General features: G+C 32.3%; 1 protein-coding gene across 1 annotated transcript; it reads right to left on the reverse strand.

The window, feature by feature from the left end:
* Positions 1 to 34505: 34505 nt before the first annotated feature.
* Positions 34506 to 109681, reverse strand: LOC139888913 (110 kDa U5 small nuclear ribonucleoprotein component CLO-like). The gene is made up of 8 exons (XM_071871894.1): positions 109579 to 109681; positions 109289 to 109413; positions 61589 to 61749; positions 35363 to 35402; positions 35115 to 35225; positions 34819 to 35025; positions 34675 to 34716; positions 34506 to 34577 (listed from the first exon to the last, which is right to left on the reverse strand). Exons 1-8 carry the CDS (start codon positions 109679 to 109681, stop codon positions 34506 to 34508), a joined length of 861 nt encoding a protein of 286 aa, XP_071727995.1.
* Positions 109682 to 144179: the final 34498 nt, after the last annotated feature.

Genomic DNA, 144179 nt, shown 5'->3' on the forward strand with positions numbered 1-144179 from the left:
CAAGGACGATTCCACTTCTAAGCCAAAGGTGGCTAAGAGGAAAGGACCCGCCTACCAAGGCAAGGGCAAGGGAAAGGGGAAGATGGTAACCCCAACCAACAAAAACAAGAAGCAAAAGGTTGCTGGTAAATGAAACCCCAAGGAAGATCCGTGCTTTGGTTGCGGTGAAATGGGTCACTGGAAATGCAACTGCCCGATCTACCTAAAGGAGTTGAAAGAAAAGAGGGATGTAGGGAAACCTCAGGTAATGTATACATGGTATACGTTGAGCTTAATATTACTTCTTCTAATACATGGGTATTAGACACAGGATATGAAACTCATATCTGCAATTCTTTACAGGGGTTGAAAAGAAGTAAACTAGCGGGAACAACAAGTCTCTTCTTGGGAAATGGTGCAAAGGTGCACGTAGAAGCTCAAGGAGACTTTGTTTTAAAGCTACAAACTAGTTTGGAGCTTATTTTGAAAGATGTTTTGTATGCACCTGATTTGACTCGAAACATTATTTCTATATCCCGTTTAAGACAATGTGGTTTTGATCTTAATTTTATTAATGATGATATCCATGTTTCTTTAAATAATGTGTTCTATTTTAAGGCTTCACCTTTGAATGGTATTTATGAATTGGTTCATGATGACACATCATATAATAGCTTAATGTTCCATGCAAACTCCAAGAAACTCAAAAGGGATTTGAGTGATTCCTACTTATGGCATTGTCGCATTGGTCACATAAACAAGAACTGAATGCATACACTTCAAAGGAATAGTCTTTTGAAATCAAGTGAGCTAGACTCATTTGATGTATGTGAATCTTGTTTACAAGGCAAAATGACTAAAGCACCTTTCAAAGGGACCTATGAAAGGGCTAAAGACTTGTTGGGATTAATACATTCGGATGTATGTGGACCCTTTAAGCCCATGACTAGGAATGGTGAAAGATACTTCGTTACTTTCATTGATGACTTCAGTCGTTTCGGATATGTTTACTTGTTAAGACACAAGGACGAAACTTTTGAAGCATTCAAAGAATATCAAAATGAAGTACAAAATCAACTCAACAATCAAGGTACTTCGTACCGATAGAGGAGGTGAATACCTAAGTGATGCTTTCCAAGATCATCTAAAAAGTTATAGGATTATCTCGCAACTTACTCCTCCTGGAACACCCCAACTTAATGGAGTATCCGAAAGGAGGAACCGAACCCTAATGGATATGGTTCGATCTATGATGGCAAGAAGCTCGTTACCTCTATCATTTTAGGGTTATTGTCTATGCTCCGTGGCTCGTATTCTAAATATGGCCCCAACCAAGAAAGTGGAACGAACTCCTCATGAGATGTGGTTTGGAAAACCTCCTTCTCTATCATACTTGAAAGTATGGGGATGTGAAGCTTATCCTAAGCATTTTGTCGCTAATAAACTTAATGCTCGATCCACAAAGTGTATTTTCATAGGATATCCCAAGGATGATATGGGATACTATTTCTATGATCCAATCGAGCAAAATGTATTTGTTGCTCGGAAGGCGGAATTCCTTGAAACTAAGTTCCTTATGGAAGGTAATAGTGAAAGGAAGATAGATCTTGAAGAGGTTCATGATCAAGAAGATGATACACAATTGGTTGACACTAGCACTCAACATCAAAATGTTGGGAATGATCGCATGGGTGATCAAAGTATACAAGACGTTCGTAGATCTGGTAGGATTAGTAATCCACCTGAGAGATATGGATTTCTCATGGATTGTTGCTATGTGGTTGATTTGGATGAACCAACAAACTACCAAGATGCTTTATCAAGGATTGATAAAGACAAATGGCAGGAAGCCATGAACGCTGAGATGCAATCCTTGTATGACAACCAAGTTTGGGAACTGGTTATACAACCGACTGGCTCTAAGTTAGTTGACTGTAAATGTCTTTTCAAGAAGAAAACCAACATGCATGGAAACTTGGATACATACAAAGCTAGACTTGTAGCAAAAGGTTTCACTCAAACTCAAGGGGTTGACTATGATGAAACTTTTTCGCCTGTGGCAATGCTAAAGTCTATCAGGATATTATTTGTCATTGCTGCTCATTATGATTATGAGATATGGCAAATGGATGTCAAAACTGTGACAACCCGGAAATTTCCGACCAAATTTAAACTTTATCTTTATATAATTCCGACACGATAAGCAAAGTTTGTTAAGTTGAATCTCAAGAATTTTAAACTATGTTCATACATTCATTTAACCTTGACCAAACCCTGACGATTCACGAACCATTATAATTGGATAGGAATATATACGTGAATATATATGTATATATATTATAACTTGAAAACGTTAACAAAGTATTAGATATAATACTTTACATGATCGTATTTGTCGGCGGAGTTAAAAGATAATATCAAATGATTGAATTATCAAGTTACATCGTGTTATGATTACAGGTCTCTGTTAAGAGGTCCACTTTGATTAGGAAACCTTTTCTTTTTAACGGTATTCGGAATAATTGGTAAAGTGATTTTCAAGTAAGAACAAATGTGTCAATTAACAGAAACTAGACAATGGTTAGTGGAGATTCCTGTTTAAATTTCAATTCATGATTTATAATATTATCCTAGTGATTTTTAATACGGTAATTATTAGCTTTCATAATATTTAATGTGAAAGTAATATTATGGAATATAGATAACCTGGAAAATAAATATCGACGTTTTACCTTAAAACGATTTCATACGTTCATTTTAACCTTTGGACTTTATCTCACGCTTCATCAATAAATAGTAATTTAAAAACTTAAAACCTATTATGAGTATATATAATCCCACTTTTCTAAAACGTTTTATGATATAACGACTTCCTTTATTTTAACCTTTTAAAATGATTCTTAAATATATTTAGTTTTAGAAAACAAAATTATCATATTTATTGATATAGTTTCAAACGTACAAAACGTTTTTAGTTTAAAAACAACGTTGTTATTAAAACGTTTTATAAGATAATTTGTTTATGAATTTTGAAGGATTTAATTAAAGATTATATTATAAATTACAGGTATATATATATTGTTTCAAAAAAAAGTAAACGTAATACGTCATATAAATGAACTTCGAAATATAATTATTTTTGAAAAACTAAAATATAACATTTTAATTCTATAATATATATATATATATATATATATATATATATATATATATATATATATATATATATATATATATATATATATATCAAAGTGATTAATTATAATATTAACTTGATACAAAACATTTTGGATTTAAAGACTATCATATGTATATATAACGAGACGTCGATCAATAGAAGCAAATGACCAAAACACTCGAACGTTCAAATTACATTTAGAGTGATATATTTTACTAGCAATTTAAGTCTATTTATTGATAATGGTACGTGTCACGAGACGCGTACGAAAGGATGTTCGAAAAATCAGAACTAGGACATAAGTCGAGTGTCAAAGTACAAAACATTGGAACTAGATTTACAAGTCGACTATGCGAGTGAATATAATATAATATATATATAATTATATAGATAAAATATATTTATATATAATATAAATTAATAAGGGTCAGCAGAACCAAACAATCGAAGATGGGCTCGAAAGTGGTACCATGCGATCGCATGGGAAATGCATTGTGAGGCCATGCGATCGCATGGAAAGAGAAGTCAGGAAATGTGCTATAAAGCTCGATCAAATTTCGGACGATATCATTCACAATCCATCTCTCACACTCTCAGTCTCTCTAATACATATATCATTATCATTATTATTATTATTATTATTATTATTATTATTATTATTATTATTATTATTATTATTATTATTATTATTATTATTATTATTATTATTATTATTATTATTATTATTATTATTATTATTATTATTACGATTATTATTATTATTATTATTATTATTTTTATTGTTATTATTATTATTATTATTATTATTATTATTATTATTATTATTATTATTATTATTATTATTATTATTATTATTATTATTATTATTATCACACATAAAATACTACGACGAGGTTCTGCCCAAGTGTTAATAAAATGGGGTTTTGAGTGGGATAGAGCTAAGAAAATTATGGGTTATAGCTATGGAGGTTATGGGTAATGTTCGAGGGTATGCTCGTGAGGTCAATCTAGTGTTTATTATCTCCGTTGCGTCTACGTACTTTCCTACAATATTGAATCACAATATTGATACGTGAGCATTCATAACTTAACTTTTATATATTAATAGTGTATCCCTGACTAGTGCTTAAGTATATATGATTATGCTTGCTTGAATGTTTATTTTCATCGTTATATAGTTTATGATAAATCATGAATTTAATACATATGCTACTGAGATAAGGTATATGATATGCATGTCGTTGGAAAGCTGTCGAAAAATTAATAACTTTTCATTTAGAAAGCGTATGGTTTCAATGAACGGATTAAAAGATATAGTCAACTGAATTATCATTACTTTTAGTATTATTATTAAAATGATTATTATTATTACGATCGTCGTTATCGTTATCGTTATCGTTAACGTTATCGTCGTTATTATCATCATTATTATTATTATAAAATAATTAATATTATTATTATTATTATCATTATCATTATTAATATAAGTATTATCATTAAAAATTGTTATTGTTATTATTATTACTATCATTAAGGTTATTATTAATATTATCAATATTATTACTATTATTATTATTATTATTATTATTAAAATAATTAATAATTTTATCAAGACTATCATTTTATTATTTTTATCGTTATTATTATTATTAAAAGTATCATTAATTTTAAACTATAATTTTTATTAAAATTATGATTTTAATAGAAGTATCATTGTTATTAGTAAATATCATTATTATTATTATTATCATTTTAGTATTATTATTATTAAAACTTATCATTTTGAATAGAATTATTATTTTACTATAGTTAATAATAAAAAAATATCGTTATTATTAAAATTATCATGATTAGAATAATCATTTTATTATAATTGTTATCATCATTAGTAAATATAAATATTGTTATTATTATTAGTAGAATAATAATAATAATAATTATTATCAATATTATCTTATCAAATGAATATGTGATACAAATATATTTTTACCACACGCAGTATAATAGTACGTACTACTATATTTTTATGATGTTAAGTGAACTATATAAACTATATTACTTAAGATATATAAAAGCATATTTTTATCACATATAAAATTTTAATATACATTTTTATTTATTAATAAATGACTTGTATTATTTTACTCTAATAAAATCTGATAAATATATTTAAATATATAAAATGACTATTTAAGTTACATAATAAACATGTATAATTTTGGTAAATCGTTTTGGGTCAAATTGACTTTTGTTGACTTTTGCATATCGATCTCGAGCATTAGGATTGTGATACACTATGATCTGACCTAATTTGTTAGACAGATATTGACCAACATATAAATATATATATACTTAATATAGGTTCGTGAATCCAAGACCAACCTTGCATTGTTCAATGTCGTCATATGTATTTTTACTACAAAATACAGTATTGTGAGTTTCATTTGCTCCCTTTTTAAATGCTTTTGCAATATATATTTATGGGACTGAGATTACATCCGCTGCTTATATAAATGTTTTACGAAATAGACACAAGTAACTGAAACTACATTCTATGGTTGAATTATCAAAATCGAATATGCCCCTTTTTATTCTGGTAATCTAAGAATTAGGGAACTGGCGACTGATTGACGCGAATCCTAAAGATAGATCTATGGGCACTAACAAGCCCCAGTCAGAGAATTTGAACTGCTTTAGTACTTCGAATTTATCATGTCTGAAGGGAGTCCCGGAATGATGGGGATATTCTATATGCATCTTGTTAAGGTCGATTACCAGGTGTTCACCATATGAATGATTTTTATCTCTATGTATGGGATGTATATTTATGAGAAATGGAAATGAAAATCTTGTGGTCTATTAAAATGATGGAAATGAATATTGATGATAAACTAATGAACTCACCAACCTTTTGGTTGACACTTTAAAGCATGTTTATTCTCAGGATTGAAAGAAATCTTCCGCTGTGTATTTGCTCATTTTAAAGATATTACTTGGAGTCATTCATGGCATATTTCAAAAGACGTTGCATTCAAGTCATTGAGTTCAATAAAGATTATGATTAAGTAAATGACATATTAGGTCATTTATAGTTAGAGATTATGAAATGGTATCCATGCCTGTCAACTTTCGATATAATGAAAGTTTGTCTTTTAAAACGAATGTAATATTTGTAAAATGTATCATATAGAGGTCAAATACCTCGCAATGTAATCATACGTTATTGTATTCGTCCTTATGGATTTGGACGGGTCTTCACATGTGGTGTGACGACCCGGAAATTTCCGACCAAATTTAAACTTAATATTTATATGTTTCCGACACGATAAGCAAAGTCTGTAATATTGAGTCTCAAAAATTTTGAACTGTTTCATATATTCAATTGACCTTCGACTGTTCTCGATGATTCACGAACAATTAATTGTAAATAGATATGTGTGTATATATATAAATAATAATTGGAAGTATAATTTGAAATATTAAATGTTGTTGTTAAGAAATATGATATTATAATAATTATTTAAAAACATATCTATATATAAATAAAAGTATATTAAAAATAAATATTAAATAATTGTAGTACTCGTTTAATGTTTCGATTGATATTAAGCAAGTTAAAAACGAACTTATGTGATATTAAAATAAACGGTGATCTGAAAATGAGTTCTATAAATTTTAGGCTTACTAAAAATGTATTTAGGATCTAGTTATTAAATTTTTAGCACTTTTTATATTTTACCCAGAATTGAGAGGGACAGTTGATGTAATTTTTATTTAATAAATTAAGGATCGAATTTTATACCATAATGACCAAAATAATTAAATATAGTTAATCTAAAAATTTGAGATTTTTCTGAAGATTATTATCCACAAATATTTAACAATAGATCACGAAATCCAGTCCGTGATTGAAATAGGAAACCAATAGTAATAGGCGGCTAACAGATTACACGTTTTTATTAATAATATTATTATAGTTATTATTATATTATTATTATTATTCTATCAATCGTGTTTACAGATATTTAGGAATTTGAATGATTGAAATATATATATTCATTCATCTCTCTAAAACTTATATAAATATATAAGCATACATGAGATATATACACATACATATAAAACTATCTATCTACTTCCCTTCTATGGAATCTAATCGCCACCACCACCTTACAGCCGGATCACCATGGCAACACCACCACACGCCACTAGTCACTACCATCCTCACTCTATCTCTTTTTCATTTTGATTCTAGCTCGTAAAACCGAAGAGATTCATCACCATTCCCAACAACCTCCTGCTAGTATTTTCTCCTATCTTCTGTCCAAAACATCCAACGAAACCACCATCTTCATCCTTGAACAAACACCAAAACTCGTATACCATTTAAACCACCACGAGAACCACTTTGCCTTCTCTTTCTTTTCTTGATCGACTAAACCATCATCACAATCGAATCCATCACCACCCTCAATCACCTTCACCAACTGTAAACCACCATGAACAAACTGTCATGATCAACCATCGTGTACTTCTATTCTACTGTCTATTTTTTTTTTGTTTAAAATGAAGGCCAAACCACACAAGAACACCCGCCAAATTGATCATCATAATAACCATCTGTATGTTTTCTGTTTTAGACCGGAGCATCAACATTAGGTACAATCGTAAATACCCATTTCCTTCTTTGTTATTGTTGTAGCTACTGCAGCTGTTAATCCATCTATTATTTTTTGTTTTGATTCGTAAACACCCATAATCACCATCCTCAAACCACCACTCCTCTTTACTTAATAGTAACTTCAACCCATCACCTCTTATCAACTTCTGTTACAGTTATGTTTTCTAATACTGTTCGAACCAAAGCCAAGAACCACACCTGTTGAGCTTACTGTTGATTGTTTCTATTTCTAGGTCAGTCCGACACAAGCCACCTGCTAACCCAGATTGTTGTTGCTGTTAATACCGTAATATTTCATATATTTTTTTTTCACCAACCCACTTGTAAAAACGATCATGTATGCAGCTGCTATTACATTAATTCAGTTACAATAGACATGCACTAGTGAAATGAATAATTGGTGGGACAAATTACAAATAGATGGCTGACATATTATAACCCACTTGGTTTATTTTATTCAAACACAGCGTAATAACTGTTCCTTTTCTGTTTTAAAAACGAAACCAAGGGAACCTCTATTCTGTATTTGATAATGAATTGATTGGTGGACCGTGATCATGAATTCTCTTGTATTGGGCCGATAACTACTAGGTGGACTAGTGAGACACCTTGGGCTGTGCTTGTTTATGATGTTGGGCCATGTTAAAAACCACTTTGCTCGAGTACTAGACTGCTGCCATTCCGTTGTTATTTTTTTCCTGTTTTGGACGATGCAATATAAAGTGATGATGAGTTAATAACTATGATATTATATAGATGATGATGTTGGATATTAGAATGAGGGTGCTAGATGAAATGAAGAAGGTTAGACAATGAGAATGAGATGATGTTAATGAGCGATGATGATTATAATTTGGTGGTGAAGACGGTTGATAATATAAAGCTGATGATACGAATGAAGAGCAAAGGTGGTAATGATAAAGTTGATCATGATGATGGAGGATAATTGAGATTGATTATTGTGGTGATAGTAATGGAAAAGATGAAAACAAAAATCGTGTTAAAGTAAATAAAAATCGTAATTAGATAAGAAAAGTAACAATGGTTCAGTGGTTGGGCGTGTTGTGCTTAACCGAGAGGTCGCGGGTTCAAACCCGAACTTGGGCATTTTTTTAAAGGCTACTCCTTTGAAGTAGTTATTACTAATACTCTTAATATTATTATTTCATTATTATTATTATTATTATTATTATTATTATTATTATTATTATTATTATTATTATTATTATTATTATTATTATTATTATTATTATTATTATTATTATTATTGATTATTGATTGTTATTAAGTAATTATTATTATTACCAATATTAGAAATAAAATTATTAGTATAATTAATATTATTATCATTATCATTATTACGAAAATATATATTATTATTATTATTAATATGAGTATTAGTATTATGATTATCATAAATATTATTACTGTGACCATTATTACTAAAAGTATTATTATTATTATTATTAATGATAGTATTAGAATTATCATTTAATATTAATATTGGTATTATTATTAAAAATTCAATTAAAATCATCATTTTTTATTAAAAGTACCATTATTATTTAAAATATTATTTCTATGAAAACTAACATTTTTATCTTATCATTATTATCATTTTTATTAAAATTATTATTATTACTAACATTACTTTTATTATTAATATTATTATCAAGACTATTAATATCAGTATCATTACTAAATCTAATTACTTTTAGTATTATTATTATTATCATAAAAAGATACAAATTTTTATTTATTATTATTGATATTATTTTACCAAATAAATAGCTACTAGTTAAAGACCCGCGGTGATGTCGAACGAGGTGTATATAAAATAGTTTATATTTTACTAGGAAAAACTATTAAATACGATACAATTTTACACAAGATATTTATTTATTTATAGAATGGATATACTTAAACCTTGCTACAACACTTATAGGCAGTGTACCTAATCGTACAGTAGTGTAGTTTTTAGTAAGTCCGGTTCGTTCCACAGGGAAATCTTTAAACAAAGCTCAACGCTATATTAGTTTACTTTTATAAAAATACAAATATATATATAGGTAATATTATTATTATAAAGGGGGGGGGGGGTTTTTACCGTTTAATGACCGGTTTGTCGATTTTAAAACTTTAGTCGCAGTTAAAACCTAATGTAAAATATAAAATAAATACAAGACTTAAATTAAAGCGTAAAGTAAATAACGATAATGAAATTGCGAATAATAAAATTGCGATAATTAAAAAGTACGATAATTAAAAGTGCGATAAAATAAAATAAATAAAAGTGCGATAATTAGAAGTGCAATTAAATATAAAATAAAGGAAATTAAATATGAAATAAAAGAATTATGCTTATTTAAACTTCCGTAATCATGATGTTTGACGTGTTGATTTTAGTTTTATGCCCATGGGTTAATTGTCCTTTGTCCTGGATTATTTAATATGTCCGTCTGGTTTTTGTCCATAACAGTCCATCAGTCATAAATATAAATTGCAAGTGTCCTTGTCAAATTATTATTATACCCGAAGTTAAATATTCCAACTAATTGGGGATTCGAATTGTAACAAGGTTTTAATACTTTGTTTAATGAATACACCAGGTTATCGACTGCGTGTAAATCAAGGTTTTACTACTTTGTTAACAATTACACCAATTACCCTTGAATGTAATTTCACCCATGTTTTAATTATTCTAGTGGCTATTAATCCATTCCCGTATCCGGTTAAATGAACGATTATTCGTACATATAAATACCCCGCCCATCGTGTCCGATCGAGTGTATATGGTAATTTATAGGGACGCCCAATTGTAAATCTTTATATTAACATTAACAAATTTTCATTTAGTTAAACAAATATAAAGCCCATTAATAGCCCATAGTCTAATTTCCACAAGTGTCGTTCTTTTGTCCAAACCCCAATTATGGTACAAAGCCCAATTACCCAATTTTAGTAATTAGCCCAACATCATGATTACTTCGTTTTAAATAAGCATAATAATAACTTAGCTACGAGACATTAATATAAAAAGGTTGAACATAACTTACAATGATTAAAAATAGCGTAGCGTTACACGGACAGAATTTCGACTTACACCCTTACAACATTCGCTAACATACCCTTATTATTAGAATTATAATTAAAATTAAAATATAAATTATAAATATAAATATATTTACGTATGAAGAGGAAGAGAAAAAGATGATTAAAACTCGGCACAAAACTGGCTTTATATAGGACCTGACCAGCAATCTCACTCCATGCGACTCGCATGGATTTGTGCCTCTGGCCATGCGAGTCGCATGGCCACCCTGGATCCAGCCAAATTGATTTGTTTTCTTCTTGCCGACGTAATATAATAATAATAATATATATAATATATAATTATATATAATTATATATATATTATATTATATTCTTGTGCATAATAGACTAGATATTTTTGGCCCGTTGCGTCGGGCGTTTCTTCTTGGCTCAGGTCCCGGTTCCGGATTTTCGGACGTCCTTGCGTACAATTTTATATTTTGTACTTTGCGTTTTGAATCTTGTACTCTTTGTGATTTCGAGACGTTTCTTATCAATAATTGGAACCTTTTTTATTGTCTTTTGTACTTTTGAGCTTTTTGGTCGTTTGCGTCTTCAATTCGTCGAATCTGTCTTTTGTCTTCACCTTTTATTATTTAAACGAATATCTCTTGTAAATAGAACAATTGCAACTAAAAGCTTGTCTTTCTTGAGGAATAATGCTATGAAATATATGTTCGTTTTTAGCATTATCAAATATTCCCACACTTGAGCGTTGCTTGTCCTCAAGCAATATCGTATTGAAATACTAGAATCACTTCTTTATTCTTCACACTTTGTACATCAGTGATTTCTATACGGCGGTATAAACAATGGTAGTAACGATATGGTTTACAGTCCCACATGACTATAAAAATTTAGATCCATTAAGGAAATTGGATCTTTATTAAAACATTTGATCTTTTGAAAATTAAATCTAGTTTTTACCCTAGATAAGTTTTCCGGAATAACCCTTTACCGGTGTTTGCAAAATATTTTTGTGGGTTTGGTGGGTTTCAGATTTGAAAATTTTAGCTCAAAACTTGCGGTTTTGTGTCACCCACTTGCTAACCTTGTATTTGGAAAGCAACACGTCCAGTTTACTTGTTCCGTATATTACCTTTCGGCAAACTACCGTCCGGTTGTAAAGGAAAGCGTTGAACAAGCAACTGTTAAGGCAATGTCCCGTGACATGCTTTTGATTATGGTTTATAACTTGTCGGACGTAATTACTATCCTTGGTAGGAGCAATAGTAAAGCTCACCCTTATAATTTGTCGGTTTGGCACAAAGTCCTGTCTTTGACCATGCTATGCAACCACCGTTCTTACGGTTGACACCCGATTTGGTTCAGGTGACCTAACGAATTCCAGGTGAATTCCTAGGATTTTACGTTCAATGGTAATGAACGCATTGAAAATGGGTTTTCAGAAAACAAATCGGTTTGTATTTTTGATCAAAATATTTTCTCGTTCAAGCTCGAGTCTAGATATCATTGAATTCCATGAGTTTGTAATTCTCAATCTTTAGGGTCAATCTCTAGGATTGAGTAATATCAGGCTTAAAAGCTGATTTTTAATCTTTAAAGGAGATTATCCTTTCTGGGGATCTGATTCATTAGTCTTATCAAGCTAATTTGCACGGTGCCCCCCCATTGTACGAGATAAATCCTTCTCATGGTTAGGATAAATCTGACCACTTGGCGACCCTGTTTAATGCTGAGGTCCGTGGATTTCCTGCTGATTTTAGTGATGACTTTTCTAGATTTTTCGTCAACCTACAGCTGGTCTGAACGACAACTTCATGACCTAAATCAAGAAGCGCGTTTCTTTTTCGGAAGACTTTACTTCCTTTTAATGATGGAATTGATTCATCGTGTAGATCCATCTCTTCTTTTCTTTCATCGGGTAAAACAGTTTAGTTTAGTCCAAAGCAAAAGTATTTTCAGTTATTTGTTACAGATATATGTGACATATGTTTAAAATAACTTGGTAAATTTTCCCACACTTGGCTTTTATTTTCCTTTTTATCGTCCTCTATTCCATTTTAAATGAATTTTAACATTTTAGTTTGTTTCTCAATTTATGTCCTTTCCGAGGTAACAATAATTTCGGTGTTAAAACCTAGTTTTATCGTTCATAAATATGTATAAACATGATTTTGAATTCATTTAATTGAAAATTTTGAAAAATTTTACTAGAATTGGGTAGTCAGTATATAAGACTAGGGCTGTTCTTTTTTATCAGAGAGCACTAGATTCTAATACAACTACTGCTTTACTAGTATTTTTAATGGTAACCAAGTGTATAAAGTAAAAATTTTAAAATCCGAAAGAATTTAACCCCTTCCCACACTTAAGATCTTGCAATGCCCTCATTTGCAAGAAATCAGTAACAATTTAAATTATTGAGGGTGATTAGTGTGAAAATGATTAAATTTTTACCAAAGTTTCCAAATATATTGGCGTTTGTTTGCTGAATGATAAATGGTGCACGTCATTTGTTCATTCCGTCTTGTTGTTATTTCACATATATTTTGCATCATTGTCGTCAAAATTACTTGCTTTTGCTGAACTTAATGCCAGTCTTTGAAAACGCTTTGTTTTACCCTGTTTTGTGCATAAAATAGAATACATACAATACAAATATAATCATACATGTAATTTGAAATGGAACTTTGGCATCCCACTTTCAAACTATAAGAAAAATATTAGTACACAATAATAATAGAAATATCAAACATTACATAAATGTAATTAAAATGTTAAGTGTTTAAAATAATAAAAATAAAAATTACCAACTTATCTCTACTGATCAGGAGGTGGGTTAGGAGGAAAATTAGGATATGGATCCCAATTCATGTTCGCGTCCGGGTTCCATGGCTGATTATAGGTGAACTGGTATGCTGCGTCATAATCATATGAATCATAGGGTGGTCTCATTTCTGGCTGATGTGCGGGATAGTATGCGGGTCGGGTCGGATAATACATCTCGCCAGGCTGCAACTGGCTTATAATTTGGCGCTGATGATAATCCCATCGGCCATGCTCTCGTTGCCGGGAATGCTCGTAGTCATTCCGGCGTTGCCATGCCTCGTACTGCATATGCCTATCATAGTTCGTCATGTATTCATCCTCCATACGAACGCCTAAATCAAGAGCAGTCTCCCGAACAACTCCTATAATGTTGTTCGCCTCCTCCATCTCGTCATCCGCACCTCTTTCTACCTGTCGCTGAGGTCCCTCATATCGATATACCCGACCACGTCTCATCAATAATACCCTTGCACCGTGATAAAGGTTTGAACTTATAGTTTCACCTCCGTCCTCTATTTCGTTCATTGGACCCCCTTGGTGCTTATCTACACCTAAATACTCTCCAATGAGAGTAATGAAAATACCACCACCTATAATACTCCCCGATTTCATCCCCGAAACTACATTAGCGAGATAATAACCAACACAATAGGGAATGTTAACGAAACTCCTCGGGTCTCTAATACACTTGAGGTAGAACAAATCGTTTACGGTCAATTTCTCCTTATTCCTACCCCTTTGTGTAATTGTGTTTGCTAAGAATCTATGAATCACCCGGAGTTCAGCTCTGTCTATATCTAAGTATGTATGATTTCCACTGGCGTGAAATTCATTAAAGTGGGACATACGCCTCCAGACAGCGTTAATATCAAATTCCCTATCTACCCTTTCTCCTTGGGCAATCAGGCTATTACAGTCGGGGCTCAAAAGTTCAGCAGGGGTGTAAATCTGTAAGGCCCTGGCTAAATCTATCATGGACATTCTGTACATGCGTCCACCTAACAGAAATCTAATAAAGCTTCTATCATCTATCCTCCTAACATCACTGTTTAACTTAATAGTACTAAGTAATTCTATACACCATTCCCTATATATGGTTCTACGAATGGAAAATAGGCGCATCCAATCGTTAAACTGAGAATTACCATACCTTTGCACCAATAATTCCCGAATCGGTTCGGCAAGGTCAACTGTTTCCAAAGGTACCCAGTCAATTGCCCTTGGCATTTCAACAACCTTAAAGTAGAGAATGTGCATGTTCTTTTGATAATCTGGATACTCTATCCAACATCGATCAAATCTCAGATTTGGGTGTAACTGATCTTCATTAATATCTAAGCTCAGAATCCTTTGATGTGGAGCGAATTGACGAAACTGATTCATGAATAATTGATCTTGATCGTGATATGGAATATGTTGCTCCTCCTGTTCTTCTTCTTCTTGTTGCATATGTTGTTCTTGTTCATAAAACATTTCCGGTTCGGGCTCTGGTTGCCTGGACGATGATGCTCCTGAAACTCCAGTATCGGCTCTCTGTAAAACACATTAAACACAAAAATTGTGCATCCAAATATGCATTAGTGTTAGCAAAATAATAACTTGAAACAATTATGATGACATGTTCAATTCATAACACATTTTATACACATTTTCTTAACAATAACAATTCTACACTTTTACATACGAAAATGTGTACAATGTTTTATCACATTTAAATTCTTAAACATGTCAACAATAATCATTATAGCAATTAAACACTTGTTACATGGCATTCAAATCAAACTAGTGCTCATTTTCATATTTTTGTCAAGTCTACACTTTGTCAAATAAGCATATACGAAAAATGTACATCAAGTTCATAAGCTTTTATCTCAAATAATATGCCAAAATAATCACTACTAGCAATGAAACAAGTTTCAAATGGCCTTTATATCAAATTATCCAAGTTCATGAATTTTTAGACTTAAAAAGTCTACTTTAATTCTCAAAAACATGTTTAGGCTCAAAGTTTGGATCAATTAACTACCTAAACATGTTACACTACTTAATTTAGCAACAATTCATGACAAAAATTGGCCATAACCTGTTTATATCAAAAAGCCCCAAATTGCTCAAGAACACAAACTCTAGATTCTTAAAAATTTGAAGTTTTTAGCTTCAATTCATCTTAAATAGCTTCTATCTAGGATATACATGCATAATATAACAACAATTTAGCTCTAATTACACCTAAATTTAACAAAATCAAAATATAAATTTTCTAGCTCAAGAACACAAAAATTCGAATTTAAAGAGATTAGGGGTGAAATCTTTACCTTTCTCCTGAAGGGGTTGAGACTACTGAATCTAGGCATGATTATTGTGAAGTTTTGCAAGAATTTTGATGAAAAATGATGAATTTTTGAGAGGGTTTTGGAGATGGTTCGTGTATATGTATGTGTGTTTGTGAAAAAGAGCAGCTCGCTGGATAATTTGATCCTGTCCAGTTTTTAACAGCCATGCGACTCGCATGGATTTGTGCATACCCCCATGCGAGTCGCATGGGGTGAAAATCCAGGATTTAATTTTTTTTTTTTTTTTTTTTTTTTTTTTTTTTTTTTTTTATAAAACCTTATACTTTTAAAACATAGAATTAATAAAATTTTAAAAATTTTGTTTCTTTTTAAGACGAGGTCGTTTCGGGACGATGCCCTAGTCGGTCCCTCGACAAAATTTTAAAATTTTGTCATTTTCAAGCGATTGTTTTAAAAGCTTAGATTTTTGGATTTTTTAATTTTTTTTTTTTTTGGCATACTTTAAATCAAAAAGATTAAAAATAATGATAATAAAAGTTCTCGTCCCTCCCTCGGGTAAAGTAATTTCGGTTCAAAGACCTAGTCTTCAACTTACGATGAATTTTAAAAATCATATTCTTAACTTAATGAGATAAAGTAAATTTTTGTTTTTAAATTCACACAACTTAAATATAAAATTCAAAATTAATATTAAAAATTCACACCAAACTTAAAATTTGAAATGCATAAAATTAAAAATTAATATTTTTAAAAATTCACACCAGACTTAATTTAAAAATTCATATTATAAATTCACACCAAACTTATATTAATTTTTCAAATATTTACAATTTTAAAAATATTGTTTTTACAAAGTTTACAATATTAATTTAAGATTTATATTAATTTTAAAAACATGGTAAAAATAAATTTAAAAATCTTTTTTTTCTTTTTATCCCACTTTAATCAATCAAATATTATCAAAAATATGCGCCCGTCTTTTCGGTAAAGTAATTTCGGTTCCAAGACCTAATTTAACTCATGACGAATTTTTGAAATATTTTGGGTTGATTGTTTAAAGATATTTATACCTTAAGAATAAACGTTAAATTTCGCAGTGATGTAATAAATTTTTGAACGATATCAATAATTTCGGTCGCCAAACCTAATTTTATTCAATACCAATTTAATACTTTTTAGCGAACAAATTAGCGTTTATTATCAAAAGGTTAAAAATAAAAATAAAAATAAAAACTGTACAGACATACCTGTGAAATAGATTTTTTAGTTATATGATCTATTATATTCATAAGATAGTCGGTTTAATTGGTTTTCCATGGCTGCATAGGCGTAACCTCGAGCATTCATTGTCTTTTCTTCTAAACATATGAACGGTCCGTCTCTGCATAAAGTAACAAATTCGGTATTTGAATAGGTTTGATTATTTGAACATTTACCTCCATGTGACCATTTTCCGCATTTGTGACATCGTTCTAGGTGTCGTGCTCTTCTTTTCGCTGCGGATTTTGATTTTCCTTTACCAAATTGTAACTTATTATCTTCGCATCTGGATCCTTTTCTAACTCCGTCCATTCTTTCTCTGATTACTGATACTAATTCACTCGGTAGTATGTCATTATTTCTTTTAGTGATCAAAGCGTGTAGCATTAGACCATGGTTTAATTCACAGGCAGTCTTCATTTCGTAAAAACCTAAAAAAAATAAAAATTCAGAATGGGGGGAGAAGACTAGTTCTTTAGGGTCTGCTAGGGAAAGACCATACGTGTTCCATTTTCGAGAACTACACGAAAACAGACAATCTAACTCTAACAGAAATACATATTATCCTTTAAAGACTTGATTCTCCCCAAACTTAGTTAGCTGTGGTGTCGAAATTGTGATTAACTTCGTTGTCGACTTCCATCGGACCATGTATGTAATGTTTAACTCTGTGACCATTAACTTTAAATTCAATCCCATTTGAATTTATTAATTCTATCGTTCCGTATGGGAAAACTCTTTTGACTATGAATGGTCCAGACCATCTTGATTTCAATTTTCCAGGAAATAGCTTGAATCGTGAATTGAAAAGAAGAACTCTGTCTCCTTCTTTGAATTCTTTTGAACTTCTGATTCTTTTATCATGCCATTTCTTCGTTCTTTCTTTATAGATTAACGAATTTTCGTATGCTTCATGTCTTAATTCTTCTAATTCGTTTAGTTGACTTAATCGTAGACGTCCAGCTTCATGTAAATCAAGATTACATGTCTTCAAAGCCCAAAATGCTTTGTGTTCAATTTCTACTGGAAGATGACATGCTTTTCCATAAACAAGTCTAAAAGGTGTGGTTCCAATTGGAGTTTTGTAGGCTGTTCTAAAAGCCCAGAGTGCATCCTCCAATTTAATGGACCATTCCTTCGGATTTGATCCTACGGTTTTCTCTAGAATACGTTTTAAAGCTCGGTTGGTATTTTCAACTTGTCCACTTGTTTGTGGATGATATGCGGTGGAGATTTTATGAGTTACTCCATATCTTTTAAGAACTTTCTCAAGTTGATTATTACAGAAATGAGTACCCCGATCACTTATTAAAGCTTTCGGTGTTCCAAACCTTGCAAAAAGACGTTTTAAAAAGTTGACTACAACTCGTGCATCGTTAGTTGGGAGAGCTTGTGCTTCCGCCCATTTAGATACATAATCAATGGCTACGAGTATATATAGATTATTATGAGATTTTGGAAATGGACCCATAAAGTCAATACCCCAAATGTCAAATACTTCACATACTTGGATGACATTTTGTGGCATTTCATCACGTTGACTTATTTTTCCGGCCCTTTGACATGCATCACAGGATTTGCAAAGAAGGTGTGCGTCTTTGTAAATTGTAGGCCAATAGAATCCAGCTTCATAAACTTTTCTTGCTGTTAGTTGAGGCCCATAATGCCCTCCTGTTGGTCCTGTGTGACAATGGTTTAAAATTTTACTAGCTTCATCTCCAAATACACATCGGCGTATTATTCCATCGGGACAACTTTTAAACAGATGTGGATCTTCCCAGAAATAGTGTTTTATATCACTGAAGAATTTCTTTCGTCTTTGGTACGATAATCCTTTTTCAAGGAATCCACAAACTAAGTAGTTTGCATAGTCTGCAAACCATGGGATTTCTTTATAATCTATCTTCAATAGATATTCATCAGGAAAGTTGTCTTGTATGGCCGATTCATTCAGAACTTCTAATTCAGGATTTTCAAGACGAGAAAGATGATCAGCGGCGAGATTTTCTGCTCCTTTTTTATCTCGGATTTCAATATCAAACTCTTGTAAGAGTAAGATCCAACGGATTAATCTTGGTTTAGCATCTTGTTTTGAAAATAGGTATCTAAGAGCAGAATGGTCGGTATAGACCACCGTTTTTGCTAGAACGAGATATGATCGAAATTTGTCAAAAGCAAAGACAATAGCAAGGAGTTCTTTTTCAGTAGTTGTATAGTTTGTTTGTGCTCCTTGTAATGTCTTACTAGCATAATATATAGGTTGAAATCGTTTTTCAATCCTTTGTCCTAAAACGGCTCCCATTGCAAAATCACTTGCATCGCACATTAGTTCAAATGGTAGATTCCAATTTGGTGTTATCATGATCGGTGCATTAGTGAGTTTTTCTTTAAGAATATTAAAAGATTTGATACATTCATCTGAAAAGATGAATGGCGCATCCTTTTCTAGGAGTTTATTCATAGGAGTGGCAATTTTAGAAAAATCTTTTATGAAACGTCGGTAAAAACCGGCATGCCCTAGAAAACTCCTAACTCCTCTAACATTGGTGGGATGTGGAAGTTTAGCAATTACATCTACTTTAGCTCTATCCACTTCAATTCCTTCTTTTGAAATTTTATGTCCAAGAACGATGCCTTCTTTAACCATGAAATGGCATTTCTCCCAATTAAGTACTAGATTTGATTTTTCGCATCTAATTAGCATTCGTTCCAGATTAACTAGACATGATTTAAATGTATCACCGAAGACTGAAAAGTCATCCATGAATACTTCCATGCATTCTTCTATCATGTCGTGAAAAATCGCCATCATGCACCTTTGAAAGGTTGCAGGGGCGTTACAAAGTCCAAATGGCATGCGTTTGTAAGCAAAAGTACCATAAGGGCACGTGAATGTGGTTTTCTCTTGATCTTCGGGTGCTATTGGAATTTGAAAATATCCGGAAAATCCATCTAGAAAACAATAGTAACTATTTCCGGCTAATCTTTCCAACATTTGATCTATGAAAGGTAAGGGAAAGTGATCTTTTCTGGTGGCGTCATTTAATTTTCTATAATCAATACATACACGCCATCCTGTTACAGTCCTAGTAGGAATAAGCTCATTTTTCTCATTTGTGATGACAGTCATGCCACCCTTCTTAGGTACGCATTGAACTGGGCTTACCCATGGACTATCAGAGATTGGATAAATTAAACCTGCATCTAGCAGTTTAATAATCTCTTTCTTAACTACATCTTGCATATTAGGATTTAGTCTTCGTTGGCGTTGCACATACGTTTTATGACCTTCTTCCATAAGGATTTTATGTGTGCAATACGAAGGACTTATTCCTTTAATATCATGAATCTTCCATGCAATGGCTGGTTTATGAGCTTTCAACACAGAAATGAGTTGTGATTTCTCATTTTCAGTAAGAGAAGACGATATTATTACAGGTAATTCAGATTCACCATGTAAATAAGCGTATTCCAAATGGTTTGGAAGTGGCTTTAACTCTAATTTCGGAGGTTCTTCTATCGATGATTTATATCGATATCTGTCTTCTTCTTTTAGCATTTGAATTTCTTCTGTTGTTGGTTCATATCCATTAGCTATAAGTGTAGCTAACATTTCAGCTTCATCAATTGGTTCATTACCTTCTCCTAAAGAACATTCTCCTGTTCCTTGTAATTCTGGAAATTCTTCTAATAATTCCGCATGTGCATCTATAGTTTGAATATAATAACATGTATCATCTGCAGATTGTGGTTGTTGCATTGCTCTATCAACTGAAAAGGTAACACTCTCATCCTCTATACTTAGGGTCAGTTTCTTACCGAACACGTCTATCATTGCTTTAGCCGTGTTTAAGAATGGTCTTCTTAATATGAGAGGAACTTGAGAATCTTCTTCCATGTCCAAAACAACAAAATCTACTGGAAATACTAAAGTACCAACTTTAACTAGCATGTTCTCCATTATCCCTCTAGGATATTTTATTGATCTATCGGCTAGTTGTATGCTTATTCTGGTTGGTTTCAATTCTCCAAGGTCTAGTTTAGCGTATAGTGAATACGGCATTAGATTTATACTAGCACCTAAGTCTGCCAATGCTTCTATTGAACTAAGACTACCCAGAAAACATGGAATTGTGAAACTTCCTGGATCAGATAGTTTTTCTGGTATCTTATTCAACAGCACTGCTGAACAATTAGCATTCATAGTAACAGCCGAGAGTTCTTCCATTTTCTTTCTATTCGTGATTAGATCTTTCAAGAATTTAGCATATCTTGGCATTCCTGAAATCACATCAATGAAAGGAAGATTTACATTTATCTGTTTAAACATATCCAAGAATTTGGATTGCTCGGCTTCAAGTTTTTCCTTCTTCATTTTACTCGGATAAGGAAGTGGTGGTTGGTATGGTTTAACATAAGGTTTATTCTTAACTGTGTTATCTTCATTAACCTTTTCAACTACCGGTTCTTTTTCCTTATCTTGATCAGGTTGTGGTTCTTGTGGAGTAGGAATAGTTTCATCAGAAGTTACAGGTATTTCAGGTGGTTTAAGTGTTGTACCACTTCTTGTGGTAATAGCTTTAGCTGTTTCATTCCGGGGGTTAGCATTTGTATCGCTCGGTAAACTTCCCGGTTTTCTTTCACCTATTAACCTTGCTAGGTTACTTACTTCTTGTTCTAGATTTTGAATAGAAGCTTGTTGATTTCTAAATGCTTGAGCATTTTGTTCATTGGTTTGTTTTTGAGATGTGAAAAACTGCGTTTGAGTTTCAACTAGCTTCGTCATCATATCTTCTAAATTTGGCTTTTTATCATCGGTTTGTTGCGGTGGTTTGTTTTGAAAATTCGGTCTTTGCTGATTGTAAGTATTGTTGGATACTTGTTGATTGCTAGGACCTTGTTGGTTATTGTATGGAATATTTCGGTTATAATTCTGGTTTTGATTGTAAATCGGTCTTGGCGGTTGATAATTATTCTGATAATTATTTCCAGGCCTTTGGTTTATGTATGAAATATTCTCTCTTTGTTCCATTGTTAATTCAATACTGAGACAATCTTTTGTCAAATGTGGTCCTCCACACTGCTCACAACTAATTCGTATAGCATGAATATCCTTAGTCATCTTTTCCATTCATCTCTCGAAAGCATCTATCTTTGCCGAAATGGAATCTAAGTCATGGCTAGAATCGGCTCTAGCTGCTTTAGATGATCTAATGATATCTTTTTCTTGGTGCCACTCATGTGAGTGGGAAGCAGTATTATCAATAATTTTGTAAGCATCAGTTTCGGTTTTCTTCATAATAGAACCACCAGCTGCTATATCTATGTCTTTTCTTGTAGTGATGTCGCATCCTCGGTAGAATATTTGTACTATTTGACAGGTGTCTAAACCATGTTGCGGACATCCTCTTAATAACTTTCCATATCTTGTCCACGCCTCATATAGAGTTTCATTTGGCTTTTGTGTGAACGTAACAATTTCTGCTTGAAGTCTTACGGCTTTAGATGCAGGAAAGAATTGTTTAAGAAATTTGTCAACTAAAACGTCCCATGTATCAATCGCCCCTTCAGGTAACGATTCCAACCAATCTTTGGCTTCTCCCTTTAAAGTCCAGGGAAATAACATGAGATATATTTGTTCATCCTCCACTTCTCGGATTTTAAATAGTGTGCAGATCCTATTAAAGGTACGTAGATGTTCATTTGGATCTTCCTTCGGCGCACCACTAAATTGGCATTGATTAGTCACCATGTGTAGAATTTGTCCTTTGATTTCATAATCTGGCGCATTAATGTCTGGATGAGTAATTGCGTGACCTTGGCCAGTGCGTTTAGCTCTCATTCGGTCTTCCATACTTAAAGGTTCCAGATTCTCCATAATTGAATTTGTTGACTCGGTATCACTAGATGGTTCTGATTTAATAGTTCGTTCCTCAACAATCTCTGTTTGAATGATTGGTGGTTCCGGAGGAAAGTTTAATGGTTCAGGATCTATGAACCGTTCCTGAATATTCTCTGGATTCTCAATTGTGAGGTTGGGTTCAAAAAATGGATTATCGGAAATTTGAACTGAAGTACTTGGTCGACTGGATGACGATTCTAAAGAAAAATCAACGGCGGTTATATTTGTTAAACGATGTCTTGATCGAGTTACAGGTGGTGAACGTACAAAAGGTGATGAACGTCTTGCTCGGTGCATTCACTGAATATCCTATTAGTTTTTAAAAAGGAAAGAAAAATTATAATAAGTTATCCAATCAATAGACTTTTCTGATTTTGCCCACGTTTCGAATAGCCAAAAGATGCAGCAGAGGGGCAGGATTCGTTTGGTCTCAATATAATTGAGGACTGTTTGGCTCCAATAACCCGGTCCACGTACAAATCCAACTATTACTACGAACCAGAAAATTTTGATGTCTATTAATTTAACCACTCAAAATAAATTTTCGTAATTTTAAGAAATTTAGATAAGAAGTAGAAAAAATTCTATGTCCTAAAAACTAGAATAGCGAGAAATAAGAAAGAAAAAGAGTTCGTCGAAAAAGGTTGAAAAAGAAAAAATGGTTGAAAAATAAAAGGTGACGGAAAAATAAAAGAAACTTAAAAATACTTAAAAATACTTAACTAACCTAACCTTATTACTACAACTAACTTAAAATTATAATCGCAAATTGAAATTACTAATTGGAATGATAATTGATACATAGTAAACGGTCTAAAAAATATTAAAGCTTACAGGAAAAACTAAATCCCAAATGGAAATAACTTAAAAAGAAACTAAAACTTAAAAAGGCGTCGCAAAATTCTAAAGCACCTAAATCTTAGTCTAAAGAAAAAGCACTTAAGGAATTCTACGGCAAAGCCTAAAAATATAGGAGTAAAAATAACTATAGCAAAAACTAAGTTTAAAATTAAATTTGAGCTAAAAATATAAATATTACGCTACAACGATTAAAAAGGGACAAAATATTAAAAGAAATAAAAAGTGATAAAAAAAAAATACAATTTTTATTAAAATATTATTTTTATATTAATTATATTAAAGTATTAAGTTTTAAATATAATAAAAGTAATTAAAAGTAGTTAAAATTAATTAAACTAAAAACTTAATTAATAATAATCAAATTAGGGTTTAATTATAATAATAATATATTATACTCCGTAATAAATGCGTTTTTAGGGTTTGGTTGTGGCCCTGTCAGACCCCTCATGCGAGTCGCATGGTTTAAGGGGGTGGGTCATGCGAGTCGCATGGATACCCTGAACTGGTTTATTTGGACTGGTTCAAAGGACAGGTCACGTAATATTTAATATTTATTTTCTTTCTCTTTTTTTTTTCTGTTTTAAATTTAAATAAAATATATATATGTAATTAAAATAAAAACTTAAAAATAAACTTAAAATACTTTATAATTTTGTAGAAATAAAAGAAAAACTTAAAAATATACTTAAAATATTTTATAATTTTGTAGAAATAAAAGAAAAACTTAAAAATATACTTAAAATATTTTTTTTTTTTTCGATTTTAAAAGCTTTTTTTTTTTTATATTTTTTTTTATTTTTAAACAAAAATATAAATTTTACAAAAACTAATTATAACTTAAAAATTAAAAATATGGCGTTTCGCTTTGGCGAATGTTCCCCGGCAGCGGCGCCAAAAATACTTGATGTCGAACGAGGTGTATATAAAATAGTTTATATTTTACTAGGAAAAACTATTAAATACGATACAATTTTACACAAGATATTTATTTATTTATAGAATGGATATACTTAAACCTTGCTACAACACTTATAGGCAGTGTACCTAATCGTATAGTAGTGTAGTTTTTAGTAAGTCCGGTTCGTTCCACAGGGAAATCTTTAAACAAAGTTCAACGCTATATTAGTTTACTTTTATAAAAATACAAATATATATATAGGTAATATTATTATTATAAAGGGGGGGTTTTTACCGTTTAATGACCGGTTTGTCGATTTTAAAACTTTAGTCGCAGTTAAAACCTAATGTAAAATATAAAATAAATACAAGACTTAAATTAAAGCGTAAAGTAAATAACGATAATGAAATTGCGAATAATAAAATTGCGATAATTAAAAAGTACGATAATTAAAAGTGCGATAAAATAAAATAAATAAAAGTGCGATAATTAGAAGTGCAATTAAATATAAAATAAAGGAAATTAAATATGAAATAAAAGAATTATGCTTATTTAAACTTCCGTAATCATGATGTTTGACGTGTTGATTTTAGTTTTATGCCCATGGGTTAATTGTCCTTTGTCCTGGATTATTTAATATGTCCGTCTGGTTTTTGTCCATAACAGTCCATCAGTCATAAATATAAATTGCAAGTGTCCTTGTCAAATTATTATTATACCCGAAGTTAAATATTCCAACTAATTGGGGATTCGAATTGTAACAAGGTTTTAATACTTTGTTTAATGAATACACCAGGTTATCGACTGCGTGTAAATCAAGGTTTTACTACTTTGTTAACAATTACACCAATTACCCTTGAATGTAATTTCACCCCTGTTTTAATTATTCTAGTGGCTATTAATCCATTCCCGTATCCGGTTAAATGAACGATTATTCGTACATATAAATACCCCGCCCATCGTGTCCGATCGAGTGTATATGGTAATTTATAGGGACGCCCAATTGTAAATCTTTATATTAACATTAACAAATTTTCATTTAGTTAAACAAATATAAAGCCCATTAATAGCCCATAGTCTAATTTCCACAAGTGTCGTTCTTTTGTCCAAACCCCAATTATGGTACAAAGCCCAATTACCCAATTTTAGTAATTAGCCCAACATCATGATTACTTCGTTTTAAATAAGCATAATAATAACTTAGCTACGAGACATTAATATAAAAAGGTTGAACATAACTTACAATGATTAAAAATAGCGTAGCGTTACACGGACAGAATTTCGACTTACACCCTTACAACATTCGCTAACATACCCTTATTATTAGAATTATAATTAAAATTAAAATATAAATTATAAATATAAATATATTTACGTATGAAGAGGAAGAGAAAAAGATGATTAAAACTCGGCACAAAACTGGCTTTATATAGGACCTGACCAGCAATCTCACTCCATGCGACTCGCATGGATTTGTGCCTCTGGCCATGCGAGTCGCATGGCCACCCTGGATCCAGCCAAATTGATTTGTTTTCTTCTTGCCGACGTAATATAATAATAATAATATATATAATATATAATTATATATAATTATATATATATTATATTATATTCTTGTGCATAATAGACTAGATATTTTTGGTCCGTTGCGTCGGGCGTTTCTTCTTGGCTCAGGTCCCGGTTCCGGATTTTCGGACGTCCTTGCGTACAATTTTATATTTTGTACTTTGCGTTTTGAATCTTGTACTCTTTGTGATTTCGAGACGTTTCTTATCAATAATTGGAACCTTTTTTATTGTCTTTTGTACTTTTGAGCTTTTTGGTCGTTTGCGTCTTCAATTCGTCGAATCTGTCTTTTGTCTTCACCTTTTATTATTTAAACGAATATCTCTTGTAAATAGAACAATTGCAACTAAAAGCTTGTCTTTCTTGAGGAATAATGCTATGAAATATATGTTCGTTTTTAGCATTATCACGCGGTTTCGCGAGATTCTTAAAGGGTCAAATGATTTAAAATATAAAATTAAACATATAAATTAATAAAATATTATTATGTCTAGATGAACATTAAACCAAATGCTTTTTAAAGGCCTGAAATTAAAGTTTCAAAATGCACTAACGAACTATTATTAAATCTATGATGAACATTAAACCAAATGTTTTATTGGGTTTTAAATTTTTTAAGTTTCAAAATATACTAACGAATAAATAAAAAAACAAAATTTTAATTAAAATTAAATAAGTCATCTCCGATATCGTGATGTAGTTTTAGGTGATTGAATTAAGAATTTTGGATGGTTAGCTCGGATCTTCGTTGTAATTTCCCACATATTCGACAATGTAGTTATTCTTGTGAGATGATCATGAATTGTGAATAATGTCATAACTCTTTGTCTTGTTGTTAATACTTTGTGGATCACTGAGAAAGTCTTCTGTCCTAATTCGGCAACCTATAATGAGTTGTAACATTATATTTATAATATAATGCATAATGTTTTAATTTTTTTTAATTATTTAGAAGATGTATGAAGTTTATGATTTAATATACCTCATCCATAAAGTTTTGCATAATAGTGAGATTTTCAACTTATTATGATAATAACTCTTTGTCTTGTAGTAGTTCGTTTTTTAGTTGTATTTTCTTGTTCAATTGTATAATGTTTTCTTCCATCTTAGTGAAGTACGTCTACAATAAAAAAATATAATTGTATGCTAATTATAACAGTTTGAAATTAACAATTACTCTTGTCATTCTAACAATTGGAACCTTTTTTTTTTTTTTTTTTTTTTTTTGTAAAACTGCTTCTCTATTCTTTGCTTTTTTCTTTTCTTTCTGCAAATTTAAAAAAAAAAAAACATATAACTTATATTTAACTCATATAAATGTTGTTAGAAAACATTATTTTAATTTTTGTAATCTCATACTTTATAAGTTAATATAACATATATATTATTAGTGCTTTGTCCTTTCAGAACTTCTACCTAGAATAAATATTGTGCATATATCTCTGACCTCCTACATATTATGTACTAATATTCCTCCTACCGATCTTAATTTTCTACCGACAATTCAATCAACGTATCTCACTCCCTAAACACTAAACCCTAAATCTAAACCTTAAACATACTAAACTCTAAACTCTAAACCCTAAACCCTAAACAATAAACCCTAAAACCTAAACCCTATACCCTAAACGCTAAACCATAAATTCTAAAATCCAAACCCTAAACCCTAACCTGTAAACTATAAACCCTAAACCCTATACACTAAAATCTAAACCCTAAACTCTATATCTAAACTCTAAACCCTAAACCAACCTGAAACCGTAAACCTTAAACCAACCTGAAACCCTAAACCACCAACCCTTTACCCTACACACTAAACCCTAAACCTTAAACAGTAAACCCTAAACTCTAAACCCTATACCCTATACCCTAAACCTTAAATTCTAAAATCTAAACTCTAAATCCGAAACCCTAAACCTTAAACCATATATACCTTAAACCCTATACACTATATCACAAACTCCTAAACCCTAAATCCAATACACTAAACCCTAAACCCTACTATACTCTAAACCATAAGTTGTAAAAACTAACCCTATACCCCAAACCCTAAACCATAAATTCTAAAATCTAAACCTTAAAGTCTAAACCATAAACCCTAAACATTAAACCCTAAAGCATATATACTAAACTCTAAACCCTAAACCATATATCTAAACCCTCAACCCTATATCAACCATAAACCCTAGACCACTAACCCTTAACCCTACGCACTAAACCCTAAAGCCAAAACTCTATACCCTAAACCCTAAACCATAAATTTTAAAATCTAAACCCTAAACCCTAAACTATAAAACTTAAACCCTATGCACTAAACCCTAAACCTTATATCTAAACCCTAAACTATAAATTCTAAAATCTAAACCTTAAACCTTAAAGTTCAAACCATAAACCCTAAACACTAAACCCTAAACCCTATACACTAAAATCTAAACCCTAAATCCTATATCTAAACCCTAAACCCTACACCCTGAACCCTAAATCAACCATAGGCTCTAAACCACCAACCCTTAACCCTACACACTATACCCTAAACCTAAACCGTAAGCCCTATGCCCTAAACCCTATACCCTAAATTCTAAAATCTAAACCCTAAACCCTATACACTAAACCCTATACACTAAACCCTATATCTAAACCCTAAACAATAAACCATAAACCATAAAACCCTAAACTTTAAACCTTAAAATCTATACCATAAATTCTAAAAACTAAACCCTAAACTCTAAACCCTAAACCCTTAACCCTAAACCCTAAACATTAAACCGTAAACCCTATACACTAAACCCTAAACCCTATATCTAAACCCTAAACCATAAACCATAAACCATAAAACCCTAAACTCTAAACGTTAAACTCTATACCATAAATTCTAAAAACTAAACCCTAAACTCTAAACCCTAAACCCTAAACACTAAACCGTAAACCCTATACACTAAACCCTAAACTCTAAATCCTAAACCCCAAAGCATAAATTCTAAAATCTTAACCCTAAACCCTAAATCTTAAACTGTAAACCATAAAACGTAAACCCTAAATATCAATTCCTAAACCTTAAACCATTAACTCTCAATGTTAATCATTTTTATCCATTAAGCTTATATTAGTTATCAAAATGAATTTAGTTTGTACTATAAGTATATATAATTAGACATGTACAAAAAATATTCAAAGGACATTTAACCATAGAACATTTACATCTCAATCATATACGTCACAAGACTTTCTTATAAATAACATTCTTAGTGGTATTTGAATCATTCTCATCGTTATGATTAGTTTTAATCCATTTTTGGTAGTTAAATACGCATGTCTGCAATGATTGTTTATCCATTTTATTGAAAGAAGTAAATACATATTAATAGTTTTTGTAATATGATGTATATGCTACATGACAAATGTAATGTGTCATTATTATTTTTTTTATTTTTTGTTGCCATCACATTGTAGAATGATTTAAAAGAGAATAATTATTAGGTAATAATTAACAACTTTACAACATTGATTTTTTAGTTGTAGTAGTGAAACCCACATATACAAATTTTGTAAAGAATATTATTTGTAGATGTCGCATCCAGAGGACTTGGCTTGACTCCTATATCTCTGACATATATCATCAATTACAACCTAGCCAAAATTTAAAGAAACACAATATTAGTGTTGCATATTGTATATGAAAGTAAGCATTAATAACAAACGTAAAGTTCCAATGATAATACATACCATTCTCCTATTGCCATCATCGACTTGGCATGGATTTATAATTTATTTTGGTCATCTTCCTAACTACATTTTGTGTATGATTTTCACAAAGACTAACATATCCTTTTGCCAAACATTAACTAAATGCAGTTTACTACTATCTGCATTGAATTGTTTCTCTATGTTACCAGCCCACTTGACCCGTCCAGATTGCCACCTACACAACATACAAAAGAAGATTTGTAAACAAAGGCAGTACATAACATACCTTACTAAATTCACTAATTGCAAAAATTGTTGGAATCATCCTGTAAGTACCTCATATGGATAAGCTCCCACAAAAATTACGTATAATGTTACACCACAATAACACACATCCTGATATGCAAATACAACATAAAAGTAATGCTACATATATGTTACATGTATTGCATGTCTGCAACGATTGTTTATTCATTTTATTGAAAGAAGTCATATTAATAATTTTTGTAATATGATGTATTATATATGATCAACACCATCAATAATGGATACATTAACGATCCATAAGCGACATGAAAATTGCCAAAATCATTCAATAACAAATAAAAAGATAAATAATTCTTAACAGAAATTGTTTAAACAGTGACTAAAATGTAGAGACCCGTCCTAATCCATCTGGATGAATACATTACATTTGGTTACATCTCGAGGTATTTGACCTCTATATGATACATTTTACAAACATTGCATTCGTTTTTAAAAGACAAACTTTCATTTCATCAAAAGTTGACGGTATGCATACCATTTCATAATATATCCAACTATAATTGACTTAATAATAATCTTGATGAACTCAATGACTCGAATGCAACGTCTTTTGAAATATGTCATGAATGACTCCAAGTAATATCTTCAAAATGAGCAAATGCACAGCGGAAGATTTCTTTCATACCTGAGAATAAACATGCTTTAAAATGTCAACCAAAAGGTTGGTGAGTTCATTAGTTTAACATAAATAATCATTTCCATCATTTTAATAGACCACAAGATTTTCATTTTTCATTTCTCATAAATATACGTCCCATGCATAGAGACAAAAATAATCATTCATATGGATTGAACACCTGGTAACGGACATTAACAAGATGCATATAAGAATACCCCCTATCATTTCGGGAAATCCATCGGACATGATAAAACAACATCAAAGTACTAAAGCATCCGGTACTTTGGATGGGGTTCGTTAGGCCCAATAGATCTATCTTTAGGATTCGCATCAATTAGGCGTGCACTAATTCTCAAAATTAGTGATGTTCCCTAATTCTTAGGTTACCAAGTAAAAGAGGCATATTCGGCTTCGATCATTCACCCATATAATGTAGTTTCAATTACTTGTGTCTATTTCGTAAAACATTTATAAAAATTGCGCATGTATTCTCAGCCCAAAAATATAAAGGGTAAAAAGGCAAATGAAACTCACCTAATGTATTTTGTAGTAAAAATAAGTATGACTATATTGAACAACAGAACAATGCAGGGTTGGCCTCGAATTCACGAACCTATATCAATTATGTATATTAACACATATAATTGTAATCGAACAATATATATATATATATATATATATATATATATATATATATATATATATATATATATATATATATATATATATATATATATATATATATATATATATATATATATATATATAAATTTATTAGTTATTTCATTTTTATATCAAATATATATATATATATGTTTCATGTATTTCTTTTGTATATGAAAATATTAATTTTGTTATGTTATATGTGTTAAATAAATATATCGTTTGTTTGTTAAAACTAATAATTGTAATAATACTAAAATGATATTTGTAATGGTAAAATGATAATATTGATAATACCTAATATTACTAATAAAACTAATAATGTTAATAATTCTATTAGTGATAAATATAATGATACAAATAAAAACTGTAAAGATATTAATTTTACTATTATTGATAGTTATGATAATGATTTTAGTAATTATATAATAATACTCATTAACAATACTACTTATAATGATATTAATAGAAGTAATAATATAATTGTAGTGATAATAATAATAATATTATTAAAAGTAATAAATAAGATAATGTTAATAATAATAATAATGCTAAAAATCTTAAAATGATACTAATACTAATATTAATGAAAATAATAATAATTTTTATTATTTTCTTAATAATAATAATATTCATAATTATATCTATTGTTATAATAATGATAATAAATGATAATTTTTATAATTACACTTATATTAGTAATAATGATATTAATAACAATAATAATAATAATACTTATAACAATAATGATTATATTCATAATTATAACATTAATAACTAATAACAATAGTCATAATAATAATAATAATCATAATAATTAACAATAATAAAAATAAAATAATTGTGTATACCATTTAAAGATTTGTGTAAAAAGAATTGTCCACAACGAGGCTCGAACCCGCGACCTCCCGAAAACCCGTTACTTCACTTAACCAGCTGGGCTGTGCCCATTTATCTGAAATATTACAGAAAACAATAATATTTAACCCGTAATTTAACTGTATCTTTTTCTTCTCCTTCTTTCACCAATATCAATCGATAAAAACTCATCTTAATATAATCTCAAGTTTATTTTAGATTCTAATTCGAAACAGAAACCAAGTATAATCGTTATGTTAATTAATCAGACACGAGAATGAAAAGTAAAAAAAACAAAAAAAATAAATAAATCAAATTGCTGCTTGCTGTTGCCGACGGTATAAAAAGAATGATTTTTGATTTAGGTAATGTTTTACACAACAATTTCTACATGAACTAATTTTTAAATCATGTATAAAAACTTAAGGAATCATCAATTGAACTCAAATCATATCACATATCTCAAATTTGATTCAAGAACAACGGTTGACTTTATTTTTCAAAATCTTTGACTTCTAAAATTCTTGATGAATATGAAAAATTAAGGATCGAAACTTTCCAGATACTTTATTTGGAAGTTTTCTAACCCTACTGCATTCATGGATTTTAGAAAACAATAAAAAATTCAAGTTTTGGAAAATAAGAACAAGAACAGGACCGTAAGAAAAAAAATATTTATCTGTGTTTAATTTCCAACTGCAGGTATTATTATATATATTATGTTGAATAATTGATGAGAAAACATGATTGGATTACTTGATATCGACTGGCAATATGAATCAGACAGGAAGGACAGGCGTACTTCAACAAGAAAGAAAAAAGAATGAAAAATATTTAACAGATAGTGATATAAGGATGTTGGTTCGTACTAATTAAACAGATACACACAAAATAGATTACACTATGATAGATATGGAAAACAGATTTGATTCCAAAAATCCTGTACGAACGAATTTATATATTTATTATTAATAATTAATAATTATAATTATATTAATAATTATCTAAATACAAATAATAATAATAAAGTTGTATTACTTTTATAATAATAATAATGATGAATAATAATTTGTATTATAATAACAATAAAAAGAATAATAATTTTTAACAATTTTAGTAATAAAGTTGATACTAATAATGTTATTAATAATAATTGTAAGTATTTTAAATGTTAAAAATGTATAAGTTGTATTATGATGATAATAACCATAATTGTAATATTAATACTTAATAACAACAACTATATTCAATAAACTAATATAGGTATCAAGATTAGTATTGTATTAGTAATTAATAATGAAAGTAATTATGTTAACTATATTCTTAATTTGTATTTACATTTAATATATACAACTTATTTACTTTATATCTTATTGTACTTATTTAATTTTAAATGTTTAAATTATATTTTATAATTTCTATTTATTGTATATATATATATATATATATATATATATACAAACAATTGTTCGTGAATCGTCGGGATTAGTCAAAGGTCAAATGTATACATGAACACAGTTCAAAGTTTTTGAAATTCAGTTTAACATACTTTGCTTATCATGTCGAAACCATATTAAGATCAAGTTTAAATTTAGTCGGAAATTCCTGGGTCGTCACATAAAATCTCATGATAGCAACAATTTCATATAAAATTTTCAAATTGTGAATCGAGTTCTTAACGTGACGTTGTAGATTACAACTTCTCTATTTTGAAGGTAGTTTATTTAAATACAATATAAAATTGGATGATCAATTTATAAAACTGGATATAAAGCGAACACTTACTCGACCTCTACTTGTGACCAATCCCTTGACGCAGCTACGACAATCGAAAGGTATCTAAAACAAGTCACTCCCGGTGTCGAGTGCCACCAAAAACCATAAACTCGGGGTACCAACAGAAGCATTTGCATAATGCAAGCTGCAAATTTCCCAAAAATTATTCAATGATTTTGTAAACAAAATTTATAAGTATGATAGAAAATATTCACGAAATATGAATAGAGATATGTCATTGCCTCATCAAAGAACTTATTAATACTCACATCCTCACTCATTCCCTATTAATAAAACCAACAGAGAAAATCAAAAGCAATTTCAGTTTTTTTAGCTAAAATAAAATGACTTTAAAAAGACACAAAATGAATGAAAAGATGGTGTACCTTTCTACGCCTTGTTTTCACCATAAACTCACGTGCAAGGTATTGAATTGGTGCAGGCTCAAGTGGTCTTAATACAATGCTTTTGTCCAACGGATCACCAGGAACAATGGCCCAATGATCAAAAGCCGATAGAGCAAATGCCTGCCCTTGTGTATGATACTGCAAATCCGTCTCAAACCCGAACAATTCAATAACCGGTAGAAACGCCTTAAAATTCACGTTAAGTTTAAATACATTAGTACAATTCAACACACCAACATCATACATACAGAAACATAAAATTCAACGCATAAAACCTTGACTATGTAGGCTAGTATTCCTGGTTGAGGGACATCAGCAGTTATATGCCCACCTCTTCGTGATAACACCGTGTATATAGCAGAAACACAATCTATAGGTGTTTGTATCTAAAATTTAAATAAACAAGGAAGTTATTCGAGAGTAAACAAATGCTAAACTTTACCAAACATTAAAGTACAAGGAGAATCCTAAAAGATTTAGTTATTTAACAAGAATAGTTAAAATAAGGTTACATGGTTCTTACTTCAACATAGTAAACAGGCTCCATAATGTAGTGACCCGAACTTTTCCATGTTTATATATATTAACTGAGATTGATATTTACATGATTAAATGTTTCCAACATGTTAAGCAATCAAACTTGTTAAGACTTGATTAATTGAAATAGGTTTCATATAGACAATTGACCACCCAAGTTGACCGGTGATTTACGAACGTTAAAACTTGTAAAAACTATATGATGACATATATATGGATATATATATATTTAACATGATACTATGATAAGTAAACATATCATTAAGTATATTAACAATGAACTACATATGTAAAAACAAGACTACTAACTTAATGATTTTTAAACGAGACATATATGTAACGATTATCGTTGTAAAGACATTTAATGGATATATATCATATTAAGAGATATTCATACATGATAATATCATGATAATATAATAATTTAAAATCTCATTTGATATTATAAACATTGGGTTAACAACATTTAACAAGATCGTTAACCTAAAGGTTTCAAAACAACACTTACATGTAACGACTAACGATGACTTAACGACTCAGTTAAAATGTATATACATGTAGTGTTTTAATATGTATTTATACACTTTTGAAAGACTTCAATACACTTATCAAAATACTTCTACTTAACAAAAATGCTTACAATTACATCCTCGTTCAGTTTCATCAACAATTCTACTCGTATGCACCCGTATTCATACTCGTACAATACACAGCTTTTAGATGTATGTACTATTGGTATATACACTCCAATGATCAGCTCTTAGCAGCCCATGTGAGTCACCTAACACATGTGGGAACCATCATTTGGCAACTAGCATGAAATATCTCATAAAATTACAAAAATATGAGTAATCATTCATGACTTATTTACATGAAAACAAAATTACAAATCCTTTATATCTAATCCATACACCAACGACCAAAAACACCTACAAACACTTTCATTCTTCAATTTTATTCATCTAATTGATCTCTCTCAAGTTCTATCTTCAAGTTCTAAGTGTTCTTCATATATTCTACAAGTTCTAGTTACATAAAATCAAGAATACTTTCAAGTTTGCTAGCTCACTTCCAATCTTGTAAGGTGATCATCCAACCTCAAGAAATCTTTGTTTCTTACAGTAGGTTATCATTCTAATACAAGGTAATAATCATATTCAAACTTTGGTTCAATTTCTATAACTATAACAATCTTATTTCAAGTGATGATCTTACTTGAACTTGTTTTCGTGTCATGATTCTGCTTCAAGAACTTCGAGCCATCCAAGGATCCATTGAAGCTAGATCCATTTTTCTCTTTTCCAGTAGGTTTATCCAAGGAACTTAAGGTAGTAATGATGTTCATAACATCATTCAATTCATACATATAAAGCTATCTTATTCGAAGGTTTAAACTTGTAATCACTAGAACATAGTTTAGTTAATTCTAAACTTGTTCGCAAACAAAAATTAATCCTTCTAACTTGACTTTTAAAATCAACTAAACACATGTTCTATATCTATATGATATGCTAACTTAATGATTTAAAACCTGGAAACACGAAAAACACCGTAAAACCGGATTTACGCCGTCGTAGTAACACCGCGGGCTGTTTTGGGTTAGTTAATTAAAAACTATGATAAACTTTGATTTAAAAGTTGTTATTCTGAGAAAATGATTTTTATTATGAACATGAAACTATATCCAAAAATTATGGTTAAACTCAAAGTGTAAGTATGTTTTCTAAAATGGTCATCTAGACGTCGTTCTTTCGACTGAAATGACTACCTTTACAAAAACGACTTGTAACTTATTTTTCCGACTATAAACCTATACTTTTTCTATTTAGATTCATAAAATAGAGTTCAATATGAAACCATAGCAATTTGATTCACTCAAAATGGATTTAAAATGAAGAAGTTATGGGTAAAACAAGATTGGATAATTTTTCTCATTTTAGCTACGTGAAAATTGGTAACAAATCTATTCCAACCATAACTTAATCAACTTGTATTGTATATTATGTAATCTTGAGATACCATAGACACGTATACAATGTTTTGACCTATCATGTCGACACATCTATATATATTTCGGAACAACCATAGACACTCTATATGTGAATGTTGGAGTTAGCTATACAGGGTTGAGGTTGATTCCAAAATATATATTGTTTGAGTTGTGATCAATACTGAGATACGTATACACTGGGTCGTGGATTGATTCAAGATAATATTTATCGATTTATTTCTGTACATCTAACTGTGGACAACTAGTTGTAGGTTACTAACGAGGACAGCTGACTTAATAAACTTAAAACATCAAAATATATTAAAAGTGTTGTAAATATATTTTGAACATACTTTGATATATATGTATATATTGTTATAGGTTCGTGAATCAACCAGTGGCCAAATCTTACTTCCCGACGAAGTAAAAATCTGTGAAAGTGAGTTATAGTCCCACTTTTAAAATCTAATATTTTTGGGATGAGAATACATGCAGGTTTTATAAATGATTTACAAAATAGACACAAGTACGTGAAACTACATTCTATGGTTGAATTATCGAAATCGAATATGCCCCTTTTTATTAAGTCTGGTAATCTAAGAATTAGGGAACAGACACCCTAATTGACGCGAATCCTAAAGATAGATCTATTGGGCCTAACAAACCCCATCCAAAGTACCGGATGCTTTAGTACTTCGAAATTTATATCATATCCGAAGGGTGTCCCGGAATGATGGGGATATTCTTATATATGCATCTTGTTAATGTCGGTTACCAGGTGTTCACCATATGAATGATTTTTATCTCTATGTATGGGATGTGTATTGAAATATGAAATCTTGTGGTCTATTATTATGATTTGATATATATAGGTTAAACCTATAACTCACCAACATTTTTGTTGACGTTTTAAGCATGTTTATTCTCAGGTGATTATTAAGAGCTTCCGCTGTCGCATACTTAAATAAGGACGAGATTTGGAGTCCATGCTTGTATGATATTGTGTAAAAACTGCATTCAAGAAACTTATTTTGTTGTAACATATTTGTATTGTAAACCATTATGTAATGGTCGTGTGTAAACAGGATATTTTAGATTATCATTATTTGATAATCTACGTAAAGCTTTTTAAACCTTTATTGATGAAATAAAGGTTATGGTTTGTTTTAAAATGAATGCAGTCTTTGAAAAACGTCTCATATAGAGGTCAAAACCTCGCAACGAAATCAATTAATATGGAACGTTTTTAATCAATAAGAACGGAACATTTCAGTTGGTATCCGAGCATTGGTCTTAGAGAACCAGAATTTTGCATTAGTGTGTCTTATCGAGTTTGTTAGGATGCATTAGTGAGTCTGGACTTCGACCGTGTTTACTTGAAAAATGATTGCTTAACAAATTTTGTTGGAAACTATATATTTTTAACATTTGAATATTATGTGATATATTAATCTCTTAACGCGTTTGATATTATGTGATAGATGTCTACCTCTAGAACAAGTCCCATTGACTCACCTAATAATAATGAAGAGTCAAATGTAAATTGGAATGATTCGTGGACTGATTCACAAGTTCCCGAAGAGGAACCGGAAGAAGAGTCGGAACCAGAAGAAGAATCGGAACCGGAAGAAGAATCGGAACCGGATGAAGAAATAGAACCGGTGGGGGAAATAATAAAACGGTTAAGTAAAAGAAAATCCTCAACCAACCGACCAAGGTTAATTATGGTCAATGGTGTTTCCGCCAAGGAAGCAAAATATTGGGAGGATTACCAATTCTCCGATGAATCGGATTCCGACGAGAATTCCGATGATGTTATAGAAATTACCCCAACTGAATTTAAAAAGGCAAAAGAAAATAATAAGGGAAAGGGCATAAAAATAGAGAAATCTAATTCCAACCCCGATGAACTTTATATGTATCGTCAACCCCCGAAGTCCTTAAGTTGTAACAATGACCCGGGAACCTCTAAACCACCAGGTTTTTCTAAACCAATGTGGATAACGACGGCTCGTGTTAGGGGAACATCATATATCCCTGGGGGGCTTGGCAAAACGAACCAAAACCGAAGAAGAAGAAACAAGCGAGTCGGAATAAGATAGCTGTATTCGTGTGGTGTAATATATGTAATAGAGTGTGCTTATGCTTTATGATATATGTAAAAATTGCTTGTATTAATAAGTATTTTTTTTATGAATCTAACTCTTGTCTATTTTATAGTATAAAAACACAAAATGGATAGACAACCCAATATTTTAAGAGACCTACCCGGAGACATGATTGATGAAATCTTGTCTAGAGTCGGTCAGAATTCTTCGGCACAACTATTTAAGGCGAGATCAGTTTGTAAGACATTCGAAGAACGTTCCGAGAATACCTTGGTTTATAAAAGGCTTTCGTTCGAAAGATGGGGGATATCACATTGGGAAATCCATAAGTTACGATGTGTTTACTTTGACGCATATATTTCGGGGAACCCAAATGCTATTTTACGCAATGGGTTAAGAAATTATTTTGACTCAATATATCCGAATATTGGACTTCTTGATTTAGAAAAAGCGGCTAACATGCAACATAAAGAAGCATGTTATGCTTACGGATTTGTAATGTTCGCTTCTCACCAAAGTGAGAACAAGAACATCGGCCTACAACTATTAAACAAAACGTTCCCACAAGTGACGGAGTCGGTAATTGGGGTAAGAAATGAGGTTTTTAGATTGTTACGGGACTGTTGGACATTACGTAACCCTCGTCCCTTTGACGACGTTACAACACGCTGTCTTATCAACGGCCATAACGGTTATGTTCCACAAGACCAAGGATGGGAAGTAATCCTAGTAAAACCAGAATGCATGACTTGTTTCTGGACGTATGAATTACGTGTCTTTATTGCCTTTGCTGAATGACTTGTGTACTAGCTAGAATTATCTTCACAACCATCTTGTATCAAATTTATTGTGTGCTATATTTCATGCTATATGTAAAATAAGCGGTATTGTAAGTTTGTAAAATATTGTGTAAAAGTTTGAACGCGAAATATCATTATAATCAGTTTTTCATATAGAATTGTAGTAGTTGAATTGTATATTAGCTACTAAGTATGAACTTAACGGGAAGGTACTACCCGAATTTAAACTTATAAAATGCTAATATGAAGAAAAAGCTTTTATAAATGAGTTCATATTATGCTATGAAATACTATTAACTACTCTTAATATTCTGTATGATTAACTTGTTCCATTTGACTATTTTGAAGGAAATGGCACCGACTACTCGACACACCGTGAATATGAATGAAGAGGAATTCCGTACTTTTCTAGCTTCAAACATAGCCGCAGTACAGGCTGCGCTACATACCAACAATAACCTTGGATCTAGCAGTACAGGAAATCGTGTAGGATGCACCTACAAAGAATTCACTGCCTGCAAACCTTTGGAATTTGATGGAACCGAAGGACCGATCGGATTGAAACGGTGGACCGAGAAGGTCGAATCGGTGTTTGCCATAAGTAAGTGTACTGAAGAGGATAAAGTGAAGTACGCTACGCACACCTTCACAGGTTCTGCGTTAACATGGTGGAATACCTATCTAGAGCAAGTGGGACAAGACGATGCGTACGCACTACCATGGTCAGTATTCAAGCACTTGATGAACGAGAAGTACCGTCCCAGAACCGAGGTCAATAAGCTCAAGACAGAACTTAGAGGGTTACGAACCCAAGGATTTGATATTACCACGTACGAAAGACGATTCACAGAATTGTGCCTATTGTGTCCGGGAGCATTCGAAGATGAGGAAGAGAAGATCGACGCGTTTGTGAAAGGATTACCGGAAAGAATCCAAGAAGATATAAGTTCACACGAGCCCGCCTCCATACAACAGGCATGTAGAATGGCTCACAAACTAGTGAACCAGATTGAAGAAAGAATTAAAGAACAGACTGCTGAAGAGGCCAATGTGAAGCAAGTCAAAAGAAAGTGGGAAGAAAACGGTGATAAGAATCACCAATACAACAACAACAGCAATTACAACAATAATCGCAACAATTATCCCAACAATCGCAACATCAATCGCAACTACAACAAACGGCCCAACAACAACAACAACAACAACAACAACAACAACAGCAACTACAACAATCATCCCAACAACACTAATAACCGCAACAACAACAACAATCAGAAGCAGCTATGCTAAAGGTGTGAAAAGTATCACTCGGGGTTCTGCACCAAATTTTGCAACAAGTGTAAAAGAAATGGTCATAGCGCGGCGAAGTGTGAGGTCTACGGACCAGGGGTTAATAGAACAAAAGGAACAAATGGTGTCGGAACGAGTAATGGCGGAGCAAGTAGTGTCGGAGCAAGTTATGCCAATGTAGTTTGTTATAAATGTGGAAAACCGGGCCACATTATTAGAAATTTCCCAAACCAGGAGAACACGAATGGACAAGGCCGCGGAAGAGTTTTCAATATTAATGCGGCAGAGGCACAGGAAGACCCGGAGCTTGTTACGGGTACGTTTCTTATTGACAATAAATCTGCTTACGTTTTATTTGATTCGGGTGCGGATAGAAGCTATATGAGTAGAGATTTTTGTGCTAAATTAAGTTGTCCATTGACGCCTTTGGATAGTAAATTTTTACTCGAATTAGCAAATGGTAAATTAATTTCAGCAGATAATATATGTCGGAATCGAGAAATTAAACTGGTTAGCGAAACATTTAAGATTGATTTGATACCAGTAGAGTTAGGGAGTTTTGATGTGATAATCGGTATGGACTGGTTGAAAGAAGTGAAAGCAGAGATCGTTTGTTACAAAAATGCAATTCGCATTATACGAGAAAAAGGAAAACCCTTAATGGTGTACGGAGAAAAAGGCAACACGAAGCTACATCTTATTAGTAATTTGAAGGCACAAAAACTAATAAGAAAAGGTTGCTATGCTGTTCTAGCACACGTCGAGAAAGTACAAACTGAAGAAAAGAGCATCAATGATGTTCCCGTCGCAAAAGAATTTCCCGATGTATTTCCGAAAGAATTACCGGGATTACCCCCACATCGATCCGTTGAATTTCAAATAGATCTTGTACCAGGAGCTGCACCAATAGCTCGTGCTCCTTACAGACTCGCACCCAGCGAGATGAAAGAACTGCAAAGCCAATTACAAGAACTTTTAGAGCGTGGTTTCATTCGACCAAGCACATCACCTTGGGGAGCTCCTGTTTTGTTTGTCAAGAAGAAAGATGGTACATTCAGGTTGTGTATCGACTACCGAGAGTTAAACAAACTTAAGAACAAGAATCGCTACCCACTACCGAGAATCGACAACTTATTTGATCAACTACAAGGCTCGTCTGTTTATTCAAAGATTGACTTATGTTCCGGGTATCATCAAATGCGGGTGAAAGAAGATGATATTCCAAAGACTGCTTTCAGAACACGTTACGGTCATTACGAGTTTATGGTCATGCCGTTTGGTTTAACTAATGCACCAGCTGTGTTCATGGACCTTATGAACTGAGTGTGTGGACCATACCTTGACAAGTTTGTCATTGTTTTCATTGATGACATACTTATTTACTCAAAGAATGACCAAGAACACGGTGAACATTTGAGAAAGGTGTTAGAAGTATTGAGGAAGGAAGAATTGTACGCTAAGTTTTCAAAGTGTGCATTTTGGTTGGAAGAAGTTCAATTCCTCGGTCACATAGTGAACAAAGAAGGTATTAAGGTGGATCCGGCAAAGATAGAAACTGTTGAAAAGTGGGAAACCCCGAAAACTCCGAAACACATACGCCAGTTTTTAGGACTAGCTGGTTACTACAGAAGGTTCATCCAAGACTTTTCCAGAATAGCAAAACCCTTGACTGCATTAACGCATAAAGGGAAGAAATTTGAATGGAATGATGAACAAGAGAAAGCGTTTCAGTTATTGAAGAAAAAGCTAACTACGGCACCTATATTGTCATTGCCTGAAGGGAATGATGATTTTGTGATTTATTGTGACGCATCAAAGCAAGGTCTCGGTTGTGTATTAATGCAACGAACGAAGGTGATTGCTTATGCGTCTAGACAATTGAAGATTCATGAACAAAATTATACGACGCATGATTTGGAATTAGGCGCGGTTGTTTTTGCATTAAAGACTTGGAGGCACTACTTATATGGGGTCAAAAGTATTATATATACCGACCACAAAAGTCTTCAACACATATTTAATCAGAAACAACTGAATATGAGGCAGCGTAGGTGGATTGAATTGTTGAATGATTACGACTTTGAGATTCGTTACCACCCGGGGAAGGCAAATGTGGTAGCCGATGCCTTGAGCAGGAAGGACAGAGAACCCATTCGAGTAAAATCTATGAATATAATGATTCATAATAACCTTACTACTCAAATAAAGGAGGCGCAACAAGGAGTTTTAAAAGAGGGAAATTTAAAGGATGAAATACCCAAGGGATCGGAGAAGCATCTTAATATTCGAGAAGACGGAACCCGGTATAGGGCTGAAAGGATTTGGGTACCAAAATTTGGAGATATGAGAGAAATGGTACTTAGAGAAGCTCATAAAACCAGATACTCAATACATCCTGGAACGGGGAAGATGTACAAGGATCTCAAGAAACATTTTTGGTGGCCGGGTATGAAAGCCGATGTTGCTAAATATGTAGGAGAATGTTTGACGTGTTCTAAGGTCAAAGCTGAGCATCAGAAACCATCAGGTCTACTTCAACAACCCGAAATCCCAGAATGGAAATGGGAAAACATTACCATGGATTTCATCACTAAATTGCCAAGGACTGCAAGTGGTTTTGATACTATTTGGGTAATAGTTGATCGTCTCACCAAATCAGCACACTTCCTGCCAATAAGAGAAGATGACAAGATGGAGAAGTTAGCACGACTGTATTTGAAGGAAGTCGTCTACAGACATGGAATACCAATCTCTATTATCTCTGATAGGGATGGCAGATTTATTTCAAGATTCTGGCAGACATTACAGCAAGCATTAGGAACTCGTCTAGACATGAGTACTGCCTATCATCCACAAACTGATGGGCAGAGCGAAAGGACGATACAAACGCTTGAAGACATGCTACGAGCATGTGTTATTGATTTTGGAAACAGTTGGGATCGACATCTACCATTAGCAGAATTTTCCTACAACAACAGCTACCATTCAAGCATTGAGATGGCGCCGTTTGAAGCACTTTATTGTAGAAAGTGCAGGTCTCCGATTTGTTGGAGTGAAGTGGGGGATAGACAGATTAAGGGTCCGGAGATTATACAAGAAACTACCGAGAAGATCATCCAAATTCAACAACGGTTGAAAACCGCCCAAAGTCGACAAAAGAGCTACGCTGACATTAAAAGAAAAGATATAGAATTTGAAATTGGAGAGATGGTCATGCTTAAAGTTGCACCTTGGAAAGGCGTTGTTCGATTTGGTAAACGAGGGAAATTAAATCCAAGGTATATTGGACCATTCAAGATTATTGATCGTGTCGGACCAGTAGCTTACCGACTTGAGTTACCTCAACAACTCGCGGCTGTACATAACACTTTCCACGTCTCGAATTTGAAGAAATGTTTTGCTAAAGAAGATCTCACTATTCCGTTAGATGAAATCCAAATCAACGAAAAACTTCAATTCATCGAAGAACCCGTCGAAATAATGGATCGTGAGGTTAAAAGACTTAAGCAAAACAAGATACCAATTGTTAAGGTTCAATGGAATGCTCGTAGAGGACCCGAGTTCACCTGGGAGCGTGAAGATCAGATGAAGAAGAAATACCCGCATCTATTTCCAGAAGATTCGTCAACACCTTCAACAGCTTAAAATTTCGGGACGAAATTTATTTAACGGGTAGGTACTGTAGTGACCCGAACTTTTCCATGTTTATATATATTAACTGAGATTGATATTTACATGATTAAATGTTTCCAACATGTTAAGCAATCAAACTTGTTAAGACTTGATTAATTGAAATAGGTTTCATATAGACAATTGACCACCCAAGTTGACCGGTGATTCACGAACGTTAAAACTTGTAAAAACTATATGATGACATATATATGGATATATATATATTTAACATGATACTATGATAAGTAAACATATCATTAAGTATATTAACAATGAACTACATATGTAAAAACAAGACTACTAACTTAATGATTTTTAAACGAGACATATATGTAACGATTATCGTTGTAAAGACATTTAATGGATATATATCATATTAAGAGATATTCATACATGATAATATCATGATAATATAATAATTTAAAATCTCATTTGATATTATAAACATTGGGTTAACAACATTTAACAAGATCGTTAACCTAAAGGTTTCAAAACAACACTTACATGTAACGACTAACGATGACTTAACAACTCAGTTAAAATGTATATACATGTAGTGTTTTAATATGTATTTATACACTTTTGAAAGACTTCAATACACTTATCAAAATACTTCTACTTAACAAAAATGCTTACAATTACATCCTTGTTCAGTTTCATCAACAATTCTACTCGTATGCACCCGTATTCGTACTCGTACAATACACAGCTTTTAGATGTATGTACTATTGGTATATACACTCCAATGATCAGCTCTTAGCAGCCCATGTGAGTCACCTAACACATGTGGGAACCATCATTTGGCAACTAGCATGAAATATCTCATAAAATTACAAAAATATGAGTAATCATTCATGACTTATTTACATGAAAACAAAATTACATATCCTTTATATCTAATCCATACACCAACGACCAAAAACACCTACAAACACTTTAATTCTTCAATTTTATTCATCTAATTGATCTCTCTCAAGTTCTATCTTCAAGTTCTAAGTGTTCTTCATATATTCTACAAGTTCTAGTTACATAAAATCAAGAATACTTTCAAGTTTGCTAGCTCACTTCCAATCTTGTAAGGTGATCATCCAACCTCAAGAAATCTTTGTTTCTTACAGTAGGTTATCATTCTAATACAAGGTAATAATCATATTCAAACTTTGGTTCAATTTCTATAACTATAACAATCTTATTTCAAGTGATGATCTTACTTGAACTTGTTTTCGTGTCATGATTCTGCTTCAAGAACTTCGAGCCATCCAAGGATCCATTGAAGCTAGATCCATTTTTCTCTTTTCCAGTAGGTTTATCCAAGGAACTTAAGGTAGTAATGATGTTCATAACATCATTCAATTCATACATATAAAGCTATCTTATTCGAAGGTTTAAACTTGTAATCACTAGAACATAGTTTAGTTAATTCTAAACTTGTTCGCAAACAAAATTTAATCCTTCTAACTTGACTTTTAAAATCAACTAAACACATGTTCTATATCTATATGATATGCTAACTTAATGATTTAAAACCTGGAAACACGAAAAACACCGTAAAACCGGATTTACGCCGTCGTAGTAACACCGCGGGCTGTTTTGGGTTAGTTAATTAAAAACTATGATAAACTTTGATTTAAAAGTTGTTATTCTGAGAAAATGATTTTTATTATTAACATGAAACTATATCCAAAAATTATGGTTAAACTCAAAGTGGAAGTATGTTTTCTAAAATGGTCATCTAGACGTCGTTCTTTCGACTGAAATGACTACCTTTACAAAAACGACTTGTAACTTATTTTTCCGACTATAAACCTATACTTTTTCTACTTAGATTCATAAAATAGAGTTCAATATGAAACCATAGCAATTTGATTCACTCAAAACGGATTTAAAATGAAGAAGTTATGGGTAAAACAAGATTGGATAATTTTTCTCATTTTAGCTACGTGAAAATTGGTAACAAATCTATTCCAACCATAACTTAATCAACTTGTATTGTATATTATGTAATCTTGAGATACCATAGACACGTATACAATGTTTCGACCTATCATGTCGACACATCTATATATATTTCGGAACAACCATAGACACTCTATATGTGAATGTTGGAGTTAGCTATACAGGGTTGAGGTTGATTCCAAAATATATATAGTTTGAGTTGTGATCAATACTGAGATACGTATACACTGGGTCGTGGATTGATTCAAGATAATATTTATCGATTTATTTCTGTACATCTAACTGTGGACAACTAGTTGTAGGTTACTAACGAGGACAGCTGACTTAATAAACTTAAAACATCAAAATATATTAAAAGTGTTGTAAATATATTTTGAACATACTTTGATATATATGTATATATTGTTATAGGTTCGTGAATCAACCAGTGGCCAAATCTTACTTCCCGACGAAGTAAAAATCTGTGAAAGTGAGTTATAGTCCCACTTTTAAAATCTAATATTTTTGGGATGAGAATACATGCAGGTTTTATAAATGATTTACAAAATAGACACAAGTACGTTGAAATGTCCCGTTCTTATTGATTAAAAACGTTCCATATTAATTGATTTCGTTGCGAGGTTTTGACCTCTATATGAGACGTTTTTCAAAGACTACATTCATTTTAAAACAAACCATAACCTTTATTTCATAAATAAAGGTTTAAAAAGCTTTACGTAGATTATCAAATAATGATAATCTAAAATATCCTGTTTACACACGACCATTACATAATGGTTTACAATACAAATATGTTACATCGAAATCAGTTTCTTGAATGCAGTTTTTACACAATATCATACAAACATGGACTCCAAATCTTGTCCTTATTTTAGTATGCAACAGCGGAAGCTCTTAATATTCACCTGAGAATAAACATGCTTTAAACGTCAACAAAAATGTTGGTGAGTTATAGGTTTAACCTATATATATCAAATCGTAACAATAGACCACAAGATTTCATATTTCAATACACATCCCATACATAGAGATAAAAATCATTCATATGGTGAACACCTGGTAACCGACATTAACAAGATGCATATATAAGAATATCCCCATCATTCCGGGATACCCTTCGGATATGATATAAATTTCGAAGTACTAAAGCATCCGGTACTTTGGATGGGGCTTGTTGGGCCCGATAGATCTATCTTTAGGATTCGCGTCAATTAGGGTGTCTGTTCCCTAATTCTTAGATTACCAGACTTAATAAAAAGGGGCATATTCGATTTCGATAATTCAACCATAGAATGTAGTTTCACGTACTTGTGTCTATTTTGTAAATCATTTATAAAACGTGCATGTATTCTCATCCCAAAAATATTAGATTTTAAAAGTGGGACTATAACTCACTTTCACAGATTTTTACTTCGTCGGAAAGTAAGACTTGGCCACTGGTTGATTCACGAACCTATAACAATATATACATATATATCAAAGTATGTCCAAAATATATTTACAACACTTTTAATATATTTTGATGTTTTAAGTTTATTAAGTCAGCTGTCCTCGTTAGTAACCTACAACTAGTTGTCCACAGTTAGATGTACAGAAATAAATCGATAAATATTATCTTGAATCAATCCACGACCCAGTGTATACGTATCTCAGTATTGATCACAACTCAAACTATATATATTTTGGAATCAACCTCAACCCTGTATAGCTAACTCCAACATTCACATATAGAGTGTCTATGGTTGTTCCGAAATATATATAGATGTGTCGACATGATAGGTCGAAACATTGTATACGTGTCTATGGTATCTCAAGATTACATAATATACAATACAAGTTGATTAAGTTATGGTTGGAATATATTTGTTACCAATTTTCACATAGCTAAAATGAGAAAAATTATCCAATCTTGTTTTACCCATAACTTCTTCATTTTAAATCCGTTTTGAGTGAATCAAATTGCTATGGTTTCATATTGAACTCTATTTTATGAATCTAAACAGAAAAAGTATAGGTTTATAGTCGGAAAAATAAGTTACAAGTCGTTTTTATAAAGGTAGTCATTTCAGTTGAAAGAACGACGTCTAGATGACCATTTTAGAAAACATACTTCCACTTTGAGTTTAACCATAATTTTTGGATATAGTTTCATGTTCATAATAAAAATCATTTTCTCAGAATAACAATTTTTAAATCAAAGTTTATCATAGTTTTTAATTAACTAACCCAAAACAGCCCGCGGTGTTACTATGACGGCGTAAATCCGGTTTTACGGTGTTTTTCGTGTTTCCAGGTTTTAAATCATTAAGTTAGCATATCATATAGATATAGAACATGTGTTTAGTTGATTTTAAAAGTCAAGTTAGAAGGATTAACTTTTGTTTGCGAACAAGTTTAGAATTTACTAAACTATGTTCTAGTGATTACAAGTTTAAACCTTCGAATAAGATAACTTTATATGTATGAATCGAATGATGTTATGAACATCATTACTACCTTAAGTTCCTTGGATAAACCTACTGGAAAATAGAAAAATGGATCTAGCTTCAATGGATCCTTGGATGGCTCGAAGTTCTTGAAGCAGAATCATGACACGAAAACAAGTTCAAGTAAGATCATCACTTGAAATAAGATTGTTATAGTTATAGAAATTGAACCAAAGTTTGAATATGATTATTACCTTGTATTAGAATGATAACCTACTGTAAGAAACAAAGATTTCTTGAGGTTGGATGATCACCTTACAAGATTGGAAGTGAGCTAGCAAACTTGAAAGTATTCTTGATTTTATGAAACTAGAACTTTTGGAATTTATGAAGAACACTTAGAACTTGAAGATAGAACTTGAGAGAGATCAATTAGATGAAGAAAATTGAAGAATGAAAGTGTTTGTAGGTGTTTTTGGTCGTTGGTGTATGGATTAGATATAAAGGATATGTAATTTTGTTTTCATGTAAATAAGTCATGAATAATTACTCATATTTTTGTAATTTTATGAGATATTTCATGCTAGTTGCCAAATGATGGTTCCCACATGTTTTAGGTGACTCACATGGGCTGCTAAGAGCTGATCATTGGAGTGTATATACCAATAGTACATACATCTAAAAGCTGTGTATTGTACGAGTACGAATACGGGTGCATACGAGTAGAATTGTTGATGAAACTGAACGAGGATGTAATTGTAAGCATTTTTGTTAAGTAGAAGTATTTTGATAAGTGTATTGAAGTCTTTCAAAAGTGTATAAATACATATTAAAACACTACATGTATATACATTTTAACTGAGTCGTTAAGTCATCGTTAGTCGTTACATGTAAGTGTTGTTTTGAAACCTTTAGGTTAACGATCTTGTTAAATGTTGTTAACCCAATGTTTATAATATCAAATGAGATTTTAAATTATTATATTATCATGATATTATCATGTATGAATATCTCTTAATATGATATATATACATTAAATGTCTTTACAACGATAATCGTTACATATATGTCTCGTTTAAAAATCATTAAGTTAGTAGTCTTGTTTTTACATATGTAGTTCATTGTTAATATACTTAATGATATGTTTACTTATCATAGTATCATGTTAACTATATATATATATATCCATATATATGTCATCATATAGTTTTTACAAGTTTTAACGTTCGTGAATCACCGGTCAACTTGGGTGGTCAATTGTCTATATGAAACATATTTCAATTAATCAAGTCTTAACAAGTTTGATTGCTTAACATGTTAGAAACATTTAATCATGTAAATATCAATCTCAATTAATATATATAAACATGGAAAATTTCGGGTCACTACAGTACCTACCCGTTAAATAAATTTCATCCCGAAATTTTAAGCTGTTGAAGGTGTTGACGAATCTTCTGGAAATAGATGCGGGTATTTCTTCTTCATCTGATCTTCACTCTCCCAGGTGAACTCGGGTCCTCTACGAGCATTCCATCGAACCTTAACAATTGGTATCTTGTTTTGCTTAAGTCTTTTAACCTCACGATCCATTATTTCGACGGGTTCTTCAATGAATTGAAGTTTTTCGTTGATTTGGATTTCATCTAACGGAATAGTGAGATCTTCTTTAGCAAAACATTTCTTCAAATTCGAGACGTGGAAAGTGTTATGTACAGCTGCGAGTTGTTGAGGTAACTCAAGTCGGTAAGCTACTGGTCCGACACGATCAATAATCTTGAATGGTCCAATATACCTTGGATTTAATTTCCCTCGTTTACCAAATCGAACAACGCCTTTCCAAGGTGCAACTTTAAGCATGACCATCTCTCCAATTTCAAATTCTATATCTTTTCTTTTAATGTCAGCGTAGCTCTTTTGTCGACTTTGGGCGGTTTTCAACCGTTGTTGAATTTGGATGATCTTCTCGGTAGTTTCTTGTATAATCTCCGGACCCGTAATCTGTCTATCCCCCACTTCACTCCAACAAATCGGAGACCTGCACTTTCTACCATAAAGTGCTTCAAACGGCGCCATCTCAATGCTTGAATGGTAGCTGTTGTTGTAGGAAAATTCTGCTAACGGTAGATGTCGATCCCAACTGTTTCCGAAATCAATAACACATGCTCGTAGCATGTCTTCAAGCGTTTGTATCGTCCTTTCGCTCTGCCCATCAGTTTGTGGATGATAGGCAGTACTCATGTCTAGACGAGTTCCTAATGCTTGCTGTAATGTCTGCCAGAATCTTGAAATAAATCTGCCATCCCTATCAGAGATAATAGAGATTGGTATTCCATGTCTGGAGATGACTTCCTTCAAATACAGTCGTGCTAACTTCTCCATCTTGTCATCTTCTCTTATTGGCAAGAAGTGTGCTGATTTGGTGAGACGGTCAACTATTACCCAAATAGTATCAAAACCACTTGCAGTCCTTGGCAATTTAGTGATGAAATCCATGGTAATGTTTTCCCATTTCCATTCCGGGATTTCGGGTTGTTGAAGTAGACCTGATGGTTTCTGATGCTCAGCTTTGACCTTAGAACACGTCAAACATTCTCCTACGTATTTAGCAACATCGGCTTTCATACCCGGCCACCAAAAATATTTCTTGAGATCCTTGTACATCTTCCCCGTTCCAGGATGTATTGAGTATCTGGTTTTATGAGCTTCTCTAAGTACCATTTCTCTCATATCTCCAAATTTTGGTACCCAAATCCTTTCGGTCCTATACCGGGTTCCGTCTTCCCGAATATTAAGATGCTTCTCCGATCCTTTGGGTATTTCATCCTTTAAATTTCCCTCTTTTAAAACTCCTTGTTGCGCCTCCTTTATTTGAGTAGTAATGTTATTATGAATCATTATATTCATAGATTTTACTCGAATGGGTTCTCTGTCCTTCCTGCTCAAGGCATCGGCTACCACATTTGCCTTCCCCGGGTGGTAACGGATCTCAAAGTCGTAATCATTCAATAATTCAATCCACCTACGCTGCCTCATATTCAGTTGTTTCTGATTAAATATGTGTTGAAGACTTTTGTGGTCGGTATATATAATACTTTTGACCCCATATAAGTAGTGCCTCCAAGTCTTTAATGCAAAAACAACCGCGCCTAATTCCAAATCATGCGTCGTATAATTTTGTTCGTGAATCTTCAATTGTCTAGACGCATAAGCAATCACCTTCGTTCGTTGCATTAATACACAACCGAGACCTTGCTTTGATGCATCACAATAAATCACAAAATCATAATTCCCTTCAGGCAATGACAATATAGGTGCCGTAGTTAGCTTTTTCTTCAATAACTGAAACGCTTTCTCTTGTTCATCATTCCATTCAAATTTCTTCCCTTTATGCATTAATGCAGTCAAGGGTTTTGCTATTCTGGAAAAGTCTTAGATGAACCTTCTGTAGTAACCAGCTAGTCCTAAAAACTGGCGTATGTGTTTCGGAGTTTTCGGGGTTTCCCACTTTTCAACAGTTTCTATCTTTGCCGGATCCACCTTAATACCTTCTTTGTTCACTATGTGACCGAGGAATTGAACTTCTTCTAACCAAAATGCACACTTTGAAAACTTAGCATACAATTCTTCCTTCCTCAATACTTCTAACACCTTTCTCAAATGTTCACCGTGTTCTTGGTCATTCTTTGAGTAAATAAGTATGTCATCAATGAAAACAATGACAAACTTGTCAAGGTATGGTCCACACACTCGGTTCATAAGGTCCATGAACACAGCTGGTGCATTAGTTAAACCAAATGGCATGACCATAAACTCGTAATGACCGTAACGTGTTCTGAAAGCAGTCTTTGGAATATCATCTTCTTTCACCCGCATTTGATGATACCCGGAACGTAAGTCAATCTTTGAATAAACAGACGAGCCTTGTAGTTGATCAAATAAGTCATCGATTCTCGGTAGTGGGTAGCGGTTCTTGATGGTAAGTTTGTTCAACTCTCGGTAGTCGATACACAACCTGAATGTACCATCTTTCTTCTTGACAAACAAAACAGGAGCTCCCCACGGTGATGTGCTTGGTCGAATGAAACCACGCTCTAAAAGTTCTTGTAATTGGCTTTGCAGTTCTTTCATCTCGCTGGGTGCGAGTCTGTAAGGAGCACGAGCTATTGGTGCAGCTCCTGGTACAAGATCTATTTGAAATTCAACGGATCGATGTGGGGGTAATCCCGGTAATTCTGTCGGAAATACATCGGGAAATTCTTTTGCGACGGGAACATCATTGATGCTCTTTTCTTCAGTTTGTACTTTCTCGACGTGTGCTAGAACAGCATAGCAACCTTTTCTTATTAGTTTTTGTGCCTTCAAATTACTAATAAGATGTAGCTTCGTGTTGCCCTTTTCTCCGTACACCATTAAGGGTTTTCCTTTTTCTCGTATAATACGAATTGCATTTTTGTAACAAACGATCTCTGCTTTCACTTCTTTCAACCAGTCCATACCGATTATCACATCAAAAATCCCTAACTCTACTGGTATCAAATCAATCTTAAATGTTTCGCTAACCAGTTTAATTTCTCGATTCCGACATATATTATCTGCTGAAATTAATTTACCATTTTCTAATTCGAGTAAAAATTTACTATCCAAAGGCATCAATGGACAACTTAATTTAGCACAAAAATCTCTACTCATATAGCTTCTATCCGCACCCGAATCAAATAAAACGTAAGCAGATTTATTGTCAATAAGAAACGTACCCGTAACAAGCTCCGGGTCTTCCTGTGCCTCTGCCGCATTAATATTGAAAACTCTTCCACGTCCTTGTCCATTCGTGTTCTCCTGGTTCGGGCAATTTCTAATAATGTGGCCCGGTTTTCCACATTTATAACAAACTACATTGGCATAACTTGCTCCGACACTACTTGCTCCGCCATTACTCGTTCCGACACTATTTATTCCTTTCGTTCTATTAACCCCTGGTCCGTAGACCTCACACTTCGCCGCGCTATGACCATTTCTTTTACACTTGTTGCAAAATTTGGTGCAGAACCCCGAGTGATTCTTTTCACACCTTTGGCATAGCTACTTCTGATTGTTGTTGTTGTTGCGGTTATTATTGTTGTTGGGATGATTGTTGTATTTGCTGTTGTTGTTGTTGTTGTTGTTGGACCGTTTGTTGTAGTTGCGATTGATGTTGCGATTGTTGGGATAATTGTTGCGATTATTGTTGTAATTGCTGTTGTTGTTGTATTGGTGATTCTTATCACCGTTTTCCTCCCACTTTTTTTTGACTTGCTTCACATTGGCCTCTTCAGCAGTCTGTTCTTTAATTCTTTCTTCAATCTGGTTCACTAGTTTGTGAGCCATTCTACATGCCTGTTGTATGGAGGCTGGCTCGTGTGAACTTATATCTTCTTGGATTCTTTCCGGTAATCCTTTCACAAACGCGTCGATCTTCTCTTCCTCATCTTCGAATGCTCCCGGACACAATAGGCACAATTCTGTGAATCGTCTTTCGTACGTGGTAATATCAAATCCTTGGGTTCGTAACCCTCTAAGTTCTGTCTTGAGCTTATTGACCTCGGTTCTGGGACGGTACTTCTCGTTCATCAAGTGCTTGAATGCTGACCACGGTAGTGCGTACGCATCGTCTTGTCCCACTTGCTCTAGATAGGTATTCCACCATGTTAACGCAGAACCTGTGAAGGTATGCGTAGCGTACTTCACTTTGTCCTCTTCAGTACACTTACTTATGGCAAACACCGATTCGACCTTCTCGGTCCACCGTTTCAATCCGATCGGTCCTTCGGTTCCATCAAATTCCAAAGGTTTGCAGGCAGTGAATTCTTTGTAGGTGCATCCTACACGATTTCCTGTACTGCTGGATCCAACGTTATTGTTGGTATGTAGCGCAGCCTGTACTGCGGCTATGTTTGAAGCTAGAAAAGTACGGAATTCCTCTTCATTCATATTCACGGTGTGTCGAGTAGTCGGTGCCATTTCCTTCAAAATAGTTAAATGGAACAAGTTAATCATACAGAATATTAAGAGTAGTTAATAGTATTTAGTAGCATAATATGAACTCATTTATAAAAGCTTTTTCTTCATATTAGCGTTTTATAAGTTTAAATTCGGGTAGTACCTACCCGTTAAGTTCATACTTAGTAGCTAATATACAATTCAACTACTACAATTCTATATGAAAAACTGGTTATAATAATATTTCGCGTTCAAACTTTTATACAATATTTTACAAACTTACAATACCGCTTATTTTACATAAACCATGAAATATAGCACACAATAACTTTGATACAAGATAGTTGTGAAGATAATTCTAGCTAGTACACAAGTCGTTCAGCAAAGGCAATAAAGACACGTAATTCATACGTCCAGAAACAAGTCATGCATTCTGGTTTTACTAGGACTACTTCCCATCCTTGGTCTTGTGGAACATAACCGTTATGGCCGTTGATAAGACAGCGTGTTGTAACATCGTCAAAGGGACGAGGGTTACGTAATGTCCAACAGTCCCGTAACAATCTAAAAACCTCATTTCTTACCCCAATTACCGACTCCGTCACTTGTGGAAACATTTTGTTTAATAGTTGTAGCCCGATGTTCTTGTTCTCACTTTGGTGAGAAGCGAACATTACTAATCCGTAAGCATAACATGCTTCTTTATGTTGCATGTTAGCCGCTTTTTCTAAATCACGAAGTCCAATATTCGGATATATTGAGTCAAAATAATTTCTTAACCCGTTGCGTAAAATAGCATTTGGGTTCCCCGCAATATATGCGTCAAAGTAAACACATCGTAACTTATGGGTTTCCCAATGTGATATCCCCCATCTTTCAAACGAAAGTCTCTTATAAACCAAGACATTCTTGGAACGTTCTTCGAATGTCTTACAAACTGATCTCGCCTTAAATAGTTGTGCCGAGGAATTCTGGCCGACTCTAGACAAGATTTCATCAATCATGTCTCCGGGTAGGTCTCTTAAAATATTGGGTTGTCTATCCATTTTGTGTTTTTAAACTGTAAAATAGACAAGAGTTAGATTCATAAAAAAAAATACTTATTAATACAAGCAATTTTTACATATATCATAAAGCATAAGAACACTATATTACATATATTACACCACACGAATACAACTATCTTATTCCGACTCGCTCGTTTCTTCTTCTTCGGTTTTGGTTCGTTTTGCCAAGTTTCTAGGGATATATGATGTTCCCCTAATACGAGCCGTCGTTGTCCACATTGGTTTAGAAAAACCTGGTGGTTTAGAGGTTCCCGGGTCATTGTTACAACTTAAGGACTTTGGGCGTTGACGATACATATAAAGTTCATCGGGGTTGGAATTAGATTTCTCTATTTTTATGCCCTTTCCCTTATTATTTTCTTTTGCCTTTTTAAATTCAGTTGGGGTAATTTCTATAACATCATCGGAATTCTCGTCGGAATCCGATTCATCGGAGAATTGGTAATCCTCCCAATATTTTGCTTCCTTGGCGGAAACACCATTGACCATAATTAACCTTGGTCGGTTGGTTGAGGATTCTCTTTTACTTAACCGTTTTATTATTTCCCCCACCGGTTCCGATTCTTCTTCCGGTTCCGATTCTTCTTCCGGTTCCGATTCTTCTTCCGGTTCCGACTCTTCTTCCGGTTCCTCTTCGGGAACTTGTGAATCAGTCCACGAATCATTCCAATTTACATTTGACTCTTCATTATTATTAGGTGAGTCAATGGGACTTGTTCTAGAGGTAGACATCTATCAAACACGTTAAGAAATTAATATATCACATAATATTCATATGTTAAAAATATATAGTTTCCAACAAAAATGTTAAGCAATCATTTTTAAAGAAAACACGGTCGAAGTCCAGACTCACTAATGCATCCTAACAAACTCGATAAGACACACTAATGCAAATTTTCTGGTTCTCTAAGACCAACGCTCTGATACCAACTGAAATGTCCCGTTCTTATTGATTAAAAACGTTCCATATTAATTGATTTCGTTGCGAGGTTTTGACCTCTATATGAGACGTTTTTCAAAGACTACATTCATTTTAAAACAAACCATAACCTTTATTTCATAAATAAAGGTTTAAAAAGCTTTACGTAGATTATCAAATAATGATAATCTAAAATATCCTGTTTACACACGACCATTACATAATGGTTTACAATACAAATATGTTACATCGAAATCAGTTTCTTGAATGCAGTTTTTACACAATATCATACAAACATGGACTCCAAATCTTGTCCTTATTTTAGTATGCAACAGCGGAAGCTCTTAATATTCACCTGAGAATAAACATGCTTTAAACGTTAACAAAAATGTTGGTGAGTTATAGGTTTAACCTATATATATCAAATCGTAACAATAGACCACAAGATTTCATATTTCAATACACATCCCATACATAGAGATAAAAATCATTCATATGGTGAACACCTGGTAACCGACATTAACAAGATGCATATATAAGAATATCCCCATCATTCCGGGACACCCTTCGGATATGATATAAATTTCGAAGTACTAAAGCATCCGGTACTTTGGATGGGGCTTGTTGGGCCCGATAGATCTATCTTTAGGATTCGCGTCAATTAGGGTGTCTGTTTCCTAATTCTTAGATTACCAGACTTAATAAAAAGGGGCATATTCGATTTCGATAATTCAACCATAGAATGTAGTTTCACGTACTTGTGTCTATTTTGTAAATCATTTATAAAACCTGCATGTATTCTCATCCCAAAAATATTAGATTTTAAAAGTGGGACTATAACTCACTTTCACAGATTTTTACTTCGTCGGGAAGTAAGACTTGGCCACTGGTTGATTCACGAACCTATAACAATATATACATATATATCAAAGTATGTTCAAAATATATTTACAACACTTTTAATATATTTTGATGTTTTAAGTTTATTAAGTCAGCTGTCCTCGTTAGTAACCTACAACTAGTTGTCCACAGTTAGATGTACAGAAATAAATCGATAAATATTATCTTGAATCAATCCACGACCCAGTGTATACGTATCTCAGTATTGATCACAACCCAAACTATATATATTTTGGAATCAACCTCAACCCTGTATAGCTAACTCCAACATTCACATATAGAGTGTCTATGGTTGTTCCAAAATATATATAGATGTGTCGACATGATAGGTCGAAACATTGTATACGTGTCTATGGTATCTCAAGATTACATAATATACAATACAAGTTGATTAAGTTATGGTTGGAATATATTTGTTACCAATTTTCACGTAGCTAAAATGAGAAAAATTATCCAATCTTGTTTTACCCATAACTTCTTCATTTTAAATCCGTTTTGAGTGAATAAAATTGCTATGGTTTCATATTGAACTCTATTTTATGAATCTAAACAGAAAAAGTATAGGTTTATAGTCGGAAAAATAAGTTACAAGTCGTTTTTATAAAGGTAGTCATTTCAGTCGAAAGAACGACGTCTAGATGACCATTTTAGAAAACATACTTCCACTTTGAGTTTAACCATAATTTTTGGATATAGTTTCATGTTCATAATAAAAATCATTTTGTCAAAATAACAATTTTTAAATCAAAGTTTATCATAGTTTTTAATTAACTAACCCAAAACAGCCCGCGGTGTTACTATGACGGCGTAAATCCTGTTTTACGGTGTTTTTCGTGTTTCCAGGTTTTAAATCATTAAGTTAGCATATCATATAGATATAGAACATGTGTTTAGTTGATTTTAAAAGTCAAGTTAGAAGGATTAACTTTTGTTTGCGAACAATTTTAGAATTTACTAAACTATGTTCTAGTGATTACAAGTTTAAACCTTCGAATAAGATAACTTTATATGTATGAATTGAATGATGTTATGAACATCATTACTACCTTAAGTTCCTTGGATAAACCTACTGTAAAATAGAAAAATGGATCTAGCTTCAATGGATCCTTGGATGGCTCGAAGTTCTTGAAGCAGAATCATGACACGAAAACAAGTTCAAGTAAGATCATCACTTGAAATAAGATTGTTATAGTTATAGAAATTGAACCAAAGTTTGAATATGATTATTACCTTGTATTAGAATGATAACCTACTGTAAGAAACAAAGATTTCTTGAGGTTGGATGATCACCTTACAAGATTGGAAGTGAGCTAGCAAACTTGAAAGTATTCTTGATTTTATGAAACTAGAACTTTTGGAATTTATGAAGAACACTTAGAACTTGAAGATAGAACTTGAGAGAGATCAATTAGATGAAGAAAATTGAAGAATGAAAGTGTTTGTAGGTGTTTTTGGTCATTGGTGTATGGATTAGATATAAAGGATATGTAATTTTGTTTTCATGTAAATAAGTCATGAATGATTACTCATATTTTTGTAATTTTATGAGATATTTCATGCTAGTTGCCAAATGATGGTTCCCACATGTGTTAGGTGACTCACATGGGCTGCTAAGAGCTGATCATTGGAGTGTATATACCAATAGTACATACATCTAAAAGCTGTGTATTGTACGAGTACGAATACGGGTGCATACGAGTAGAATTGTTGATGAAACTGAACGAGGATGTAATTGTAAGCATTTTTGTTAAGTAGAAGTATTTTGATAAGTGTACTGAAGTCTTTCAAAAGTGTATAAATACATATTAAAACACTACATGTATATACATTTTAACTGAGTCGTTAAGTCATCGTTAGTCGTTACATGTAAGTGTTGTTTTGAAACCTTTAGGTTAACGATCTTGTTAAATGTTGTTAACCCAATGTTTATAATATCAAATGAGATTTTAAATTATTATATTATCATGATATTATCATGTATGAATATCTCTTAATATGATATATATACATTAAATGTCTTTACAACGATAATCGTTACATATATGTCTCGTTTAAAAATCATTAAGTTAGTAGTCTTGTTTTTACATATGTAGTTCATTGTTAATATACTTAATGATATGTTTACTTATCATAGTATCATGTTAACTATATATATATCCATATATATGTCATCATATAGTTTTTACAAGTTTTAACGTTCGTGAATCACCGGTCAACTTGGGTGGTCAATTGTCTATATGAAACATATTTCAATTAATCAAGTCTTAACAAGTTTGATTGCTTAACATGTTGGAAACATTTAATCATGTAAATATCAATCTCAATTAATATATATAAACATGGAAAAGTTCGGGTCACTACATACGTGAAACTACATTCTATGGTTGAATTATCGAAATCGAATATGCCCCTTTTTATTAAGTCTGGTAATCTAAGAATTAGGGAACAGACACCCTAATTGACGCGAATCCTAAAGATAGATCTATTGGGCCTAACAAACCCCATCCAAAGTACCGGATGCTTTAGTACTTCGAAATTTATATCATATCCGAAGGGTGTCCCGGAATGATGGGGATATTCTTATATATGCATCTTGTTAATGTCGGTTACCAGGTGTTCACCATATGAATGATTTTTATCTCTATGTATGGGATGTGTATTGAAATATGAAATCTTGTGGTCTATTATTATGATTTGATATATATAGGTTAAACCTATAACTCACCAACATTTTTGTTGACGTTTTAAGCATGTTTATTCTCAGGTGATTATTAAGAGCTTCCGCTGTCGCATACTTAAATAAGGACGAGATTTGGAGTCCATGCTTGTATGATATTGTGTAAAAACTGCATTCAAGAAACTTATTTTGTTGTAACATATTTGTATTGTAAACCATTATGTAATGGTCGTGTGTAAACAGGATATTTTAGATTATCATTATTTGATAATCTACGTAAAGCTTTTTAAACCTTTATTGATGAAATAAAGGTTATGGTTTGTTTTAAAATGAATGCAGTCTTTGAAAAACGTCTCATATAGAGGTCAAAACCTCGCAACGAAATCAATTAATATGGAACATTTTTAATCAATAAGAACGGGACATTTCACATAAGCCGTGGTGTTGCCATGAGAAAAGCTGAATAAGCCACACGACGAGCAGTTGGAATGATTTGACCAGTTCCACAATGTAGTGGCTCTGGTACAATTTTCGCATCCACGATTTTAAATTTAACGTTACGGATTGGCTCGTCGCAAAGCTGGTGATAATGCTAAAAACGAACATATATTTCATAGCATTATTCCTCAAGAAAGACAAGCTTTTAGTTGCAATTGTCCTATTTACAAGTGATATTCGCTTAAATAATAAAAGGTGAAGACAAAAGACAGATTCGACGAATTGAAGACGCAAACGACCAAAAAGCTCAAAAGTACAAAATACAATCAAAGAGGTTCCAATTATTGATAAGAAACGTCTCAAAATTACAAGAGTACAAGATTCAAAACGAAAAGTACAAGATATTAAATTGTACGCAAGGACGTTCGAAAATCCGGAACTTGGACCAGAGTCAACTCTCAACGCTCGACGCAACGGACTAAAAATTACAAGTCAACTATGCACATAAATATAATATAATATATAATTAATTCTTAAAATTAATATATATATTATATTATATTATAAAACCGTCGGCAGAAGAAAACAACCAAATGTGAGCCTCCCCAGCTGGCCATGCGATCGCATGGCCTGGAAGGCATAAATCCATGCGATCGCATGAGCCCCAGTTCCAGCCCACATGCCTATAAAAATCGAGCTTTGGTGCACCACAAAAACATCTTTTTCTTCTTCACTCAACGTAGTATATGTATATATAATTTATATTTTAATTTTAATTTTAATTTTAAATCCTAATAATAAGGGTGTGTTAGCGAATGTTGTAAGAGTGTAAGTCGAAATTCTGTCCGTGTAACGCTACGCTATTTTTAATCATTGTAATTTATGTTCAACCCTTTTAATTTAATGTCTCGTAGCTAAGTTATTATTATGCTTATTTAATCCGAAGTAATCATGATGTTGGGCTAAAAATATTAAAATTGGGTAATTGGGCTTTGTACCATAATTGGGGTTTGGACAAAAGAACGACACTTGTGGAAATTAGACTATGGGCTATTAATGGGCTTTATATTTGTTTAACTAAATGATAGTTTGTTAATGTTAATATAAAGATTTACAATTGGACGTCCCTATAAATAACCATATACACTCAATCGGACACGATGGGCGGGATATTTATATGTACGAATAATCGTTCATTTAATCGGACACGGGAATGGATTAATAGCCACTAGAATTATTAAAACATGGGTGAAATTATGTACAAGGACACTTGGTATAATTGTTAACACAGTATTAAAACCTTGGGTTACACTCAGTCGACATCCTGGTGTAATTATTAAACAAAGTAATAAAACCTTGTTACAGTTTAAGTCCCCAATTAGTTGGAATATTTGACTTCGGGTATAAGGATAATTTGACGAGGACACTCGCACTTTATATTTATGACTGATGGACTGTTATGGACAAAAACCAGACGGACATATTAAATAATCCAGCACAAAGGACAATTAACCCATGGGCATAAAACTAAAATCAACACGTCAAACATCATGATTACGGAAGTTTAAATAAGCATAATTCTTTTATTTCATATTTAATTTCCTTTATTTTATATTTAATTGCACTTCTAATTATCGCATTTTTATTTATTGTTATTTAATTGCACTTTTAATTATCGTACTTTTTAATTATCGCAAGTTTATTTTATCGCACTTTTATTTATCGCAATTTCATTATCGTTATTTACTTTACGCTTTAAATTAAGTCTTTTATTTATTTAATATTTTACATTTGGTTTTAACTGCGACTAAAGTTTTAAAATCGACAAACCGGTCATTAAACGGTAAAAAAACCCCCCTTTAAAATAATAATATTACTTATATATATATTCGTATTTTTATAAATTAAACTAATATAGCGTTAAGCTTTGATTAAAAGATTTTCCCTGTGGAACGAACCGAACTTACTAAAAACTACACTACTGTACGATTAGGTACACTGCCTATAAGTGTTGTAGCAAGGTTTAAGTATTTCCATTCTATAAATAAATAAATATCTTGTGTAAAATTGTATCGTATTTAATAGTATTTCCTGCTAAAATTTAAGCTATTTTATATACACCTCGCATAACATCAGCTGGCCCTCACATGCACCCCATTGGAATCTGTTAGAAGTTTATATTTCAAAATCATAAGCAAAAAAAGTTCATAATTTATTCATTCCAGATGTAGTCAGACTTATCTTCATGTTTCCTTCATTATATATAGCTAATACATGTTATAGCCTATATCATTTCAAGGGAAAAGTTTTCTGATATACTATATGTGTTCATTTCTACGTTTATTATAAAACAATGCCTATATCTTATCATAATGCTTATAACTTCAAAAAGAATGGAACCAAGTGTATACAGCATCAACACAGTAATGATAATAACAAACCAAAATAATTGCAACAATATTGCCACTTCTTCAAAATCCAGATATTTGCACATACGACTATGAACTTACTCTTAGCATAACACTGTGCACTTATCGCGTGCAACCATGTATCAAATAAAGACCATGACAATGTTTTAACAACTAATCATGCAATAAAAATCTTTAAGAAATCAATATTGTTATTACCTGAATTGTATTGTTATAGGAAACAGATGACAACCAGAATGGGACAACCACATTGTTATCGAACGTGTCTATAGCTTGCCTGCCCTTTATTATTTTCTAAGTATGACATCCACAACTGCTGTTTTGAATTGGTGTGCTTGTTGGTGTCTTTTGATATGCAATCGAATTATTATCACAGTGATTCCGAAGTATTTATTATCGATTTTGACGATGTGATTTTCATGTTCACCCACCTATATATATAGAAACAAAAGTTAGATTTTATTGATGAGAAAATATCACAATTACGGCTTGTATATATATAAAACCCCAAACCCTAAACCCTAAACCCAAAACTCTAAACCTTTTGTGTTAAGAATCAAAGAGGATAAGATCACACGTACCTGTCCTGTCATGTACACAAAGTGCAAGTCGTATTCTGCATTTCAGTCACGAATGTTAGATAACAAAATGTTGTACAGTACGTGTTAAATACTTTTTGTAAATTTTCAATACATATACACTTTGTTACACTTTATAATATCATGCTGAGCTTCTAATGGAATGTGATGATTCATAGTACCATCATCATATGCCATGTTACACGACTCTTCTATTCTATTTAACCTCTAAAAATATCAAGACAATACTTTCTTGATGATTCGATCTTTTTCGGATATTCTGGTAATTTGACAAATCAAGACCGTGCTATTTCAATTTTTTTCTTAGAACATTAACTATGTTCATTCCGAAATTCCTATCTACGAATTCTGGACCATTACTCGCTTTACTAGAGGTCGAGAAGAGAATAAAAAGGCAAAGAGCTCCAAAATATAAGAGAAAATATAAAGCCCAAGAACAACACGGAGGTTACAAACCGTGGATATTAATACGAATAGCAATATAAAGACACGGTAGAATTAAGAATAGTATCACCCCAAGGTAATAGTAGAAGTAAACAGATTTTTCTGGTAGAAGATTGAAAAGAAGGATGACAGAAATGATAATTAGGGAAATATCAAGGATTAGAACGGGATTAAACATTTTCATAATCTTTTGGATGTATGAACTAAGAAAGAAAGTATAGGAATGGTGAAAATAATGGAACGGAAAAAGTTTAATTTATAATGGGAACATCAGACAGAGTAATCGAGGCAGATCACCATATTTAATTATAGAGATCCTAATTCCCTTAAATCCTGAAGAATTCGATCTTATAGATTTAGAAGATTTTCTTTAATCCCTTGAATTCTGGAATTCAACTAAGGCAACGTTAAAAGTTAAGACGCACCTTATTTTTTAAATTTAACCCTGACTACGTAAAAAGCTAAGATGAATCTTTACTTCTTTATTTTGCTCTTTTGTGATAACTTCACTCGTACTCTTTGAGTAATCGAATTATCTTATCCATATTACTCAACAGTAATAAAACTTTATTTATCAGCTCATATGCGTCATGAAAACATACTTATTGTCAACCATGACGATCCCAATCAAATTTCGTGACGAAATTTCTTTAACGGGTAGGTACTGTGACGACCCGGAAATTTCCGATCAAATTTAAACTTAATCTGTATATGTTTCCGACACGATAAGCAAAGTCTGTAATATTGAGTCTCAAAAATTTTGAACTGTTTCATATATTCAATTGACCTTCGACTGTTTCGACGATTCACGAACAATTAATTGTAAATAGATATGAGTGTATATATATAAATAATAATTGGAAGTATAATTTGAAATATTAAATGTTGTTGTTATGAAATATGATATTATAAAAATTATTTAAAAACATATCTATATATAAATAAAAGTATATTAAAAATAAATATTAAATAATTGTAGTACTCGTTTGATATTTCGATTGATATTAAGCAAGTTAAAAACGAACTTATGCGATATTAAAATAAACAGTGATCCGAAAATGAGTTCTATAAATTTTAGGCTTACTAAAAATGTATTTAGGATCTAGTTATTAAATTTTAGCACTTTTTATATTTTACCCAGAATTGAGAGGGACAGTTGATGTAATTTTTATTTAATAAATTAAGGATCGAATTTTATACCATAATGACCAAAATAATTAAATATAGTTAATCTAAAAATTTGAGATTTTTCTGAAGATTATTATCCGCAAATATTTAACAATAGATCACGAAATCCAGTCCGTGATCGAAATAGTAAACCAATAGTAATAGGCGGCTAACAAATTACACGTTTTTATTAATAATATTATTATAATTATTATTATATTATTATTATTCTATCAATCGTGTTTACAGATATTTAGGAATTTGAATGATTGAAATATATATATTCATTCATCTCTCTAAAACTTATATAAATATATAAGCATACATGAGATATATACACATACATATAAAACTATCTATCTACTTCCCTTCTATGGAATCTAATCACCACTACCACCTTACAGTCGGATCACCATGGCAACACCACCACACGCCACTAGTCACTACCATTCCCAACAACCCCCTGCTTGTATTTTCTCCTATCTTCTGTCCAAACCATCCAACGAAACCAAAATCTTCAACCTTGAACAAACACCACAACTCGTATACCATTTAAACCACCACGAGAACCACTTTGCTTTCTCTTTCGTTTCTTAATCGACTAAACCATCATCACAATCGAATCCATCACCACCCTCAATCACCTTCACCAACCGTAAACCACCATGAACAAACCGCCATGATCAACCATCGTGTACATCTATTCTACTGTCTATTTTTTTTGTTTAAATTGAAGGCCAAACCACACAAGAACACCTACCAAATTGATCATCATAATAACCATCTGTATGTTTTCTGTTTTAGACCAGAGCATCAACATTAGGTACAATCGTAAATACCCATTTCCTTCTTCATTATTGTTTTAGCTACTGCAGCTGTTAATCCGTTTATTATTTTCTTTTTTGATTCATAAACACCCATAATCACCATCCTCAAACCACCGAGTGCACCACCCAAATGCCACCCCAAAATCATTACAATCGAACACCCATCACAACTTACACCTTTACTACTAACACTTTCTTTTTCTATTGGAAATCATAACAACCGCTCCTCTTTACTTAATAGTAACTGCAACCCATCACCTTTTATCAACTTCTGTTACAGTTATGTTTTGTAATACTGTTCGAACCAAAGCCAAGAGCCACACCTGTTGAGCTTACTGTTGATTGTTTCTGTTTCTGGGTCAGTCCGACACAAGCCACCTACCAACCCAGATTGTTGTTGCTGTTAATACCGTAATATTGCATATATTCTTTTTTCACCAACCCACTTGCAAAAACGATCATGTATGCATCTGCTATTACATTTATTCAGTTACAATAGACATGCACTAGTGAAAAGAATAATTGGTGGGATAAATTACAATTAGATGGCTGACATATTATAACCCACTTGGTTTATTTTATTCAAACACGGCATAATAACTGTTCCTTTTCTGTTTTAAAAATGAAACCAAGGGAACCTCTATTCTGTATTTGATAACGAATTGATTGGTGGGCCGTGATCATGAATTCTCTTGTATTGGGCCGATAACTACTAGGTGGACTAGTGAGACACCTTGGGCCGTGCTTGTTTATGATGTTGGGCCATGTTAAAAACCACTTTGCTCGAGTACTAGACTACTGCCATTCCGTTGTTATTTTTTTTTTTCCTATTTTGGACGATGCAATATAAAGTGATGATGAGTTAATAACTATGATATTATATAGATGATGATGTTGGATATTAGAATAAGGGTGCTAGATGAAATGAAAAAGGTTAGACGATGAGTATGAGATGATGTTAATGAGCGATGATGATTATAATTTGATGGTGAAGATGGTTGATAATATAAAGGTGATGATACGAATGAAGAACGAAGGTGGTAAAGATAAAGTTGATCATGATGATGGAGGATAAGTGAGACTGATTATTGTGGTGATAGTAGTGGAAAAGATGAAAACAAAAATCATGTTAAAGGAAATAAAAATCGTAATTAGATAAGAAAAGTAACAATGGTTCAGTGGTTGGGCGTGTTGTGCTTAACCGAGAGGTCGCGGGTTCAAATCCGGACTTGGGCATTTTTTTAAAGGCTACTCCTTTGAGGTAGTTGTTACTAATACTCTTAATATTATTATTATTATTATTATTATTATTATTATTATTATTATTATTATTATTATTATTATTATTATTATTATTATTATTATTATTATTATTATTATTATTATTATTATTTATTATTATTATTTATTATTTATTATTGATTATTGATTGTTATTAAGTAATTATTATTATTACCAATATTAGAAATGAGATTATTAGTATAATTAATATTATTATCATTATCATTATTATGAAAAATATATATTATTATTAATATGAGTATTAGTATTATGATTATCATAAGTATTATTATTGTGACTATTATTACTAAAAGTATTATTATTATTAATAATAGTATTAGAATTATCATTTAATATTAATATTGGTATTATTATTAAAAATTATATTAAAATCATTATTTTTTTTATTAAAAGTACCATTATTATTTAAAATATTATTTCTATGAAAACTAACATTTTTATCTTATCATTATTATCATTTTTATTAAAATTATTATTATTACTAATATTACTTTTATTATTAGTATTATTATCAAGACTATTAATTTCAGTATCATTACTAAATCTAATTACTTTTAGTATTATTGTTATTGTTATTATCATAAAAAGATACCAATTTTTATTTATTATTATTGATATTATTTTACCAAATAAATAGCTATATAAGAATATATTTAAAACATATCACATAACAACATTAATATTTTCATAAAAATACTAATTAATTATCTAAAGTATATAAAATAAGTATAGTTAATTTAGTTATTAAAGGAAATATATAAGTTACTAACATAACAATTAATAATAAAATATAAACTTGTCCGATTACGATTATATGTTTTAATATATATAATTGATATAGGTTCATGAATCCGAGGCCAACCCTGCATTGTTCAGTTTCGTCGTATGCATATTTTTACTACAAAATATCGTATTGTGAGTTTCATTTGCTCCCTTTTTAAATGCTTTTGCAATACATATATTTTTGGGACTGAGAATACATGCGCTGCTTTTATAACAGTTTTACGAAATAGACACAAGTACTTGAAACTACATTCTATGGTTGAATTATTATACTGGATATCACCCTTTTAGCTTGGTAGCCTAAGAATTTGGGAACAGACCCCCAAATTGATGCGAATCCTGAAGATAGATCTATGGACTTTGACACGTCCCATCTGGGTTACAGATGCTTTAGTACTTCGATTTTATATACAGATGAGTGTACATTTATATTGGGGATATTCTAGATGCATTTGTTAATGTCGGTTAGCAGGTGTTCACCATATGAATGATTTTTAATTCGCAGGCTATGCGTACTATTTTGTACTCGGGTTACTTGTACAATAAAATATCTGAAATCTTGTGGTCTATTAAAATGATGGAAATGATTATTGATGATAAACTAATGAACTCACCAACCTTTTGGTTGACACATTTAAGCATGTTTATTCTCAGGTTTGAAAGAAATCTTCCGCTGTGCATTTGCTCATTTTAAAGATATTACTTGGAGTCATTTATGACATATTTCAAAAGATGTTGCATTCGAGTCGTTGAGTTCATCAAGATTATTATTAAGTCAATTATAGTTGGATATATTATGAAATGGTATGCATGCCGTCAACTTTCAATGTAATGAAAGTTTGTCTTTTAAAAACGAATGCAATATTTGTAAAATGAATCGTATAGAGGTCAAGTACCTCGCGATGTAACCAAATGTAATGTATTCGTCCAGATGGATTAGGACGGGTCGTCTCATGTGGTATCAGAGCGGTGGTCTTAGCGAACCAGGTCTTGCATTAGTATGTCTAACTGATAGATATTAAGATGCATTAATGAGTCTGGACTTCGACCGTGTCTGCATGTCAAAAGTTTTGCTTATCATTTTTGTCGAAAATCACCTGCTTATCATTCTTAGTCTAGACACATTTTACTGCATTGATTGCATGAATAATGTATAGACAAAATTCATATCTTAGCGTATCTGCTAATTCACATCTTAGCGTATCTGAACTGTAAACTTTGCCTGACATATTCCGTAAATTCCTCCGTAATCTGCGAAACCTTTTGTTCTATATATATAGATATTCTATGAAATTAGAATACCATCCGATAGCCGAAAATCATTTCATATAGAAAAATCATTTATTCAATCATACGAAATGGAACTCGGCACTAATTCAAGTCCCTCGGATTTCGATATGGAGTTTCACTCGAGCTCCGAAAGCGGTGTGACCGGAATGGATCAACCAATTAGCCATCATCTATTCTGGATGAATTAGGGATAGGTTCGTAGTCTATTAAATCATTGGAGACAGGAAGAAGGTGATCCCTTCCATCCACCACATTGCCCTCTTGGCGATGAACCTGAAGCACTTATTGGAGAACCTGTCCGAGACACCATTTTCTCTCTCATTTCCAGAGTGTCTCGTCACGACTACATATTATCTCAAATTCTAGATCTTATTCAACCGCTCGTCCGAACCGCCAATTATCCCGGTGTAATAGAAGAAGTCAACGAGCTTCACGCTCGGGTAGTGACTTTGGAGGATATGGTGCAAAGATTACAAGCACCAGCAGCAGCACCGGCAGCAACAATACCACCATCAACAACACCAACAGTACCATCAGCACCACCAACAGCAACATCCGCATCACACACCTTAACATCACAATCTGTACCTCGAGCATCAACATCACATGCACCATAGATACCAAGGAGTACCAACAACAATAACCGATGAAGTATTAATCTATAATTTCATTGGAGAAACATTCTGTGGCTATTATGTAATCTCCAAAGTCTCTGATATTATCTATTCTAGCCTTAACCATAAATCAGATGAGTGAACCGAAATGATAGAAGGAAGAGTAGAAACCCTGATAGGATGGTTCTCGATTTACAAGCTAGACTTGTTTTACCAACAACATCAACAGTACCGTCAACATCACCAGCACCGTCAGTATCGTCAGCATCATCAACATCAGCAGCACTTACAACATCACAAGCTCCACCAGATCTATAATCACCGCAAACATCATCACTAATCAATAACGCGTATATTGTATCAACGAGTTATGAAGTATTAACTCATTTTCGCTGAAGAATTTATATGTATATCTTATATATATAAATTTTGAAACCATAATATATCTTTTCGTACGAAGCTATTATGTATGAATTAAAAAGGGGTAGATACTACTCGGTTAAATTCATATTATTAATATGCTATGATGTACATCCTTCGTTAACAACTTAACCATCGTTAATTACAATTTTGGTTTCAATTCAATGAATTCTATTTCATAATAAACTAAGTGTATTATTAAATTACATATTTGATTTTACACTTTCGATATACTCAAAACTTTCTAGAGAACATCATTCGTACCTTGTGAAGTTCACAAGAATCCCACGAACACCAACATCATTCACCAAATAAATATCAATAAAAATGAATGATGAAGCATTGATTCATAATTTCATTTACGATGAAGTGATAATCCACAAAAATTAGGAAATTTCTAAAGTTTTAGACATTATTCATTTCTAATTCCAGGCGAAAATCAAATGAGTTTAATTTAATATTAACTTATTAAATCTACATTACATTTGAAGAAAATATACATACATATATATTTTTATAAAGACTGTAATAAAATTCATTTGTACAAAAATGTTATTTGTGAAAAAAATTTTAACGGGTAGGTAATACACGAGAGATATATAAATTCACAATTAATATGTTACATTCTTTGAATATGATTTCGCAATCATCAACTATACTCACTACTTTCACAACAATGTACATCCTTTCATAGAAATCAAAACAATGTTTCTCATCTAAATTTGATTACATATTCTGATTTTGACAAATCAAAATCCAAGTCAAAATTTAACAGAAGACATCACTCTTAGATTCCTACATCTTTCAAAGCTATACTTTGACTTCAAAACTGTGCTAGAACATCATTTATATTCATAGAACTCAGAAAAATATTTGTATCATTCAAAAATCCTAGAACATCATATGTATATTAACGATTACAATCTGTGTTCAAACCCTTCGAAATTCCTGAAGACATTTGAAATACTGACCAATCGAGATGATGATCTAACCACATATTAACCACAGTCTTGCACCTTAAAAGCTCTCAAAAACAAAGTCATAGTTTAACACGTATCCGTGTCAGACCCTTTGGCATTTATTAGCAAAAATAACTTTGCGATTCCTTTTCAAATTAGTCAATTTTGTCACAGCTCCAGCAAGTCAACTTCGACTTTTCAGTTGAAACAGTCTTATTATAACCTCGATATAGACGTTGCCCTTTCATCATCGTTACCGGAGAACCTTTTATATCTCACCACATTAGCAATAAACTTACCAACAACTTCACTGATCTTTGACTTTCCGAAAAATCATTAAATTTATTGAAACCCCATCATTTACTCATCCGCATCTTGTAACAAGAATTGTCATGCCAATTACTGGGAATCAGCAATCAGTATTTTGAAATCTTACAGCATGTCTACGCCAACAGTTATATGTGTACATATAACGTCTATCTCCTAGACTTATATACTTCGAATGTGAAGTTTCTGAAAAATGCCCTAAACTACGAACTAGTTCTCCGAATTTTAAAAAGCTGAATGAAGCAGCAGAAACTATAGATAACCATAACTGTCAATAGCTTAATGATAAAGAATAATGTATTGGAAAAGCTCAGAAAAAGAGAAGGTTTGGAACTGGAAATGGATTGAGCAAATCATGAAGGAGGCTGTGGACAAATCACAAAGACTAAACCTGCCTTCAAAGAATCCAAATGATTTAGTGTCTGCTAAAGTCATTAACCAATACCTTGCTCCAGACTCTAAAACTTTACGGACAAATCTTCTTCATCATCCATCGATGTTAGAAATTCTAAGATATTGATAATGCTAAAAACGAACATATATTTCATAGCATTATTCCTCAAGAAAGATAAGCTTTTAGTTGCAATTGTTCTATTTACAAGTGATATTCGTTTAAATAATAAAAGGTAAAGACAAAAGACAAATTCGACGAATTGAAGACGCAAACGACCAAAAAGCTCAAAAATACAAAATACAATCAAAGAGGTTCCAATTATTGATAAGAAACGTCTCGAAATTACAAGAGTACAAGATTCAAAATGCAAAGTACAAGATATTAAATTATACGCAAGGACGTTCGAAAATCCGGAACCGGGACCAGAGTTAACTCTCAACGCTCGACGCAACGGACTAAAAATTACAAGTCAACGGAGTACAAGAATATAATATAATATATATATATAATTAAATTTAATTATATATATTATATTATATAATAAATAAATAAGCAGCCCACGTTTTTGTAGACTTTTGAGCCTCCCCAGCTGGCCATGCGACCGCATGAGCCTGAAGGGCAAAGCTCATGCGATTGCATGAGCACCTTTTCCAGCCCACATGCCCTATAAAAACGAGTGTTTGGTTCATCAATATCCATATATCAATCTCTCTATCTATATGTAAACGTGTATATATATATATATATATATATATATATATATATATATATATATTTATATTTTAATTTTAATTTTAATTTTAAATCCTAATAATAAGGGTATGTTAGCGAATGTTGTAAGGGTGTAAGTTGAAATTCTGTCCGTGTAACGCTACGCTATTTTTAATCATTGTAAGTTATGTTCAACCTTTTTAATTTAATGTCTCGTAGCTAAGTTATTATTATGCTTATTTAAATCGAAGTAATCATGATGTTGGGCTAATTACTAAAATTGGGTAATTGGGCTTTGTACCATAATTGGGGTTTGGACAAAAGAACGACACTTGTGGAAATTAGACTATGGGCTATTAATGGGCTTTATATTTTTTTTTAACTAAATGATAGTTTGTTAATTTTAATATAAAGATTTACAATTGGACGTCCCTATAAATAATCATATACACTCGATCGGACACGATGGGCGGGGTATTTATATGTACGAATAATCGTTCATTTAACCGGACACGGGAATGGATTAATAGTCTATGAAATTATTAAAACAGGGGTGAAATTATGTACAAGGACACTTGGCATAATTGATAACAAAGTATTAAAACCTTGGGTTACACGCAGTCGATAACCTGGTGTAATTATTAAACAAAGTATTAAAACCTTGTTACAGTTTAAGTCCCCAATTAGTTGGAATATTTGACTTCGGGTATAAGGAAAATTTGACGAGGATACTCGCACTTTATATTTATGACTGATGGACTATTATGGACAAAAACCAGACGGACATATTGAATAATCCAGGACAAAGGACAATTAACCCATGGGCATAAAACTAAAATCAACACGTCAAACATCATGATTACGGAAGTTTAAATAAGCATAATTCTTTTATTTCATATTTAATTTCCTTTCTTTTATATTTAATTGCACTTTTAATTATTGCACTTTTATTTATTGTTTTTGTATTTAATTGCACTTTTAATTATTGTACTTTTTAATTATCGCAATTTTATTTTATCGCAATTTTATTTATCGCAATTTCCTTATCGTTATTTACTTTACGCTTTAAATTAAGTCTTGTATTTATTTTTAATATTTTACATTAGGTTTTAACTGCGACTAAGTTTTAAAATTGACAAACCGGTCATTAAACGGTAAAATCTCCCTTTTATAATAATAATATTACTTATATATATATTTGTATTTTTATAAATTAAAACTAATATAGCGTTAAGCTTTGTTTAAAGATTTTCCCTGTGGAACGAACCGGACTTACTAAAAATTACACTACTGTACGATTAGGTACACTGCCTATAAGTGTTGTAGCAATGTTTAAGTATATCCATTCTATAAATAAATAAATATCTTGTGTAAAATTGTATCGTATTTAATAGTATTTAGTTGTAAAAAATAAAGCTATTTCATATACACCTCTGCATAACATCAAGTATTTTTGGCGCCGCTGCCGGGGAACAAATTCTGCTTAAACGCCGGAAGCGCAACGCTATATAAGAAAAAAAACAAAAAAAAAAGATTTTTATTTTTAAGTTTACTTTTATAAAAAAAATACACTTTTGTAAAAATACGTTTTAAATATTCTAAAATATAAAAAGAAAAACAAAAATATAAATATTTTTAAGAGTTTGTTAAATATATAAGTTTTATAAAGTTTCTTTATTTTTATTTTTAAGTTTGTAAAAATATAAATTTTATTTAAATATTTTGTATTTATTTAAAACAGAAAAATCAAAACAGCAAAATAGAAAAAAAAAAATAATAAATACTCGAGCCCGGTACTGTTACAGCCCGTAAACTGGCCCAAAATCCAAGCTCATGTGATCGCATGAGCCCGAAGGCATAAACTCATGCGATCGCATGAGGTCTTCTGACAGGCCACATACAACCCTAATTCAGTAATCATTACGGAGTATTATTATTAATTATACTTAAACCCTAATTAGGGTTTAGTATTTTATTAGTTAATTTAGTTTTGTTATTTAATTTGTATTTAAAGTTTTAATTAGTTTTATAAATATATGAAAAATTAATACTTTTATAAAATAAATAATATAAAAATAATATTTTTATAAAAATTGTACTTTTTACAACTTTTAGTATATTTTTATATTTTGTCCCTTTTTAATTGTTTTAGCGTAATTTTTATATTTTTCGTTCGTATTTAGTTTTAAGACTTAATTTTTGCCATAGTTATTTTATTTATTTATAGATTTTTAGGCTTTGCCGTAAAATCCCTTAAGTGCTTTCTCTTTAGACTAAAATTTAGGTGCTTTAGAATTTTACGACGCCGTTTTTAAATTTTAGTACCTTTTTAAGATATTGTCATTAGGGATATAGTTTTACTTGTAAGCTTTAATATTTTTAGACGCAACTTTTAATTCTTAGTTTTTAGTTCCTTTTTAAGTTTCGACGCGCTACTTTCTTATTTTTATTTTTCGACGCCTTTTACCTATGTATTAATTATCACTCCAATTAGTAATCTCAATTTGCAATTTTAATTTTAAGTTAGTGATAGTAATAAGGTTGGGTTAGTCGAGTGTTTTTAAGTTTTATAAGTCACTCTTTTTCTTTCTTATTTTTCGACGCCTTTTATTTTTCAACCCTTTTCTTTTTCGACCTATTTCGACGCGCTCTTTCTTTTTCTTTCTTATTTCTCGCCATTCTAGTTTTTAGGACATAGAATTTTTTTCTACTTCTTCTCTGAATTTCTTAAAATTACGAAAATTTATTTTAAGTGGTTAAATTGATAGACATCAAAATTTTCTGGTTCGTAGTAATAGTTGGATTTGTACGTGGACCGGGTTATTGGAGCCAAACAGTACTCAATTATATTGAGACCAAACGAATCCTGCCCCTCTGCTGCATCTTTTGACTATTCGAAACGTGGGCAAAATCAGAAAAGTCTATTAATTGGATAACTTATATAATTTTTCTTTCCTTTTAAAAACTAATAGGATATTCAGTGAATGCACCGAGCAAGACGTTCACCACCTTTTGTACGTTCACCACCTGTAACCAGATCAAGACATCTAGCAAATATTGTCGCCGTTAATTTTTCTTTAGAATCGTCATCCAGTCGACCAAGTACTCCAATTCAAATTTCCGATTATCCATTTTTTGAACCCGACCTCACAATTGAGAATCCGGAGAATATTCAGGGACGATTCATAGATCCTGAACCATTAATTTTTCCTCCGGAACCACCAATCATTCAAACAGAGATTGTTGAGGAACGAACCATTAAATCAGAATCCTCTAGTGATTCAGATTCAACAAATTCAATCATGGAGAATCTGGAACCTTTAAGTATGGAAGACCGAATGAGAGCTAAACGCACTGCCAAGGTCATGCAATTACTCATCCAGACATTAATGCGCCAGATTATGAAATCAAAGGACAAATTCTACACATGGTGACTAATCAATGCCAATTTAGTGGTGCGCCGAAGGAAGATCCAAACGAACATCTTCGTACCTTTAATAGGATCTGTACACTATTTAAAATCCGAGAAGTGGAGGATGAACAGATATATCTCATGTTATTTCCCTGGACTTTAAAGGGAGAAGCCAAAGATTGGTTGGAATCGTTACCTGAAGGGGCGATTGATACATGGGACGTTTTAGTTGAAAAATTTCTTAAACAATTCTTTCCGGCATCTAAAGCCGTGAGACTTCAAGGAGAAATTGTTACGTTCACACAGAAACCAAATGAAACTTTATATGAGGCGTGGGCAAGATTTGGAAAGTTATTAAGAGGATATCCGCAACATGGTTTAGACACCTGTCATATAGTACAAATATTCTACCAAGGATGCGACATCACTACAAGAAAAGACATAGACATAGCAGCTGGTGGTTCCATTATGAAGAAAACAGAAACTGATGCTTACAAAATTATTGATAACACTGCTTCCCACTCACATGAGTGGCACCAAGAAAAAGATATCGTTAGATCATCTAAAGCAGCTAGAGCCGATTCTAGCCATGACTTAGATTCCATTTTCGCAAAGATAGACGCTGTCGAGAGACGAATGGAAAAGATGACTAAGGATATTCACTCAATACGAATTAGTTGTGAGCAGTGTGGAGGACCACATTTGACAAAAGATTGTCTCAGTATTGAACTAACAATGGAACAAAGAGAGAATATTTCATATCTAAACCAAAGGCCTGGAAATAATTATCAGAATAATTATCAACCGCCAAGACCAATTTACAATCAAAACCAGAATTATAACTGAAATATTCCATACAACAACCAACAAGGTCCTAGTAGTCAACAAGTATCCAACAATACTTACAACCAGTAAAGACCTAATTTTCAAAACAAACCACCACAAACCGATGATAAAAAGCCAAATTTAGAAGATATGATGACGAAGCTAGTTGAAATTCAAACACAGTTTTTCACATCTCAGAAACAAACCAATGAACAAAATGCTCAAGCATTTAGAAATCAACAAGCTTCTATTCAAAACTTGGAACAAGAAGTAAGTAACCTAGCAAGGTTAATAGGTGAAAGAAAACCGGGAAGTTTACCTAGTGATACAAATGCTAACCCCCGGAATGAAACAGCTAAAGCTATTACCACAAGAAGTGGTATTACACTTAAACCGCCTGAAATACCTGTAATTTCTGAGGACGCTATTCCTACTCCACAAGAACCACAACCTGAACAAGATAAGAAAAAAGAACCGGTAGTTGAAAAGGTTAATGAAGATAACACAGTTAAGACTAAACCTTATGTTAAACCATACCAACCACCACTTCCTTACCCGAGTAAAATGAGAAAAGAGAGACTTGAAGCCGAGCAATCCAAATTCTTGGATATGTTTAAACAGATAAATGTAAATTTTCCTTTCATTGATGTGATTTCAGGAATGCCTAGATATGCTAAATTTCTGAAAGATCTAATCTCGAATAGAAAGAAAATGGAAGAACTCTCGGCTGTTACTATGAATGCTAATTGTTCAGCAGTGCTGTTGAATAAGATACCAGAAAAATTATCAGATCCAGAAAGTTTCACAATTCCATTTTTTCTGGATAGTCTTAGTTCAATAGAAGCATTGGCAGATTTAGGTGCTAGTATAAATTTAATGCCGTATTCACTATACACTAAACTAGACCTTGGAGAATTGAAACCAACACGAATAAGCATACAACTAGCCGATAGATCAATAAAATATCCTAGAGGGATAATGGAGAACATGCTAGTTAAAGTTGGTACTTTAGTATTTCTAGTAGATTTTGTTGTTCTGGACATGGAAGAAGATTCTCAAGTTCCTCTCATATTAGGAAGACCATTCTTAAACACGGCTAAAGCAATGATAGACGTGTTCGGTAAAAAACTGACCCTAAGTATAGAGGCCGAGAGTGTTACCTTTTCAGTTGATAGAGCAATGCAACAACCACAATCTACAGATGATACATGTTATTATATTCAAACTATAGATTCACATGCAGAATTGTTAGAAGAATTTCCAGAATTACAAGGAACAGGAGAATGTTCTTTAGGAGAAGGAACTGAACCAATTGATGAAACTGAAATGTTAGCTACACTAATAGCTAATGGATATGAACCAACAACAGAAGAAATTCAAATGCTAAAAGAAGAAGACAGATATCGATATAAATCATCGATAGAAGAACCTCCGACATTAGAGTTAAAGCCACTTCCAAACCATTTGGAATACGCTTATTTACATGGTGAATCTGAATTACCTGTAATAATATCGTCTTCTCTTACTGAAAATGAAAAATCTCAACTCATTTCTGTATTAAAAGCTCATACACCAGCCATTGCATGGAAGATTCATGATATTAAAGGAATAAGTCCTTCGTATTGCACACATAAAATCCTTATGGAAGAAGGTCATAAAACGTATGTGCAACGCCAACGAAGACTAAATCCTAATATGCAAGATGTTGTTAAGAAAGAAATTATTAAACTGATTGATGCAGGTTTAATTTATCCAATTTCTGATAGTCCATGGGTAAGCCCAGTTCAATGCGTGCCTAAGAAGGGTGGCATGACTGTCATTACAAATGATAAAAATGAGCTTATTCCTACTAGAACTGTAACAGGATGGCGTGTATGTATTGATTATAGAAAATTAAATGACGCCACCAGAAAAGATCACTTTCCCTTACCTTTTATTGATCAAATGTTGGAAAGGTTAGCCGAAAATAGTTACTATTGTTTTCTTGATGGATTTTCCGGATATTTTCAAATTCCAATAGCACCCGAGGACCAAGAAAAAACCACATTCACGTGCCCTTATGATACTTTTGCTTACAAACGCATGCCATTTGGACTTTGCAACGCCCCTGCAACCTTTTAAAGGTGCATGATGGCGATTTTTCACGACATGATAGAAGAATGCATGGAAATTTTCATGGATGACTTTTCAGTCTTCGGTGATATATTTGAATCATGTCTAGTTAATCTTGAACGAATGCTTATTAGATGCGAACAATCAAATCTAGTACTTAATTGGGAGAAATGCCATTTCATGGTTAAAGAAGGCATCGTTCTTGGTCATAAAATTTCAAAGGAAGGAATTGAAGTGGATAGAGCTAAAGTAGATGTAATTGCTAAACTTCCACATCCCACCAATGTTAGAGGAGTTAGGAGTTTTCTAGGGCATGCCGGTTTTTACCGACGTTTCATTAAAGATTTTTCTAAAATTGCCACTCCTATGAATAAACTCCTAGAAAAGGATGCTCCATTCATCTTTTCAGAGGAATGTATCAAATCTTTTAATATTCTTAAAGAGAAACTCACTAATGCGCCGATCATGATAACACCAAATTGTAATCTACCGTTTGAACTAATGTGCGATGCAAGTGATTTTGCAATGGGAGCCGTTTTAGGACAAATGATTGAAAAACGATTTCAACCTATATATTATGCTAGTAAGACGTTACAAGGAGCACAAACGAACTACACAACTACTGAAAAAGAACTCCTTGCTATTGTCTTTGCTTTTGACAAATTTCGTTCATATCTCGTTCTAGCAAAAACGGTGGTCTATAACGACCATTCTGCTCTTAGATACCTATTTTCGAAACAAGATGCTAAATCACGATTAATCCGTTGGATCTTACTCTTACAAGAGTTTGATATTGAAATCCGAGATAAAAGAGGAGCAAAAAATCTCGCCGCTGATCATCTTTCTCGTCTTGAAAATCCCGAATTAGAAGTTCTAAATGAATCGGCCATACAAGACAACTTTCCTGATGAATATCTATTGAAGATAGATTATAATGAAATTCCATGGTTTGCAGACTATGCAAACTACTTAGTATGTGGATTCCTTGAAAAAGGATTGTCGTACCAAAAACGAAAGAAATTCGTTAGTGATATAAAACACTATTTCTGGGAAGATCCACATCTGTTTAAAAGTTGTCCCGATGGAATAATACGCCGATGTGTATTCGGAGATGAAGCTAGTAAAATCTTAAACCATTGTCACACAGGACCAATAGGAGGGCATTATGGGCCTCAACTAACAGCAAGAAAAGTTTACGATCCTGGATTCTATTGGCCTACAATTTTCAAAGACGCACACCTTCTTTGCAAATCCTGTGATGCTTGTCAAAGGGCTGGAAAAATAAGTCAACGTGATGAAATGCCACAAAATGTCATTCAAGTATGTGAAGTATTTGACATTTGGGGTATTGACTTTATGGGTCCATTTCCAAAATCTCATAATAATCTCTACATTCTCGTAGCCATTGATTATGTATCTAAATGGGCGGAAGCACAAGCTCTCCCAACTAATGATGCACGAGTTGTAGTCAACTTTTTAAAACGTCTTTTTGCAAGGTTTGGAACACCGAAAGCTTTAATAAGTGATCGGGGAACTCATTTCTGTAATAATCAGCTTGAGAAAGTTCTTAAAAGATATGGAGTAACTCATAAAATCTCCACCGCATATCATCCACAGACAAGTGGACAAGTTGAAAATACCAACCGAGCTTTAAAACGTATTCTAGAGAAAACCGTAGGATCAAATCCGAAGGAATGGTCCATTAAATTGGAGGATGCACTCTGGGCTTTTAGAACAGCCTACAAAACTCCAATTGGAACCACACCTTTTAAACTCGTTTACGGAAAAGCATGTCATCTTCCAGTAGAAATTGAACACAAAGCATTTTGGGCTTTGAAGACATGTAATCTTGATTTACATGAAGCTGGACGTCTACGGTTAAGTCAATTAAACGAATTAGAAGAATTAAGACATGAAGCATACGAAAATTCGTTAATCTATAAGGAAAGAACGAAGAAATAGCATGATAAAAGAATCAGAAGTTCAAAAGAATTTAAAGAAGGAGACCGAGTTCTTCTTTTCAATTCACGATTCAAGCTATTTCCTGGAAAATTGAAATTAAGATGGTCTGGACCATTCATAGTCAAAAGAGTTTTCCCATACGGAACAGTAGAATTGATAAATTCAAATGGGATTGAATTTAAGGTTAATGGTCACAGAGTTAAACATTACATAGATAGTCCGATGGAAGTTGACAACGGAGTTAATCATAATTTCGATACCACAGCTAACTAAGTGTGGGGAGAATCAAGTCTTTTAAAGAATAATATGTATTTCTGTTAGAGTTAGATTTTCTGTTTTCGTGTAGTTCTCGAAAATGGAACCCGAATGGTCTTTCCCTAGCAGACCCTAAAGAACAAGTCTTCTCCCCCCATTCTGAATTTTTATTTTTTTTAGGTTTTTCGAAATGAAGACTTCCTGTGAATTAAACCATGGTCTAATGCTACACGCTTTGATCACTAAACGTAATAATGACACACTTCTAAGTGAAATAGTATCATTAATCAGAGGTAAATTGGACGGAGTAAGAAGAGAATCCAGATGCGAAGATAATAAGTTACAATTTGGTAAAGGAAAATCAAAATTCGCAGCGAAAAGAAGAGCACGACACCTTGAAAAATGTCACAAATGCGGAAAATGGTCACACGAAGGTAAATGTTCAAATAATCAAACCTATTCAAACACTGAATTTGTTACTTTATGCAGAGATGGACCGTTCATATGTTTAGAAGAAAAAACACTGAATGCTCGAGGCTACGCCTATGTAGCCATGGAAAATCAATTAGTCCGACTATCTTATGAGTGGGCTAGAGCATATCACTAAGAAATCTATCTCACAGGTAAGTATGTACAGTTTTCATTTTTATTTTTATTTTTATTTTTAACCTTTTGATAATAAACGCTAATTTGTTCGCTATAAAGTATTAAATTGGTATTCGATGAAATTAGGTCTTGCGACCGAAATTGTTGATATCATACCAAAATTTATTACATCACTGTGAAATTTAACGTTTATTCTTAAGGTATAAATATCTTTAATCAATCAACACAAAATATTTCAAAAATTCGTCATGAGTTAAATTAGGTCATGGAATCGAAATTACTTTATCGAAAAGAGGGACGCATATTTTTGATAATATTTGATTGATTAAAGTGGGATAAAAGCCAAAAAGATTTTTAATTTAATTTTTACCATGTTTTTAAATTAATATATAAATCTTAAATTGATATTGTAAACTTTTTAAATCAATATATTTAAGTTTGTAAATATTTGAGAAATTAATACTTTTAATATAAGTTTGTATGTATAAAAATAAAAATATAATTTAAGTTTGGTGTGAATTTTTAAAATATGAATTTTTAATTTTATGCATTTTAAATTTAAGTTTGGTGTGAATTTAAAAACAAAAATTTACTTTATTTCACTAAGTTAAAAATATGATTTTTAAAATTCGTCGTGAGTTGAAGACTAGGTCGTTGAACCGAAATTGCTTTACCCGAGGGAGGGACGAGAACTTTTATTATCATTATTTTTAATCTTATTGATTTAAAGTATGCCAAAAATATTAAAAAACCCAAAAATCTTTGCTTTTAAAACCGCACTTTAAATTGACAAATTTTAAAATTTTGTCGAGGGACGGACTAGGACATCGATCCGAAATGACCTCCTTCTAAAAAACAAGGGAAACAAATTTTTAAAATTAATTAATATTTGTTTTATAAGTTAAAAAAATAAAAAAAAAATAAAAATATATATATATATATATATATATAAACACCGCGACTCACGGAGTTTAAAGGGGAAAAACACCGCGACTCGCGGAGTTTGTAAATTCCAGAAAAAAAAATAAAACACAAAGATCAGATCAGTTGAACACAACCACACCACAAAACTGCGAAAACAAACACGAAAAACACACACAAAATCGAATTTTTTCACCATTTTTCATCAAATCTTTCACAAAATCATGTTGAGAAGGATGCTATCAAGGAATTACTCAAGGAAAACGGTAAATTTCTACACCTAAACACCATTTAATCCGAAAATTAGTGTTCTTGAACAAATTTATACCCAATTCAATTTTGATGCTTTTTAGTGTAATTATACTTAAATTGTTTATGTATTATGCTTGTATAACCTAGATTGATATTATTTAACATGATTAGAAGCCTTAAACTTCAAATTTTGAGTAATCTAGGGTTTGTGTTCTTGAGCAAAATTGGGGCTTTTTGATATAAACAGATTATGGCCAATTTTTGTCATGAATTATTGCTAAATTAAGTAGTGTAACATGTTTAGGTAGTTAAATGATCCAAACTTTGAGCCTAAACATGATTTTTGAGAATTAAAGTGGACTTTTTCAAGTCTAAAATTCATGAACTTGATTTTTGAGAGATAATGCCATTTGAAACTTGTTTAATTGCTAATAATGATTATTTTGACATGTTATTTGAGTTGAATGCTTATGAACTTGGCGAACATTTTCGTATATGCTTATTTGAAAAAGTGTAGATTTGATAAAAATATGAAAATGAGCATAAGTTTGATATAAATTGAACATGTCATTGTAATTATTTTGATTGATGATTTTGCTGACACTAATGCATATTTGAATGCACAAAAATTGTGTTTGATGTGTTTTGCAGACTGAAAGGGGTGAATCTTCATCCCAAGCTCGCATTGCTCCTCCTGAGAATGCGGAACAACAGGATGTTGATAACCATTACAAACAAGATATACCTCATCCAGTTATGACATTTTCAGATATGCACGTGGAAGATTTGCACCCGAACTTGAGATTAGACAGACGTTGGATAGATTATCCAAAATACCAAAGGAGCTTGCACACTCTTCATTCTAAAGCTGTTGAAGTACCTAGGGTAATAGAATGGGAACCATTAGAAGCTGTAGGATTAGGCGAACGGATTAGAGAATTACTTACACAGAGGTATGGTAATTCTACTTTTAACGATTGAGTACAATTATTCAACATGCGTAGACCTGTATATAAAGTATGGTGTGAAGAATTATTGTGTAGTATAGAAATAAATGATCGGGTAGCTACTTTAACCGATCGAACTTTTATTAGATTTTCGTTAGGAGGTTCGATGCGCCACATGCCTCTACTAGACATGGCTCAGGCCTTACGTATATATACGCCTGAGGAGCTAGCATCTGCCGATTGTTGAGGGTTGATATTAAATGGTAGGAAGATTGATGAAAATTTTGATACGCATGGTGTATGGAGTCAAATGACTAGCATCACCGATTTAAAGGGGGAAATTACTCTTATTTGGATATAGATAGAGCTGAGTTAAGAGTAATTCACAGGTTTCTAGCGAACTCGATTACACAGCGAGGTAAAAATAAGGAAAAGGTAAATGAGCAAGATTTATTTTACCACATGTGTATTCGAGACCCACAAAGCGCTGTAAGTATACCTTATTGTGTGGGTTATTATTTATCAGCTATGATTAGGGGGATGAGACCGCACAGTATAATACGAGGTGGTATATTTATTACATTAATTGCTGAGTATCTCGATGTGGATATAAGTCGGGGGGGATTATTAATCGAAGAACCAGAACCCCACGATACAATTGGTTTAAATGTATATCATTGTGCTAAGGTTTTGAAGAGGAAAAATAACGTCGCAGTACAATATAATGGAAGACATCCACAGGTTGAAAGAGATCAACAGCCAGGTAATGTGGGAGGGGGAAATGAAATGACAGAAATGCAAAGGTTTATAGCTTCACAAGAGTATGAAAATGCTAGACATCGAGCATTTGAAGATTGGCAAGTTCATCAAAACCACATCATAGCTCATTGCCAACATATAGGTAGAAACTATATTCCTACTCCAAAGCCCGTATTTCCTCCCTGGTCTATAGAGATCCAACCACCGTATCCAACTTATAACCCAGCTGAAGCATTCTATAACACATATGGTTATGCATGGAACCTCTACTGGTATCAGTATCAACCCTAGTTTATTTAGTTTTATTTATTTTATTTTTGTAATGTTACTACATTTAGCACTTATGTTGATATTGTAATAGTTTTTATAATTTTCTAACTTTTATTATTAGATTTTAATAATTTTTGAATGTGGGGTAATATACCAAACTTCAAAAATATGTATATATGTTTGCAGTTTATCTTATGTTCACAACAGGGTAAAACAGCGCATTTTCAAAGACTGGCATTAAGTTCAGCAAAAGCTACTAATTTTGACGACAAGATAAAAAATAAATGTGATGTAACAACAAGGCGGAATGAACAAATGATGTGCACCATTTATCATTCAGCAAACAAACGCCAATATGTTTGGAAACTTTGGTAAAATTTAATCATTTTTCTACGCTAATCACCCTCAATAATTTAAATTGTTACTGATTTCTTGCAAATGAGGGCATTGCAAGATCTTAAGTGTGGGAAGGGGTTAAATTCTTTCGGATTTTTAAAAATTTTAACTTATACACTTGGTTACCATTAAAAATACTAGTAACGCAGTAGTTGTATTAGAATCTAGTGCTCTCTGATAATAAAGAACAGCCCTAGTCTTATATAATGACTACCCAATTCTAGTAAAAGTTTTCAAAATTTTCAATTAAATGAACTCAAAATCATGTTTATACATATTTATGAACGATAAAACTAGGTGTTAGCACCGAAATTATTGTTACCTCGGAAAGGACATAAATTGAGAAACAAACCAAAATGTTAGAATTCATTTAAAATGGAATAGAGGACAATAAAAAGGAAAATAAAAGCCAAGTGTGGGAAAATTTACCAAGTTATTTTAGACATATGTCACATATTTCTGTAACAAATAATTAAAGATGCTTTTATTTTGGACTAAATTAACTGGTTTACCCGATTTACTGTAATGAAAGATGGATCTACACGATGAATCAATTCCATCATTAAAAGGAAGTAAAGTCTTCCGAAAAAGAAACACGCTTCTTGATTTAGGTCATGAAGTTGTCGTCCAGACCAGCTGTAGGTTGACGAAAAATCCAGAAAAGTCATCTCTAAAATCTGCAGGAAATCCACGGACCTCAACATCAAACAGGGTCGCCAAGTGGTCAGACTTATCCTAACCATGAGAGGATCTGTCTTGTAAAATGGGGAGGACGCCGTGCAAATTAGCTGGATAAGACTAATGAATCAGATCCCCAGAAAGGATAATCTCCTTAAAAGATCAAAAATCAGCTTTTAAGACTGATATTACTCAATCCTAGAGATTGACCTTAAAAGATTGAGAATTACAAACTCATGGAATTCGATGATATCTATACTCGAGCTTGAACGAGAAAATATTTTGATCAAAATTACAAACCGATTTGTTTTCTGAAAACCCATTTTCAATGCGTTCATTACCATTGAACGTAAAATCCTAAGAATTCACCTGGAATCCATTAGGTCACCTGAACCAAATCGGGTGTCAACCGTAAGAACGGTGGTTGAATAGCATGGTCAAAGACAGGACCTTATGCCAGACCTAAAAATTATAAGGGTGAGCTTTACTATTGCTCCTACAAAGGATAGTAATTGCGTCCAACACGTTATAGACCATAATTAAAAGCATGTCAGGGGACATTGCCTTAACAGTTGCTTGTTCAACGCTTTCCTTTACAACCGGACGGTAGTTTATCGAAAGGTAATATACGGAGCAAGTATACTGGACATGTTGCTTTCCCAATACAAGGTTAGCAAGTGAGTGACACAAAACCACAAGTTTTGAGCTAAAATTTTCAAATCTGAAACCCACCAAACCCACAAAAAGAATTTGCAAACACCGGTGAAGGGTTATTCCGGAAAACTTATCTAGTGTAAAAGCTAGATTTAATTTTCAAAAGATCAAATGTTTTCATAAATATCCAATTTCCTTAAAGGATCTAAATTTTATAGTCATGTGGGACTTTAAACCACAACGTTACTACCATTGTTTATACCGTCGTAAAGAAATCACTGATGTACAAAGTGTGAAGAATAAAAAAGTGATTCTAGTATTTCAAGACTATATTGCTTGAGGACAAGCAACGCTCAAGTGTGGGAATATTTGATAATGCTAAAAATGAACATATATTTCATAGCATTATTCCTCAAGAAAGACAAGCTTTTAGTTGCAATTGTTCTATTTACAAGTGATATTCGTTTAAATAATAAAAGGTAAAGACAAAAGACAGATTCGACGAATTGAAGACGCAAACGACCAAAAAGCTCAAAAATACAAAATACACTCAAAGAGGTTCCAATTATTGATAAGAAACGTCTCGAAATTACAAGAGTACAAGATTCAAAACGCAAAGTACAAGATATTAAATTATACGCAAGGACGTTCGAAAATCCGGAACCGGGACCAGAGTCAACTCTCAACGCTCGACGCAACGGACTAAAAATTACAAGTCAACGGAGTACAATAATATAATATAATATATATATAATTAAATTTAATTATATATATTATATTATATAATAAATAAATAAGCAGCCCACGTTTTTGTAGACTTTTGAGCCTCCCCAGCTGGCCATGCGATCGCATGAGCCTGAAGGGCAAAGCTCATGCGATCGCATGAGCACCTTTTCCAGCCCACATGCCCTATAAAAACGAGTGTTTGGTTCATCAATATCCATATATCAATCTCTCTATCTATATGTAAACGTATATATATATATATATATATATATATATATATATATATATATATATATATATATATATATATATATATATATATATATATATATATATATATATATATATATTATAATTTTAATATTAATTTTAATTTTAAATCCTAATAATAAGGGTATGTTAACGAATGTTGTAAGGGTGTAAGTCGAAATTCTGTCCGTGTAACGCTATGCTATTTTTAATCATTGTAAGTTATGTTTAACCTTTTTAATTTAATGTCTCGTAGCTAAGTTATTATTATGCTTATTTAAATCGAAGTAATCATGATGTTGGGCTAATTACTAAAATTGGGTAATTGGGCTTTGTACCATAATTGGGGTTTGGACAAAAGAACGACAATTGTGGAAATTAGACTATGGGTTATTAATGGGCTTTATATTTGTTTAACTAAATGATAGTTTGTTAATTTTAATATAAATATTTACAATTGGACGTCCCTATAAATAACCATATACACTCGATCGAACACGATGGGGGAAGTATTTATATGTACGAATAATCGTTCATTTAACCGGACACGGGAATGGATTAATAGTCTATGAAATTATTAAAACAGGGGTGAAATTATGTACAAGGACACTTGGTGTAACATCCTCCCAATAGGGTCTGGAAGGAACGTCCCTAATATCAAAACATACCAACATATTATAATAAACGAGAACAATACTAAATGATGAATTTAACTTTAATGAGTACGCAGCGGAAAATGAAATATCATTACAATGACAGGAATAACAATATCGTAAATGTTCACATGCAGAAGTAATAAATGCGTTATCTCTTGATCCTATGTCCAAGTAGCATCACATAAGCAGTAAGTATAAGAGCTTGAATCAAACAGCACCTGAGACAAAACATGCTAAAGTATCAACCAAAAAAGGTTGAGTGAAGTTCATAGGTTTAACAAAAAGTTTGTCGTTGTTTTAGACCACAAGATTTAGTTTGTAAAGTTGATCTCCCGCAGGATCAAAAAGTTATGCCAATGCGTGATATTTAGACTAAACGTTCAAGTTTGCCCCATGATAAGTTGTGTCTGTCCTTGTCGGTTTAATTTCATTATTAAGTAATACAATGACTTGGTCAAATGTATCGGGGACGTTACTCCCGATAGGCCTACCCCCAATAATTAAGCATGTCGCAGCAATTAAAAATATCACTGTAGGGACTTAGTCGGACATAGCCGGGTATAGCATAGTTTAACAGTTTGGTACTTGTGTCTAAAGTGTAAAAAGTAAAAACAACATGTGTCTCACCCCAAGTAAAGTAAGTAAGTTTGCTAGCAATTAAAGAGGGGCTATGAATTCACCTTAGTAAGTAGAGAGAGAGTTATTCCTCGGAATAAAGAGTTGAACGAGTGAGCAGAAAAGTCAACCTATTGACATTTAAGAGTAGTTAAGTGTTTTGCCCATGTTTAAGTTTAAGTATGTGTTTAAGTATAGTTTGTTTTACTAAGTTTCTATTCCTAGTAAGTTACTATTTTTATAAAGTTTCCATTTTTAGAAAGTTTCTTATTTTACTAAGTTCCTATGACTAGAGAGTTTCTACTTTTATCAGTGTTTTCCATTTTAGGATACTTGCCGTATTAGATAAGCTTCCAATCACCCCTTTCCCTTCGAATGGCTAATTTAGATCTAGGGGCTTGAGCCATAGGACCCTTTAAATCGGAAATCCAAACCCTCTGCCTAGAATCTCATAGAAACCATTCGTCAAGAAAGTTCGAAGATCTATACATCTCTAATACATATCCCAAAATGTTTTTATGTTACAATATAAGTAGTAGGTTATAGGTGCTAGTAATAGTAATCGTGTATACATGTTATTTATTTTATTTTTAATTGCATATAATTTATAACATTATTTACATATTTCGGTAAAAATAATAACGAAGTAAAAAGTAAAAAGTAAAAAGTAAAAAGTAAAAAGTAAAAAAAATAAAAAGTAAGAAAAGAATACTTACTAGTAGTAATTCTTCAAAGAGAGAATGAGAGAAATTTTGGTGTGAGTTTGAATGAGAAATGAGGGGTATTTATACTTGAAAAAATTAGGTAAAAAGAATAAAATAATTGAAAGAAAAAGAAATATTTAATTCTTAATGGAATTTTAAAATTAAAAAGTATTAAATGTTAGGTCATGGGATAATGCACAAAATAAAATAATAAAAGTAGTTTTTCCATTAAAATTTTTAATTAAAAAGTAATTTATTTATTTATTTATTTATTTATTTATTTTTTATTTATTTTAAGGATTTTTTTTATGTAAATAAACAAATTTATTTAATGTTTTTCCAAGAATATTTGTCAATAATATTTTATTTTATTTTTTTTTATTTAATTAATAAATACAAATTTTGCATAAAAATAATAAATAATTCCGTATTTTGTATTTTTAATAATAATTATGATTTTAATTATTAAACTATAGCTTTAGTATGTTTGTAAATATTATTAAATTTATATATAATTGGATTTATTATATAGTTAAATATATAATACATTAACTAAATAATAAAAGTGATACAAAGTTTATATACTTAGTTAAATTATTTCAAATTATATAAATTAATAATATATTATTTATTTAAGCGTACATTGTTGACTAAAAATTACTATTCGGTCAATATTTAATTGTATATAACAACCCTTAATACATATAGTCAGACATATAACCCTAGGGTTAATTCAGTAATTTAGAAGTCGAAAAGTGAGGGTTGTTACAGTACCTCCCCGTTAATAAAAACTTCGTCCCGAATTTTTAGGTAGACTTCTCAGATGCATCAGCGGTTGAGAAGAGATGGGGATATTTCTGTTTCATTTGGTCTTCACGTTCCTAGGTATACTCGGGGCCACCTCGTGAATTCCGATGGATCTTAACAATAGGTATGGTGCTTTGTTTTAAACGTTTAGCAGATCGGTCCATGACTTCTACGGGTTCCTCTATGAAGTGCATTTTATCATGAATGCGAATGTCATCCAAAGGAATAACGAGAGTGTCATCAGCGAGACACTTTTTAAGATTCGAGACATGAAATACATTGTGTACGCTACTAAGTTCAGCAGGTAATTCTAATCGATAAGCCACGGGTCCGATCCTTTCAGTAATCTTGAAGGGTCCAACAAAACGCGGACTTAGTTTGCTTCGTTTACCAAAACGAATGACGCCTTTCCAAGGGGATACTTTTAACATGACTTTGTCACCAACTTGGATTCCCAAATCTTTCCGACCTTTATTAGCATAGCTCTTCTGTTGGCTGCGGGCAGTTTCTATTCGTTTCTTAATCTGAACTATCTTTTCGGTTGTCTCGTGTATGATTTCAGGACCAGTTAACTGGCTGTCCTCTAATTCATCCCAGCACAGTGGGGATCTACATTTTTGTCCGTATAAGGCCTCAAAAGGTGCAGCCTTAATACTTGAGTGGTAACTATTATTGTAAGAGAATTCAACCAAAGGCAAATGTCTATCCCAACCTTTGCCGAAGTCGATAACACAAGCACGAAGCATATCTTCCAATGTTTGAATGGTTCCTTCACTTTGACCATCGGTTTGCGGATGATAAGCAGTACTCATGTCGAGTTGAGTTCCAAGAGTAGATTGTAAGGATTTCTAGAATCTGGAAGTGAATCTACTGTCGCGATCGGATATTATTGATATAGGAACACCATGACGAGAGACAATTTCTTTGATATACAGTTGTGACAATCTCTCCATCTTGTCGGTCTCCTTGATCGGTAAGAAATGAGCAGATTTAGTAAGACGATCTACTATGACCCATATAGTATCATTGCCACTATAAGTCTTGGGCAATTTAGTAATATAGTCCATAGCGATACATTCCCACTTCCACTGCAGAATATCGGGTTGTGTCAACAGACCAGAAGGCTTTTGATGTTCAGCCTTGACTTTCAAACAAGTGAGACACTTACTAACATAAGTAGGAATGTCGGCTTTCATATTAGGCCACCAGTAGAATTCCTTCACATCGTGGTACATCTTACTGGAACCCGGATGAATAGAATACCTAGTCTTATGCGCTTCATCCAAGACTAGTTCACGGAGATTACCGAAGTGAGGAACCCAAATTCTGTTGCCAAAGTACCGTGTACCATTAGCTTTCACTTGGAGTTGGTTCTCGAAACCGATAGGTCCTTCACCTTCGATAAGTGTTGGTTTAATAGCTTCCAGTTGAGCTTCGCAGATTCGTGATATAAGATTTGATTTGATTTTCAGGTTTAAGGCACGAACACGTTTAACATCGTCTTTTCGACTAAGGGCATCAGCAACTACGTTTGCCTTGCCAGGATGATATTCCATCTTACAGTCATAATCGTTCAATAACTCGAGCCATCGGCTTTGCCTCATATTCAGCTGTTTTTGATCAAAGATGTGTCGAAGACTTTTATGGTCAGTGTACACCATAAACTGGGTACCATATAGATAATGTCTCCATATCTTTAATGCAAATACCACGAAACCTAACTCAAGGTCGTGTGTGGTATAGTTCTCCTCGTGTTTCTTCAACTGTCTAGATGCGTAGACAATAACCTTTTCACGTTGCATTAAAACACAACCAAAGCCTTGCTTTGAGGCATCGCAGTAAACAACAAAATCGTCAGTACCTTCAGGTAAAGATAGAATCGGGGCTGTGGTCAACTTCTTTTTTAGAATCTTGAAAGCAGATTCCTGTTCTTCGGACCACTCAAACTTCTTCCCTTTTTGAGTTAGCTTCGTAAGAGGTTTGGAAATAAGAGAAAAATCCTTTATGAATCTCCGATAATAACCGGCAAGTCCCAAAAATTGACGAATATGCTTCGCAGTCTTTGGTATCTCCCAGTTCTGGATAGCGGTAATCTTAGCCGGATCGACATGTATTCCATTACTATCAACAACGTGTCCGAGGAATTGTACAATTTTGAGCCAAAACTCGCACTTAGAAAACTTAGCGTAGAGTTGTTCTTTTCGTAAGAGTTCAAGAATCACGCGCAGATGTTGCTCATGTTCCTTCTCACTCTTGGAGTAGATCAAAATGTCATCAATGAAAACAATGACGAATTTATCGAGATAAGGTTTGCAGACACGGTTCATGAGATCCATGAAAATGGCAGGAGCATTGGTCAAACCAAAAGGCATGACACAGAATTCATAGTGCCCATAACGAGTGCGAAAAGCAGTCTTAGGAATATCAGATTCCTTGACTCTAAGTTGGTGATATCCGGACCTCAAATCAATCTTTGAATAAACACTTGACCCTTGAAGTTGGTCGAATAGATCATCAATACGTGGCAACGGATAACGGTTCTTGATAGTAAGCTTGTTAAGTTCGCGGTAATCAATGCACATCCTTAACGTACCATCCTTCTTTTTAACAAATAGAATAGGAGCTCCCCATGGGGACGAGCTTGGACGAATGAAACCTTTATCCAATAGTTCTTGGAGCTGGTTGGAAAGTTCCTTCATTTCGGAAGGTGCTAAACGGTATGGTGCTTTAGCAATAGGAGCAGCACCAGGAGCTAAATCAATTTAAAATTCAACTTGTCGAGGAGGTGGAAGACCAGGAAGATCTTCGGGAAACACATCGGGATAGTCTCTAACCACTGGTAGATCTTCAATACGCTTCTCTTCCGATTCGGTCAGCTTAACGTGGGCTAGAATGGCTGGATAACCTTTCATAAGGTGTTTGCGGGTTTTGATATAAGAGATGATATTGAGATTGGAACCACTCTTTTCACCTTGGATGATGAGAGTATCTCCATTCCCCAATGGAACATTAACAGTTTTATTGTAACACATGATAGCAGCATGTAATGGACGTAACCAATCCATACCAACTACAACGTCAAAACTTCCGAGTTTGACCGGCAAAAGGTCTATCTTAAATTCTTTATCGGCTAAGATTAGGTTGCAGTTTTTATAGATTTTATCGACTTGCATGACCTTTCCATTGGCTACTTCTACTAATCTTTTAGTTTCTAAGGGTTGAGGCTTTTCAGCAAATAGGGTACAAAAATCACTAGACACGTAACTTCTGTCGGCACCAGTATCGAATAAAATAGTTGCATAGAAATTATTGACAAGATACGTACCCGTGATAACTTCATCTTCATCTCGGGCTTCAGCAGCAGTAATAACAAATGCACGACCCTTCGCAGCAGTAGCATTAGCTCCAGTAGCGGGATTATCTTTCTTCTTAGGACAATTCGGACTAATGTGTCCCTTCTCTCCACAAGTATAGCATGTAGGAGGAGCTTTGGCCGGAACAATAGCCTTATCCATCGGAGGAGTCTTACACGTCTTAGCAACGTGTCCCACTTTCTTACACAACGCACAAACCACAGTACACTTCCCCGGGTGATGCCTCTCACAACGAATACAGAAAGGATAAGTACCCTTATAATTTGACCTTGTACCATCCGCAGGCTTCTTATTATCATTCTGAGCCGAACCTTGAGATGGCTCAAACTTCCTCTTACCATCATTACTCTTGGTTTCAACTTGCTTATTGGTCGACGCCCTTCTTCTCTTGGCCAACATGAGATTTTGTGCCATGAGAATCACAGCATCCAAAGTAACCTTCTCAGCAGCAATAACATTCCCTTGAACATCCTCGGGAAGACCTTCAATATACCGCTCAATTCTTCTAGCTTCAGTAGGAAACATTTCAGGACATAGAGTAGAAAGCTCCAGATAACGATTGGTATAGTTCTCAATGTCAGTACCCTTGACCTTGAGTTCCCATAACTCAGCTTCAAGTTTCTAAACTTGACTTCGAGGACAGAATTTGTTAACCATCATGCTTTTGAGTTCATCCCATGGAATTGCATTAGCATTATCAATTCCTACGGACTTGGCATGAGCAGTCCACCAAGTTAAAGCATTGCCACCCAATGAGCTAGTGACATACTTTACTGGATCTTTATCACCACAGTTGCAAATACAGAAAATAGATTCCATCTTCTCGAACCAATGGACTAGTTCGACAGCTTCTTCAGTCCCCTTAAATGCAGGAGGATGACAGTTTGAAAAATCCTTGTAGGAACAAGGTTTCGGTTGTGGATTAGCATGGTTAGCTTGGGCGTTGCCTTGGGCGGCAGCGAGTAACTGTTGGAATTGCTCAGTAGTTAACACAACATTGTTAACGGTAGGTGCAGCTGAACGAACCATGATGTTACTACATAAAAGTGAACATAAGTCGGATAAGTTAACAAATTTGAGCAATTACATGTAGGAATAAGATAAAGTATTAATATCACATGATATAAATAAAACACTTTATTTTATTAAGGAACTAGGCATTAAATAAGCCTTTTAATATATGATTCGGAAATAGAAATAGTTTTAAGGCATAGCCTTTACATAGATGGAAAATAGAAAGATAACTAAAGAATATTAAGATTCATATTCCTTCTTCTCGTCCTCAACCTTCTTCATAAACTTCTCAACTTTCTCATTCTTCGCCTTTTGTTTCTCATGCAGGAACTCGAGATTATCATAAAGGTTAGAAACTTCATTGTTGATTACATGGTTCTTATGGTCCCTTATAGAAAGTTGATTATTCACGCAGTTTTCCTCCATCTTCAATCTAAGGTCAACATCTTCTCTTAGGTAGGAGAGAGATTGCTTCCCCCATCGGGTATTTCTATCACCTTCATACTTCACCAACTTTATCTCTTTCTTTAGTTCAGCATTTTCCTCCATGAGCTTCTTGATCGCTAGGTCTTTTCCTTCATTTGAAAATCGATCCTTGCAATATGGCGAATTAGGTCATCGGTAGTTTTTCGCAGATTCATGAGCTCGTATTTGGCATCAACTTCATCGTAGAAAGGAGATCGGGATCTTTTCTTTAACGACCCAGTTTCTTCAATACATTTCCTCTTGTCTTTATTCCTCGGGGTTGGATAGTATTCAGTATACCCATGTAACTTTAGAGTAGTATTTGGGCTATAATTTGGTGAGGGAGGACCACCAAAGCCATAAGTGGACTTTGGACTGGTCTTTCTGTGGAAGACCTTTCAGTATCTTTTTCGGTTGGCTTGAAAAGATTCATTTTGGTCGTTTGATGATAATTAGACATCCTAACATTAGGAAGGATATTTTGATTAGAATCTTTAAGTCAAGTTTATTAAAGCATAATCGTTAAGATTATGGGGCAATCCTAAGTGCTTTAATTCTAAGGCAGGAAAGGTTATAGTTTTCTAGATTGCTAAGGCACCCTAGCTAACAAGTAAGGCACACATAAAAATACAATCCTGGTTCTCTATAACAGCCTGGTTATGCTCTGATACCAATCTGTAACGTCCTCCTAATAGGGTCTGGAAGGAACGTCACTAATATCAAAACATACCAACATATTATAATAAACGAGAACAATACTAAATGATGAATTTAACTTTAATGAGTATGCAGCGGAAAATGAAATATCGTTACAATGACAGGAATAACAATATCGTAAATGTTCACATGCAGAAGTAATAAATGTGATATCTCTTGATCCTATGTCCAAGTAGCATCACATAAGCAGTAAGTATAAGAGCTTGAATCAAACAGCACCTGAGACAAAACATGCTAAAGTATCAACCAAAAAAGGTTGAGTGAAGTTCATAGGTTTAACAAAAAGTTTGTCGTTGTTTTAGACCACAAGATTTAGTTTGTAAAGTTGATCTCCCGCAGGATCAAAAAGTTATGCCAATGCGTGATATTTAGACTAAACGTTCAAGTTTGCCACATGACAAGTTGTGTCTGTCCTTTTCGGTTTAATTTCATTATTAAGTAATACAATGACTTGGTCAAATGTATCGGGGACGTTACTCCCGATAGGCCTACCCCCAATAATTAAGCATGTCGCAGCAATTAAAAATATCACTGTAGGGACTTAGTCGGACATAGCCGGGTATAGCATAGTTTAACAGTTTGGTACTTGTGTCTAAAGTGTAAAAAGTAAAAACAGCATGTGTCTCACCCCAAGTAAAGTAAGTAAGTTTGCTAGCAATTAAAGAGGGGCTATGAATTCACCTTAGTAAGTAGAGAGAGAGTTATTCCTCGGAATAAAGAGTTGAACGAGTGAGCAGGAAAGTCAACCTATTGACATTTAAGAGTAGTTAAGTGTTTTGCCCATGTTTAAGTTTAAGTATGTGTTTAAGTATAGTTTGTTTTACTAAGTTTCTATTCCTAGTAAGTTACTATTTTTATAAAGTTTCCATTTTTAGAAAGTTTCTTATTTTACTAAGTTCCTATGACTAGAGAGTTTCTACTTTTATCAGTGTTTTCCATTTTAGGATACTTGCCGTATTAGATAAGCTTCCAATCACCCCTTTCCCTTCGAATGGCTAATTTAGATCTAGGAGCTTGAGCCATAGGACCCTTTAAATCGGAAATCCAAACCCTCTGCCTAGAATCTCATAGAAACCATTCGTCAAGAAAGTTCGAAGATCTATACATCTCTAATACATATCCCAAAATATTTTTATGTTACAATATAAGTAGTAGGTTATAGGTGCTAGTAATAGTAATAGTGTATACATGTTATTTATTTTATTTTTAATTGCATATAATTTATAACATTATTTACATATTTCGGTAAAAATAATAACGAAGTAAAAAGTAAAAAGTAAAAAGTAAAAAGAAAAAAAAATAAAAAGTAAGAAAAGAATACTTACTAGTAGTAATTCTTCAAAGAGAGAATGAGAGAAATTTTGGTGTGAGTTTGAATGAGAAATGAGGGGTATTTATACTTGAAAAAATTAGGTAAAAAGAATAAAATAATTAAAAGAAAAAGAAATATTTAATTCTTAATGGGATTTTAAAATTAAAAAGTATTAAATGTTAGGTCATGGGATAATGCACAAAATAAAATAATAAAAGTAGTTTTTCCATTAAAATTTTTAATTAAAAAGTAATTTATTTATTTATTTATTTATTTATTTATTTATTTATTTTTTATTTATTTTAAGGATTTTTTTTATGTAAATAAACAAATTTATTTAATGTTTTTCCAAGAATATTTGTCAATAATATTTTATTTTATTTTTTTTATTTAATTAATAAATACAAATTTTGCATAAAAATAATAAATAATTCGGTATTTTGTATTTTTAATAATAATTATGATTTTAATTATTAAACTATAGCTTTAGTATGTTTGTAAATATTATTAAATTTATATATAATTGGATTTATTATATAGTTAAATATATAATACATTAACTAAATAATAAAAGTGATACAAAGTTTATATACTTAGTTAAATTATTTCAAATTATATAAATTAATAATATATTATTTATTTAAGCGTACATTGTTGACTAAAAATTACTATTCGGTCAATATTTAATTGTATATAACAACCCTTAATACATATAGTCAGACATATAACCCTAGGGTTAATTCAGTAATTTAGAAGTCGAAAAGTGAGGGTTGTTACACTTGGCATAATTGATAACAAAGTATTAAAACCTTGGGTTGCACGCAGTCGATAACCTGGTGTAATTATTAAACAAAGTATTAAAACCTTGTTACAGTTTAAGTCCATAATTAGTTGGAATATTTGACTTCGGGTATAAGGATAATTTGACCAGGATACTCGCACTTTATATTTATGACTGATGGACTGTTATGGACAAAAACCAGACGGACATATTGAATAATCCAGGACAAAGGACAATTAACCCATGGGCATAAAACTAAAATCAACACGTCAAACATCATGATTACAGAAGTTTAAATAAGCATAATTCTTTTATTTCATATTTAATTTCCTTTATTTTATATTTAATTGCACTTTTAATTATTGCACTTTTATTTATTATTTTTGTATTTAATTGCACTTTTAATTATCGTACTTTTTAATTATCGCAATTTTATTTTATCGCACTTTTATTTATTGCAATTTCCTTATCGTTATTTACTTTACGCTTTAAATTAAGTCTTGTATTTATTTTTAATATTTTACATTAGGTTTTAACTGCGACTAAGTTTTAAAATCGACAAACCGGTCATTAAACGGTAAAAACCCCCCCTTTTATAATAATAATATTACTTATATATATATTTGTATTTTTATAAATTAAAACTAATATAGCGTTAAGCTTTGTTTAAAGATTTTCCCTGTGGAACGAACCGGACTTACTAAAAACTACACTACTGTACGATTAGGTACACTGCCTATAAGTGTTGTAGCAAGGTTTAAGTATATCCATTCTATAAATAAATAAATATCTTGTGTAAAATTGTATCGTATTTAATAGTATTTAGTTGTAAAAAATAAAGCTATTTCATATACACCTCTGCATAACATCAGATATCATCATATCTTTCATTATAAATATCTTCGATATTTCTGAACATATCTTCATAACTATTGTTATCCAAAATCATTTACCTCTTCGAGCTATCTGTGTTACATCATAAAAGAAACTATTTTAGTTTCTAAATTCGGAAATCTTCGAGTTTAAAATATGAATGTTTTTGAAGTAGTGTTGGGAACTGAAGCATGATTTAGTATAATATAATGACACTTGATCAACGTGATTATATTACAGTAAGTCATGCTGAGTTTCTAAATGGAACGTGATAATTTACAGATCATAACGACATCATATGCATGTTACACGACTCTTGTATTCTACTTAAACTCTAAACATATCAAGAAAATATTTTCTTGATGATTCGGTCTTTTCCGAGGTATTATGGTAATTTGACAAATCAAGATCGTGCCATTACAATTTCCTTCTTAGAACATTAACTTTGTTCATTCCGAAATTCATATCTACGAATTCTGGACCATTAAATACGGTGCTTAATGGTAAGAAGAGAAAATAAAAGAATGAAACTTCGAAATAGAAATTGGAGTATAAATCACAGCAAATAGGAGAGAGAATTAACTGTGGATGACAATGATTATAGAAGACAGAAGCAGGGACTTTGAAATATAAGGGAAGATATAAAGCCCAACAACAACCCAGAAATTACAAACCATATATATCAATGCATATGGCAATATAAAGACACGGTAGAACTAAAAACACTATAAAACCAAGAGTATAGGAGAAGTAAATAGATTCTTCCGGCGATAAATGAAAAAGAAGAATGACAGATATGAAAGTTAGGAGTATATCAAGAATCAGAACTGGATGGAGCATATTGATGAATGCTTTAAAGTATGAATTGAGGGAGGAAGAATAGAAGGTGTGAGCTGTGGAAATAAGGAAACGAAGAGAGTGGATTTATAGTGGAATAGCAGACAGAGCAATCGAGACAGATCATCGCAATTAACCGAAGAGGATTCTAATTTCCTTAATTACTGAAGAATCAAATCTTATTATGAAGATTTTCTCTAAATCCCTTGAACTCCGGAAATCAATCCTATCTACGTCAAAAGATATGACGAATCTACACTTACTCAATTCACTCTTTTGCGATAATTTAACTCGTACTCTTCACATAAACAAATTGTTTTATCCATATTACTTAATGACGATAAAACTCTAATTTCCAACTCATATGAGTCATGAAAACATATTTATTGTCAGCCATGACCATCCCATTCAATTTTCGGGACGAAATTTCTTTAACGGGTAGGTACTGTGACAACTCGGAAATTTCTGACCAAATTTAAAGTTTATCTTTATATAATTCCAACACGATAAGCAAAGTTTGTTAAGTTGAATCTCAAGAATTTTAAACTATGTTCATACATTCATTTAACCTTGACCAAACCCTGACGATTCATGAACCATTATAATTGGATAGGAATGTATACGTGAATATATATGTATATATATTATAACTTGAAAACGTTAACAAAGTATTAGATATAATACTTTACATGATCGTATTTGCCGGCGGAGTTAAAAGATAATATCAAATTATTGAATTATCAAGTTACATCGTGTTATGATTACGGGTCTCTGTTGAGAGGTCCACTTTGATTAGGAAACCTTTTTTTTTAACGGTATTCGGAATAATTGGTAAAGTGATTTTCAAGTAAGAACAAATGTGTCAATTAACGAAAACTAGACAATGGTTAGTGGAGATTCATGTTTAAATTTCAATTCATGATTTATAATATTATCCTAGTGACTTTTAATACGGTAATTATTAGCTTTCATAATATTTAATGTGAAAGTAATATTATGGAATATAGATAACCTAGATAATAAATATCGACGTTTTACCTTAAAAAGATTTCATACGTTCATTTTAACCTTTGGACTTTATCTCACGCTTCATCAATAAATAGTAATTTAAAAACTTGAAACCTATTATGAGTATATATAATCCCACTTTTCTAAAACGTTTTATGATATAACGACTTTCTTTATTTTAACCTTTTAAAACGATTCTTAAATATATTTAGTTTTAGAAAACAAAATTATCATATTTATTGATATAGTTTCAAACGTACAAAACGTTTTCAGTTTAAAAAGAACGTTGTTATTAAAACGTTTTATAAGATAATTTGTTTATGAATTTTGAAGGATTTAATTAAAGCTTATATTATAAATTACAGGTATATATACAGTGTTTCAAAAAAAAAGTAAACGTAATACGACATAATATATTTTCTATTATTTAAACGATTATAAATGAATTTCGAAATATAATTATTTTTGAAAAACTAAAATATAACATTTTAATTCTATATGATATGTACACATATATATATATATATATATATATATATATATATATATATATATATATATATATATATATATATATATATATATATATATATATATATATATTACAAAGTGATTAATTATAATATTAACTTGATACAAAACGTTTTGGATTTAAATTAAGACTATCATATGTATATATAACGAGACGTCGATCTATAGAAGCAAATGACCAAAACACTCGAACGTTCAAATTACATTTAGAGTGATATAGTTTACTAGCAATTTAAGTCTATTTATTGATAATGGTACATGTCACGAGACGTAAAATACAATTTTTCTTAGCGCACGAAAGGACGTTCGAAAAATCGGAACTAGGACATAAGTCGAGTGTCAAAGTACAAAAAATTGGAACTAAATTTACAAGTCGACTATGCGAGTGAATATAATATAATATATATATAATTATATATATTAAATATATTTATATATATATATATATAATATAAATTAATAAGTGTCGGCAGAACTAAACAATCGAAGATGGGCTGGAAAGTGGTACATGCGATCGCATGGGAAATGCATTGTGAGGCCATGCGATCGCATGGCAAGAGAAGTCAGGAAATGTGCTATAAAGCTCGATCAAATTTCGGACGATATCATTCACAATCCATCTCTCACACTCTCAGTCTCTCTAATACATATATTATTATTATTATTATTATTATTATTATTATTATTATTATTATTATTGTTATTATTATTATTATTATTATTATTATTATTATTATTATTAATATTATTAATATTACAATTATTATTATTATTATTATTATTATTATTATTATTATTATTATTATTATTATTATTATCATCATCATCACACATAAAATACTACGACGAGGTTCTGCCCAAGTGTTTATAAAACGAGGTTTTGAGTGGGATAGAGCTAAGGAAATTATGGGTTATAGCTATGGAGGTTATGGGTAATGTTTGAGGGTATGCTCGTGAGGTCAATCTAGTGTTTATTATCTCCGTTGCGTCTACGTACTTTCCTACAATATTGTATCACAATATTGATACGTGAGCACTCATAACTTAACTTTTATATATTAATAGTGTATCCTTGACTAGTGCTCGAGTATATATGGTTATGCTTGCTTGAATGTTTATTTTCGTCATTATATAGTTTATAATAAATCATAAATTTAATACATATGCTACTGAGATAAGGTATATGATATGCATGTCGTTGGAAAACTGTCGAAAAATTAATAACTTTTCATTTAGAAAGCGTATGGTTTCAATGAACAGATTAAAAGATATAGTCAACTGAATTATCATTACTTTTAGTATTATTATTAAAATGATTATTATTATTACGATCGTCGTTATCGTTATCGTTATCATTATCGTTAACGTTATCGTCGTTATTATCGTCATTATTATTATTATTATCAAATAATTAATATTATTATTATTATCTTTATCATTATTAATATAAGTATTATCATTAAAAATTGTTATTGTTATTATTATTACTATCATTAAGGTTATTATTAATATTATCAATATTATTACTATTATTACTTTTATTATTATTATTATTATTATTATTATTATTATTATTATTATTATTATTATTATTATTATTATTAAAATAATTAATAATTTTATCAAGACTATCATTTTATTATTTTTATCGTTATTATTATTATTAAAAGTATCATTAATATTAAAACTATCATTTTTATTAAAATTATGATTTTAATAGAAATATCATTGTTATTAGTAAATATCATTATTATTATCATTTTAGTATTATTATTATTATTAAAAATTATCATTTTGAATAGAATTATTATTTTACTACAGTTAATAATAAAAAAATATCGTTATTATTAAAATTATCATGATTAGAATAATCATTTTATTATAACTGTTATCATCCTTAGTAAATATAAATATTGTTATTATTATTAGTAGAATAATAATTATTATTATTACAAAATAATACAACTTTTATTTATTATTATTATTATCAATATTATCTTATCAAATAAATATGTGATACAATGATATTTTTACCACACGCAGTATAATAATACGTACTACTATATTTTTATGATATTAAGTGAACTATATAAACTATATTACTTAAGATGTATAAAAGCATATTTTTATCACATATAAAATTTTAATATACATTTTTATTTATTAATAAATGACTTGTATTATTTTACTCTAATAAAATATAATAAATATATTTAAATATATAAAACGACTATTTAAGTTACATATTAAACATGTATAATTTTTGTAAATCATTTTGGGTCAAATTGACTTTTGTTGACTTTTGCATATCGATCTCGAGCATTAGGATTGTGATACACTATGATCTGACCTAATTTGTTAGGCAGATATTGACCAACATATAAATATATATATACTTAATATAGGTTCGTGAATTCAAGACCAACCTTGCATTGTACAATGTCGTCATATGTATTTTTACTACAAAATACAGTATTGTGAGTTTCATTTGCTCCTCTTTTAAATGCTTTTGCAATATATATTTTTGGGACTAAGAATACATGCGTTGATTTTATAAATGTTTTACAAAATAGACACAAGTAACTAAAACTACATTCTATGGTTGAATTATCGAAATTGAATATGCCCCTTTTTAGTCTGGTAATCTAAGAATTAGGGAACTGGCCCCTAATTGACGCGAATCCTAAAGATAGATCTATGGGTACTAACAAGCCCCAGTCAGAGAATTTGAACTTCTTTAGTACTTTGAATTTATCATGTCCGAAGGGAGTCCCGGAATGATGGGGATATTCTATATGCATCTTGTTAAGGTCGATTACCAGGTGTTCACCATATGAAAGATTTTTATCTCTATGTATGGGATGTATATTTATGAGAAATGGAAATGAAAATCTTGTGGTCTATTAAAATGATGGAAATGAATATTGATGATAAACTAATGAACTCACCAACCTTTTGGTTGACACTTTAAAGCATGTTTATTCTCATGATTGAAAGAAATCTTCCGCTGTGCATTTGCTCATTTTAAATATATTACTTGAAGTCAATCATGGCATATTTCAAAAGACGTTGCATTCAAGTCGTTGAGTTCAATAAAGATTATGATTAAGTAAATGACAGATTAGGTCATTTATAGTTAGATATTATGAAATGGTATGCATGCCTGTCAACTTTCGATGTAATGAAAGTTTGACTTTTAAAACGAATGCAATATTTGTAAAATGTATCATATAGAGGTCAAATACCTCGCAATGTAATCATATGTTATTGTATTTGTCCTTATGGATTTGGACGGGTCTTCATAAAAACCGCCTTCCTAAATGGATATCTTGAGGAAGATGTCTATATGGTTCAGCCTGAAGGTTTTGTTGATCCGAAATATCCTAACAAAGTATGCAAGTTAAAGAAGTCAATCTACGGACTGAAACAAGCATCTAGAATGTGGAATCATCGTTTTAATGAGGAGGCCAAGAAATTTGGCTTCATTAAAAATGGTGATGAAGCTTGTGTATACAAGAAAGCTAGTGGGAGCATTATCATGTTCCTTGTACTATATGTGAATGATATATTATTATTTGGAAATGATATTCTGACAATGCAAAGTGTTAAAACTTGGCTAAGTAGATGCTTCTCCATTAAGGATCTTTGAGAAGCACAATACTTTTTGGGGATTGGGATCTACAGGGATAGATCCAAGAAATTGATAGGTTTGAATCAAAGTGCATACATTGAAAAGGTCTTGAAGAGGTTCAAGATGGAGAACTCTAAGAAAGGTTTGGTACCTATTCAAAGAGGAACACTTCTCAGTTCATCTCAGTGCCCCACCACAAAAGATGAACTAGAGAGAATGAAGAATGTCCCATACGCATCTGCTATTGGGTCAATCATGTATGCAATGATATGCACTAGACCGGAGGTGTCATGCACTCTTAGCTTGACAAGTAGATACCAGAATAACCCTGGAAACAATCATTGGATTGCGGTTAAAAGTATATTGAAATACCTTAGGAGGACTAAGGATATGTTTCTCATATACGGGTCTGGTGAGGAGGAACTCGCAGTAAAAGGTTACGTAGACGCGAGTTTCCAAACTGATCGAGATGATTCTCGATCACATTCCGGTTTTGTCTTCATGTTAAATGGAGGTGCGGTCTCTTAGAAGAGTTCAAAACAAGATGTTGTTGCGTTATCCACTACAGAGTCTGATGAAACATGACTAGGAACTTCAAAATCAACAGGTTTAATTCACACAAAGGCGGAATTAGTGAATCAAACCATAACTAGTGAATATGTGAAGCTTTTTGGAATTAATTTAGTCAAACCACAAAATGATTGTGATTAGATTAACACCTAGAGCTGTTATTCACCTCTTGAGTGATTTGGGTTGAGAGAGAATCAGATAAGGCAAACCAGATCTGAGTGATGTGTGTGTAAAATGAGAGGCTTAACCTAAAATGAAGAACATAACACTTATATACCCGTGCTGTTGACTCACCCGTGCGAGTCATCCATCACTCGTACGAGTTGGCTTCCTCAGCCGTACGGGTGATCACTCACTCGTGTCATATCATTTAGGTTATATTTGTGACTTAACTCAGCATCAACCGTGTGTATGAGCCTGTCAGCCGTACGAGTGAGGCTTCACTCGTATGTCTGACTAAGTCTAACATAGTCAAACATCCTTATTGCATTCCTGCAGTACCTGTAACCACATACAAACACATATAGGATAATAAAGAGCGATCATGGTAGCCTGTAAACTGTAGTACATGCAATGGACGTGGGTTAGATGTCTAGGGACTTATATAAAATGCATCAACAACTCCCCCTAGGACCTAGACCATCGATTATAATAAAGTAAACGTCCGTGAAATACATATAAGTTCAACAGTAACATTAGTTTAACATCAAATACATATCCAGATTCTCTCTCTCTCTCTCGCATAAATACATCATCAAAAATAGAAATACAAACTAGCAATACAGTATCCGACATAGATCAGCTGGCTTGAACTTGGTTTGAGCTTTGAGCATCATTTTCTCTGTTGAGGTATGCATAGTAGACATCAATCACATGTTGATATCTCATAGCTTCCTCTTTTCGATCATCTCTAAACTTAATGTGATTACGGTGAAGTGTCTCCACATCAAAACTCGATAAGTTCCTTAGCCACATAAGATCTAAAATCCTCACATTGTCGAACTGTATGCTTCCATCTTCCTTTTGAATTGCAGTCAAGATCACTGCTTCTTCCGAAAACTCATCATAGAACCACCATCTGAAGTTTTTGCATATATCCTTGGGTAAGGGCATCAATGGAGATTGCTTCATGTACTTGGTTGGACGGAACTTAACAACGCGTACATGTCCACCTTTAGAATTTCTCTTTGTCGAGTGCATGGAAAACCTGGCGGCTGTTGACTTAAAGATGTCCCATTTCCCTGTCTTATACTCATATCTAAGTTTTCTCTGAAACCACCTGGAAAGGTCACAATCTTCAGGGTTCAACATCTTTAGCTTAGCAAGTTACATGATCTCGAAGTACGGTAGAGTTTTGAAGTGACTAGGACGTGCTATGTAATCAACTCCTCCTTCCCTCTTGATCGCGAAACAATTGATCTTCTTGAAGTAACCCCAGCTTAAAATTTTACCCTTGGAATACAACTTGGTTCTCTTTCCCCTTTCGTAGAAACTAACAAACTTCAGCTCGAGTTCTGGCTTATTCAACTGATCAGGGTTAACGACGTTATGTTTCCTCCAACTCTGACGGATCTCGTCTTCTTCAACATTTCTGTTAACTTTAACCCTATCACGTTTGAACCATTCATTAATCTCATTCCATGCCTCGGCTTTAGCTTGCTCGGCTCGGAGTTTCTTCTTCTTCAGCTCAAACTCTTTTCTTTCTTTCTTTCTCAACGAGTAGTTTCTCATGTCGAATTTTCTTGTTCTTTTCAATTAAAACATCCACTTCTTTCACTTGTTCTTTGTATACCTTCCTCGCCTGTTCTAAATCATCTAACTTCTTTCTTTTCACATCACTACTCAAATTGAAAAAGTCACTTAAGGTTTTGAGTGACGGATTTGAGTATGGTTCAAGCGAAGGCATAACAATCTCAACTTCTTCTTCTTCTTCTTCTTCTTCTTCATCAAATTCTGTTATCAATTCGTCCTGGGATTCAACAATCACATCCTCTTTTACACTATCCTTACCAACAGAATCTTCACTCTTCTCATCAGCAAACAAATTATCGAAATCACTCAAGTTGATATTTTGGATTGATTCGGGAGGGATACTGGCAAATGACTCTTCTTGTAGAGCCTAGTTCTCAGCTTCAACTGTCTCTGCATCCTCTATATCGTTTTCACTATCGTATGCCAGAGCAGCAAGCTGTTCCATCGAAAAATCACTTGGTGGAACGTCCCCCTTTCTGCATCATTAAAAACATTAGAATAATTCATATAATATTCAGCAGTAAAGACCTCACCATATTCATTAAAGCTTCGAATAGGTATCACTAACGGTATCTCAAAAGAGGGTCCTCCAGTTCCAGCATCTTCTTCATCGTCTTTCTCGTCATCATCACCCAAATAAGAAAAAAATTCTTCTCCTCTCTCCTTAATCAACTTAGTTTTACCAGAGGTAATTGATTCAATCTTATTGTTCAACTCCTTCAATTTCTCCTTATTCTCACTCTTAATCGCCAATACCTTCTTCTTCAACTTCTCCGTCCTTCCCTTTTGACGGTCCAGTCTATCAGATAAGCTCTTGTTTTCTTCTACCAACGACTCAATCTTAGCTTCACTGATCTTCCTCTTCTCAATGGCTTGATTCTCTAGGTTGGTTATTTTCATGATCAAAGACAACAGTAGATTTTTCTGTGTCTTGAATTCAGCTGATGTGACCTGAGGTGTTGTGGTGGCAGGTTTTGGTGAGGTAACAGCAGCTCTTGCATCTTTCATGAAACCGGATGGTTGTCTCTGAGCTTGTTGTTTCGAACCTCCTTGTGATGACCTTTGAGATGAATCAAAATGATGTTTCGTTCTTTTCTCCTTCTTCTTAGGCTGTTTTGAAGTCATCGCTTCCTTCCCTTTCCTCTTCATCTGAATCAAACTCACATCTTCCTCTGTCGCTTCATCATCTCCTTCAATAACCTCATCATCAACATTACCTCCTCCTTGAACTTCACCAGTAGCTCTCTGATTAACACCCTCACCTTCCTCATCAGTAACTTCATAGTTAGAGTTTGAATCCTCATTCCTCCAAGCATTACCAGCTGGACATCGATAGTTTTCCTTGATCAGATGACAAATAAGCTTTTTCTTAAAGTCAGGCTTTAAATCCTCGTTTCTTGTCTCCTCCATTCTTGGGAAAGTTATCGGATTCATTGGCTTAAGGTAAATAATATCCTCTTCAAGCTTAGGTAGATCAGGTGCAACGTCATTAATGATCAATTGAAGAAAACGGGCATAAATGTCACGACCCTACTTTTTCCGTTATCTTTTTCAGTTAATTATTTAACGACCGTTAACTGTTAGTGTGCCACGTCATTTCTATGACCTATATTATTATTTTTATAATATATATATATATATATATATATATATATATATATATATATATATTAATTATTATGTGTTATGTGAATATTTGTATTCATATTTTAATTTATACGTTTCTACGTCTCGCGGATTTCCATCCGGCGAATCTTTTCGGTTTTTAAACCAACGGGCGCGTTTTAGGGATTTTTAAATCCTAAATATTTTAAATATGATATTTTAAGATCATATTATTATATAGTGTATTTATATTTATTTTTCGTTGCGTGTTTGTTATCTTTCCGGATTTTAAATCGCGTAAGTGCGTTTTCGCGTTTCGGGACTCGTTCGGGCTTTCGGGCCACAAGGAATATACATTTAAGTGAGATGGACCAAGTGGGGCCCACCCCACTGATAATTTCGGCTGAATGGGGGAGGGAGGGAGTATTACTCCCTTGATTTCTTTTTTTTGGAGATTATTTTTCATTCCACCAAAATATCCCTAAAACCTAGCTTTCAATTTTGCTCTCTTTTTCTCTCTTCCCCTTGCCTTGGCCATCGCCCATCCACCACCATTCATAACCATCATCATCTAAAATTAAAGCTTGGATCATCAATTGATTAACACCAACGCGTTCCTCGTTCCGTTCTCTACGCGATAACATCAAACGTTTCTCGATTAGAGTATAAACCCTAACCCTAGAACTTTCAATTTTTCAATTATTTTCTGTATTTTGATGTTTGTTTAGTAGTATGATATTTGTGGATTATTGTAATGATGTTTGTATGCATAGATGTACTCATAATTGCATGTTTTCGGTTTATAAAATTCTGGACAGCAGCTATTTTGTGTATTCTGAGTATGTGACTGATATAAAAGTTAAAATAAACTATCTATATGAGTTCCTATCATCAAGACATTAATTTTAGACTCCGGATTCATGTCGTTTCGATTCCCGGAGCCCTAGTTATGATCAAATTAGTATTTTGTAAAGATTGAATTGTGATATTGACATGAAACAGGTTTGGTCCGACTTGATGACCTTTCTTGGTGTCTTTAGGGTGTTTTAGTGTGTTAGGACTGATGGTGGGACGAACTTTCATGTTCGGGTCACCTAAATCCGAGCCACGGTTCACCCGTTTTGACTAAAACACGGTTTTGAGTAAATTGAAGGTCCAAGTGGTGTCATGGCTGATTACCACGACTTGTGGACTGTTCTTGGTGTGTTCTTGAGTGCACCATTGTGTCGGGTGGTTTGAATAAGCGGAGATGCATATAAGGCTCGCCAGAAATCGACACCCGGGGCTCAAAATACGACCCGATGAACTTTTGAATTAAAACTTATGATTAATTCTAAAACTTATGATAAAAATAATGAAACTCATTATTAATTAATTACTTATGATAAAAGAAGTAATTATTATTATTTAAGACTTATGATATAAATATTTATTATATCATTTAATTATTATTTATGATTTAATTAACATTTTAATTTAACTTATGATTAATGACACTTTTATTATTAATGGAAAATACTTGTGATAAGTATTAAATTTATTTTATAAATATTATTATAAGACTTATTATGAAGATTAAATAATTATTTAATTATTATAAGACTTAATTATTATTTAATTATGATTTAATTATTAAATACTTATGATTTAATAATTATATTTAGAAACTTATGATATGATTAATAATTCATTATTAATTAATAATACTTATGATATGATTTAAAATTTATTATTAATTAATAATATTTATATTATGACTAATATTTAATTAATTAATTAAATACTTATGTTATATTAATATATCATTTCAACTTATATTAACTTTAATAATTCATTTTATTTAATTAAACTTATGTTATGACATAATTATACACTTTTAACTTTAATAAACATTATAACTTTTGTTATTATTATAACTTACACTTTTTAAATTAACGTTGACTATGTTTGACCAAGTTTGACTTTTGAGTTGACTTTCGGTTGACTTTGACTTTCAGTTGACTTTTGTTGACTTTCTAAATAAGGAAACTTTCCTAACTTAAAAACTTTCTAAAAATAGAACTTTCTAAATTTGGAAACTTTCCAAAAATAGAAACTTTCCTAAAATAGAAACTTTCCAAAAATAGAAACTTTCCTAAAATAGAAACTTTTCAAAAATGGAAACCTGCTAAAAATAGAAACATTCTATAAATAGAAAGTATGTGTCCGTACGCTGTTCCAGTCAAACCGATGCTTGACGAGTATTGTTCTATGTCTACTTGCAACATGTACAATAGCTATCATACTAAGACTTGACCTAAGTTAGTTATTTATATCGACCTGCTTTATTTATAGGTCGGCATTGTGATCGTTCCTGATCACTTTATTCTATTTGCTGTTCGCTTGTTTGTGTGGTTTCTTCAGTTGCTTTTAAGGTGAGTTATAGTCCCGTTTTTACATACTTTTCAAAGTATATTTTTGGGATGTGATTACATGCATTTTCATTTACGTTTAGACACAAGTAACAGTTAAATTTAATTATTCATTGTGAGTTGGACAAAAATATTCCCTAGTCTGGTAACTGTAATCATTGGTTTCTACTGGTGAACGCGAATCCTATGGATAGATCTATCGGATTTGACAACCCCATTTCGAGCTAGTCGCGCTAGCAATTTATAATCGGAATGTTTAGTACTTCGTAATTTGTTGTAGATACACTGTCCAAGTGTATATTTTTATTGTGTTTGGCAAGGGTAAATAAAGGGTTAAGTGGTTACCAGGTGGCTCATTGATAATGGAATAATGTTTAATGTTTTCTAACATTTTTAAATCTTGTGGTCTAAAGTTTACTTATTTATTTAAACCTATAATTCACTCAACCCTTGTGTTGACAGTTTACTTGCATGTTTTCACAGGTACTTGAGTTTTGTGATGCTTCTGCTGTGTTTAGAAGAGTCTGCATGCATTTGGGCAGATTTTATGAAACATTTTATGAAACTTAAGCTTGCATTCTATTTTTGGGTAATTTAAACTTGTGGGTTTGTTGGCAAGGTTTTGTGTCAACTTTTGGTTTATTACTATGGTTGGTTGTTTAAAACTACATATTTTGGTTTGTTTCCTTTTTGGGAAACTTTTGAAATAAAAGAATGCAACTTTGTTTATTTAATTCATTTAAGTCCGATCAAGCTGTGGGACCAACTGACGGATCCGTTAAGTGTTTTGATGGGGTCGTCACATGTGATATCAGAGCATTGGTTGTAGGGAACTAGGCGGTCTTAATGTGGTAAACCCGTGATTTTTAGGGTGCATTAGAGTCTAGTCTACAGCCCAACCTTTTTGCTATAGCATTAATATGCATTTCATTTTGTATAAGTTATATTATTAGCTTTTATATCTTTTTGGTATGTGGTTTGCGGTTTTGCTGTTTGCAGATGTCGACTTCGAGCGATAACTCCGTTGCTGCTCCTGCTCCACCGTCTCCTGCTAGACGTCGTGCTAATCAACCAGAGATCGATGATCCTGTTCATTACTATTTTTCTACCATTACTCATATTAACCAGGCTTATAATAAGGTGAGACGTATTAACGCCCTTAGTTATTGTTTGTGCACTTTGCCACATAATGAAGTTATGGACGAGATCCGTACCGACATGGGTAACTTTATCACTTTCAAGCATAGGGTTGAGGATGCGAACCGTAAGCGTAATCGAGAAGTTAATGCTAAGTTCAAGGCTCTCGAGAGCACTGTTCGTGTGTTGAAGGAAGAGTTGGATGTTGTGAAAGGGAAGTTGCGTAAGTATGAGGATCCTGCTGAGACTCATGCTGGACCAGCTTATCACACCCGCTCTAAGCGAATGTGATATGATTATTCATATTGATTATCTATTTCATCAGACTTAATGTCCTTTTTATACATACATTTTGGATTATGTACGGCGTTTTGCCGAGGATTTTATTAAGATTTTGTTATGGGATATTTTTCATTATGTGTGGATGGTTATTTTTATGACATCTATTATCATTATCATGTTTTATTTCTGATGTTGTGGCTCTTGGCATGTTATATTATGCGTAATATATGTTCATGTATGTTAGGTGCTATGTATGTTGTATGATGTTATCATAAAATATGTATGCATGTGATGGTTATTTCTATAACAATCATAACTGTCATGTTATTACTCATAGTGTTTGTTAACTATTATTTATGATGGTTAAGCTTTTCGTGTTTTGATCTAGTCCGTTATGACACTAGTATTATTCTTGGTACTAACGGATGTGTTATTCTATTTTGAAGATCATGCCTCCAAGAGAGTCCACTGAAGCGCGTATGCAACGCCTGATCAATGAAGGAATTGCTGCTGCTATGGCAGCAAATGCTAATGTTAACGCCAATGTGAACAACAACGTGGGATGCTCCCACAAAACTTTTATGGCTGGTCGACCCCAAGAATTCAGTGGTACGGAAGGACCAATAGGGCTTACTCGTTGGTTCGAGAAAATCGAATCTATTTTCAGGGTCAGTCGGGTCCGTGAAGAGGACAAAGTTAGTTTCGCTAGTTGCACTCTCAAGGATAGTGCCTTGACATGGTGGAACAATCTGGTTAGTAGTTTGGGAAGCGATGTAGCTTATGGTTTGGCCTGGAATGATTTTAAGGAAAGATTGATCACCCGCTATAGACCTCGGGGTGAGCTTAAGAAGCTTGAGGTTGAGCTCGAGAATTTGAAAATGCATGGCACCGAGTTAGATACCTATGAACGAAGGTTTTTCGAGTTAACTTTGCTGTGTCCTAGGGTTTATGCGGATGAGGACCGCAAAATTGAGGCTTACATTGATGGTTTGTCCGAGAAGATTGAACACGGGGTTGAGTCTAGTGAACCCCAGACTATTGAGGCGGCTATGTCTATGGCCCACAAACTTAATGACAAGGTGTTGAGAAGAAGCAAGACTACAGTTGTTGAAAGTAGTGAGGAGGTTGTCAAGAAGGCTAATAATGGGAAACGAAAGTGGGATAACAACCGCAATCAAAACCAGGGTCAGCAGAAGAAACAGAATACCTCATGTGCTAATAACAGAAATCAGCGTGTGTGTCCTCGTTGCTTTAAAGCTCATGATGGTTATTGCACAGTTACTTGTAAGAGGTGCTCTAAACAAGGACACATTGCTAAATATTGTACAGTGCTTTTGCCGGGGTCTGCTACTCCCGCGACTGGTGGTAATAATAATAATGTTGGTAATAGAGGTGGTAACGGTAACGGTAATGGGAAATCGAATAATGGAGGTAATCCAAGGGTTTGTTATGAGTGTGGGAAGCCGGGGCATTTCCGAGATGCTTGTCCCAACAAGAAGACTGCAGAGACTGCACGCGGCCGAGCGTTCAACATTAATGCTAAGGATGCGGAGGAAGATCCTAAGCTTGTTACTGGTACGTTCTCAGTCAACGATTTATCAGTTTATGTGTTATTTAATTCAGGGGCTGATTTAAGTTTCGTGTCGAGTAAATTAAGTCCGAGAATCAAAACGCCGTTAACTCCCTTAGACAATACTTATGTTGTTGAAGTAGCTAATGGTAAAGAACTTACTGCTAAGACTGTACATCGTAAGTGTAATATTAATCTGGGTGGTAGGGATTTCGAGATAGATTTGATACCGATTGAACTTGGTAGTTTTGATATTGTTATTGGTATGGATTGGTTGTCTGTGAACCGTGCTGAGATCGTGTGTTATGATAAGGCTATTCGTATTACCGATGTGATTGGAGAGCCACTGATGGTCTTTGGAGATAAGAAATGCACACAGTTAAACCTTATTAGCTGTATGAAAGTTCGTAAACATCTCCGCAAAGGCTGTCATGCTATTCTTGCTCATGTTGTTGATCCTAGTAAGGAAGTAAAGAACGTTGATGACGTTCACATTGTTAGGGATTTTCCCGAGGTGTTTCCCGATGACTTACCTGGCCTTCCACCGCAACGCGCGGTAGAATTTCAGATTGATCTTGTTCCAGGCGCTGCTCCTGTAGCACGTGCTCCTTATCGTCTTGCGCCTTCCGAACTTCAAGAATTGTCGAGTCAACTTCGTGAGTTGTTAGACAAAGGTTTCATTCGTCCTAGCTCATCCCCTTGGGGAGCTCCCGTTCTGTTTGTTAAGAAGAAAGATGGTTCCTTTCGTTTATGCATTGATTACCGTGAACTGAATAAGCTCACTGTTAAAAATCGTTATCCTCTTCCGAGAATTGATGATCTGTTCGATCAACTTCAGGGTTCGTCTGTTTATTCAAAAATTGATCTTCGTTCTGGCTATCATCAGTTGCGTGTTAAAGAATCTGATGTTTCGAAAACTGCTTTTCGCACCCGTTACGGTCACTTTGAATTTCTTATTATGCCGTTCGGATTGACAAATGCACCTGCTGTGTTCATGGACCTCATGAACCGTGTGTGTAGACCCTATCTGGACAAGTTCGTTATTGTTTTCATCGACGACATCCTTATCTATTCTAAGAGTGATGAAGAGCACGAAGAACACTTGAGGTTAGTGCTTGATTTGTTAAAGAAAGAAGAGTTGTACGCTAAGTTCTCTAAGTGTGCTTTTTGGTTAAGAGAAGTTCAGTTCCTTGGTCATATTGTTAGTAAACAGGGAATACAAGTTGATCCTGCTAAAATTGAGGCGATTGAAAAGTGGGAAACCCCGAAAACTCCTACTCAGATTCGTCAGTTCTTAGGGTTGGCAGGTTACTATCAAAGGTTCATTCAGGATTTCTCTCGTATTGCGAAACCTCTGACTGCTTTAACGCATAAGGGGAAGAAGTATGAGTGGAAGGATGAACAAGAGAATGCTTTTCAGATTTTGAAGAAGAAGTTGACTACCGCTTCGATTTTGTCACTACCGGAGGGTAATGACGATTTTGTTGTTTATTGTGATGCATCGCGACAAGGCTATGGTTGCGTTTTGATGCAACGAAAGAAGGTTATTGCGTATGCGTCAAGACAGTTGAAGATTCACGAATAGAACTATAAAACTCATGATTTAGAGTTGGGGGCTGTTGTTTTTGCGCTTAAAATTTGGAGACACTATCTTTATGGTGTTAAGAGTACTGTGTACACCGATCACAAGAGTCTTCAACATATCCTCGATCAGAAACAGTTGAACATGAGACAACGAAGATGGATTGAGACGTTGAATGATTATAATTGTGACCTTTTGTATCACCCGGGTAAGGCCAATGTTGTGGCTGATGCATTGAGTCGTAAAGAAAGGACTGAACCTTGCAGGGTTAGGGCCTTGAATATTACAGTTAGATCAAACCTCGCAAGGCAGATTCTTGAGGCACAACAAGAAGCCTTAAAGGAGGAGAATTTCGTGAAGGAGAATGTAGAAAAGGTAGCTAAGAAGTTTGAAGTACGAGCTGATGGTACTAGGTATTTTGCGGGACGTCTTTGGGTTCCGAAATTTGGAGGTCTTCGACAACTTGTTTTGGATGAGGCTCATAAGTCTAGATACTCTATCCATCCTGGTTCAGGAAAGATGTATCAGGATCTTAAGGAGCTATATTGGTGGCATAATTTGAAAGGTGATGTAGCTAAGTATGTGACTAAGTGTTTGACCTGTGCTAAGGTCAAAGCTGAACATCAAAAACTGTCTGGACTTTTGGTTCAACCAGAAATTCCCGAGTGGAAGTGGGAAGGTATCACTATGGATTTTATTACTAAGTTACCAAGAGTTTCGGGTGGCTATGATGCGATTTGGGTGATTGTAGATCGACTCACTAAGTTGGCTCACTTTTTGCCGATTAGGGAAACGGATTCGATGGAGAAACTCACCCGTTTGTATTTGAAAGAGATTGTTTCTAGGCATGGTGTTCCTGTTTCCATTATTCCCGACCGAGACAGTCGATTTGTCTCGAGGTTTTGGCGATCTTTACAGGAAGCCTTGGGTACTAGGTTGGATATGAGCACCGCTTATCGTCCTCAAATGGATGGTCAAAGTGAAAGGACCATTCAGACATTAGAAGACATGTTGCGAGCGTGCGTCATTGATTTTGGAAATGGGTGGGATAAATATTTGCCGCTAGCTGAGTTTTCTTATAACAACAGTTACCACGCAAGTATTAAAGCCGCACCATTTGAAGCTTTGTACGGTAGAAAATGTAGGTCTCCTATTTGTTGGAATGAGGTTGGGGATGCTCAAATTATAGGTCCAGAGATTATTCACGAGACTACTGAGAAGATTGTACAAATTAAAGAAAGGTTGAGAACTGCTAGAAGTCGGCAAAAGAGTTATGCCGATAAGGGAAGGAAAGATGTTTAATTTCAAGTTGGTGATCGTGTTATGTTAAAGGTTTCACTTTGGAAGGGCGTAATCCGTTTTGGTAAAAGAGGGAAGTTAAGTCCTCGTTTCATGGGACCTTTTGAGATCATTGAAAGAGTTTGACCGGTGGCTTATCGTTTGAAATTGCCACAAGAACTCAGTGCTGTTCACGATGTTTTCCATATTTCGAATTTAAAGAAGTGCTTGGCTGAATTTGATCAGACTATTCCTTTGGAGGAACTTCAAGTTGATAAACAATTGCATTTTATTGAGGAGCCTGTTGAAATCATGGACCGAGAGGTTAAGACTCTTAAACAGAGCAGAATTCCTATTGTTCGGGTCAGATGGAACGCTAGACGCGGTCCCGAGTTCACTTGGGAGCGTGAAGACCAGATGAAGCAGAAATACCCGCATTTGTTCTCAGATGCCGAGTCAACCCCTGCGCGTGCTTAAATTTTGGGACGAAATTTCCGTAACGGGAAGGTACTGTCACGACCCTACTTTTTCCGTTATCTTTTTCAGTTAATTATTTAACGACCGTTAACTGCTAGTATGCCACGTCATTTCTATGACCTATATTATTATTTTTATAATATATATATATATATATATATATATATATATATATATATATATATATATATATATATATATATATATATATATATATATATATATATATATATATATATATATATATATATATATATATTAATTATTATGTGTTATGTGAATATTTGTATTCATATTTTAATTTATACGTTTCTACGTCTCGTGGATTTCCATCCGGCGAATCTTTTCGGTTTTTAAACCAACGGACGCGTTTTCGGGATTTTTAATTCCTAAATATTTTAAATATGATATTTTAAGATCATATTATTATATAGTGTATTTATATTTATTTTTCGTCGCGCGTTTGTTATCTTTCCGGATTTTAAATCGCGTAAGTGCGTTTTCGCGTTTCGGGACTCGTTCGGGCTTTCGGGCCACAAGGAATATACATTTAAGTGAGATGGACCAAGTGGGGCCCACCCCACTAAAAATTTCAGCTGAATGGGGGAGAGAGGGAGTATTACTCCCTTGATTTCTTTTTTTTGGAGATTATTTTTCATTCCACCAAAATATCCCTAAAACCTAGCTTTCAATTTTGCTCTCTTTTTCTCTCTTCCCCTTGCCTTGGCCGTCGCCCATCCACCACCATTCATCACCATCATCATCTAAATTTAAAGCTTGGATCATCAATTGATTAACACCAACGCGTTCCTCGTTCCTCGTTCCGTTCTCTACGCGATAACATCGAACGTTTCTCGATTAGGGTATAAACCCTAACCCTAGAACTTTCAATTTTTCAATTATTTTCTGTATTTTGATGTTTGTTTAGTAGTATGATGTTTGTGGATTATTGTAATGATGTTTGTATGCATAGATGTACTCATAATTGCATGTTTTCGGTTTATAAAATTCTGGACAGCAGCTATTTTGTGTATTCTGAGTTTGTGACTGATATAAAAGTTAAAATAAACTATCTAGATGAGTTCCTCTAATCAAGACATTAATTTTAGACTCCGGATTCATGTCATTTCGATTCCCGGAGCCCTAGTTATGATCAAATTAGTATTTTGTAAAGATTGAATTGTCATATTGACATGAAACAGGTTTGGTCCGACTTGGTGACCTTCCTTGGTGTCTTTAGGGTGTGTTAGTGTGTTAGGACTGATGGTGGGACGAACTTTCATGTTCGGGTCACCTAAATCCGAGCCACGGTTCACCCGTTTTGACTAAAACACGGTTTTGAGTAAATTGAAGGTCCAAGTGGTGTCATGGCTGATTACCACGACTTGTGGACTGTTCTTGGTGTGTTCTTGAGTGTACCATTGTGTTGGGTGGTTTGAATAGGCGGAGATGCATATAAGGCTCGCCAGAAATCGACACCCGGGGCTCAAAATACGACCCGATGAACTTTTGAATTAAAACTTATTATTAATTCTAAAACTTATGATAAAAATAATGAAACTCATTATTAATTAATTACTTATGATAAAAGAAGTAATTATTATTATTTAAGACTTATGATATAAATATTTATTATATCATTTAATTATTATTTATGATTTAATTAACATTTTAATTTAACTTATGATTAATGACACTTTTATTATTAATGGAAAATACTTGTGATAAGTATTAAATTTATTTTATAAATATTATTATAAGACTTATAATGAAGATTAAATAATTATTTAATTATTATAAGACTTAATTATTATTTAATTATGATTTAATTATTAAATACTTATGATTTAATAATTATATTTAGAAACTTATGATATGATTAATAATTCATTATTAATTAATAATACTTATGATATGATTTAAAATTTATTATTAATTAATAATATTTATATTATGACTAATGTTTAATTAATTAATTAAATACTTATGTTATATTAATTATATCATTTCAACTTATAGTAACTTTAATAATTCATTTTATTTAATTAAACTTATGTTATGACATAATTATACACTTTTAACTTTAATAAACATTATAACTTATGTTATTATTATAACTTACACTTTTCAAATTAACGTTGACTATGTTTGACCAAGTTTGACTTTTGAGTTGACTTTCGGTTGACTTTGACTTTCAGTTGACTTTCTAAATAAGGAAACTTTCCTAACTTAAAAACTTTCTAAAAATAGAACTTTCTAAATTTGGAAACTTTCCAAAAATAGAAACTTTCCAAAAATAGAAACTTTCCAAAAATAGAAACTTTCCTAAAATAGAAACTTTCCAAAAATAGAAACTTTCCTAAAATAGAAACTTTCCTAAAATAGAAACTTTCCAAAAATGGAAACCTGCTAAAAATAGAAACTTTCTATAAATAGAAAGTATGTGTCCGTACGCTGTTCCAGTCAAACCGATGCTTGACGAGTATTGTTCTATGTCTACTTGCAACATGTACAATAGCTATCATACTAAGACTTGACCTAAGTTAGTTATTTATATCGACCTGCTTTATTTACAGGTAGGCGTTGTGATCGTTCCTGATCACTTTATTCTATTTGCTGTTCGCTTGTTTGTGTGGTTTCTTCAGTTGCTTTTAAGGTGAGTTATAGTCCCGTTTTTACATACTTTTCAAAGTATATTTTTGGGGTGTGATTACATGCATTTTCATTTACGTTTAGACACAAGTAACAGTTAAATTTAATTATTCATTGTGAGTTGGACAAAAATATTCCCTAGTCTGGTAACTGTAATCATTGGTTTCTACTGGTGAACGCGAATCCTATGGATAGATCTATCGGGTTTGACAACCCCATTTCGAGCTAGTCGCGCTAGCAATTTATAATCGGAATGTTTAGTACTTCGTAATTTGTTGTAGATACACTGTCCAAGTGTATATTTTTATTGTGTTTGGCAAGGGTAAATAAAGGGTTAAGTGGTTACCAGGTGGCTCATTAATAATGGAATAATGTTTAATGTTTTCTAACATTTTTAAATCTTGTGGTCTAAAGTTTACTTATTTATTTAAACCTATAATTCACTCAACCTTTGTGTTGACAGTTTACTTGCATGTTTTCACAGGTACTTGAGTTTTGTGATGCTTCCGCTGTGTTTAGAAGAGTCTGCATGCATTTGGGCAGATTTTATGAAACATTTTATGAAACTTAAGCTTGCATTCTATTTTTGGATAATTTAAACTTGTGGGTTTGTTGGCAAGGTTTTGTGTCAACTTTTGGTTTATTACTATGGATGGTTGTTTAAAACTACATATTTTGGTTTGTTTCCTTTTTGGGAAACTTTTGAAATAAAAGAATGCAACTTTGTTTATTTAATTCATTTAAGTCCGATCAAGCTGTGGGACCAACTGATGGATCCGTTAAGTATTTTGACGGGGTCGTCACAATAAATGTGATATCTCTGAGTAGAACTGAAAAGATTTGATTTGAAGTAGTGTAAGACAAATCCTGAGAAATCGTATGGAGCCTTTAGGACAAGTGCCACAAACATACTATGCACTTTTTCATTCAACTTATCAAATCCTGATTTGCGTCCACTCAAACAGTGCATGATCACGTGAGCAAGATATCTAAACTGTGGAGGCAGAAGCATCTTCATCAGTTCAGATTTGCCAGCAATATACCCAGAATAAGCACATCTTTTAAAGCAACCATGAATTCTTTCTCGACTGATTGTCATGTGGGAGCAGTTCTCGTCATTGAAACCCAAAATCCTCCTTATCACTGTCTTAGAAACAATGATCTCATGCCCTTGAACCTTACTAACAAGCTTAGCATCATCTTCTTATACGTTAAGTATAACATTTCTCCATAATTCTCTTTGATGGCTGTAGTAGGCTGTGCATGGAGTAGAAATAGCTGTATGTATCCTTGAACGCTGAAGGAAAGCTATAATCTCTGTAAAATGATCACCTCTCTCTAGAGTAGTGTCATAGAGAGCGACTTGATTGTTCAGTTCACCCTTCTCTAGAGGAATCTCTTGCTGGGTACTTATTGCTCCCCCTGTCCTTCTACGTTAACTACTGGAACATTGACTTGTTGTTCAGCCATTGATGATATCTTAACAAACTGAAATATCAACAGAAATATTAGAGATACAAATCACATAAAATAAAATATTAAAGCATTCGCATCAAAGTGTCATAAACTTGTTAACATTGTAAACCGTGCGAGTGATAATGTCACACGTGCGGCTGAGTGATCAACCTTGCGAGTGATATAGTCAATCGTGCCACTGTTGACATGTTTGAGCAGTAATATGGTTTCAGACAAGGTACACGGTTGAGGTACTGTTTGTAAGCGAGTGAGTCAACCGTATGATGACTCGTGCGGCTAATCACACGTGTCATCTCTGTCAAGCGAGTGAGCAACCAAATCAAATTTAACGAGTGAGCTCAAAGGTTTACACGATTGATCATCAACCGTGTACTGACTCGTGTGAGTCATGTCTCATGCGTGCGAGTGATGTCACTCGTGCATATCTGATGAAACACATATTAAATGCACTTTTCAATCATCGAAATTACATGTTTGATCGCTTTAGGGGCCGATTTACATCACAATAGCAACATTAGGATCCGTTTAATACAAAACAATAACATATAAGCATCAAAACAAGCTTCAATTTCACAAAATTCAAGTTACAAACCCTTAGGGTTTCGATACATTAAAATAACAAATTAACACACTAAAACTTGATGAAATTATACCTAGATGATGGCGATAGAGTCGGCTTTTTATGCTTAACAAACGCTGCGATGGAAAATTGATTTGGTGATGATCGAATTTTTAGAGAAAAATAGGTAGAGAGAGTGCAAGAGTGAGCGGCTGTGCTCAGCTCTCTCTATTTATACTCTCGTGATCAACCGTACGGTTGATCACATGATTCATCATCAACCGCGCGTCTCACAGTCACTCGTACGTGTGACCCAGATGTCTTAGGACAATTCTAGAACAGGGTCATCTGTACGGTTAACCTCACACATGTGGTTACTCGTACGGTTCACACATCAGTCGTGTGAGTGAGCCACTTAGGCAATTTCAAATTTTCAAATTTTCACAAACTTATTATTTCGACTCATTTGGCAATCTTAGAGCTAACTAGCACTTTCAATTTGAGTCATAAATCGCTAATCCATCAAGAAATGATCATTAATACTTAGGTTGATCAAAAATCCTAACCAAAACGAGGTTATTACTCTAAACATTCTGTTTCACATGAGTAAGTCCTACAGTGTAATGTCATCTTAAGTTCACTAACAACCTTAAATCATTAAAGTCCTTCAAACAATCACAAGCTCTACAGACTTCTATCTTATGGATTTGGTAGCCAACAATATCTTGATCTCGACAAGGTTCTTTCAGATGTCATTGTACATTTAGAGGATAATCAGAAAACAAAAGAATGAAAGAAATCTTTATAAATTTTCTGAGATATAATGTCATGCAACTAAAAATATGCAAATAAAAGACATTCTGCCATGAAATGCAATAACATGCAAAACCAAAATCTTTTTGTTGTTTTACAGTTTTCAATGCAAACTATTTAATAAATAGATAAGCAAACATATAAATCCACATTCTTTTTGTGAGCAAGATGATTAACAATTTAATAAAAATGAATCAGAACTGACATATTGAATCAACTTATGTTGTTCATTCCTAATTATCCAGTCTATGTCTATTATCATGCAATTACTAATATCAATCCTCATTAAACATGAACATATTCATTCAAGACACTTCGACAATCATGTTGGAATTAATTACTTGAACACTATAATGCAGTGATTTTTGAGATCACGCTAAGTTCATTGATCCTTGATTCTTTCATCAGTTATGATTGTGAATTTTTATTAGGTTGTCAATTCATTACGCGTAACTTTTCATTATCTCTTTCCATGTACTTCATTCAAATTGAACAGGATGGTTCTCCCGGCATTTTGAATAACCCTGTCAACCTTTGGCTTCTATCAGTGTGTTGACAATCTTCAATCTAGTTGGAATGGCAGATTTTAGAATATATTGGATTATCCGAATAGGCGCATTATTTACTGCAGGGATTGGTCTACAGTTAAAGCAGAATTGCCTGATGACCAGTCGTCACATGAAATAAATCTCAAGGCCCTTAACTTCTTTATGTTCGAATTGACATGGAAAATAGAATTGAAAGTTAAACTTTCATATATATATTATTTAGAGTATATCTAGGTTAGTATCTTTCCAACTTACAGTCTTAATAGGTATAACTCTTTATGAGCACATCCAATATATCTGACAAGTCGCACTATATGTCACCCCAAGATGCATCTTCCTCTCTAGGACTTCGAAAAGGTACTTTTGGAAAGTTTAACTTGGGGGGCGGTGATTTAGTAGCAGTGGGTGGCAAGGTAGCTTTGTATTGGATTTTTGTTCACACGACCTGTTGCAACAAAGGCTTGTCAAAAAACATTTCAGAACGTCGTGAGACAGTTCGGTCCATATCCGGTGTGGGCGTTAGAGCATTGAGAGGACCTTTCCCTAGTACGAGAGGACCGGTAAAGAACTGTTACAAATAATGAAGAAACTAGTAGATTTAAATATGAAGCAACGTAAAATAAACCAAATTTGATACCGACATTTCGTATAGAGGTTATTATGTCAGCAATAGTATCACTACTCATGATTAATTAAAATTATTGGTGCCTCCAAATTTAGATATAATCAAAATGAAATAAATCAAATAATAAATAATTATAATAATAATCTTTACAATGGATTTCATTGGCCTCCTCGTTTTATATGTATTTTCTTTTCATATTTTGTTTAAGAGGCATAATTGAGAATGCTCATTGAATGAGAGAGCTAGGATAGCAATACCGATTCGATCCGAGCTCTCGAACAAGTTGACCCCCTTTATACTTTCAGGACTTTTCCATCTTGATACGCCAATTATTTTTGACTTTGATTTTCTTTTGATATATCTTTTTCAGCATATCACAGTCTTTTGATATATTGATTTTGAATGCCATCATGAATGGATTTTCCATTGTTATGCATGAACTCATGTTTCTTTGTTGTGTGCTCAGATCACTCAAAGGTGTTCTCCCTTAAATGCTTGAACGGTCCGCAATAAGGAATTATACTTTTCAACCTTAAGCGAGAAGGGACACTTACTTTCGACATAAACTAATTTTCTCTGATATTTTCGGGGTTTAGTTTCGATTATAAAGTCTTAGGCCCGTGAGAACGTGGTATGCACCAGCCAAACAGATAATCCTCAACTTAAAATCTACCCCCAACCTTTTCTAGTGATTATCAATTATGATAGGGGATACCCGCAACCGACTGTTGAGTTCCTCAACAATTATCATTAGATACAGTTTCGGAGATAATTAGGTGACTACCTTCAAACGCTACAGATCGTTTATGACTTCTGAATCTTATATGATCGTTATTCTTATTATGAATGTCTAATGCTAAGAATTAATAAGTCACATCTATTAGTACATCACACAACAGATAAACATAAACGTTCAAATCAGTCCTTACTAATCAAATATATCAATTCTCAGTACATTAATTTCTTCATCTCCAACATATTAATCAAAACAAGCTCATTTTCAGAATTTTTCAACTTTGTTGTGAAGACCCGGAAATTTTCGACCAAATTTAAACTCAATCTTTATATGCTTCCGACACGATAAGCAAAGTCTGTAATATTGAGTCTCAAAAAGTTTTGAAACTATATTCATGTAACCAATTACCCTTTGACTGTGCTCGATGATTCACGAACATTGTTTATAAATAAATATAGATATACAAATAAATGTAAGTACATATATAATAATAATTGAAAATAAAAAAAAAATGTAATTTAAACATTAAAAATTAAATACGTGAATTAAGATATAAAATAATTAAAATGAAATGATATAAAAATATATGATTTCTATACATAATTATTATTATTATATGTTGAAAATTTAATATTAGCTATATAATATACATTATATAGTATTATTACATGATCAACAACATGTAATACTAATCTACTGAATTAGTTAATAATATAATTGTTATAATAAATTAGTAATTTCGTTCAATATTAATATTAATACTAATATCATTAATATTATTATTTGTAGATAAGAAATTTGATATATATAAAGTGATAGATTAGTATTACTAATAATAAGTATAATTATAATTAGTATTATTATATGTAATTACAAGTTAAAGTATAAATGTTATATTAAGATCATTACTCGTACTAATGTTAATATTAATATCTGTATTATTAATATTGTTAATATAAATGAAATGGGATATGTAAAATTTTATTATCATTAATAATAATAATATTATTATAAGTAGTGTTATCAATAAAATTAATAATAAAATTATTGATATCATTGTTAAAATCATTATAACTAATAATAAAATTTTAATGGTAGATATTATAATTTTTATTAGTATTATTATTAGATATTATTATTAAGAATTATTATTATTATAAATTATTGTCATTATCATTATTTTTTTTAAATAATACGAACTATTATTTTTTATCATTTATAAAATTAGTATTTCTATTATTATTAGTAGTAGTGTTTCTATTTTTATGAATCTATATTATTAACGAAATTATTAATTATTATTATTATTATTACTATTATTAGTTATTAATATCAAATTATATAAAAAAAAGTACGAAGCTGTTAGATATATCCATCAATCCTGTTTTTAATTTTTGTTTCTATCCACAAATTGGTATGATCAAACACATACATAAAATTCTGTTAGCAATCTAGATCGGCTTTTATTATTATATTTTTTTCACGTACGATCGAATAAAGCTGTCAAATTCAATTGGACTATAAACCGAGTTAATTATCAATGTTAATAGCAAAATCACTCAACTCCTTGATCACCATATTCAACTATCAACTCAACAGCTTTAAATTCAAAAAATTAAAACAGAAAATTTAGAACACGGTTCACATTACTCTGTTCTTCACATTTTCATCAAAAACCATGAATTTGAATTTAAATTCAAAAGGTTCTAATGCAGTTCTATTAGTAATTCCACATGAAAACTATCTGCAAAAGTTCAAATCTCAATTTTATTTATCGAGTAAGAATTTTTTAGTCAAAGTTCATATTCTAAAAAGTCAACCGAAGTGTTCATCATAAAATTAGGGTTCGTTTTGATGTTTTAATTTAAATTGAATGTCCAGAAAGTTTCTAATGATGTTTTAAAACCTTTTTCATGAAGGAATGTCGGTCTATAACGGCTTCTAAATTCGAATTCGATCCTAAGTCAAAGCTTCTTCTTCAGCGTAATAAAACTTCAACTTTTGTTCTGTTTTAATCAAGTTAAACTATCTGTAATTATTCTGTTTATGTTTTAAATCCTAAAAACTATTTAGTAAAACCTTTAATTGTTGGTTTCGATCTCTGTTCGATTGATTTCGAAAATTAGGGAAAATAAGAGAAGCAGGTAGCAGATATATAAACATAAATTTGAAAGTAATAAAATTAAGAAAAATAGATCTGGAGCCGCAGTCATAGTGTTTGTGTATGAGCGGGAGGTCTCGGGTTCGAGCCGGTCTTAGTGCAATTCTTTTTTAAATAGGCTTATAAGGTAGTTTTATAACTTTATTATTATTATTATTATTATTATTATTATTATTATTATTATTATTATTATTATTATTATTATTATTATTACTATTATTATTATTATTATTATTATTATTATTATTATTACTATTATTATTATTATTATTATTATTATTATTATTATTATTATTATTATTATTGATATTGTTATTTTTGGTATTGTATTAATATTATTGTTATTGTTATTGTTATTAATATAAGCATTAGTTATTAATTACTATTACTTTCATGAATATAATTACAATTATTATTATCATTATTGATATTACTAATGTTATATTATTATCTTTAAAAATAAGATTGCTATTATTATTATCTTTATTAGTAATAAGTAGTAAGTATTATTATCATTTCATTGTCATTATTATTAAATTTTTCATTATTATTAAAAAAAATTAATGTTATTATCATTATTATTAGTAATATAATTATTATTAATATTATTAATATTATTATTATTAGTAAATGTATTATTATAGATACTATAGTTATTATTATTATTACAATTATCATTAGTAGAAAACTTATGATTTAATTTTTGTTATAAGTATTGTTATTATTATTATTACTAATATCATTACTATAATTATAATTAATATCAGTATTGTTATCATCATAATCAAATACGATTTTTATTACTATTATAAACATTACTTTACCCGATAAATATTATTTATACGAAAATATACTTAGAAGTAATATTACATATAAATATGTATTAATCATATTAACAATCTATATATAAATATTTATATATAACAAATTAGGTATTTTTAAAATAAAAAAATTATATATATTAATAAAATCATAAAAATATTAATCTTTTTGAATATATACCTAAGGTAAATATATATAATATATGAAATTTTTCGATTACAAGTATATGTATTAATATATATATAAGAATGATATAGGTTCGTGAATCCGAGGCCAACCCTGTATTGTTCAATGTTGTCATATGTATTTTTACTACAAAATACAGTATTGTGAGTTTCATTTGCTCCCTTTTTAAATGCTTTTGCAATATATATTTTTGGGACTAAGAATACATGCACTGTTTTATATCTGTTTTACGAAATAGACAAAAGTACTTAAAACTACATTCTATGGTTGGATTATTAAACCAAATATCGCCCTTCAAGTCTGTAACCTAAGAATTAGGGAAATGGCCCCTAATTGACGCAAATCCTAAAGATAGATCTATCGGGCCCAATGAGCCCCATCATGGGTATGGATGATTTAGTACTTCGAGGCATTATTTAGTATATTAGCTGCGCACTGTATACTGGGGGATATTCTATATGCATCTTGTTAAGGTCGGTTACCAGGTGTTCAATCCATATGAATGATTTTTATCTCTATGCAGTTTGCGAAATGCCTGATACGAGATTATGTTTATGAAAGATGGAATTTAAATCTTGTGGTCTATTAAAAATATGAAATTGATGGATTATGATAAACTAATGAACTCACCAACCTTTTGGTTGACACTTGAAAGCATGGTTATTCTCAGGTATGAAAGAAATCTTCCGCTGTGCATTTACTCATTCTAGAGATATTACTTGGAGTCATTAATGACATATTTCAAAAGACGTTGCATTCGAGTCGTCGAGTTCATCAAGATTAATATTAAGTCATTCATAGTTTGGATATATTATGAAAGGATATGCATATCTGTCAACTTTCGATGTGTTGAAAGTTTGTCTTTTAAAAATGAATGCAATGTTTGTAAAATGTATCATTTAGAGGTCAAGTACCTCACGATGTAACCAAAAGTAATGTATTCGTCCAGATGGATTAGGACGGACGTTAAAGTTGGTATCAGAGCGGTGGTCTTAGCGAACCAGGTCTTGCATTAGTGTGTCTAACGGATAGTTGTTTAGATGCATTAGTGAGTCTGGACTTCGACCGTATCTGAATGTCAAAAGTTTTGCTTATCATTTAGTGTCGGAAAAAAAATTATTTGCTTACCATCCTTAAAGTCTAGACACGTCTTACTGCCTCTATTGCATAGACAGTGTATAGATAAATTCATATCTTAGCGTATCTGTTATTGTTACCTTTGTCTGACAACTTTCGTAGATTCCTCCGTAACTTATGGGATTTTAGTATTATATATGCATATGTAAATTATGTATTGTAGGGTACTAATCTACACCCTATAATCTATTTTTATCGAAAATACTTCATCTGATCGTACGAGATGAATCCCTCAACCAGTTCGAGTCCCTCAGATTTCGATAGCTATTCCGATAGTTATTCTCACAGCTATTCCGACATGGATGTTCACCTAAGCTCCGGAGGCAGCGTCACCAGAATGAATAACCAATCAACCATCCCCAATTCATCTGATGGGTTCGTAGTCAACTTAACTAATGGATATGCGAAGAAGGCGATCCTTTCCACCAACCGAATTGCCCTCTTGACGAAGAACCCGAAGCACTTACCGGCGAACCAGTCCGAAACACCATTTTAACCCTCATTTCCCGAATATTTCGCCACGATTATATTCTATCTAAAATTCTAAACCTTATTCATCCACTCGTTCCGACCGACAATCACCCCGGAATAATAGAAGAAGTCAACGAACTTTGCGCTCGAGTAATCAATTTGGAGAATATGGTGCAAAACTTACCAGCTTCAGCAACATCGTCGGTACTAACAGTACCATCAGCAACAACACCAGTACCATCAACAATCCATGCCTCAACATCTCATTCTGTACCTCGAGCATAATTTTCGTTCTACATCTTGTCCAACATCGATTATCTTCGTTCTAAGTATCGTTCTACATCCTTGATCTTTGTTCGACATGACGATTATGTAATCTCTAATGTTTTAGAGATTATATATTCTTGTTCTAACGGTAAATCAAATGAGTTTAATATCATATCAAATCATTAAATCCATGATTACATCTAAAGAAAATATATATGTAACTATGTTTTCATAAAGATTGTAATTAAAAATTCTTTTGTACAAACTGTTAATCGTGAAAATATTTTAACGGGTAGGTAATACCCAAGGAATATTTAGATTTCACATTAATAAGTTACACTGTACAATCTTTTAATCTGATTCAACAGTCATTTACTATCCTACTTACATCCACAGATATACGAATCCGTTCACCACAGAATAACCATTTTCATTCAATTTTATAATTGGATTTTGACATATCAGAATCCAACAAGTGGCATAATGAAGAAAATATTGGACAAAAATAAAATTTGTTAGAAACAAAAAAATTTAACTATGAGAAGAATTTTGATAAGAATCCACGCTAACTGTTCCTAGCTAACTGATTAATTCCGTACTACATTTTATTTTATCGCAATTTATTTATCGCAATTTATTTATCGCAATTTAAATTCTCGCAATTTTATTTATCGTCATTTAATTTCTGTCATTTATTTTACGCACTTTAAATATCGGGACACGTATACAAGGTTTTGACATATCATATCGACGCATCTATATATATAATTTGGAATAACCATAGACACTCTATACGCGGTAATTATCTAGTTAGCTATACAGGGTTGAGGTTGATTCTACAATAATATATATACTTTGAGTTGTGATCGAGTCTGAGACATGTATACGGGTCACGATATGTATTAATTAATTCGAATATTATATATTAAATTGTATATGAATCATTGAATTACTAACTGTGGACTACAAACTGTGGACTACGAACATTGGACAATTAAAATGAATTAAAATATTGATTATAACATATGAAACTAAATATTTCTTGAAGTTTGCCACTTGATTTCATCTTAAATCTCATTTGTATCTTGACGATTCCAATCCACGTTCAAACCTTTCATGATTCTTGAAAACACCTCAATCGAGAGAATGAACCAACCGCACTTCAGCTACGGAAGAAAAGATTGATGCATATAGTTATGCACCTGAAAACACTCGGAACCAGAGTAAACGTTTAACACGTGTTTGTGCTAGCTCCTTTGGCGTTGTTATTCCCGAAAATCACTTTACAATACCTTTCCAAAGTAGTCAATTTTGTCACAGCTTCAGCAAATCAAATTCGACTTTTCATTTGAATAAACTCTATTATAACTTTGTTGTATAAGTTCGTCTTTCGTCGTCGTTATCGGCGAACCGTTTATATCCCACCACATTATCAGTAAACTTGCCAGCAACTTCATTACTCATTAGCTTAAGTCTCTCTGAAGAACCATTATATCTGTTCATTAAAACCCTATCATGTACTCATCTATATTTATGACGGTGATTGCCCTATCAAATACCGGGAAGTATCAATCAGCATCTTTAATCTCGCAGTGTTTCTACATCAACAGTTATATGTATACATATAACATTTATCTCTTAGAATCATGATATTCCATTATGAAATTCTGAAAAGCACCCAGTCTACGAATCAATACTCCAAATTTTGAAAATAGCTGAATGAAGCAGCAGAAAATGTAAACAACTATAAACAACTCCAATCATCAGAAGTTTAATGATAAAGAATAGTATATTGGCAAAGTTCAGAAAAGTTGGAACTGAAAAACGGATTGAGCAAACCATGAAGGAGACCGAGAACAAATACAAGAACCAAACCCTATATTCAAAGAATCCAGATGAGTCTGTATCCGATGAAATCTTTAGAGAATATCTTGCTCCGTATTCATGTTAAATCTTGTGGAAAAATCTTTCTTCATCAACCTTCGATCTTAGAAATTTCAAAATATCATCATAAATAACTTCGATATTTCTGAGGATATTTTCATAAATATTCTTGTCCAAAATTATTTATCTCTGCGTGCTATCTATATTACATCATAAAGGAAACTGTTTAGTTTCTATATTCTGTAAACTTTCGAGTTTAAAATATGAATGTTTTTGAAGTAGTGTTGGGAACTGAAGAATGAGTTAGTATAATATAATGACAATTGATCAACGTGATTATATTACAGTAAGTCATGCTGAGTTACTAATGGAACGTGATGATTCACAGATCATAACGTCATCATGTGCCGTGTTACATAACTCTTTCATTCTCCTTAACTTCTGAACATATCAAGAAAGTATATTCTTGATAGTTCTATTCTCAGTAATTCTGGTAATTTGACAAATCAAATCATGCTAATACATTCTTTCTTATTTAGAACATGATGTTTATCCGAAATTCCATACTTACGAATTCTGGACCGTTACTCGCTTTACTAGAGGTCGGGAGGATAATAAAAAGGCAAAGAGCTCCAAAATATAAGAGAAAATATAAAGCCCAATAACAACACGGAAGTTACAAACCATTGATATTAATACGAATAGCAATATAAAGACACGTTAGAATTAAGAATAGTATCACCCCAAGGTAATAATAAAAGTAAACAGATTTTTCTGGTGGAAGATTGAAAAGAAGGATGACAGAAATGATAATTAGGAAAATATCAAGGATTAGAACTAGATTAAGCATTTTTACAATCTTTTGGATGTACGAACTAAGAAAGAAAGAACAGGAATGGTGAGAATAATGGAACAAAAGAGTTTAATTTAAAAAGGAAAAATCAGACGTAACAATCAAGACATATGATTGCATTTAATTAAAGAGATCATAATTCCCTTAAATCCCGAAAAAATCAGATCTTTTAGATTTCGAAGATTTTCTTTAAATCCCTTGAATTCCGGAATTCAACAAAGACAATGTCAAAAGTCAAGACGAATCTCAATTTAATCATTTCACTCTTTTGTGATAGCTTCACTCGTACGCTTAATATAGACAAATTATTTTCTCTTGTTGATAAAACTCTAATTTCCAACTCATATAAGTCATGAAAACATTCTTATTATTATCCATGACGACCTCGATCAAATTTCGGGGACGAAATTTCTTTAACGGTTAGGTACTGTGACGACCCGAAAATTTTCGACCAAATTTAAACTCAATCTTTATATGCTTCTGACACGATAAGCAAAGTCTGTAATATTGAGTCTCAAAAAGTTTTGAAACTATATTCATGTAACCAATTATCCTTTGACTGTGCTCGACGATTCATGAACATTGTTTATAAATAAATATAGATATACAAATAAATGTAAGTACATATATAATAATAATTGAAAATAAAAAAAATGTAATTTAAACATTAAAAATTAAATACGTGAATTAAGATATAAAATAATTAAAATGAAATGTTATAAAAATATATGATTTCTATACATAATTATTATTATATGTTGAAAATTTAATATTAGCTATATAATATACATTATATAGTATTATTACATGATCAACAACATGTAATACTAATGTACTGAATTAGTTAATAATATAATTTTTATAATAAATTAGTAATTTCTTTCAATATTAATATTAATACTAATATCATTAATATTATTATTTGTAGATAAGAAATTTGATATATATAAAGTGATAGATTAGTATTACTAATAATAAGTATTATTATAATTAGTATTATTATATGTAATTACAAGTCAAAGTATAAATGTTATATTAAGATCATTACTCTTATTAATGTTAATATTAATATATGTATTATTAATATTGTTAATATAAATGAAATTGGATATGTAAAATTTTATTATCATTAATAATAATATTATTATAAGTAGTGTTATCAATAAAATTAATAATAAAATTATTGATATCATTGTTAAAATCATTATAACTAATAATAAAATTTTAATTGTAGATATTATGATTTTTATTAGTATTATTATTAGATATTATTATTAAGAATTATTATTATTATAAATTATTGTCATTATCATTATTATTTTTTTTTGAAAATAATACGAACTATTGTTTTTTATCATTTATAAAATTAGTATTTCTATTATTATTATTAGTAGTGTTTCTATTTTTATTAATCTACATTATTAACATAATTATTAATTATTATTATTATTATTATTACTATTATTAGTTATTAATATCAAATTATATAAAAAAAAGTACGAAGCTGTTAGATATATCCATCAATCCTATTTTTAATTTTTGTTTCTGTCCACAAATTGGTACGATCAAATACATACAAATTCTGTTAGCAATCTAGATCGGCTTTTATTATTATATTTTTTTCACGTACGATCGAATAAAGCTGTCAAATTCAATTGGACTATAAACCGAGTTAATTATCAATCTTAATAGCAAAATCACTCAACTCCTTGATCACCATATTCAACTATCAACTCAACAGCTTTCAATTCGCGAAATTAAAACAGAAACTTTAGAACACAGTTCACATTTCTTTGTTCTTCACATTTTCTTCAAAAACCATGAATTTGAATTTAAATTCAAAAAGTGCTAATGCAGTTTCGTTAGTAATTCCACATGAAAACTATCTGCAAAAGTTCAAATCTTAATTTTATTTATCGAGTAAGAATTTTTGAGTCAAAGTTCATATTCTAAAAAGTCAACCGAAGTGTTCATCAAAAAATTAGGGTTCGTTTTGATGTTTTAATTTAAATTGAATGTCCAGAAAGTTTCTAATGATGTTTTAAAACCTTTTTCATGAAGGAATGTCGGTCTATAACGGCTTCTAAATTCGAATTCGATCCTAAGTCAAAGCTTCTTCTTCAGCGTAATAAAACTTCAATTTTTGTTCTGTTTTAATCAAGTTAAACTATCTGTAATTATTCTGTTTATGTTTTAAATCCTAAAAGCTATTTAGTAAACCCTTTAATTGTTGGTTTCGATCTCTGTTCGATTGATTTCGAAAATTAGGGAAAATAAGAGAAGCAGGTAGCAGATATATAAATATAAATTTGAAAGAAATAAAATTAAGAAAAACAGATCTGGAGCCGTAGTCATAGGTGTTTGTGTATGAGCGGGAGGTCTCGGGTTCGAGCCGGTCTTGGTGCAATTCTTTTTGAAATAGGCTTATAAGGTAGTTTTATAACTTTATTATTATTATTATTATTATTATTATTATTATTATTATTATTATTATTATTATTATTATTATTATTATTATTATTATTATTATTATTATTATTATTATTGATATTGTTATTTTTGGTATTGTATTAATATCATTGTTATTGTTATTAATATAAGTATTAGTTATTAATTATTATTACTATCATGAATATAATTACAATTATTATTATCATTATTGATATTACTAATGTTATATTATTATCTTTAATAATAAGATTGCTATAATTATTATCTTTATTAGTAATAAGTATTAAGTATTATTATCATTTCATTGTCATTATTATTAAATTTTTCATTATTATTAAAAAAATTAATGTTATTATCATTATTATTAGTAATATAATTATTATTAATATTATTATTATTATTATTATTATTATTAGTAAATGTATTATTATAGATACTATAGTTATTAGTATTATTACAATTATCATTAGTAGAAAACTTATGATTTAATTTTTGTTATAAGTATTGTTATTATTATCATTACTAATATCATTACTATAATTATTATTAATATCAGTATTGTTAGCATCATAATCAAATACGATTTTTATTACTATTATAAACGTTACTTTACCAGATAAATATTATTTATACGAAACTATACTTAGAAGAAATATTACATATAAATATGTATTAATCATATTAACAATCTATATATAACAAATTAGGTATTTTTAAAATAAAAAAATTATATATATTAATAAAATCATATAAATATTAATCTTTTTGAATATATACACAAGGTAAATATATATAATATATGAAATTGTTTGATTACAAGTATATGTATTAGTATACATATGAATGATATAGGTTCGTGAATCCGAGGCCAACCCTGCATTGTTCAATGTCGTCATATGTATTTTTACTACAAAATACAGTATTGTGAGTTTCATTTGCTCCCTTTTTAAATGCTTTTGCAATATATATTTTTGGGACTGAGAATATATGCGCTCTTTTATATCTGTTTTATGAAATAGATACAAGCACTTAAAACTACATTCGATGGTTGGATTATTAAACCGAATAACGCCCCTTCAAGTCTGGTAACCTAAGAATTAGGGAAATGGCCCGTAATTGACGCGAATCCTAAAGATAGATCTATCTTGCCCAACGAGCCCCATCCAGGGTATGGATGCTTTAGTACTTCGAGGTATTATTTAATATATTAGCTGCGCGCTGTATACTGGGGGATATTCTATATGCATCTTGTTAAGGTCGGTTACCAGGTGTTCAATCCATATGAATGATTTTTATCTCTATGTAGTTTGCGAAATGCCTGATACGAGATTATGTTTATGAAAGATGGAATTTAAATCTTGTGGTCTATTAAAAATATGAAATTGATGGATTATGATAAACTAATGAACTCACCAACCTTTTGGTTGACACTTGAAAGCATGTTTATTCTCAGGTATGAAAGAAATATTTCGCTGTGCATTTGCTCATTCTAGAGATATTACTTGGAGTCATTCATGACATATTTCAAAAGACGTTGCATTCGAGTCGTCGAGTTCATCAAGATTAATATTAAATCATTCATAGTTTGGATATATTATGAAAGGATATGCATATCTGTCAACTTTCGATGTGATAAAAGTTTGTCTTTTAAAAACGAATGCAATGTTTGTAAAATGTATCATTTAGAGGTCAAGTACCTCGCGATGTTACCAAAAGTAATGTATTCGAACAGATGGATTAGGAAGGGTCGTTAAATTTTTAGGGTTTTCTGGTGAGGCATTTTACACTTTTTAGGTATTTTCTGTTGAAACATATACTCCCCCTAAAATACTAAAACATAAACTTTTTGTCTTTTAGCATTTTAACAAAAGAAACAGAAAATAACTACAGACTAGCATGCAAACATGAGATAAATCATGCAGTGAAATGCAGACAGGAAGCAAAAATATGCAATACAGATAATAAGAAACTAAAATCTATATGTCATGCATCCTACATGCAAAGTCTAAAAGTTTGATTAACCCTCACAAACAACATCCGAAATTACTTTGTCTCGATCAACAATCCCATTCATCTCTAAACGTAGTAAGAACCTAGGTTTATCAAAAGCCTTAGTGAAAAGATCAGCTCTCTGGTCCTTAGTACCTATTCTCTTAACCTCAATTATCTTTTTCTCATGGCAATCCCTAAAAAAATGATATTTAACACCTATGTTTTTAGTCTTAGAATGTTGCACAGGATTCTTAGTAATTGCAATAGCAGCAGTATTATCAATATAAAGAGGAGAGAAAGAGATTCTTAGTCCGTAATCGCGAAGTTGTTGTTGGATCCAAACAACTTGCAAACAGCAACTAGCAGCAGCGATATATTCAGCTTCACACGTGGAAAGCGCAACTGCAGTTTGTTTCTTGCACTGCCAGGTCACCAGCCTTTCAACTAAAAATTGTCATCCTCCTGATGTAGATTTGTTATTGATTTTGCAACCTGCATAGTCTGAATCACTATATGCTACAAGATCAAACTTGTCTTCGTTCGAATACCAGATGCCGAGATTTGGAGAATGTAACAGATAGCGAAGAATTCTTTTGGCAGCTGTAAGATGAACTATATTCAGATTAACTTGATAACGAGCACATAGACATGTTGTAAACATAATATCCGACCTAGATGCAGTGAGATACATGAGCGATTCGATGATTGCTCGATAGTATGTAAGATCAACAGGCTCCCCCTCACAGTCTAATGAAATACCATGATTCACAGCCAGCGGGGTTGACACAGGACGTTCTTGAGTCATACCGAAATGTTCGAGTATATCATTTACATACTTTGCTTGATGAAGAAAAATTTCATTATCAGTCTGTTCGACTTGCAAACCAAGAAAGTAGTGTAAGAGACCCAATTTGCTCATTTCGAATTCGTCCTTCATAACCTGCTCTAACTCATCGACGAGTTCCTGCTTAGTAGAACCAAAAATAATGTCGTCTACATAGATCTGGACCAAAATAATATCATCATCTTTAACCTTTGTAAACAGAGTACAATCTACCGTGCCCATTTGATAACCTTTTTCGATCAGATAACTTGAAAAATGATATACCAAGCTCTTGGGGCTTGATGTAAACCATATAGGGCTCTTCATAAATGGTAAACTTTGTCAGGATGAAGATGATCTTCAAAACCCGGTGGTTGATTAACATATACTCTTTCATTTAGCTTTCCATAAAGAAATACACTCTTGACATCTATTTGAAGCACTTTGAACTTCATAAATGAAGTAAAAGTCAAGAAAATGTGAATAGCTTCCAATCTGGCAACAGGAGCAAAAACTTCATCATAATCGAATTCAGGATCTTGCTGATAACCTTTAGCAACTAATCTTGCTTTATTATGGATAACATTGCCATCTTCATCAAATTTGCACTTCCAAACCCATTTGAGATCAATTACTTTAGCACCATGCGGCTTAGTAACTAGCTTCCAAATATCTAAACGATGGAATTGCTGAATTTCTTCTTGCATTGCCATGACCCAATCAACATGCTTCAAGGCTTCCTTTGTTGTCTTTAGCTCTATTCTAGAAATATGACATGAGTACTCGTAGTATGCAGTAGCAGCAGTCATGTGAGTATCAACTTGACCATCAAACTGAACTTGCCTTCTTGTTCTAACACATGCATTTGGATCTCCAATAATATTCTCTCTATGATGATCAGCTGTAGTTCTGGGAACTGGTTGTGCAGGAACCGGTATCTCATGATGTAGATTCGTAGTATCACCAATATCTTCATGATTATCAGAACTCTCACTTGAAATATCAGATCCGCAGGTATCGTACACTGGATCAACATCTTTATCTGAATCTTGAACTGGTTCATTGACAGTGGTAATGGAGTTGGAGTTGTGTAGATGCAGATACTTCTGGTTCATTTTGTAAATCATATAACATTTGTAACTCAACTTCATTCTCCGTATGATCTGGAGCAAGATTGAATGAGTCAATCAGCTCATCATAGTTATAAATCCAAGGATGACTCTTAGAAGCACTCTTTGTATAATTCCTCTGGACATTAACTTCAGACCATTCTTCAACACATCTTGTCTCATTGTTGAAAACTTGCTTGTTAGGAGAACTATACCCAAGAAATACTCCAGTAACCACTTTTGAATCAAACTTGCTTCCTGGTTTTCTCTTTAAGATGGTACACGGTGCACCAAATGGTTCTAGATACTTCAAAGATGGTTTTCTCCCATGTAATAGCTCATAGCAAGTTTTACCCAGTCGTTTAACAGTCAGAACTCGATTCATAGTGTAACATGCATTAGCAACAGCTTCACTCCAAAAATGAACAGGTAACGATGAATCTGCTAGCATTGTTCTAGCTATTTCTATCAATACCCTATTCTTTCTTTGAGCAACACCATTCATCTGAGGAGCGTATGCAGAACTGAATTGCATATTGATACCTTTTTCGATACAAAAACCTGCAAGATACTGATTCTTGAATTATGTACCGTTGTTGCAACGAATATTTCTTACCTTTAAATTGAAACATGTCTCTAATCGATTGATTAACACTTTCAAGTTCTCAAACGTATCGGAATTCTCTTTCAAAAACATTACCCAAGAAAATCTTGAATAATCATCAGTTACAACCAGACAATACTTACTTCCATCAATGCTTTCAAAATGAATTGGACCGAAAAGATCCATATGTAACAATTTAAGTGGAGCAGAGATTGGATTATACTTCACCAGCTTATGAGCTTTCTTGCTCTACTTACCCTTCTAACACGGAACACATGTTCCTGGAATCTAAAAAGATCAAAGATCAACACCTTCTACAAGATTGTTGTGGACAAGGTGATTCATTTTCCAAAAACTTAAATGACCCATACGTTTGTGCCAAGTAACAGAATCTTGTTCAGTCGCTTTAGAAATAAAAGCTTGATGATGTTCAGTAGTTGAAGTAGCAACATTCATATCTAGCATATATAAATCGGCTTGTCTATGAGCCTTCATCAAAATCATTTCATGAGGAATCACAAACTCTGGCTTCAAAATGTAGCTGAATTCGTCATCAAATGCTACCTTGAAAGATTTTTCACATATTTGTGAAACCGACGACAAATTGTTTGCAAGCTCTTGACAATAGTTCACTTTGTCAAAACTAACTTTTTCATTATTCAATAAACCTTGAGCAGAAATGTGACCTCCTTTATCTCCAGCAAATGCTACATAACCTCCCTTAATTGGGTGTACATCCAAAAGAAGAGATAGCTGTCCAGTCATATGTCTCGAAGTGTCGCTATCCACTATCCAGGTATTGTTTGTAGGTACTCTGGTCCCCTGCACATCACATTAAGAAAATTAATTGATAATGGGAACCCACGCTCGAACAGCAGTAGGTTGTCCATTAACACCCACAGCTTGAACTTCCATCCATTTCCCGTTTGAGTCCGGTGGAATCTCATCATTAGAAATCATAAACTTAGACAGTTTAGAAGTAGCAATATTGCTCTTCTGGTTGTTCACATTTTGCTCATTTTCAGAGCGATTCACTCGTGGTCTGGTACGAGAAAAGTATTTTCAACGACTAGCTTTTTGCGAAGGCGATCGTGCCTTTGGTTCAAAAGCTCTACTATGATCACTTGATTTGGTAACTCTTGGATCAGTATCCTATTTAGGAACCTTAATCTTCACAGGAGAAATTGACCTATTGAAGTTCTTTCTCTTATACTCCCCATAGACAACATTTGTCGTATGATTTTTAACACGAACTTCATCATTAATAGGTGAACCTGTTTTATGAGCATACGATGATCTGCGATCATCATATGTGAGGTCAATCTTCTGTCTGGGTGATCTATATCTTCTAGGACAATTAGCAGCAATATGTCCAAAAATAGCACAATTAAAACATTGACGAAACTCCCTATATCCCCTAAATTCATACACATTATTAGAGTTTGAAGATGATGGATCTTGTGTTCTTACTAATACAGGAGAATCATTTGTTTTATTTCTTGGAACAGGCTTAGGTGTAACGGGAGGAACTGGTCTGTTAGCAAATTTAGGATTTCTTAAAATTTTAACAGGATCTTTCGGTGTTCTAACTCTACTTGTCTTAGAGTTATCTCCTAACCCAGTTTTCCTATCTTCCTCATGATCTAGTTCACCTTCAGCAGTATCATCAGAAGTTGTATTCTTAGTTGAACTACATTTTTTATTCTTTTCAACATAATCATCATAACTAGGAGGGATACAATCTTCTGGTCGACCGTCAACTACGTTTGCATTAACAAATGTGTTCTGAAAAGGAGGAGATGCAGAACTATATCCAATACCCTTGCCCTTGGTGTCATTAAGTTCCACCATTAATGCATTCCATTGTGACGCACTTGCCCAACACTTCATTTTAATTGAAATTGCCTCTAAATCAGCTTTAACGCATTCATTTTCTTTCTTTAGTTCATTAATTGTGTCAACACGTTTAATTAAAGCTTGATTTATGTCAAAGTTATAACAATTAAGATTGTGAAGTTGTTTTTTATAAACTTTGATTTACTCTTTCAATTCATTTTTAACCTTAGTGGTCACATGGTCTGCGTGCCATTTTTCTTTCATCTCCGCATATGCCTTTGTTAAATTATCTATTCTTACCTTAGATTCAGCGCATTTAACACATTCAATAACAGTAGATGGATCAGAAGATACCTGTTGAGCGTTATTTAATGAAGAAGTCTCAGCCATAAATGCAAAGTAATCTGTCTTCTTCCCATCATCAACCTCATCTTCTGATTCTGACGAGTCTGTAAGGAACTCTGACGTGTCAGCATCTTTACCCAAATAAATCTGTTCAAGTCTGTCCCAAATATCTTTTGCTTTATTTAACCTGGAGACCTTCTCAAGATACTTTTTGATAAGCAACTCCTTAGTAGGTCTACTGATTGCTTGTTCAAAGCTTCAAAATCAGTTTAGTTAATTCCAGTAATATCAGTTTCATTTTCAACTTCTAAGTCTGATTTCTTGTCTGAATCATCATCTTCTGAGCTTTCACTCTCAAGATCTGAACCTTCACCCATAAGAACTAACATTTCCAACTCTTCGGCAATCATTTTACCCCATTCGTCTAGTTCTTTATCAGCATCAACCAATGTTTCTTTACTTTGATCAACTTCTAGACTTTCTTCAAACACTGAGGTATCACCATATTTATCTTTCCAACTGTTGAAGTAGTAGTCCTCTGACGATGTTGGTGAAACACTTCCAGATTCAGGTGTACGAGGAACTGAATCACGTGCCTTCTTGAATTTGTCTTTAACCTGTTTCTGAATCTTCTCTTTCCAAATTGTTCGAGACAATCTTTCAGCTCTTTCAGCACTAGCAGTCAGCTTCTCAACTAAATTCTGATCAATAACACAATCTGCTTCAGATTCAGTGATCTTTACCATGTTAGCTTTAGGTTGTTGATCATCTACATTCAATTTGATAGACCAATCATCATCGTCTCCATGAATGACAACCAATGCTTTGTTCGGACTTTCTGCTGTTTCAACTTCATTTACTTTATCAGTAATGTAAATCTCACGCTTTATAGTTTGACTCTGAGAACTGTAGTTCTGATTCTTGAATGTATTACGATTACCCTGCTTCTTCTGTT

The sequence above is a fragment of the Rutidosis leptorrhynchoides genome, chromosome 2 (assembly GCF_046630445.1).
Source record: "Rutidosis leptorrhynchoides isolate AG116_Rl617_1_P2 chromosome 2, CSIRO_AGI_Rlap_v1, whole genome shotgun sequence".
Taxonomy (NCBI): domain Eukaryota; kingdom Viridiplantae; phylum Streptophyta; class Magnoliopsida; order Asterales; family Asteraceae; genus Rutidosis; species Rutidosis leptorrhynchoides.

What these genes read in the sequence shown, in the direction of transcription:
- LOC139888913 (XM_071871894.1), bottom strand. Translation starts at nt 109,681, where the DNA reads ATGAAGAGGAAAGGGAAGGAAGCGATGACTTCAAAACAGCCTAAGAAG. An exon ending in TCAAAGGTCATCACAAGGAG is followed by an intron (nt 109,414 to 109,578) that starts GTTCGAAACAAC and finishes TAACCAACCTAG; the next exon opens with AGAATCAAGCCATTGAGAAG. An exon ending in TACTAGCCTACATAGTCAAG is followed by an intron (nt 35,026 to 35,114) that starts GTTTTATGCGTT and finishes GTGAATTTTAAG; the next exon opens with GCGTTTCTACCGGTTATTGA.